Here is a 144179-nt window from a genome sequence, read left to right on the forward strand (position 1 = left end):
ACACACACACACACACACACACACCACACACACAGTAAGTTTAGATTAGCTACATGTATTTCATTTTTATGTTCCTCACCTCTTATCTGTGTAAAACTCATTCGAGATTATATGACATGTCACATAGGCGGAGCTAGCCTTCGCTTCTCAGAACACTAGTAATTTGTGTGACAGTCTCTGTTATTTTGCTCCTCAAATAAATGCAGTTTTAGAGACTTGAGAAATGGTTCAGCAGGCATAAGAGTTGATATGCAAATGTGAGTTCAAATCCCAGCACCCCTGTGAAAAAGCCAGGACACTTTGGAGTTAGGGGAAGGGAGACAAGATCTCTGCTTGCTAGATACCAGCCTAGCTCTAGATTCAGACCCTGCCTCCAGGAAATAAGCTGGTGAGTGAGAGAGCAGGACACCGGACATGCTTTCACACACTTAACAATATTTAAAAGATTTTAAACAGTGAAATTAAATAAAAGGCTATGTCACCGCCGAGCAACAGCACAAATACAGACATGACTAGTTAGTGTCTTTCCTGTCACTAAGAAAGACGGAAATGCTTTCAGACACCCTAAGAAGCAGTGGAATGAGGTGGTGAGTTATGTACACTCTGAGAGTCTGCCCAGATGCTGGAATCCCACTCCTATCATGGAAACGCTGTTAAAACAAAACAAAAACCGCTCATCAAAACCCTGGGCACATAGCAAGAACTCTGGAAACGGCGGCTGATAGTACCACTAAGCACAAACATATTAGCCCAAGCCCAGGATGCTGGACATGACCATTTTCACAGAAGTTCCTCAAGAAGGACAGCTATGGGACTCCTTGAAAACCAATAGTATCTCTGTGAAGACACAAGTATGTCTCTCAGTGTCCTCAGCATCCCCGAAGATGCAGTCTTTGAACAGAGGGCCTGGCCTTAGCCAGGTGCCTGCTATTGTGACTAGCTTTCTGCTTGCAACTTTTGCCCCATTTTTACCTGTTTTGTCTGCAGTAGCCGAGTTAGGAAGACCTGGCCTTAATGAAATATTCAGCCCTGAATCTTTTCATGTCCCAAATTAACTTTAATGAGCAAACAAAGAAAGATCAAGAGGACCGCGGCTGGGACTTGGGGGACCTTTGAAGCAGAAGCCAGGATGACAGATGCCCTCTGGCAACTGACCAGCGTTTGCTTTTGATGACAGCAAACCCTCAGATCTTGTCCATCTAAGCTGAAAACAAGGGGCTGTAGTACCAGAATACTGGATTCCACCTTTTGCAATGCCTCTCTGTGCCACATTCAACAAACAAGAGCCAGACATCTGCTTCAAGCAAGAAACTTCATCTAATGGCCCTACTACATGAATCCCATGCTCAGGAAAGACAGTAGGGTGTGCACAAATAGCACATAGTTCCCCCCAAAAGAGGGGACTGTGGTGTGCTTTAAACAAGATTCGAGCTTCCATCCGGTAGAGGAATACACAGTTGCACCCCCTTAGGGGGACTGGGGAAGTTCTATGCAGGAAGTCAGATAGGAACTACCTCTTAAGAATGCAGAATCTGAGCCAGTGTGCCAGGCAAAGTACATGATATGAGCACTGCCTCAGGAGTCCAGAGGATGCTCTGCGCACGAGGAGTGGTACCATCCCTGATTCTCCTAGCGTTGCTTCTTGGTGGTGGTGGTGGTGGTGGTGGTAGTGGTGTGTGTGTGTGTGTGTGTGTGTGTTTGGAGTCAGGGTCTTGCTCCTTGGATCAGTTTGGCTACAAACTCACCATTTTCCTACTTTCAAATGCTGAGATTATAAGTGTGCACCACCATACCTTGATTTATGTGTGGTTCTAAAATACTTTTGGTGTAGATATGAATAGGTATGGTATATGTATGTGTGATATGTGTGCATATGTTTGCACGAACAGAGGTCAGAGAAGGATATTCTCTCTCCTAACCCACCATTCTCTTTAATTCCTTTGAGACAGGGTCTCTCACTGAACCTCCAGAGACCCTAGAGGGTCTCTCAGTGATCCTCAAGTTGGATGACAGCTAGCAAGGCCCAAAATCCTTCTGTCTCCTCTGCCACCACCGTTATAGTCTTGGGGTTGCAGGCACTCGGGCAGCCATGCTGAGTTTTTTAATGGGGTCGGGGGGGTTGAACTCAGCTTCACTCACTCAGACAGCAAGTGCTCTTACGCACTGTGCAATTTCCCCAGACCCTTACTGATGTTTTTATAGGAAAATTTGCTCAGGCATGCTTATCTTTGGTTTCCTTATAAGTAAGGTGGAGCCAGGCCAGTCTTTACTGTAAAGATCAAATGATCAATAATGTGATAGGCAAGGTGGAAGGGTGTTGATAACAAAATGTAAGCAACCAGAGGCCCTCTTTTGGCCTTGCAGGCACCAGGCATACCGGTGGTACACAGACACACATGCAGACAGAACACTCATACACACAAGATAAAAAATAATTATGTCTAAAAAATTATATTTAGTGTTTTTAAAGTAAGTCAGGGAGGAAACAGGGAGACCAGTTAGGGATGGTTGGCAATTATCTAGAAGGGGACTGGGGGTGGTAAGAACCAAGATGAGGGAAATGAGGAAAAGAAGTGCTTAAATTCTGTGTAGTTTTGAGGGCAGCGTCCAGAGGACATGAAGACGAATTGGGTGTTTGACATGGGAGACAGAGCACACAAGGGAAACTGGCAAAGCCTTTAGGGCAAGAAATTAGAGAGATGAACCTACATTTGGTTGAAATGGACAAAGATAGAATAATAAGATTTGGGGGGTTATCAAATGGACCAGTTCACCTAAGACTGACACATAGGTTTTGATGGCAATCTGCTATTAATCCCTGGAATGTGGGAACAGATATACTAAGCTAGACTTCAGGGAGTTAACTCTACTTCTGATGAATCCTTTTTGTTCGTTCATTTGTTTATTGGGTTTTGTCTTTTTGAGCAAGGTCTTGAAATATAGGCCACGCTGGCCTCTACCTTGCATTGATCTGCCAGTTTGTGCCTCCTGGGTACTAGGATTGCAGGTGTGAGCCACCACAGCTGGCTCTGCAGATGTTCAAGGGGGCAGTTGTCAGAAACTGTAAAAGAATATGGAAACTGTCTGTAAACTGAAAATTAGCCCTGCGGTCTTGGGTGTGGTTGTAGGCAGCAAGAGGCTCCTGGTTTACAAACTACAAGCTTTATTTATGTCAATAGCAGAAACCAGAGCACCCGTGCTTTCTGGCCCCTCTTCCCAGCCTCAGTTCTCAGGGGAAGTGGGAAGAGCATCAGAAGACTCTCAGCCACACAAGAGGCTGCACAGAGGAAGGAACTCCAAGCTTAGCAAGACTGGAGCCTTTGCAAGAGCAAGCAGCATACTTCCTTTGGCTCTGAGGTCACTATCTCCAAACCCAAAGCTGTTTGCCTTTCAAACGCCCTTGAAAAAAGTCCAAGCTGAAGCCAATCAGTATGGATTAGAACTATTTAAAAAGTGTTTTCAGAGAAGCATGGTAATACATGCTTTGATGTGGGATTTCCCTCTGTATGCTATGAATACAGAAATCGCCTTGGCCTGTTGATAGGGCAGAACTTAGGTACATCAGGAAAACTAAACAGAACGCTAGGAGAAAGGAGGCAGAGTCAGAGGGAAGCCATGTAGCCCTGCTGGAGACAGACACCAGAACTTTCCCTGGTAAGCCACTGCCATGTGGTGATACACAGATTAATAGAAATGGGTTAAATTAATATGTAGGAGTTAGCCAATAAGAAGCTAGAGCTAATGGGCCAAGCAGTGATTTAAATAATATGGTTTCTGTGTGATTATTTTGGTTTCTGGCCTCCTTCTACATTTGAACACAGCACTTGGGCAACAGAGGCAGGCAGATCTTTATGAGTTCAAGGCCAACCTGGTCTACATATGGCTTCTAAGCCAGCAAGGGCTACATAGTGAGATCTTGTCTCAAAAAATAAAATGTTTTAACTGAGTGTAGTGGTGCACACCTTTAATCCCAGCACTCAGGAAGTGGAAACAGGCAGATCTCGAGGTCAGAGATCTCTTTGAGGTCAGCCTGTTCTACAGACAAAGTTCCAGGACAGCCAGCGCTGCACAGAGAAACCCTGCCTTGAAAGTAAATAAACAAAGGAACAGAATGACAGTAAAAAGCTTCCGTACAGGAAAGGAGAGAATCACCTCATTAAAAGGTCACAGCCAGAGGGTAAAAGGAGAGAACCAACTCCCTTCAGTTGTCCTTTGACCCCCACATGCACACAACTCCCCACAAAACAAATAAATGTGATGACAAACATTTTTAAAAGAAAAATGAAATCATGATATTTGTAGGAAAATAGATAGAACAGGATTATATTCTGATTATATTAAGTAAAATAAGTCACACACAGGATGACAGTCTGACAGATGGAACCTATATTTGCATATATATGTGTGTCTAAACATTTATATATAAACATTTATATATATATATATCATTTTGTTATACAGTGTGTGTGTGTGTGTGTGTTTAAAAAAGAAATAAAAGCTCCATGAGGAATTGTCTCCCAACATTTTGATGGTAGCATTATCCTTGGGAACCCTCTGAAAGCTTTAAGGGTCATTTTCAGTTTCATAATGATAGGAAATGTTATTGCTGTTACATGGCCCAAGGCTAGAGATCTTGAACATTCTGTAATGTATGAGACAGTCCACAAGGTTTGAATGTTCCATTGGGCATTTGTTTAAATGAAAAGCAGAGGCAGGGCTCACAGTGCCGTACAGCTCTATAGACAACAGCTATACAGCAATGGCAGTTGTCTGACTCAGACATTGTCGTCATCACTAATGTACTAATACACATGCGCAAAATATAATGGAGTAGTTGTGAACTGCCCGTCATGGGGGCTGGGACTCAAGCTCCGGTCCTCTGCAAGAGCAGCAAGCATTCTTAACCGCTGAGCCTTCTCTACACCCACCCTGCTTAGTCCTTTTAATTTTAGATGTCATGCCTCGTCCACCCACAGTACAGACCGGGAGCAGTGCAGCTGGAGTGTTTCTTTCTGTAAGCGCACAGCTCACAGAGGTACCAAGAGGTGAGCACGGCATCTTTACCAAGCTTTTATAAGTTTTCACAACGCGAGTTCGGTTTTATCCCAGGCTTTTTCAGACCCAGGCCAGCTGGCCTTGGTGAGTTCCCGATAGAACATCCCCATTGTCTCAGTGTGAGGGTGCACCCCTTGCGGTCCTGAGTTCCTTGCTCGTGCTCTCTCTCCTTCTGCTCCTGATTTGGACCTTGAGATTTCTGTCCGGACTCACTGAACATAGCGGACAATGAGGACTACTGAGAACTCAAGAACAATGGCAATGGGTTTTTGATCCTACTGCACGTACTGGCTTTGTGGGAGCCTAGGCAGTTTGGATGCTCACCTTACTACACCTGGATGGAGGTGGGTGGTCCTTGGACTTCCCACAGGGCAGGGTGATGTGGGAGTGATTTCTTATTAATAAAGAAACTGCCTAGACCCATTTGATAGGCCAACCCTTAGGTAGGCAGAGTAAACAGAACGGAATGCTGGGAGAAAGAAGCTGAGTCAGGGAGTCGCCATGATTCTCCCACTCCAGACAGACGCAGGTTAAGATCATTCCTGGTAAGCCAGCTTGTGGGCTACACAGATTAATAGAAATGGGTTAGATCAATATGTAAAAGCTAGCCAATAAGAAACTGAAACAATGGGTCAGGCAGTGTTTAAAAGAATACAGTTTCCGTGTAATTATTTTGGGTAAAGCTAGCCGGGTGGCGGGACACAGCCCACTGCTCCGTATTTCAACAAAATGGCACCCAACGTGCTAATGAACGCCACGTAAAACCTGAGAGGGCTTAAAAAGGAGAGAAAGAGAATTTAAGACAGCTTTTTGCTGTTTGTGGGTTGCGTGCCGCAAAGAAATTGTCCTGACTCAGCAGCAGAAAAAACTAACTGTTTTAAAATGCCGGCTTTCTGGGCTGTGCCGCCATTGCAATCTCTGTCTGGCTCCTGCGGGAGACAGAGCTTTTGAATGGAGCATTTGGAATAAAGCTCTACGGCTTGCTTGATGGCAATATGGACTGCTGTGTGCCTGGAACTGTGTGTGGCTCAGGGGCATCAAATGGCTCTGAGGCAGGAGCGGCTTGGCTCAGCTCTGCCATGCTGAACTGTGATGGTCTCAGGCAGGAACTACCATAATTACCATAAAAACAGCACATTTAAGGTTTCAACTGGGCAAGACACAGGTGGTACCGTATTACCTGTACATGGCGCAACTTAAGTTTTTAAGACCTGCTTAACATTTTAAGAAATGTTCCTGGATAGTAAAAAATGTTACAGATTCACAATAAAACAGATTCAGACATAAAAGACCACACTGTTGGATGAATGCACATAGACTTGAGAGAGAGAAGAAAAAGAATATAGAAAATAAAGTTAATGGTTTAAAAAAAAAGGTAAAGTCTTTAAAGAGACAGAGTACAGATAGTTAAGAGATTAAAAGAAATAAAGAAAAATAAGCCACGTAAAAATGGAAAATTCACTGAGAGTCTGGATTATGTACATTGTGTTTTCTTTAAAATTTTTGATTGTGAAGGAGCTAAGTACAGAGAGACATTTCATTCTATGGGCTGCCAAGTGGAACCAAAACGGATATCATGAGGGTATGACTTCAGAATTTGGGTCTAAGGATATGATGCTTTGGAAAGGGTCTTCTTTTGTTTTCACAGAGGACCAGACCCTGTGGATTGCATCTATCCCGATATGGTATGATAGACCACGACCTCCCGAAAAGTTCCTGTGAACACCCTCAAAAAAATTACTTCACTCAACTGGCAACTGAGATAAACCTGGCACACAGGTTACACCCTAAATGATCTGGTTAACAGCACCCCCATTCAGCAGGAAGCAGTTTGGAGAGAAAAAACTGCGCCCATGTTCCCAAAATATTGTTTGTAAATGTTCCTTCACATTTAAAGGGGGAAATGATATAGGTATGAGTAATTTGCATTGGTGTGGATTTTACAGTCAATTTTGTTATATGTATATGTATTTCTGATCTTGATTAAGGTATTGTGATTGTGTAGTTCATTTAAAAATGTAATGTATAATTAAGAAATATAGGTTAATGGTTAATCATCAATAATAGTCAAGCTTGTAGTCATGTTAGTTAGATTTTCTAGATATATAGAGATACATTTCAGTTAGATAGACATTCTTCATATCTTTCAAAGACTGCAGAATATGGCATTTAATGTTTTAATAACTTAGGACTTTTCATGACAATGAGACATATCTGCTCCTGGTGGCACCAATCTACTTCGAGAGGAAGATGGGCATCGAAGAGGATCCTTATGGAGTTGGATAGCCATTTGGGCAAGAAACTGCTCTTGCCTGGACTGTTGCATAAAATGGACACAGAGAACCCGCAGAGAGAGGACTGCTGAACTTGCCTAAAGGTGAGACGGTCTTTTGGGGTTCATGACTCATGAAAGAGTCTGCGAGACATTCTGCAGGACACAGCAGATAGTGACTGAACTGTCTTTGAAATTTCCTGCTTCATGGAAATGTCTGCTGGATACTATGGGCCTGAAGGCTGAAGATGGATGCCCCAACCATACAAAAGAACTTTGGGTGACTGTCCAGGCAGCAAGATGTCTCTGTCATTTCTAGAGTTTTCTTATTTCTTGTTTACTTAGGTAGTATTATATCCTTCTGTAGTCTTTGATGGAGTTGAAGAATGAATAGATAGTTATAGTTTTCCTTAGTTATGATAAAAGATAAAATAGATATAAATATTGTAACTGTAATTCTTGCTTGATAACTGTTTTGCTATATGTAATTTTACTATGTTAAAGTTAAAGCCTTTCTTTTTTGTTTAAACAGAAAAAGGGGAAATGATGTGGGAGTGATTTCTTATTAATAAAGAAACTGCCTAGACCCATTTGATAGGCCAACCCTTAGGTAGGCAGAGTAAACAGAACGGAATGCTGGGAGAAAGAAGCTGAGTCAGGGAGTCGCCATGATTCTCCCACTCCAGACAGACGCAGGTTAAGATCATTCCTGGTAAACCAGCTTGTGGGCTACACAGATTAATAGAAATGGGTTAGATCAATATGTAAAAGCTAGCCAATAAGAAACTGAAACAATGGGTCAGGCAGTGTTTAAAAGAATACAGTTTCCGTGTAATTATTTTGGGTAAAGCTAGCCGGGTGGCGGGACACAGCCCACTGCTCAGTATTTCAACAGCAGGGAACCCTGATTGCTCTTTGGGCTGATGAAGGAGGGGGACTTGATTGGGGGAGGGGGAGGGAAATGGGAGGAGGTGGCGGGGAAGAGACAGAAATCTTTAATAAATAAATAAACAAAAAAAAGTTTTCACAACGCCCTAGTGACTAAGCTCTAGGGACTCTTTTTAAATGGTGGTGACCATGACATTCAGATCAGCTATGTTGCTTTCCGAGGATGTAGTGAAAAAAGATTAGGAATTACATTTGAAAGCCAATCTTATGATGTCAACGTGATAGAGAAGGCTTGGGGCAGTGTTAGGTGGAAGACGGGGTACACGCAAAGGGGAAATGAAAAGGTGCCCCAAATGTGTACTCGTGCACTGAGAATTAGATGTTAAATAGTAGGACATGTGAGGAAAAGTGCTGCTGTCTGCTACTGGGAGCTGATAGGTCACTTATAGGAAACTAGACTATTGAAGATGTTCATAAAGGGCAGAAGGTCACCCTTACAAATGTCATTGTTCTTAAGCCATAAGTATGAAACTCACAAAGATAACCACATAACTTACAGTCAGTCCAGACTCCCTTTAGACAGTGTTAACCAGTTAGTCAACTAATTCCTTTCCCAGATGGGGGGGGGGGTTGCAAGATGCATATTAATTGAAGAATAAACTCAAAGTTGACAGCAGGAAAACCTAGATAATATACTGACCAAAGAATAAACTGAGAAGCAGAACAAAACCTAAGCATTACCGAAAGTTTAGGATTTTGTGTAGATAATCACAGAACATCCCTATCCCGTTCCCCTCACTGCTGTTCCCACAGTCCCTTCCATAGAATGGAGCAGGACAAGCAAGTGGTCCAGAAAAAAGAGAAATTAAACCAGATCAACATACTTTATCAAAGATGGCAGAGAAGGGGCACAGCATTTGGCTGGCATGACAAAAGTCCCCATATTGTCAAAGAAAAAAATACAGGCTGGAGAAATGGCCTAGCAATAAGAGCACTTTTATGCCCTTTGAGAGGACCCTGCTTTGGGTCCCAGCACCCACATCAGGTGATTCACAGTTGCCTGTAATTCCAGTTCCAGGGAATCTGATGCCCTCTTCTGGCCTCCACGTACACCTACCTGCATGGACATGGAGCACAAACATACAGTAGACACACGTGCATAAAATAAAATAAATCCTTTTTTTTTTTGTTTTGTTTTTTGTTTTTCGAGACAGGGTTTCTCTGTGGTTTTGGAGCCTGTCCTGGAACTAGCTCTTGTAGACCAGGCTGGTCTCGAACTCACAGAGATCCGCCTGCCTCTGCCTCCCGAGTGCTGGGATTAAAGGCGTGCGCCACCACCGCCCGGCAAAATAAATCTTTTTAAAAATAGTGGCGGAGATGTCCAAATGCATTCAAGTTCACTTTGAAACTGGATTAAAATGAAAGAAAAAGAAAAGAGAAATCCTTTATCGGTTATGCTACCCCATTCTAGTTTTCTGAGCAATTGGGTGGCAGTTAAGTTGGTTTTTGGATCGCTGAGAAGTGTGTGCTGAACATTTTTATTCTCAGAGGATTACAGAAAGGTCAAGTCTCAAAGTCAAGGTACAGCATTTTCTGTGTTGATGCAAGTGGAGGATGCTCAAAACCTTTCCAGGGGAATTCAGGTTCTTGGAGACTTTTTAAGGAACAGGAGTGCAGGAGAAAGCGCATGGAGGATTAGCTGAGGTCGGAGTGATGCTCACAAGTGGGATGGGCCTCTTAACCATGATCATTGGCAGATTACAGGGTTCACCTGACACAGTCAAGCTGGCTCTAATGCTGACCTCGTTAGCAGCTTGGACATTCTGGTCTTAGTTCCTTAGGCATTCCTCCCAAGGGAGGCAGTAGAGAAATCCTCTTTAGGGACCTGGACCTCAGTTGCTGGCATCAATATTCCCTGACTCCCTAAGTACTGAAGGCCTGTGATGGAAGTGTAAGAGGGACTTCTGACCCCAAAGCAGCTCCTTCCAGACTGTGAAGCACCACAGGCTTTGCCCTGAGAAGAAAGAAGAGACCCATATAAATGTGAAGCCCGCCCAACCCAACACCTCCATTCTCACTAGGAAACAAGACCCTCTTTAAGTCCCATTCCAAGGACCTATGCTGACTGATCTAACCTGCCACTTCTCACTCCTTCAGGAAAAGACATGGTAGACTGAAAAAAATAAGAAAGAGTAGGAAAATTAGGTTTTATTCAAAAATCAAAAGAAAACCCCAATCCTCAGGTGATAAAATATTAAATACTACTAATAATTAGATGTCAATCTCATGGGTTGATTCTGAGGCAAAGCAGGTGGGAATGGACCCACATATGGGAATTTAATGCTGGTGGGTAGGAGGTAGAGTCTCAGTGAATGGGAACACAAAGGCTGGGTTTGGAAGCTTAGAAGTATGGGCTGATCAGCAGGAGAAAGACTAAATAAACCCACATGCTCACAAAAGACAAGGAAGCTGCTCTCTTCTAGTTCAAGATGGAAAATAAAACAAGGAACTGGGCATTGGTAGTTTGCTTACTCAGTATGCATGAAGCCCTGGGTTCCATCCCTAGCACCACAGACAATCCGGCACAGTGACACACACACCTATAATTCCAGCACTATGGAGGTGGAGGCAGGAGGACCAGAAGTTCAAAGTCATCCGTGAAAACACAGCAAGATCAAAGAGGGGGAAACAAGAAACAAACAAAGCAGGCTTCTGTGAGAATCTGGAACCTCTCCAAATTCATGCTATTCCAGTTTAGGCAGCACAAAAATCCCAACCAAGATATTGATGTAAAATCTGACATTATAAAAATCTAATCAGTGAGATTTTGGGGTGCCCTGCAGAAGCAGAGGAGGCTCCCAAACAAAACATCCTGAGCTGCTGTGGATTCCTGATGAACTACACAACTCTGACCTCTGAGTCTGCTAGGGCTGCTGTCAGAAAGTATGAAAGACAGAATGTCCTAGCAACAGGAAGTGACCGTTAGTTCTAGAGTAAGAGAGCAAGGCATCAGCACACCCATTCCTGAAGGCTACAGAAAGTTACCGGGATTGTTTGTGTGCTGGTCCACATGTCCTGGATGCATGTCCAAATCTTCTCTTTTAATAAGGATACCTGTTATATTGGATCGGGGCCCACTCTCCCCCAGTAGGACCTCAACTTAGACAATCCCATCTGCAACAGTCTTTTTTTTTTTTCCAAATAAGATTATCTTCTGCAGTGCTGGAGACTTCAGTATATGAATATACAGCTCACCCCACAACAGAACCCACCCACAAGGAGGGTCGGCTGGCATACGCTCACGATGGAAAAGAAACTCTCCAATCAAGAAAGGCAGCAGTGTGAACAGGGAAAGCCTCTGACGCTCAGGCTCAGACTCAGTTTCCTCAGCTGTTACAGAGAGGGAGCATCCTTCACTCAAAGGAGTTGTTACAAAGATCAGACTTGACAAGATCCATGCCAGCACCTTGAAAACTGTGTTATTCTGTGCAAAATCTTAATTTTAGTTTTTAATTTTAATTTTAGTTCATTCAAAATAATTCCCACTTACTTAGCACTGTGATGACCCTACATATCATGGTAAGGAGGGATCTCACCCGGTCAGCTGTGCGATTTCCCTTGCTGGTGATGAATTCAGGGACAGGAGTAAAATGGAGATTCTGTCAGATAAAAGGTAGTTTGCTAAAGAACCTCCGGGTGAGGTCTTCCCTGTCTTATATGAGGAACATGAAGAAAAGTGCGTCTATATAAAGACAGCTTAACATACCTGAAATAAAGCTGTGAACTGGTGATGTCTAGAAGTGTGGTGGCCATCTTGAAACTCTAATGCCTGCCGACCTGAGGACCAAGGCCAGTAGGAATGACTGAGAGAAAAACTAGAAATACCTTGGATCCTAATCGCTTCTTCCACCTGATTAACCAGCTCAGGAGGTATATTCCTGCTAGAATTCTTGTTAGATTAAAGTAAATGTTTTGTTTTTTAAAAAAATTCTCACAGGGCTGTGTGGCCCATACTTTTAATCCCCCAAGAGGCAAAGCCAGGTGAATCTCTGAGTTTGAGGCCAATCAGAGCGAGTTCCAGGATATAGAGGGACCCTGTTTTAAAAAAAAAAATCTTCCAGCCAGTGAAATCAGAGTTTCCTATTATTTATAGCCCAAATCATCCAAAATGAGTTATCTCATAGATTTGTGTGGAACAAATGAAGTATTTCCTATAAACTGTTTAATTTTGCAAAATGTTAAAATTATTAATAAAACACTTTATTGTGGAACTTTTCATTGCTTCTTTACTAATAAGTATCAGACTCTCCAAAAAACATGCATCGGGACACTTGGCCAGAACATACTTTCTAAACAAGACGGTAGATTTTTTTTTTAATTTTATGAAGAAAAGTGATGTATTTGCTCACCAGATAGTGATACCAAGCATATCATTAACCAATAGACTTTTTCCCCAGAGGCAACCATGATGGACACCCAGTGCAAACCCTGCCCTTGTGATGTGGATGGAGATTGTGTTCCCGAGAAGAATGTTTTGATTTTGATACTGGTAAAGGAATTCAAAGGAAATACAAGTACTTTGAAAAAGAGACTGGTCCAAAATAGTCTAGATGATACCAGAACTCTAGGCTCTCGGGCCTGGAGGGACACAGAAGCCCAGGCAAGCGTTCCTTTCCCATAGTTTTTCACTACTTTTCCACTTTCTCTAGAGCCAGCTTCCCTTATGATCTTCTCCCCGTAGCTGTTTGGATTGCCTGGAATGCATGTGAATCCTGCACCCACATCTTTTTTTTAACTTCTTTTTTAAATTGATTTTATTGAGTTCTACATTTTTCTCTGCTCCCCTCCCTGCCCCTCCCCTCCCCTTCAGCCTTCTCCCATGGTCCCCATGCTCCCAATTTACTCAGGAAATCTTGTCTTTTTCTACTTCCCATGTAGATTAGATCTATGTATGTCTCTCTTAGTGTCTCTCATTGTTGTCTAGGTTCTCTGGGATTGTGATTTGTAGGCTGGTTTTCTTTGCTTTATGTTTAAAAACCACTTATGAGTGAGTACATATGATAATTGTCTTTCTGAGTCCGGGTTACCTCACTCAAAATGATGCTTTCTAGCTCCATCCATTTGCCCCGCACCCACATCTTACCACATTTTTAGAGTTGCTGCCAGAGACCAGATGGCTTGGCATGAGATCTGAGACTTGGTACCCTTAACTGATGGTAAACATTAGCCCCTTATCCTCAAGGGGTCACTGAAGGTGAGGAGCTGGGAGGTTTATCCTTGTCCACACGCTAGTGGGCAACAAGAGAGGAAGTCAGGTGACAGGGGTCTGGAGTGACTTATCACATAGGTTAGTGCCAACAATATATGGGCAGGTTGGGCAGGGCTATCTAGGCCAGAGAGTGATTGGGAAGCTCTTGAAAGACATTTGTCCTATTCTGCCAATGTGACCTGTTGCCCCTGCACCACCCCCAACAACTCTTGCCACCAGAACCCCCCTGCCCTAACTGTTCCCCTCTTATCAGATACCCATTTATTCAACTTCAACTTCAAAACAAATGTCAAATGGTTTGTAAGGATCATCTTAAGTCCGCCCATCAGAATTAATCACAGTTACATGTTCTGACTATACCAGCACAGAAAATCTAAATCTAGACTAATTTAGTTAAACATAAACCAATGCTTTTCAAATTTATTATGCATCTGAATCAATTGGGGAGCTTGGTCAACTGTGGGTCTAGAGTCAGTCGTCTGTGATTCTGCATATGCCACACATCCTACGTGAAATTGACACTGGGGGCCTGTGGACCACTTTGTGTGGTGAGGTCATAGCTTTTGAGTTCTGTTACGGGCAAGTGGAACATCATCTGTATCGATCACCACCTGCCATCACAGCGCTGGCTTATGACAAGTGACTCACACATCTTTGCAGAGTTGCAATGGAACTCATCCCCATGATGTGGGGATGTTCCTTTTTAAAGAAAAGAATATTATTTGGACAGTATTAGAGTGTTCTTACAGCTGAGGTGGCAGAAAGAAGACCGAGGGCTAGATAGGGTTTACAAGAGCAAGGATAAATTTTAAGCAAAATCAGCACAGTTGCTTAACAGATCTGGAAACCCTACTCCATTGCTCTATTTATATTCCAAAGAGACTGGGTGATACGCGACTGTAAGCCACAAGGCCAGCTTATCAGTCAAACTTTAAGAATGCTTTTCCAGTGGCTGAATACTAGTGCTTAGGAGAACTCCTGTCTTCTGTACCCATACACTTTCGGGCTCCTCAAACCCTGGGTCAAGGCTACTACTGTTAAGTATAATGTATAGGAGGACAGTGGTTTGGACTGACCTAGTATGAAAGGTCCAACAGACCTAACCAAAATGGAGTCAACTCATACTGAAGTTCCATGCCATCAAGTCTGATATGCCAAGAGATCTAGAGAGATAGTTGCCAAGTGTTGCCAACTTAAGACAACATCATGATGAATATTTTTCTCTCTGAGGATGACAAAGAAGTCAACTATGCAGTGACCGATCCCATTTTTATTCTCTGCTGTCCTCAGCCCTATCATCTGCTCCATTTACCGGCATACTCATCTGACATTATAGAACGGGATGTTCCCTGATTCTAAACTCACAAAAGCTGAATGAGATAGTTAAGTTCATTTTAACTTGGTCCTTTTGACAGTAGGGATAATTTAAACAGTCCCATCCACCAACATTGCCTTGGAACATAAAAAGTGGATGGCCCTGTGGAAGGGCTACAGGAGATGAAGGAACAGCTTGCTAATTTGTCTCTTTTGTGAAAAGAGCTCACTTCTGTGGTACAGAATTTACTTCCTCCTGAATAAAGCATTTATTTCTGCTTGGGCAGCACCAAGTTCTTGCTTTTTAAGTATCTGTGTTTCTGGACTGCTGTTAGCCAACCTCACCACTTCCGTGTCTGTGTGCCTGTATCTTTTTTGTCTTTATAACTGTGTTATGAGGTATTTTGTGGTAGAGACCATGTGTTCACACCTGATGAACTTACATCATTCATGAGCACCTCCAGACTTAGATTAGATTCTAAAAAGTCCAAGAGGATAAACACACACAGTCTCGAAAGATTTCCCAGTAGACAAACAGGTATGAAATGGTGAGATCAAGGCCATGATATAGACATCTATAATTTGCACAGAGATGTACACTGTCCATCTGGGAGGAGGTGGAACTTAAGTTGAGCCTTGAGGGACAAAGGAGAAAGAGGAACTTCACAGATGCAGAATGAATTGGGTACAGAAGTAAACAAGCTAACCTAGAACTTTAGAGACACATGAAAGGGACTGGAAACGAGACTGGCTGAAGCCCCAGGTGCCTTGAAGCTTATTCAAGAGTGGATCTTACCTGTGAAGCCATAGGATACCACTGAAGAATCCAAACCAGCTGCTGGTATGAGAGGCTTTCTTCCCTCCAAACTCACCTGGTGGCAGAAGAGGTGAGAATAAAGGAGGCTTTGAATCTGACTGAGAGACATTTAATAATACAGAATTGTTGATGCTGAAACAAGGGAAGTACGTGAGGATGAAGCAGAAGAAAGTGACTAGAAAGTTATTTGGAAAGGAAAATATGTTGATTAATAAGCTGTGAGGGGCTGGGCAAGATGGCGCCTGCTGGTAAATCCAGCATGTAGGTATCGAAAACAGATCCACCAAGAAAGAGTTCAAGGCCAATCTGGGCTGAACATCAAGACTGAAGTGGAAAAAGAAACATTGACAAAAGAGTGACTAGCAAGCTGCCAACACTTTCCTCAATCAATATTGGCTAAAGCGATCCCATTCAAGCAGCAGAAGGCATTGAATTCTTGGGCTGGGTGTGTAGCTCAGCGGTAGAGCATTTGCTTAGCATGTGGTAAGCAGTGGGATGAGCAGTGGGTAGGAGGAAAATTCTATTTATCACGGTTCTTTTTCCAGTACAGTATATGGATGAATAATAGGAAAAAAGAGAGAGAGAAAGCCTACCACCAATGATATAGGAACAGCTAGTGCCTTAGAACAAAACTCATTTTGATATTTGAAGGGAGAAGACTTCTCTCTCTCAGTTGCTCTCAAGTAGATCGATTAGATATTAACTATTGCTTACACATATAATACTACTTCATTTTCTTTCTAATTTTTTAAAAATATTGAGTAGATATAAAATAACACTTTTAGGATGTATATGAACTATCCAGTTGTGGCCCGATCCAGACACTCACTTTCCTCACTAGTCTGAGAACAGGAAGATATTGTCATTTTCGATGGCTGTTGTGTCCCTCTCAAATCTCTCATTTTTTTTTTTTTTTACCTTTCAGAGGCAACCATGTCCTTGAGTTTTGATTGCAAATGTTTTTATGCAGTTTTTGAATGTTACCTATGGAATCACACAAGGTACAAAGGAGAGACAAAAATACCCCTAAAATGAGATGCATTTTATTCTTTGAAGATGATATGATTATACTAAATCATTGAAAATTAGAACAGTGGCAATTCAACAAGAGACGTAAGATGAGGATCAATACAAAACTATAGTTTTCATATCAGTAATAATTACCAGATAGAATGTTCTCTCTCTGTCTATCATATCTGTCTGTCTGTCTGTCTGTCTACCTATCTGACAGAGTTTCTCTGTGTAGCCCTGGCTGTCCTGGCACCTGTTTCAGCCTCCTGAGTGCTGGGATTAAAGGTGTGTGCCACCACTACCTGGCTAAAATGGAACATTCTTAATAGCAGCAAAATACAGTCTATAACAGATAAGTCAAAAGGGAATCTATGGGATCCTTGTGAAACAAAACTTGAGACACACCCAGGATTTAGTTTTCTGATATGAAGAGTCATATGACCACCAAATTCTAAATGAATGTTAACTTTATGAAAACATTTCACAGTAAATTCGTACTAAGTTATTAGCTTGAAGGGTTTCATGCCTACTAAGCAAGCACTGTGTCCTCTGAGTGACAACCTCAGCCCTTCATCAGGAATCTCAAGGAACATATACCATATTGTATGCTTTCTCTGAGTTCTTTATAGTCTGTGAGTTTAGAGATGTCACGGGCAGAAGTTTGTGCCCCTTAAAATTCATGTGTCACAAGAGTGAGCCTGTCAACAACCTGTCTCAGAAGAGGGAGGACTCACGAGGTTCCACCCCTCCCTGAAGGTTTATGTGGGCTATAGGTTAATGGTGGAGAAAGAGACCTTTTCTTCAGTGTTATAGCTACTGACAAGTGCCCATTCTCCTGTGGAGAATCCCCATGCGCCTATAAACAATCTTAATGGAACTCACTGGATTGCACACACAAATAGATGAGAAATGAGGCTAGCTGGGAAAAAGGAAGATTGGCTCAAGTGAGAGGAAGTCAGAAGAGAACTATGGGGTTAACATGATTGAAATGTCGTGTGCATGTATGAAGATTTTGTAATGAAACACATTTCTATGTACAATTATTTTGTGCTAATAAAACATTTTTTAAAATTCTTATGTTAATATAATATGATGGTATCGGGAAGTGAGGCCTCTGGGGAGGTAATTAGGTCATGAGGGCAAAACCTTTATAAATGGTATAGGCACCCCAATTAAAGAGACCCCAGAGAGCAGGCTTGATGCTTGGGAAATGAGAGAACACAGTGAGAAAGTATTGTCTGTGGGAAAGCGTGCCTCACCAGAGAGTGAATCTTCTAGCATCTTCATTCCGAGCATCCAGCCTCCAGAAATCAGATGTTTTCTGCTGTTTATTAGCCACATGGTCAATGAGGGTGTTAGTCACAGTATTTGGCATCCTGAATGGACCGAGACAGGAAGAAAGCGAGGAAGGTAGCAAAGGGACCGAGGAACAGGTAGGCAGAGGGACAGGAGGCCCAGGTTATAGGATGTGCGGACAGCTGATACCCAAGTGTTGTGCTGGAGACATGTTGATTTCATTGTTTGCCAGTGGTTAGCTGGTTATCAGTGAACCAGAGCAGAAGACTGTAACGGAAACCATGACACCCACCCCACCCTAGGTTTGGGTTTCCTCCAAAACCATTTCCCTCCTTCAAGTGGATGCAGTGGGATGGTTCGAGGTTATAAGTTGATCTTCAGTGGGCTCCCTCTGTGTCCCAGAGCCTTGAGTGAAAGTCCATTCGCTTTTGCTTCTGCCTTTGATCACACCTACTTTGGAACCCATGGGAGGGTTTGAGGGGCATCTGTACCCCGGCCTGTCCTTATTTCTCTATGGACTTTATCACGCAGGACTTCTCTCCAGGGCTGTGATATGCAACTCCCCTGTCCAATATCCACCACGCCCTCCTTGGAACAAAGGAAGATGGGCAAGGTTCCGGCAAATGTATTATGTTGGCTTTCTGAAGATCCTGAGTTCCTGCATTTTAGTAGTGCAAGAGTTACACAGCATTCATTGGCAGTTGATGCTCATCAGCAAGATGTATCACCAGAGAACCTTCATGTACCGCAAACAATGGCAGCATCTCACGCTCTATGCGGCCTTCTTTCTGAGTGGGTGTGTGGATGTGGTCAGCCAGAACCTGCTGCCCAAGAGGTGCATAGTTCTGGAGCAAGGTGCCCAGGCGTTGAGCATGTGTCTCCTTCTGCCCCTGATGGTGTCTCATATGCAGGACACAGAAGGGGTGGAACTCCGCACACACATGCTGCTCATCCAGGCCCTGTTTCTGCTGACCCTGGTGCTGACGGTCGAGCTGTGGGCTCCCAACGTGCTGCTGATCTGGATGCTGAAGGCCTTTCTGTACCTTGTCACGGGCTCCTGGCTGATGCAGATAGGCTTCATGCTGTACAGACCAGTCTCTGGCTATAAGTGGATGGACGATGACAAACATGACATAGCGTTTGCCACCACTTTCTTTTGCTGGCATGTGGCCTTCGGTGCCTTCTTGATGATCTGGATCTACGGCTGCTCCGTTGTGTGGCATTATTACCTCATCGCTGATGCCTGAACCTAGGCGGACCTACGTGCTTTGATGTCCCTGCATGCTCCCAAGACACCTGAATGACAAGTGGTGAGAGGAAAGTGCTGGAAAAGAGGCTCAGGCACCCTTTAGAGGTGCCCCACCTTGAGACAGCAGGCTGGTGGGATGGGTATACCTCTGGCTTCTCTTCATCTAATTTTCTGAGTGTGCAAAGAAGAGGAATAAAGCAAGAAAGACTCTCTTTGACCTCCACTCTTAGCTTCCTGCATCCCTCTCCTGTTCCCACCTCCAACCACAGCACCTGCTTGTCCTGCACCTCTTTATACCCCCTCTTCCCCCTCACTCCCCACCCATGAGAACGTAACAAATGTATGATATCCTGCCTTTGGAACCTTTGGTAAATATCTTTTACTTCATCACATAGAACATTAATCAGAAGTCACACTTAGCACCTCCTTGCTCAGCCATCATAATAACCATCTCCTTGTTGTTTCTTGTCCTGGACTTCTGTGAGGCTCATTTCGGATCCAGGCTGTCGTTTTGGTAGTGTGAAGCTCAGAACTGGTCCTGGTTCTTTCCTCTGACCGCTTTGTGATTTGTCTGACTACAAGTCAGACCCTTGTGAACAGCATCTTCCTCTGCAGGGTCTGGTAGCACGCAGTGACCCCCAACAGCCACAGGGGATTCCCCAATCATGGTCAGGTTCTCCTCCTCAGCATCTTCTCCCATTGCCTTGGAGTCATCTCTGTCAGTTTCCAAATAGCAGACTTGCCCGACCCTAGCCCTCTCTGGTTCCCATGGATAATAAAGTCTAATGGCTTGCTTGTTTGGCCTTGCAGCAGTCCTGCTGGTGAATGTTATTTAAAGGGCTAAGGAAGCTACGTGCTGCATTCCATAATGCTGCAGCTGGGTGCCAAGGGGGTGAGAGTTGAGCTTAGTTAAGGCACTAGGAGCCTACGATGTGAAAAATGTCTACCAGTCCAGAGAGAGTAAACGTCTAGTCAGGACAAAGTGGGCTTGGAGCAAGGCATTCGAGTCTTTCTCCTGATTAGTTATTTATATTAGTCTAGTTTCTAGGAGAACTAGATGTGTCCTCTGTTTCTGACCCATCCTTTCTTGTTAACTTTCCTGTTTGGAAGTCAAAGTGTGACTGTTATCAGATGGTCAGGAACCCCCTCCTTCTGTTTGGGGGAGTGTGGGAAGTCTGAACCATTGCCAAGAGGGGAGGTGATTTCCAGAATCACATAGACTTCTCACACATGGCCAGCAGCACACAGTGGCTTTTCCTGCATCGGTAGAACCATTAGGCCGAATGTTCCTCTCCACTGGAGGTGAGGGGCCCTGGTGTGAACGTAAGGTATGCCTTAGGGAACTCAGTTTCCTAGCTTCCTTCTAACCCTGGGACCATTGGGACGTTACAGGGTCCTTAGAAGGTTCTGCATCTTCCTGCCTGCCACAGCCAAGTCCAAGCCCCTTGTTGCTCCTCCACACCATGGATGTCTTTCCAAGCTTTGTCTCAGGATTTGAGCCTCCTCTGGTGTCTTGAGGTTCAGGTGCTAGACTCAGGACCTGTAGTTGGGAGCCACCTGATGTAGGTGCTGGGTACTGAATTTCGGTCCTTTAGAAGAACACTAAGTCCTCCTAACCATTGAGCCATCTTCCCGTTCCTGACAAGGATCTTCTTGTACTCCCCTTGTCACGGTCACTAAGAGCACTAACGAATCCTAATCAATGCTGAAAGCAAAACTCTAAATTACAGGTTTCAAGATAACAGTGTAATGTTTCTGATTTTCCACCAGAGGGCACCATCTTCACGTGAGCCGGAAAGGCACTTGCTCTCCAATTGGTATTGAACCACTTAACAGTGACGGGGGAGGGGTCTCTGACTCCTTTGCCTGCTTTTGGAACCCTTTTCCTCCTTCTGGGTTGTGTGGTCCAGCCCTATTATGAGGGGATGTGCCTAGTTTTATTATAACTTGACATGCCAAGTTTAGTTGTTATCCCAGGGAGGCCTGGCCTTTTCTGAAGGGAAAAGAAGAGGAGTGGATCTGAGGGAGAGGGGAGGGGAAGAGGGAGGGGAAAATGCTACTGTCTGGGGAAAATATATGAGAGAAGAATAAATGAAAGAGGGGAGGGAAAGGAAGGAGGGAGAGGGAGGGAGGGAGGGAAGGAAGGACGGATGGACAGACAGAAAGACACCAGGAAAGACATACAGTCAAATGTGAACAAATGCAGAAACCTGGTGTTGATTTGTTTCCTGATAGATGTGTGGACAAGAATAAGCAGAGAATTCAACAGATAAGGGGTGCTTGTGTGTGTGTGCATGCATGTGCATGCGTGTGTACGTGTGAGTGTGTGTGAAGTCAACAGATAAGATAGGTGTGTGTGTGTGTGTGAAGTCAACAGATAAGGTAGGTGTGTGTGTGTGTGTGTGTGTGTGTGAGAGAGAGAGAGAGAGAGAGAGAGAGAGAGAGAGAGAGACTCAGAAACCTCTTGGTCATTTAGTCTCTGAAAGTCCCTTCTAATTCGTGTGAAAAATAGTTGGATGAGTTTAAAGAATTGTTTCATGCTGGGGGGGGGGGGCAGGGAATCAGTCATTTTCTCTCAGCCCAAGCAGTGAGGGTTTGGACAAGGACATCTATCCTAGACCCAGAAACCATTGTCACAGTGGAGACCATGTGGTTGATGCCATTAGCAATGAACACTCATTGGCACTGAGCTCACAGCAGGAGGAGTCAGAGGACAGACTGGGGAAATATGCGGTAACCGAAAACTGACTTTGATGTCTATGGAAAGGTGGGGCAAACGGCCCAAAACAAAAGCATGTGATTATAGGAAGAAGCAGCTAAGCACTGTAGGCATGAGAACGATCCAGCCAAGTAGTATTTTAGTGATGACTGCTCATGGAGTTTCTTTGGGGTGGAAATGGCATGATTGGTCCAATAAAATTATTATAGATAATATAGCACTGTGATGGGAGAACTCTTGACTCTTCTTTTTCCATTGGTGCATCCAGATCTGTGGGGAAGCTTCTGTCAGATGGAGTGCTCAATAGATACACGCTGAACAAGTGAACTGACAGGCCGAAAGCTAACAGGAGCCGCCCCAAAGAGGGCCAGAGTCACGGCTCTCATCCAGTTTGCAGCCTTGACTCAGACTTTAGATAAAGATATTATTCTCTTTTGCAAAAGGCTTGCGGTATTTTGTCAAGCATCTGTTATGAATTTTCTTCTTAATATGTAGTGACGCCCAACTGTTATCTCCAGGGTCAGTATGCGCTGGGTGAAGATGACACCCAGACTGCAGGAAAGCATTGTGTGTAGGACCTGGTACAAAGCTCACCCAGCAAGCAGCAGAGCTGAGACGTGACCTCTGCTTTTTAATTTATACACCAGTGTTTCCCATATTTGCTGGACGGCAGTAATTACCCAGGGTATTTGTGAATAATATAGACCCCTGGGTCTCATCCCTACCCTTTTCATCAAAATTACCAGGGTAAAGTCCTGGTGCTGATGAGTAAGAACAGGCAGGAGAAACCGCACAGGTAGGGCAGGGACCCTGGAGCAACAATTCCACAAAAGTCCTTGCATGGAGGTCAGGACTGCTGGAAGAGGGCTCTGGTTCCACAGCCCTTGAGATCTCTTCCAGGGAGTAAGCATTTCCGGCCTAAAGGCTAAATGTGGGGGCTCTAGTGAAGAGCTTTAGAATTGTGTCTCCATGGAGATAGTGGATTATATCCATTCCCTAATTTCAACCCTTTTTCTAAATGACGGCATGGTTACCTCTTCAGAAGGGGCAATATCACTGTAGCCTTGATCTAGGCCTCTGTTGAGGCCATTAAAGCCATGTAAGCCACTAAAGCCAGGGTCCAAAGGAACCCAAGTTTTATCTTTGGCCTTGGATAGAGTCCTAACACAAGAGTTGATAAAGCTGCACTTGTCAATCACCCAGCAGAGACCACCCCTCAGGAAGGTCGATGCTCCTGAAGCCCTGCTGAAGAGATGGCAGGAATGACCACTCCTTTAGTGAGATGACAGACTTTCCTCCCCCAAACCCAGCTCCCAGCGAGTTACATATTTTTTTTCTTCTTCTCTGTCACTTTGCTTTAGACTCTAGCCAAAGCCCCAGAATGTGTTCTTTGGTCCTTTGGTCTTTCTCTTCTCTCGCTGGAGCTCCCTCCCATTTGCTGTGAGCCAAAACTTCATGCCTAACTCAGAAAGGTGTGGCTTTTTCTCTTCTTCCCCATCTCCCTCCCCCAGGAAAATGCTGAGATTTCTAGCTTGCCTGAACTGTGCTTTTTCTTTTAAACATGAAAATCATTGTCCCTGGGCTTCCTTCTGTGTCTGTTTTTAAATTCTTTAATTGATGGAACTAAGCATCTTGAGAGGGATTCCAGTTTCCCTGGTAACATGTGGTATCCCAGTGGGCTCCATAAATTTTCTACCAATAGTAATTCATGTTTTCAATTAAAAAATATGTGTGTGTCTTCCTGTGTCCCTAGGATGTGGGACTCAGAAGTCCTACTTCAGTGTCCTTCCCCTAGAGTTTACTACTTCTATTTAGATGGGATCTTACTATGTACCTCACCTGGCCTGCAACTGAAGACCTAAAACTCCCAACAATGCCAAATATTTTAGCTCTTGAAATTTCTCTTAGGTGTGATACTGAGCAATGCTGTTCTCGGGATTTCAGAGGATGTTCTTGGCTAAGTCGTTGATATATATAGGCCTGAGCGTCTTTCATGTTAATGTCCCATTTCTATCAGAAAAAGAGAGAAAAATAACTTAAAAGGACAGAGAAACAAACAATTGACAATAAGAACTAAGTACTTTCAGAGATGGGAATTCAAGACATCAGACGCTTGATGCTTTAAGTCAGCGTTTCTCAACCTCCAGGTCACAACCCCTTCACAGGGGTCTCATATCAGATATCCTGAATATCAGATATCGACACTACGATTCACAACAGTAGCAAAATTAGAGTTATGAAGTACGAAAATAACGTATGCTTGTTGGTCACCACAACATAAGGACACTACACCATACAGGCTCGCAGCACCAGAACCACTGCTCTAAGTGGACCGAAAGCTGAATGAAGGGTGCAGCCACGTCCAGCAATATGACAGCTCAGCTGGCCATAGGGGACCCTAAACAGACCTGGAAGAAGCTTTCAACACACAGAGAGTGGCTAAGTATAGGATGGTCTGGTTTGTTCAAGGCGATCCAGAGATGGAATAAGGTAGATTTACTTTACACTGAGAGCTGCGCCAGAGAGGAGTGGAATAGAATGGAATCGAGATGGAACACTGCAGAGGGTTCACTGTGTGCTCACGTTCTGTTTCTGGCCAATCCGTGGCAGGGAGGGTAAGGCAACATGAGCAACGCTGGTGAGTCTCTGGGAGATAGCGGTGGGTGGATGAACCCAAGGCCTGAGCCCTCCTCTAGGGCAGACAGCTCACCCTCCCTCCTCTAGAGCAAACCACTCACCCTCCCTCCTCTAGAGCAGACTACTTGCCCTCCCTCCTCCAGAGCAGACAGCTCACCCTCCCTCCTCCAGAGCAGACAGCTCACCCTCCCTCCTCTAGAGCAGACCACTCGCCCTCCCTCTAAACATCAATCCTTGGGCTTTGTTTTCCGTTTCTCTTCCCTTCCCCACTCCTGCCATCACACCTTTAAGGATGGGACAGGAAGGCTTTGATCATAAGACAAAGCAAGAGGGACAGAGGTCAAATGTAGGTCCAGCCACCATGTGCCTTACCTCCTCCAGGAAGAAGGCCCTCGTGGGTTCAGGGTTATCCAGGGATTTCTCCTCGTATCAATTTTATCTTGTTGGGGTGTGGGATGAGCCCAGTTGGAGGCAGACTGGGGTGGGGGTGTGAGAAAGCAGAAACGTGGAAATGTCAGCTCTAAGAAGGGGCTGTCTTGCCTGCGGCAGGGAATGGGGAACTTTGCTGAGCCTCACTTTCCTGCACTCAGTCGGTTCCCATGACATTCTCATGCAATAAACAGCTGCTTAATCAGTAAGAAATGATTAGTATAAACAATTGACAAACAGACGAACCAAAACTGTATTACTGTGTGTGCGCATGCACATGCGCATTCGTGCCAGGGCACATGTGTGCTAGTCAGAGGGACAACTTTTGGGAGCCTGCGTTACCCTTTATCTTGGGGCAGCATCTCTCTACTTTCTGTGAATTTTAGGATCTCTGGGTGGATGTTCTTGTCTCTTGCTTCCATTTCTCCCTAGATGCTCTGGGACCCTAAATGGATGTTTCCTTATCTAGTTTGATTTATTTATTTATTTATTTATTTATTTATTTAAGATTTCTGCCTCCTCCCCGCCACCGCCTCCCATTTCCCTCCCCCTCCCCCAATCAAGTCCCCCTCCCTCACCAGCCCAAAGAGTAATCAGGGTTCCCTGCCCTGTGGGAAGTCCAAGGACCACCCACCTCCATCCAGGTCTAGTAAGGTGAGCATCCAAACTGCCTAGGCTCCCACAAAGCCAGTATGTGCAGTAGGATCAAAAACCCATTGCCATTGTTCTTGAGTTCTCAGTAGTCCTCATTGTCCGCTATGTTCAGCGAGTCCGGTTTTATCCCAGGCTTTTTCAGACCCAGGCCAGCTGGCCTTGGTGAGTTCCCAATAGAACATCCCCATTGTATCAGTGTGTGGGTGCACCCCTCGTGGTCCTGAGTTCCTTGCTTGTGCTCTCTCTCCTTCTGCTCCTGATTTGGACCTTGAGATTTCTGTCCGGTGCTCCAATGTGGGTCTCTGTCTCCTTTCATCGCCTGATGAAGGTTAATATTCAGGAGGATGCCTATATGTTTTTCTTTGGGTTCACCTTCTTATTTAGCTTCTCTAGGATCATGAATGCTCAATGTCCTTTATTTATGGCTAGAAACCAAATATGAGTGAGTACATCCCATGTTCCTCTTTTTGGGTCTGGCTTACCTCACTCAGGATAGTGTTTTCTATTTCCATCCATTTGCGTGCAAAATTCAAGAAGTCCTTGTTTTTTACTGCTGAGTAGTACTCTAATATGTATATATTCCATACTTTCTTCATCCATTCTTCCATTGAAGGGCATCTAGGTTGTTTCCAGGTTCTGGCTATTACAAACAATGCTGCTATGAACATAGTTGAGCATATACTTTTGTTGTATGATAGGGCATCTCTTGGGTATATTCCCAAGAGTGGTATTGCTGGGTCCAGGGATAGGTTGATCCCGAATTTCCTGAGAAACCACCACATTGCTTTCCAAAATGGTTGCACAAGTTTGCATTCCCACCAGCAATGGATGAGTGTACTCCTTTCTCCACAACCTCTCCAACAAAGGCTATCATTGGTGTTTCTGATTTTAGCCATTCTGACAGGTGAAAGATGGTATCTTCTTAATCTAGTTTTTATGTGGGTTCTGGGGATGGAGCTTGGGTTTTCAGGCTTGTGAAGAAGCACTTTTACCAGAGGAGGCATTTTCTCAGCCCAAAGCAGAAAATTAAGGACCATCTTTTGTAAAAAAACAAAAACAAGAGGGCTAGAGAGATGGCTCAGTGGTTAAGAGCATTGCCTGCTCTTCCAAAGGTCCTGAGTTCAATTCCCGGCAACACATGGTGGCTCATAACCATCTGTAATGAGGTCTGGTGCCCTCTTCTGGCCTGTAGACATACACACAGACTATTGTATACACAATAAATAAATATTTTTTTTTAAAAAAACAAAAACAAAAATCATTTATGGGACGGGAGAGATATCTCTGAAGTTAAGAACATATCATGATCTTCCAGAGGATCTGAATTAAGTTCACAGCGTCCATATCAGGTAGCTCACAGCTGTCTGTACCCCTAGTGTCAGGGGATATGAATCCCTTGTCTAGTCTCCATGGACAAGTACATATCACAAGCACACACACACAAATATTTTTTAAAAATCATATATCTGTGACAGATCTTATGTAAACAAGTACTGTTCATGCCTAGGGGTAGAGGATGAGAATACCTAACCCCCTTACCCTAAAGCTCAACCCAGTGAAGAAACTGTATACATCAATGGACCCGTTCCCTGTAATAATGGGAAGCATATTTGATAGTGCAGAGGAGGAGTGAGCCCCTGTACCACTGTGGTAGGTTCTGTGGGAAGATCAGCCAGTTCTTGACGCTAGCTAGTGATTTGTGATGCCCTGTGCGTTGAGGGGGTATTTTGGGCAATGAGACTCTGTAGCAAAGTCAGGATATTTAAGTGAGTCTACAGCATGCTTGGGAAGCAACAGCGGCTTGCTTTGGACTTCTAAAAGGGGGTGGGCATGCTGGAAAGTGATGGGAGGCAAACAGCAGGCAAAACTCAGCCTGTGAGACCATGGGACACTGAGGATCTGTGAAGGGCTCTAACTAATAACAATGCTAACACACTCTGGTGACCATGTGAGGGCACTTGCAGGGAAGACCCTGAAACCAGAGAGATCATTTAATGAACCAATGTCATGGTCTAGAAGACAGATGGTGGGGCCTGAAATGAGAGAAGGACTCTGTGTGGATGGAGAAGAAGGAGACGATGGCAGAAATATGGAAAAGGGAGAAGCCACGTAGCATGGATGACTAATGCCTATGGGAGGCACAGTAGAGGGAGACACACAGGAATAGTCAGGGGAGGTGGAAAGAGAAGGTTTTCTGGATTAGATTATTAATGTTCATTGGATTATTTGAACTAGATAACTAGATTTTAGGGCTGGGATTATAGTTCTATTGGTAGAGCACACATGAAGCCCTGAGTTCGAGTCTCAACAGCACATAGAGGGCACATATACCCCACACTCATCCACATAGGGAAAGCACTGATTAGACCCGGGAGTTCTTAACAACAGCAAAAAGGGAAACATGAAGTTGGGGCGAGAGGGGTACTTGGGGATCTGGAGGGAGGGCGTAGTAGATAGAAACGATCAAAATACAATATATAAATATATGACGTCTCCAAAACATAGAAAGTATTATTTCAAAAATTAATTAATTTAAGCAATGAAGCAGGCATCCATGCCTTTAACTCCAGCACTAGGGAGGTGGAGGCAGGAGGACCAGAACTTCAAGGTCATCCTCAAGCAACGATGTAAACTTTAAACCACGATGGGTTATGTGGGATTCTGCAGGAAAGTAGGAGGAGGAGGAAGAGGAGGATTAGGAGGAGGAGGAAGAAATAAAAATAAGACAAAACAAAGAAAGAGAGAAAGAAAAAATGGAAGAAAAGAAAAGAAAAAAAGAAAAGGGAGATGCCTGGTCTGAAAACAGATCTTGTGATGGGTTGTGTGTTGTTTATTTAACAAGTCAGGAGTTCTCAGGAAAAGCAGAGAGGGCCTCATGGGCGATACAGGCAAACACTGGGGAAGAGTCCACTGCTCAGGAAAAGATGTGTCTGGGATAGAAGACAACGGTCGGTGATGGCTCTGCTGCACACGGCCATGCTTGATAGGTTTCTAATTCTGTTACTCAAAGGCAAACATTTCCTGGTTTCAATCATGAGAGAAAATGCCAGAGGCTATCTTTCAGTTGGTTATTTATTTATTTATTTATTTATTTATTTATTTATGTTTTTGAGACAGGGTTTCTCTGTAGCTTTGGAGCCTGTCCTGAAACTAGCTCTTGTAGACCAGGCTGGCTTTGAACTCAGAGATCCGCCAGCCTCTGCCTCCCGAATGCTGGGATTAAAGGCGTGGGCCACCACTGCCCCGCCTATTTTTGCTTTTTCAAGACAGAGTTTCTCTACATTGCCCTGGCTGCTTTGAAAACTGCTCTGTACTCTCGGTTGGTCTCAGACTTAGAGATCTGCCTGCCTCTGCCTCCTAAGTACTGGGATTAAAGGCATGGGCTACCATGCCAAGCTACTTTATTTTTAAATTACATTATTATTATTTTATTTTTGGAGAAAGGATCGTATGTAGTCTAAGCTGGCCTCAAACTTGCTCTGTAGATAAAGGTGGCCTTGAACTTCTGACTCTCCTGCCTTGTCTACCAAAGGCATACACCATCATGCCTGGTTTAGCAGGGCTGGGGATTGAACCCAGGACTTCTCGACTATCAGGCGAGCACTCTACCAGCTGAGCTACATCTTTCGTTCTTAGCTTTCTTATGTTAACAAAACTGCATTTCGATGACATTAATTTTTTTTTCATCAGATGTTTAACTATACTGAGACAAAAGGCTCAGTGTATTTATTGGGTTATTTAGATTATTCTTTGACCATCTTATTAGTTTGCTATTCACTAAACCTTAAGGTCTAAAAAAAGCATAGATAAATCTCACACCCATAATCTGAGTACTTGAGAAGCTGAGGCGGAATTATTGTGAGTTTTATTCCTCTTTCTTTCTTTCTTTCTTTCTTTCTTTCTTTCTTTCTTTCTTTTGAGACAGGGTTTCTCTGAGTAGCCCTGGCCTTCCTGGAATTTAATCTAGAAATCTGTAGTTCATGCTGGCTGCAAACTCAGAAATCCACCTGCCTCTGACTCCCGACTACTGGGATTAAAGGTGCGTACCACCACCACTTGGTTTATTATTATTATTTGAGGCTGCTCTGGGCTACATAGTGAGTTCTAGGCCAACCTGAGCTAGATAGCAAAAATCAGTCAAAAATCAATCAGTCATTAGCTTAGTGAGTTGGAACAACCTTAAAGGGATCATCTAGCCTCATGCTAGGCTTTATAACATTTAGCATTTATTTTATTATTTTGTATTTTTTATTTATTCAGTGTGTTGCACACATGAGGACAACTTGCAGGAGTTCTCTTTTTCCATCGACTCAGGTCATCAGGCTTGGTGGTAGGAGTCTTTACCCACTGAACTACCTCACCAGCCTGCATTTAGCATCTGTATCTTCTGATTCATTTGAACAAGACAATTCTCATACCTAAACCAAGGAACAAATTTTCCACAATTGCAAGTCAGTTTCTATGAAAGCTGGAATGCTAGACGTAAATTACCCAGGTGAAATTCTATTGGGATACACACAAATTCCTTCCCTTGTTTTCTAAAGAGCAACAGATTAAAGATGGTGGCAGTGATTAGTGTCATGTGAGAGCCCCCAAAAGGGAACCCTGATTCAGGACACACTTGATTCATATCACACGCTTACACATAGGCAGCTGTTGTGCACACCACCCTGGGAAGCATTTCCGGTGCTTGGTATATTGGAGTAGCTCCAGCCAAAAAAAGAGGAAGTGGGTAAGAAAAGAGGCCTTCATGAGAGAAGATGAGTGGAAGGCTGGGGAAGGGGGGGGGGAGCTCTGGAAGGGCTGGAGTCCTGTCCTGTGTAAGGGGACCTGGGTGAATCCTGCTACACTGCAGAGGGCAGGATGCGCCCAAGCAGAAGGCAAGGGCAGAGCACAGGAAGAGAGAACTCTTGGTTTTCATCTCTTCATAAGCGGAATAGGCTGTGTGAGGCAGTGAGCTCCCCACAGCTAGGAGTATGGAAGAGAGCAACAATGACAAAAAGGCCCTGGAGGAGGGACCAGGGTCAGATCTAAAGGCCACTGCCTTGAGACCTGGCGTGTCAGTCGTCTGTCCGGCAGCTTTGTTTCCTCCATCAGACATAGCTCCATCATGGCTGTTTTGTTTTCTCCACATGCAGAGATCATCGGTTCTACAAATCTCATTATTCTTTTGGAGGATGAAGTCTTTGCTGATTTTTTCAACACATTTCTTTCTCTCCCGGTAAGCATTTGTAGCTCTGAATCCAAACGTTCCATCGATATGTCTAAGTGTCTGTTGTTTTTTTTATTAATTTCTTTTTCAAATTGAGAATTTTTTCTGCTTTTGAATTTATTATATTTATTTGTGTGTGTCTGTGTGTGTGTGTGTGTGTGTGTGTGTGTGTGTCATGTAAGCACCATGGTACATGTGTGGACATTGCTCTTTGAGCTGATGAGGGAGGGGGACTTGATTGGGGGAGGGGGAGGGAAATGGGAGGCGGTGGCGGGGAGGAGGCAGAAATCCTTAATAAATAAATAAATTTAAAAAAAATTAAATAAAATAAATAGACCCCGTCTGCCCATCTTAAAAAAAAAAAAAACAAAAGAAAACTTGTGAGAGTCAGTGCTGTCCTCCGACTATGTCAGATTCAGGTCATGAGGCTTTGGATGATGGTCATGAGGTGGATGACAGTGTTACCTGCTGAGCCACCTCGATGGACAGGAACCAGAACCAGCTGTCACATCTCCAGGAACCTCCCAATCACATCATAACTCCGAAGCCTGCCTTTCCTGTTCAGAATTGTTCCGTGCTTCTGACACTGTCTCGGGTCTCAGGAGCTATTTTAAGACATTAGTCATCCAATTCACTAATATACGCACTTCACAGTGATGCTCTAGTGATGGGGGAGTGTCATATATCAATCTGTTGATTTCATTGGTTAAGCAATAAAAAAACTGCTTGGCCCTCATAGGTTAAAACATAGGTGGGAGGAGTAAACAGAACGGAAGGCTGAGAGAAAGAAGCTGAGTCAAGGGGTGGCCATGATTCTCCCACTCCAGGCAGACACAGGTTAAGATCATTCCTGGTAAGCCAGCTCGTGGGCTAAACAGATTATTAGAAATGGGCTAGTCCAGGTGCAAGAGTTAGCCTAGAAAAGGCTAGATATAATGGGCCAAACGGTGTTTAAAAGAATACAGTTTCCGTGTAATTATTTCGGATAAAGCTAGCCGTGCAGGCGGCTGGGTGGCAGGACACAGCCCCACTGCTCTTATTTCAACAGAGTGGCGCCCAGACGTGATGGACTAAATCCACTTAAAAACCTGAGAAGGCTTAAAAATAAGGGAGAGAGAGTTTAACACAGATTTTTGCTGTTTGTTAGTGGCGTGCCGTAGAGAGATTTCCTGATTCGGCATCAGCAGCAGAAAAAACGCTGCGTCATTTTAAAGCCCAGCTTCCTGGGGTTGTGCTGCCAGCATGAACTCTGGCTTTAAAGCATTTCAATGGATTTTATGGGACTGGATGTTTGTGTTCCCGCTTGGGATCAGAAGGAGAGTTCTCTGAGACCGTGCCGATGGCTCAGCAGTCCCTGCCTGCACCTGGGCAGACAGCCGAATCAGGCTTAGGCAGGCGGGAGAGCATGCCAGATTAGGACTGCGCAGTGCTCTGCCTGTCAGATTTGGATGTAACTTGGATGAAAAGAATTTCTGTGCTGTACGCTCAGTCTCGGAATTAAAGTGCTGAGTGCCTCTCCTACCTGGCGGCCCCAGAGCTAGCACAAAATGGTACGTCCTCCATTTTGAAATTTTCCTGACTCAGCAGCAGGAAAAAACTAGCTGTTTTAAAATGCCAGCTTTCTGGGCTGTGCCGCCATTGCGATCTGTCTCCTGCGGGAGACAGAGCCTTTGAATGGAGCATTTGGAGTAAACTGCTACGATTTGTTTGATGGCAACTAGACTGCTGTGTGCCTAAAAGGGGGACATTGCGTGCCGCAGCTCAGAGGCACAAGCAGCTCCGCCATGCTAGTGGTGCAATGTGCAAGGATCAGAGGCACGAGCGGCTCTGCCATGTTGGACTGGGCGGGGCCAGCAGGCAGTACCTGTTTTTGACCTAGGAATGTCACAGCTTAGATTCTTAAGCGCTTAATGATTTAAAGGCACAAATCAAAAGTGCTCCTGGATAGTAAAAAATTGCAGATTCACAATAGGACAGATTCAGACCACTAAATGAGTCACACTGTTGGATGAATGTACGTAGGCTTGGGAGAGAGAAGAAAAAGAACATAAAGAATAAAGTTAATGTCTTAAAAAAAGGGTAAAGTCTTTAAAGAGACAGAGTACAGATAGTTAAGAGATTAAAAGAAATAAAGGAAAATAAGCCATGTAAAAATGGAAAATTCACAGAGAGTCTGGATTATGTACATTGTGTTTTCTTTAAAATTTTTGACTGTAAAGGAGCTAAGTACAGAGAAACATTTCATTACATGGGCTGCCAAGCTAAACCAGAATGGATATAAGGGTATTACGATTTCAAAATTTGGGTCTAAGGATATGATGCGTTGGAGAGGGTCTTCTTTTGTTTTCACAGAGGACCAGACCCTGTGGATTTCTTCTATTCCAGTTTGGTATGATAGACCACGCCCTCCTGAAGGGTTGTTGTGAACATCTTCAGAAAATTGCTTCGCTCAACTGCCAACTGAGATGAAACTAGCACACAGGTTATACCATGAAAGACCTAATTAACGACGCCCCCATTCAGCAGGAAGCAGTTTGAAGAGAAAAAACTGCACCCATGTTCCCAAAATATGGTTTATAAATGTTCTTTTACATTTAAAGGGGGAAATGATATAAGTATGAATAATTTGCATTGGTGTGGATTTTAAGGTCAATTTTGCTATATGTATATGTATTTCTGATCTTGATTAAGGTATTGTGATTGTGTAGTTCATTTAAAAATGTACTGTATAATTAAGAAATATAGGTTGTTAATGGATAATCATCGATAATAGTAAAGCTTGTAGTCATGTTAGTTAGATTTTCTAGATATATAGAGATATATTTCAGATAGGCATTCTTCATATCTCTCAAAGACTGCAGAATATGGCATTTAAAATATTTTAATAACTTCGGACTTTTCATGACAATGAGACATGTCTGCTCCTGGTGGCACCAATCTACTTTCGAGAGGAAGATGGGCATCAAAGAGGATCGTTATGGAGTTTGATAGCCATTTGGGCAAGAAACTGCTCTTGCCTGGACTGATACATAAACTGGACACAAAGAACCTGCAGAGAGAGGACTGCTGAACTTGCCTAAAGGTGAAATGGTCTTTCGGGGTTCCTGACTCATGAAAGAGTCTGCGAGACATTCTGCAGGATACAGCAGAAAGTGACTGAACTGTCTTTGGAATTTCCTGCTTGATGAAAATGTCTGCTGGATACTATGGGCCTGAAGGTTGAAGATGGATGCCCCAACGGTACAAAAGAACTTTGGGTGACTGTCCAGGCAGGGAGATGTTTCTGTCATTTCTAGAGTTTTCTTGTTTACTTAGGTAGTATTATATCCTTCTGTAGTCTTTGATGGAGTTGAAGAATGAATAGATAGTTATAGTTTTCCTTAGTTATGATAAAAGATAAAATAGATATAAATATTGTAACTGTAATTTTTACTTGATAACTGTTTTGTTATATGTAATTTTGCTATGTTAAAGTAAATCCTTCCTTTTTTTGTTTAAACAGAAAGAGGGGAACTGATGGGGGAGTGTCATATATCAATCTGTTGATTTCATTGGTTAAGCAATAAAAAAGCTGCTTGGCCCTCATAGGTTAAAACATAGGTGGGAGGAGTAAACAGAACGGAAGGCTGGGAGAAAGAAGCTGAGTCAAGGGGTCGCCATGATTCTCCCACTCCAGGCAGACACAGGTTAAGATCATTCCTGGTAAGCCAGCTCGTGGGCTAAACAGATTATTAGAAATGGGCTAGTCCAGGTGCGAGAGTTAGCCTAGAAAAGGCTAGATATAACGGGCCAAGCGGTGTTTAAAAGAATACAGTTTCCGTGTAATTATTTCGGATAAAGCTAGCCGTGTGGGCGGCTGGGTGGCTGCTCTTATTTCAACACTCTAGAAGCAGTGATATGGGAAGGTGGCATTCTAGTCAGAGGTATGTGTAGATATAAAAGCTATTTCTTATTAGAAAAAGGTTCAGACCTTTGTTTTCTCTCTCTTAGGTTGACGAGAAGGTAAATATTGCAATGCATTGGCAAATAGTTCAACTATTAAGAGTCTTAGTTTTTACATACAAGCAAGATAGTTCCAAGGTCTACATGGGGTGTATCCAAATGAAAAGTGAACCTCAGAATTAAGTCATCTTAATGTTCTTAGTAAAGAAGGCTGTTAAAGTGGGAAAAAATCTTAAAATCATTGTCTCTTGAAATAACAAGGTCGGGGAGTCTCTCTTCGCCCATGGCTGCAATGAAACTTGCTCTACGTGTGAGGATTTCTTCTAGCTGCTTTCAGACTCATGAGATGAAACACCATGACCAAGGCAACTTAAGAAAGAAAAAATTGTTGAGTGGTGTTGGCTCATACCATTAATCCCAGCACTTGGGAGGCAGAGGCAGGAGGATCTCTGTGAGTTCAAGGCCAACCTGGTCTACAGTCAAGTTCTAGGACAGTTAGGACTACACAGAGAAACCTTGTCTCAAAAAAAAAGGAAGGAAGGAAGGAAAGAAGGAAGGAAGGAAGGAAGGAAGGGAAAGCTCGTTTTGACTAATGATTCCAGAGGAAAAAGAGTTCATGATGGTGGAGCAGAGACAGCAGGTAGCAGGCATGGCAGCTGGGGCAGAAGCTGAGGGCTCATATCCTGAACCACAAACACAGGAAAGAGAAAGAGAGAGAGAGAGAGAGAGAGAGAGAGAGAGAGAGAGAGAGCGCTGGGAGTTATGCATGGTTTTGAAACATCAAAGCCCACATTCAGTGACATACTTCCTTTAACAAGGCCACACCCTCTAAACCTACCCAAACAGGACCACCTAACAGCGCCACCAAACAGTACCAAAAAGATGTCCTCCATAGGCTCAGATATTTGAATGTTTGCCAGAGACAAAATATTCAAATATCTGAGCCTATGGAGGAAATGCTTTTGCTGTTCTTGTTGAGATTGTGTTTCAATTACGGTATTTCTCCCTTACCTTTCCTAACTCCAAACTCTTCCATAAACCCCTACCCACCCTCCTTCAAATTCATGGCTTCTTTTTTTTTTAACTAATTGTTATTGCATACATATGTGTGTTTGTATATACACACATATTTTTAAATATAGCCCTTTGATCCATATAATGTTCCTTGGATGTATATTTTCAGGGCTGATCATTTGGCACTGGACAACCATTTGGTTGTGCTCTTCCCCGAGCTGGCTACTTCTCTCGCTACCAGCGTTAACAAGATGCCTCTAGTTCTTTGTGTGGGTTGAAGCCTTGCGCCTTGGTTTGCCCTCATCCTTCTTTGGCATGTCCATTGCTGTCCTCCTCATTCAGCGGACATATGGGCAGTCATGTTGGTGAGACTTTACGAGTCTAACTTCTCATGTGACAGTCTCACAGCAAAGTCCCTCCTCCTCTGGCTCTTACAATCTTCTTGTCCCTTCTTACGCAGTGACTCCTGAGCCTTATGTGTGGGAGTGCTTTGTAGATGTAACCACTGGGACCGTACTTACGGAGGATATTCTTATCCCAATCATCACGTTTTCTTTCACAGGTCTTTGGTCAGACACCATTTTATAATGTTGAAAATTCACAGTGGAGCTTGTGGCCAGAAATACCTTACAACTTGGTAAGATTCTTGAATGGCAAAAGATTCAGGGCAGAGGGAGGGAGTGTATTTGAAGAACTTGGAGATGGGGAGGAAGAAGGCATCTAGGGGTGGCCGTGGAGGAAAGAGTGAAGCAGCTGAGGGGAGAAGTAGCTTTAAGCCAGGGAGACAGTTGGCAGGTTACCCCCCGCGGGACAAGCAATTGCTGCTCAATTCTCTCTTTATATTCTAGTCAACAGTTAGGAAATCTCTCCTGTCTGTTGTCATGGTTAGGCAGGAGATGCTTGGACACTATGCCGAGAAGAAGCCTAAGGGCACACACCTAAGCAAGAAAGAACCTAAGACTTAGCAGACAGAGTGTGAAGTGGGAAACGTGGGCCATAGATGTGATCAGCTGTGCACTGCTCTCTTCTGAAAGCATGCCTTTCTCTTACTTTCTCTACCTTATAAGTTGTTCTTCTCCTCTTCCATTGTGTGGACTTTCGACCTGCCGGTGACTTTCTGTGCTATGCTGGTGATGTGTGTCACTGCACTGGTCACACTGAGCCTCCCTCAGGAAGGAGTGTTTCCTCTGAGCTCCAGAGACCTAAGAGGACCATCCTGCTTCAACTGTTACATTGAGTTTCTCCACTATTACTTGAAACTTTGCTTCCCCTCCCCTGTCTCTTAGGATCCTCCCTCTTCTCTAAATGGTGGTGTGTGGTTTTTTTTTTTTCTATGTATTTGTGTAGTTATTGGAAGAGGAACTTGCTACATAGCTCAGGCTAGGCCAGAACTCATGATTCTCCTGCTAGGAGCTGGTAAAAGGTATGTACCTTCGCATTCCGCTTCTTTGTGCAGTTGACGTGGGTTGGAGTTTTATGAGAAATCATTTTGAAAAAGAGAAGCAAGATAGTCGAGCTGTACCTGAAATCTCAGAACAACACTTTTTTTTAATGTTCGTTGCAGTGCTATTTTCATGCTTTTTAAAATTGATTTTTATGGAACTCTACATTTTTCTCTGCTCCCCTCCCTGCTTCTCCTGTCCCCTTCTACCCTATCCCAAGATCCCCATGCTCCCAATTTACTCAGGAGATCTTGTCTTTATCTATTTCCCAGGTAGATTAGATCCATGTATGTCTCGCTTAGAGTCCTCATTGTTGTCTAGGTTCTCTGGGATTGTGATTTGTAGGCTTGTTTTCTTTGCTTTATGTTTAAAAACCACTTATGAGTGAGTACATATGATAATTGTCTTTCTGGGTCTGGGTGACCTCACTCAAAATGATGTTTTCTAGCTCTATCTATTTGCCTGCAAATTTCAAGCTGTCATTATTTTTTTCTGCTGTGTATATTCCATTGTGTAAATGTACCATTTCTTCAGTTGAGGGGCATTTAGGTTGTTTCCAGGTTCTGGCTGACAAACAATGCTGCTATGAACACAGTTGAGCACATGTCCTTGTGGTACGATTAAGCATCCTTTGGATATATACCCAAAAGTGGTATTACTGGGTCTTGAGGAAGGTTGTTTCCTAATTTTCTGAGAAATTGCCACACTAATATCCAAAGGGGCTGTACCAGCTTGCACTCCCACTAGCACTGCAGGAGTTTTCCCTTTACCCTACAACCTCTCCAGCATAAGTTGTCATCACTATTTTTGATCTTAGCCATTCTTACAGATGTAAGATGGGATCTCAAAGTCATTTTGATTTGCATTACAGAACAAGATTTTTGCTACTCTTTATTATTATTATTTTGGTCAAACAAAAATTTATCTGTTTTTCTTAAACTCGGGAATAAGGAAAACTTTCTGAAGATTTGTCATGTTGGGATTTTGTTTTGTATGGGTGTGTGTGTTTTAATTTTTTATTTTCAACTTAACAACTTTCATCTTTGGGAACCTCAGTTCGAGTCTCCACTCCCCATAGGCACAACTTTTAACCAGCACTTCCAGCCAGATGATGCAAAGGCAACGTGACTTGATGTCCCTTTCTTTTCCTTTCTTTTCTTTCCATTCTTCCTTTCTCCCTTCCTTCCTTCCTTCCTTCCTTCCTTTCTTTATTTTTTTTGTTTGCTTTTTTGAGACAGGGTTTCTCTGTGAAACAGTTCTGAATTTTGGAACTTACTCTGTAGCCCAGGTTGAACTTGAATTCACAGAGATCCACCTGCCTCCGCCTCTGCCTTCTGAGTGCTGGGATTAAAGCTGTGCACCACCATGGCCCAACTTGATGCTCCTTTCTGTGCTGGATTTCTGCAGGGTTCAGTTCCATTTATCTTTCTGCTATTTTGTTTGGACTCTAGGTTACCAAGTACAAAGGATTATTGACCTGGTTGGAAAAATACCGGTTACCTTTCTTCTGCAAAACAGACTTGTGTTTCCACTACATTCTCTGTCAGGAGCTCATCAGCTTTATCAAATCCCCAGAAGGAGGTAAGCATAGGTGTGAGAGCGTGTAGAAAAAATATGGGAAGACAGACTGCATAATGATGCTATGCATATCAGTTCTATGGTATGATCCAAATCCTGCCTGCATTTGTATCCATGGAAGAAGTCTAACACCTGTTGCATCAAAAGGTGACACTCCTGGCATCCAGGGACATCTGCCTTCACGTGCATGTACCCACACAGAGATACATGCATATACACAAGCAAAAATGGTAATAATAAACCTTTTTGAAATTTTAATTCTTTTAGGGAAGACAGTACGAACGGGAGCATAGGGAGACAGGTTGTGAAATGCCACCTTTAGGTGTGGCACAGCTATTACATTATGGACTCAGCAGCCTCAGCTACCTGATCCAGATGTGTGCAGTACTGATCCTGTCAACAATCAATTATGGATGGAAGAAGGGCTCATGAGGCCTTGCCCCTAAACTATTGAATACTGAAAAATTACGGGAAAGGGGGAAATTGTTTTCAATTGGGTACTCACTTCTGACCTCACCAGGCTCTCCAGTAGGTCAGTCCAAAACTGTGTGGACACACCAGAGATGCGCCTGGTTACACTGGGGGTGGGGTCACAAAACAAAACAAGTAGATGGAAATGTGAGAAAGATCTGTAGGGAAGGGTGGGGGAAGGGTGAGAAGAAAATGAAAGAGAATGGAGGGGGTGAGAGTAATCACTATGTAGTATACACATGCATGAAATTGTCCAAAAGCGAGTTTAACTGATAATGATAATCCTTTCAGATACACATGATTGAAAGTGATTGGATGGAGCCTTTCTAGTGCCGCCCTAGTTATGACACATCCTCACAATCCTGGATATTGGGCGGTTAGGGTTTTTTTTTTGTTGTTGTTGTTTGTTTGTTTTTTGGATACTGATCTCAGGATCAGTTAGCACCAGACCTGAAAACAGAAATGGAGTCCGTGACGTTTGAAGTGTGATTATGAACATCACCCTGGAGGAATGGACTTTCCAGGATCATTCTAAAGGAGCTCCACTGAAATGTGATACAGAAAACCTTTGGGATCCTCGATATTATTCAAAAAAACACAGGAGGACCAGAATGCTGAAGACAACGGCAACAATTCAAGGGAAATCAAGACATCAAATTGTAGAGAGATTATGTGAACATAATGGAGATAGTCAATGGGGAGAAATTCAGCTGCGTTCTAGATCCTCTTATGAACAAAAGTAACCCTTGTGAAGTAGAACCATGTAGAACGGAGGTGTGTGGAGATGTCCTCAGTGTTCACTTGTTCCCGGTGCTCACGTCACATTTGAGGGTGGATGCAAACAAGATGAGTATCAGGGATAAGAGGAGGTGCTATAAATGTAAGGAATGAGGAGACTTCCTCAGTTCTCCCCAATGATTTAAGAATCATGTGAAGACACTGGAGAAAACCACAGATGCAAACAATGTAGAAAACCCTCCAGTATGCATAGCTGTGTTCAAAGAAATCCTGCTGGAGAGAAATCTTATGGCAGGAGCCATGTGACACACAACAGAGTTGGATCACACAAACACCGGTGTGCAACCAGTTTCGCTTTCACTCAGGAAAGAAGGTGCAGCGAAAAAGAACTTCATATGAAAGCCTTCGCGTATCCTTTCTCACTTTAGAGCTTTGAACGGAATCGCTAAAGAGAAGCCCCATGAATAGGCGCAGTGTGGGGGAAGCATTCACTTGCTCCATTTCCTTCTGATGCCAAAAGAAAAAGCCACAGTGAAGAGAAAACTTATGAATGCAAGCAATGTGGTAAAGCCTTCCCTTTATTTCAGTTTACTTCATTGCTATCAAGGAGTCTACAACAGAGAGAATATTTGTCACCCCTATGTATGTCACGAATGTGGGAAAGCCTTTGGTGACGACACTTAACCTTCCACACCTGTGGTGGCTTCTATGCGATTGGCCTCCATAAACTCATATATTTGCATGCTTGGTCACCAGTTGACCTGTTTGCCCAGATGAGGAGGTGTGCAGTGGGTGTGGCCTTGTTGAAGGAGGTGTGTCACTGGGAGTAGGCCTTGAGATTTCAAAAGCCCACACCAGGTCTGCTGTCTTTCTCTACCTGTGGATCAAGATATAAAGCTCTTAGCTATTGCTCCTGTGCCTGCCTGTGGGCCACCATGCTCCCCTCTGTGATGACAATGGACAAAGCCTCTGAAACTGTAAGCTAGCCCCCCAGTTAACTGTTTTCTTTTATCAGAGTTATCTTGGTCATCTGTCTCTTGACAGCAATAGAACGGGGACTAAGACAATACCACAGGATTCACAGTGGACTCAAACACCCCATGTGTGTAAGCATTGTGGTAAAGCCTTTGACAAATTGCAGTTCCCCCTGATACCATGAAAAGATTCACAGGAGAGAAATGTTATGTATCTAACCAATGTGGGGAAGCCTCACTTAGCACAGTCGCCTTAGATGCCACAAAAAGATTTGCAAAGGTGAGGAGTCCTATATGTAAATGTAGGAAAACACTCATCTTTTTCTATTTTCTTCAATATCATAGAATGATTCAGTGTAGGAAACAGTGTTATGTCATGTGGGAAAACCTTCACACATCCCGGTTCCCTTCGGTTCCAGGAAGGGTTTCAGAGTGGAAAAAATCCTTAGGGTGTAAGCTATGTGCCAAAGCCTTATATCCTTGGGGTGAATTGTGAGCACATGAATAAAAGTATGCTGCATATAAACAACATGGATGTCAGAAATGTGGGCATGCCTTCTCTTACTCTGCTCCCTTTGAAAACATGTAAAAAGTCACAACTGAGAGAATCTCTAAATATACTATGTAGGTAAGTGCCATTGCCACAACGTATTTATGGCAAGCATGACTATGCATGATGAAGAAAACTCATATCAACATAAAACGTTTAGGAGGATCTCTATCAACTCAGTTTAAATGCAAATATGAAAGAGCAGAGTCTGGTGAAAATCTAGAAGTACAAGTCTTTAGTTTGCCCATATATGAGATACACACTAAGTCGGGACTTTGTAAATATGAACAAGAAATATGTCTATTATATCAAACAGTTTCATAGATTTGAAGAAAAACCTTCTGTAGTGGAATAATATCAATATAAGTTATACAAAAAACCTTATTCAAAATAATTTGTTTAGAATGCTCTAGAAATTAACTTTCCTAAGTTTTCTGAAAACTTTAAATATGTCTGTCATTCATTCATTCATTCCTAAGGTAGGTAGTGGGACTATGCAGTCTAGTTTCATTCCTGAAAATAAATGTTGAAGTAAAACAGTTCTATAAGCATATTGAAATATCTACCATACTGAGAGACTTTATTTTTATGTAGCTTTTAAGCAATTGATTAAAGGGTATTTGATTGGGCTCACGTAATAGGCATTTATCTTTTATACATATACGTTGTCTCTTCAGATCAAATGATATTTTCATTAGCTTTAGTATTTTCTACTATTGGATTATAATTTCTTTGTAAATATATATGCATATATTTTTAAGAGTTTGTTAAGTGTTTCATATACTGTATGAATTAGTATACATTCATGAATTACATCAACTTTACAAGGTTTTTAGAGAAAGAAAGGTAAATGAATGGAAAAATATTACATACCAATAGTAACTAAAAGAGAACTGGAGTGGCTATAGTAAAATCAGACAGAACAGACTTTAAATCAGAAGAGACACATAAAGACGTTATATGCAGGCCGGGCAGTAGTGGTGTACACCTTTAATCCCAGCACTCAGGAGGCAGAGGCAGGCGGATCTCTGTGAGTTCAAGGTCAGCCTGGTCTACAAGAGTTAGTTCCAGGACAGGCTCTAAAGCTACAGAGAAACCCTGTCTTGAAAAAACAAACAAACAAACAAAAAGATATAACTGCAAACTTTTACTTTTCTCCTGGAGACTATCCAAACATATGAAACAAAACTTTACAGAACTAAATTCAGAAATGGACAACTCATCTATGACCATAACCCCTTGAATGCTCCCAATCTCATATGCTCTCAGAAGCTATGAAACATGTAAGAGACGAGTCTCAGTCCTTTCTAAATGATTCCAATATCTAACAACAGGGTTACTTCAAAATTCATCCTATGAAGAGATCATTGTACCAAAGCCAAAGAATCTGTAATAAAAAAAACAGCTCAATGACCTTTATCGATATTGATATAAAATCCACAATAAAATGTTAGGCATCTGAACTCTGCAGCGTAGTAAAAGGTTATAAGTCCAGAGCAAACAGACTCATTCGCAGAGGGCAAGGATGGTTCAACATGGAAAAATTAATCACTTCAGCATACCACAATAACAGAACGAGTAAGATTCCCACTTCCAGCATTCCTGCTTAGAGTAGCAGTGGAAGCCTTTACCAGAGCAATTAAGAAAAGAAAGAAAAAAGATTTTATTTTTGGAAAAATAGAAGATAATAGAAAACAAAACTAGAATTATCATTGTTCACAGGATACAATATTTTATGTAAAACAAAAACCCTAATGTTTACACAAAATTTCCTGTTAGAACTGATGAGTCCTGTAGTGATATATAAAGTCACATAGTTATATATATATACTTATATATACACATATACATATATATTCTCCATAAACAAGTGAACAAGAAATCACAAAACAATCTAATTTATAAGATATTAAAAATAATAAAAAAGTAAATATTTAGGAATTAACTTAGTCAAACAGGTAAATTTTGTACAATGAAAATTACAAAACATTGCAGAAACAAACTAAAAAATAAATTAATAGAAATACCATGTCCATAGTTTGGAAAACAAATATTGCTAAGACATTAGTACTCCTTAAAACACAGAGTCCTGAAATCCCAATAGCTTCTTTTACAAAAATAAGAAAGTCAGTCCTAAAATTCATATAGCAACTCAATGGATCCTGAGTAGCTATAACAATTTTGAAATTGGAGAGAAAAATGGGGGTCTCATACATCCTAATTTTAAAACTTAGTACAAGACTATAATAATCAAAAGAGTTTAGTACTAGCATAATGCCAAATCTTAAGACCATTGAAAAACAACATAAAGCCCAGAAATAAACACCAAGCATACAATGAAATGACTTTTGAGAAGAGTGCCAAAATTATTCTGTGGAAGAATAGTCTCCAATAGGCGATGCTGAGTGTTGGGGAAATGGCTTAGTCAGTAAGATGCTTGCCTTACGAGGGGGAGGACCCAAGTTTAATCACAGAGACAGCTGGCTTAGTGCCATTCACTTGAAATCCTAGCATTAGGGGGCTGGAGACTAGTGGATTTCTGGGGAACACTCCACTCAGTCAGCCTGTCCCATTAGGTAAGTTCCAGTTCAGTGAAAGGTCCTGACCCAAGAGTGAAAGGTGGATGGCCCCTAACGGCAGCCCTGATGGCAGCCCCTGATGGCAGCCCCTGACGGCAGCCCCTGATGGCAGCCCCTAACGGCAGCCCCTGATGGCAGCCCCTGATGGCAGCCCCTGATGGCAGCCCCTGATGGCAGCCCTGATGGCAGCCCTGATGGTAGCCCCTGATGGCAGCTCTGATGGCAGCCCCTGATGGTAGCCCTGATGGCAGCCCTGATGGCAGCCCCTGATGGCAGCCCCTGATGGTAGCCCCTATGGCACCAGAGGTCATCCTCTGGTAGAGAGAGAGAGAGAGAGAGAGAGAGAGAGAGAGAGAGCAAAAGAAAACAAGATGCTGGAACAAATCAAAGTCTAGATATAAGAGAAAGAAGTTTACCTCTATAACACATGATAGATAATAATGAACATAAATCAAAGACCTAATTATTAGATCTAAAACTGCAAAACCAATAGAAAGTCCAGGCCCAGGGTTTCACATCATTGGATTTGGCAGTAATTTCTTAACTGTGGCATCAGTGCAGAGTTAACCTTAGAATTTAGACCTCAGAGGAAACTACCAACAGAAAAAAAAAGGAACAGCATAGAATGGAAGAAAATATTTGAAAGGTATATAATTTGAAAGAGGAGATCCATAACATATAAATAACTCTTAAAACTCAACAACAACAAAAAATATAAAATGAAAATAGGCAAAGAATGCAAAGCCATTTGAAAAAAATATTTGAAAGGTATATTATTTGAAAGAGGAGATCCATAATGTATAAATAACTCTTAAAACTCAACAACAAAAATACAAAATGAAAATAAGCAAAAAAAATGCAAAACCATTTCCTCTGCAGAAGATGAACATATCTAATAAGCACATAGAAAGATACCTAGTTCCCTAGTTGTAAGGGAAATACAAGCCACAACTGAACTGAGATACAACCTCACATCCATTACCATGTCTACTGCACAATGATAACCATTGGGGAGGATTTGAGAAACTTGGAACTCTTACACGTGGTTGGTAGCAATGTTAAATGGCAGAGTCACCACAGAAAGCAGTCCAGCAATTCCTGAAGAACAAACAAGCAAACACAGAATTACCACACAGTCCCGTAGTTTTACTTCGAGGTGTATATTAAAAGGAATTGAATATAGAGTCCCAAAGAGTTCTTTGGGCACCCATGTTCCCAATGGCATTATTCACACAGCTAAGCTGAAGAAGCAACCCACGTCCATCAACAAATCAGTAGCTAAGCAAAACATCACCATACATTCAATGGATTGCTATGCTGCCGCGAAAAAGAAATGTTGGCATTCGCTACAACATGGGGCAAGTTCGAAGAGACTGTACTATGTGAAATGAGCAATTAGAAAGGGGAAAATACTGTGTGTTCCATTTGTATGAAGTGTTTAGAGTCAAAAATCACAGAAAGAGAAGTGTGTTGGTAACTGCCAGGAGCTGGTGGGACTGAGAAATGAGGGTTATTATGTAATGGGTACGATTTCAGTTTAACCTGAAAAAGAAAGCATTTTGGAGACGCGTGGTCATTTTAGTTGCACATTACAAATGTATCTAATGGGGCTAAATTGTACACTAAAAATAGTTAAAATAGTAATTTTTAAAGTGTATTTTAACACAATACAAACAGGGCAATGTAATTCGAATCAACGGTTCTTGTCTCTGTGCAAATCCAGCACCCCTGCACCCCGAGGGGCCCTGGAGACCAGTCTCCCTTTCCTTTCAGGTCCCATCACTTCTCCCTGCCCCCACTCACTCCAGTCCAGCCTCACTGACTCCCAGTTCATCAAGCATGCTGGATACCTTCCCACCGCTCTGTTCTGCACTAGCTGTTCCTCAGCCTGGAATGCTCTCCCCAGACATCCACAGGGCTCTCCCTGCCACCTCAGATGCCCATGCAAACCCCATCTTCAGTGAAAGCTGTTCCAATGATCTCATGGAATCCTGCCCATCCGCTCACCCAGAACTCCCGGCATGCTTTGCTTTGCTCTACCGCATTTTGTAGTTCTTACCACTTTTAGTCTTATTGAATAATGTACTCTTCATTATACATGGTTTTGGCACATCCCTTTCACAGGAATTGAATATAAACCCCTCAGGGGCAGGAATTTTTGTTTGACATCCAAGGCATGGAACAAGGCGTGGCATCTAGTAGCCATGTAATCAGTATTTGTTGAATGAGTGGACAAAATTTCCGTGTAGAGTTGAATTGGCAACTTTTGACTCACTAGCCAAAGGAAGCTACAATCAGGGGCATCTGTGGAGCCAAATATCATACCAAGCCCCTGCTATACTCAACTACCACTTTGATTACATTTTACACACACACACACACACACACACACACACACACACACAGAGAGAGAGAGAGAGAGAGAGAGAGAGAGAGAGAGAGAGGAGGGGAAGACAGAAGGAGAGAAAGTCAAACCGCTTTTAAGTTTTAAGGACAGTATCATTGCCAGGTAGGGACTGTAGAGGGGGGAGAGGGTATTTTTGAGGTATGGATTATACGCACGCACACATGAAGACCCCACATGCGCCCCTGACACATGTTACCAGATGCCTAGTTTCAAAGGCACCACAGTCAGGACCCCATTCATCTAACCGACTCACACTGGATGAGCGGGGTTTGGTTGTGTGCAGGGCTGAAAGAAGGGCAAGGGGAAGAGTTCACATTCCCTTTCTCGTTGACTTTCCTGGCAGCCAAGATGATGAGATGGAAAATGGCAGACCAATGGCTCCTGGAAAAATGCATCGCTGGGGTCAGAGGAATATGGCGTTTCTGCTCCTACCTCATGGGCAGTGCAGGTGGGTTTTTAAGAAGCCCTTAGCAGTTTCCAGGGTGTCCAAACCTCAGATGGCAGTTATGTGCATCAGTGGAAAATCTAGATATATTTAACAGTGCAGTATGGGTGAAAGATCGCTAAGTTACAGTAAAAGCAATCCAAATTCTTTTCAGTCATCCATATAAGCAGTATTTGCCAAGCACGTCTGTGTGGTAGCCACTATGCTAGTAGGATGGAGTACAACAATGCACAGGGGTTGTACGTTCCTTCTCTGGGTTTTTGAAACAGGGTTTATCTGTGTAGCCGACTGTCCTGGAACTCACTCTTGTAGATCAGGCTAGCCTCGAACTCAGATCCACCTGCTTCTACCTCCCAAGTGCTGGCACTAAAAGACACTCCTCCCCATCACCCCATAAGTTCCTGTTTCCTAAAGCTTCCACTCTGGTAAGAAACAGACCTGTAACCTGTTTTGAGAGTAGGAAACACTACTCTCTGTTCCGTTGGGTCTAGTAGTGCCAGGGTGCTGGGAGGCTACTGGCTGGCTCAGGATGACACTCCAGCCCAGCACACTGAGTTTCATTCCGTGCCCTAGTTTTAAGGATGAGACCCTGGGTCTCTGGGCAGCAGTAAGAATTAGGCAGGCTGCATCTTTCAGTTTACTATTTGGGGTTGGCAAAGTTATAAAATGGGGAACGTGGTCTTTGGTACCTCTGGACTGTAGCCCATCTATAGGCTGCTCGGGGTCTATGATCTAGGGAATACCCTTTCTCCCAGAGGTCTTTTGTTTTTCCTTCTTTTTCTGGCAACATACAATATTCTGTGATTTGTAATGTCACAGTTTCCCTTAAAGTGACTTTATTTTTAAAAGCATACCCAAAGAAAGACACAAAGGACCCTTTTCTATTAAGTCCATTTCCCCCCTGCTTTCCATCCTCACACACAGGACACTTTCTGAAGACACTAACTTAACTGGAAGTTGGCTGGTGATGGTGTTTGGTGCAGCAGAACAGGCCTTGGGAGGGCCTGAGCAGCGGCACCAAGATACATTCACCAAAGGTTGAGCAGATGCATCCAGATACGTTCATCAGAGGGGCGGGATTTGAGTGCAACCCTGAGTCTCTCCTGTCTGACCTGTAGGTGAAGAGTTGCTGGATTTCTGGATCCTTGCTGAGAAGATCCTGAGCATAGACGAGACAGATGAGTACGTGAGAGACTACTACCTGTCTCTGCTGCTGAGGCTCAAGGCCACTCACCTGCAGGAAGGCTCCCGAGTGGTGACTCTCTGCAACATGAACATCAGTAAGAGTTACAGAGCCTATGCTAAATGGTGTTCTGGTGGGACTGATGTAGCCAGCAGCTCAGTCTGGTATCTGCTATCCCGCATCTTTTGTTTTCCACACTGTTATCTTCTTCATCTGCTCTGTGCCAGGGGTGCAAGCGGAACTCACAACCTGTAACAGAGAAAGGGCTGAAAGACAGCAGCTATGCCCAGGGTGGTGCCCAGGCTTTCCTGAGATCAGCTGGCTGGTGCAGGTTGATCGGAAGAAGAGAACAAGAATTGGGACAGTATAGTTTGGAAATTACTGTATCTTCCGAGTCTGCGTGGCTCTGTTATATTTTTGTGTTAATGAGATTCTCTAGAACAAACAACAGCCTGTGAACTCAAGGTAGTATTCGTGACCTTTGCAAGCAGACTGTTTTGAAGTTTTAGAGTTCAACAGAAATTATTTATGGTTTACTAAGCTTAAAATACTTACTGTCTGGCCTATCTGAGACATTATCTAAACTCTTTCTCTTGACTCTCGGGTTCATCTCTATTAGTCTGAATGGAAAATGAAGCGGCATTTTGAACACAGTATCTCTGTGTTCCATAAGATATGCTGTTTAAGATCAATCAGTCTTCTCATTCCTAGCAATAATTAAAAATTGATGACATTATCTGTGTGTGCATGGGTGCATATGACCATAATCTCATATGGAGAGTGGAGACAAGACGATCAGGAATTTAAGGCCATCTTGACTACATAGTGAGGGCAGCCTGGGCTATATGAAACTTTTTATAAAAAATTGATAACATTGACTCCAGAACTAGCAATGACTGGATATTATTCAAAGGCTTTGACTCTTTGGGATTATCCAGCCCCAATTCTTTGGTCATTGTTTAGAACCATGAGTCTCATTCATGTGTGCATAATCTCATTTTTATCATGTTTTCTTGTATCTTTTGTCTTTGTTCACAATACAATCTAAAACAGGCTCAAGAAATCCCACAAAAAAACTGGGTTGCTTCCATGGGAAAGAAGAAATAATGAGAGAAAAGCAATTACTGTGTGCTAAGAAGACATCAAAAGCATGCCACTGTGTTCTGCATGCTTCTGTCCTTAGGGTTTCACACAGGACTAGCAACACACTAGACACAAAGACATTCAGAAACTCTCCAGATTCCTTTTCACCATGCTGGCTGTCACCACCTCGTCTCATCCCTTCTCTCTCTCCTTTCAGAGTCCCTCCTGAACCTCTCCATCTGGCATCCCAACCAGTCCACCACCAGAAGGGAGATCCTAAGCCACATGCAGAAAGTGGCTCTCTTTAAAATCCAGAGCTACTGGCTCCCCAACTTTTACACCCATGCCAAGATGACAATGGCCAACGAGAAAGCGTGTCATGGCTTGATGCAAGAATATGAGACTCGCCTGTGCAGTGTCTGCTGCACGCATGCAGGAGGGCTCCCTCTAAATATGAGCATCAAAAATTCCCACCGTTCCCAAAAGAAGTACTCAAGCAGGAAGGCCAAGAAGAAGTTGTGGCAGCTGATCAATCCTATCTTATGGTCTCTGGAAACAGACCCCAAGCCGGAAGTCATCATTGATCCCCGAGGGACTAGTCTTCTAGAAAAGGTAGTTTTACAAAAGCCTTTTCTGGGAGTAGATTCTTCACAGGAGGCAATAAGCCATTTCCTGAACAAAGATACTCATCACGCCAAGAAACCCACTGTGAAGAAAAAGTCCAAGAGCCAACTCCACATGGAGGGCCTCTTTGAGACAACGTACGCTAACCACCTGAGAACATCCACTCCCATCATCAACCACACTGCCCCGCTGGTGGTCAAGAAGTCCCTTAAGCAAGGCATCTCCTTTGGCTACACTCACTGGGCCCTGTGTGCCGATGCCTGTGCAGGGGGGCCCTTCCGGTATCACCTGAAGAAGATGAACATGAAGGTGGAGGTAAAACTCCTGGACCTTTGGCAGGACCTGCAGCATTTCCTCAGCGTTCTGATGAGCAACAGGATGAGTGGGAACGCGCTCTTCCGTCACATGCTTGGTAACAGAATCTGTGAGCTCTACCTGAATGAGCAGATCGGGCCACCCTTACCACTCAAACCTCAGACCATTCAGGGCCTGAAGAAGCTCCTGCCTTCTGGGGATGTAAATCCCTGGATCCCCAAAGCCCAGAAGGAGATCTGTAAGGTAGGCCGTGTTTCAAAACAATAGGTTAGCATCAGGCAGATTAGGTCAAGGCCTGGAAATAATGCTGTCTGATCATTTATACTCATTTTGTTAAAGGTAGAATTATCCACACAAACCTTAAAACACTGGGGATCTGGTTAATTTTTTTTAAATTTATTTATATATTAAAGATTTCTGTCTCCTCCCCGCCACCGCCTCCCATTTCCTTCCCCCTCCCCCAACCAACTCCCCCTCTCTCATCAGCCCAAGAGCAGTCAGGGTTCCCTGTCCTGTGGGGAGTCCAAGGACCTCCCACTTCCTTCCAGGTCTAGTAAGGTGAACATCCAAACAGCCTAGGCTCCCACAAAGCTAGTATGTGCAGTAGGACCAAAACCCAGTGCCATTGTTCTTGAGTTCTCAGCAGTCCTCATTGTCTGCTATGTTCAGCGAGTCCGGTTTTATCCCATGCTTTTTCAGGCCCAGTCCAGCTGGCCTTGGTGAGTTCCCGATAGAATATCCCCATTGTCTCAGTGTGTGGGTGCACCCCTCGCAGTCCTGAGTTCCTTGCCCGTGCTCTCTCTCCTTCTGCTCCTGATTTGGACCTTGGGGTTTCAGTACGGTGCTCCAATGTGGGTCTCTGTCTCTGTCTCCTTTCATCGCCTGATGAAGGTTAATATCCAGGAGGATGACTATATGTTTTTCTTTGGGTTCATCTGGTTAATTTTTTAAGGTAGAAGTTGTGTGATTCCCTGAAACAATCAAAAACTCCAAAGTTGAATGGCTGAGTGTGTGGTTGATATCCATCTCCCATGACTTTTCACTCCTACCTCAAGTACAGCCTCCCCAAACCACAAAATTCAGAGGATTGTGCTGAAGGAAGTTTTAAGAACTCTCAGGCACTGGGAAGTAGAGTCTCCTTATTCTAATTTCATTTTTGCTGCTGTTATAAAATACCCTGCCAGTAGGCAACACAGGAGGAAAATATTTATTTGGCTTAGAGTTTTAGATTGTAGTTCATTACTTTAGGAAAGTCAAGACGAGGCCTAAATCCTCACATCCACATTCGAGAGCAGAGAGAACAAATGTACCCATGCTGCCTGCTTGCTTTCGGGAGCTTCCTTCACTTACACACTCAGCCCCAGCAGAGCCCACTCCTGGAACTTGTTCTTTGAGGCCAGGACTTTCAACCGGACCCAGAGTTCACAGACTGAGTTACTCTTCGCTGATAGAGCTATTCCTGATAGCCAGCTGCTTCAGAGTGTCCCTAGACTCCATCGTCCAAGGCTGGAATTACAGGCCATCCGTCACACCTTCCTGGCATTTGTGTGGGTGCCAGAGATCCAGACTCTGGTCCTGGTTCCCTTGATAGCAGTGGCAAGCGCTTTAACCACTGGGCCATTTCCCACCCTGCTCTACAGAGGTCATCAAGCAGTTTTTCGGAAACACCATGGGCACCTCACTGTTTTTACAAAATAATGCCCACATTGCTCCCCCAGTCGTTGGACCCCCTCATAGAGAGCACTAGCCCATTTTCTCTCCCCATCTCTTGCCAAGCCTCCATCTCCAAGGCTCTTCCTCAGAAGAGGAATATTTCAGGGAGTACCCATTGTCTTCCAACACACCCTTTCTGCACTCTGTGGCTTTGCCCAAGCGTCTCCTACTGCTTGGAGTGCCCTCTCCTTGGCTTCCCTCTGGTAAATTCCTGCTTATCCTGAAAGGGAAATGAGTTTACCCTTGATTGCCTTTATAAACTTCTCTTGGGTTTTCCTGACTCGATCAGATACAACTCTTGGCCTTTCTCCCTTCCCAGAGAACTCTGTCTACATGTCTGCCACACACAAACTACAAGGACCTCAGTGCTGCTCACCCTGCTGGGAGGTGGGCTCCTTGGAACAAGTCTCGGGCCAGCCATTTGCACAGTGCCTGGCACATGAGAGGCACTTGGAAAATATTTGCCAAGTAAAGAAGAATGTGGGTAAATTCAGCCCAGCACCAATTCATAGGTTTCGTTTGCCCTGATGTCTGAAACAGCACTTTCAGTCATGAGAGGTCTCCATGTTGGGGGGGTGAGAGCAGACTCACTTGGTTTTCAAAGCCATTTTGAGAAGCAGAGACAGAGCTTTGGGAAGGCACTGGGCAGCATGCAGGATGCTTGCTGATTTAAGTGCTCTAACCTAATCTCCTTTGCCCTTTCAGTACAAACGTGTTGCTATTCTCTGACACTTACAGAAAGGCCATGAAAGCTGCTATGGAAATGTCCACTGGATGCTGTAGCTGATGTTGGCCACCTCCCTGGATCTCCCAGTGAGAGCCAGACCCTGCAGTCTACTGTGTCAGGTGGCCACAAGCTGGGAAGCTGTAGCCAGCTGAGGACCCATCTCATAATGTTCACACTGTGCTTGGATTTCAGATACTCAGTCCCTGGTATGATGAATTCCTGAGCGAAGAGGACTACTGGTTTCTCGTTTTCACAGTAGGAGCGACTTTGGGTTGTGGAGGGTTTGGGAGGGAAGGGGAAGTCCTTATGTTTTAGAGACTTAAATAAAATTAAGACTTTTTCCTGGAGGCAGCTGGAGGGAGACACGATCCCTGATATTCTAAAGAATATAGACCTAAGGGGCTGGAGAGAGGGCTTGGAGGTTTAGAGCACTTGCTCTACTTCCAGAGGACTCACGCTGCCAAGACCTACATTGGATAGCCCATAACTGTGTATAACTCCAGCTCCAACGTTTCTGATGCCTTCTTCTGCCCTTTGAACACATACATACATGCACTGCACACACACACATAAACACACACACACACACACACACACAAAGAGAGAGAGAGAGAGAGAGAGAGAAATACATTTTTTAAAAAAAGAACATAAAGCTCTCAAGGAAAAATACTACATAGCTAACTCTAAGGAATTTATACTCAAATATTCTGTCTTAGAAAAAAATGAGTTGGATTATGGGGTGAGGGGGGCATAGTATATAGCTCTAAAGGCCACGAGGCAAAGTCTATGTGACCAGGAGGCATGGATGTGGAGGACTGAGTTGTCACAAATCTCTTGCTTCTGGCTGACTCCCACAACCACTGACTCTCGCCTCTTCTCCCCCAACTCCTCTCAGACTCAAACACGCTTCATCAAAGCCCGGTGGCATAAAAGGGAAGCGACTAGCAAAGAAGAGAACATTCATCTTTATAAAAGGATTCAGGAATCACTGGTATTAGGCCAGGGTTTGGCTAACTTACAGAAAATGGATTCTATGCAGTGGCAAAAAGTGGCTACTGAGAACCTGAGGCAGGGCGGCTCTCTCCAGGTAGAAATGATGGCACCTCCAGTGTTCTTAGAAGGTAAGGGCAGCTGGGCTGTGGTGGCGCACGCCTTTAATCCCAGCACTTGGGAGGCAGAGGCAGGCGGATCTCTGTGAGTTCGAGGCCAGCCTGGTCTACAGAGCTAGTTCCAGGACAGACTCCAAAGCTATGGAGAGAAATCATGTCTCGAAATTAAAAAAAAAAAAAGAGTAAGGGCAATCACATTTTTTCTTTTCTTTTTTTTTTAATCTTTACATTTAGAGAACTTGAAAATATAAAACTTACTTTCTCAGTGATCATTTATTATGAATCAGCACTGTGCACTACAAAGATTACTTCACTTGATCTTCATAGTTACACATTAAGCTCCGTATAACTAATAACCAAGGCCCAGACAATGCCACCCTCCAAGGCTACACTGAAAATGACTGTCACGATCTGAATGCAGGCAAACTTACTATGTTCTCGACTGGCCCTGGAAGCAATGGCACTGGAGTTGGAAACCATGCCCACCGAAGCATTGCCGTGGTTAGCACTGAACACTTCATGATGGAGAAGCCCCACAAAAGACCACCACCCACGTATGCAATCAGCAAGAGCATTTATTATCTCGAGAGTGTGAGTGCAGGCATGCTGGAATCACACATCCAACACACAGGCAAAATGGCAGTCTGGAGAGAAGCTTGCAGACTTCTTTTCTACACAGCTAAAGGAATTCTAGAAGCAGTTAGGTCATACTGTTTATGATTGGCTTACACGAGTGGCAATCATATTAGCATGTTCTAATTGGCTAGGGCTGGGAGGAACTGGTGAAAGCTACAGCTTTTCCATTTGGAGGCAAATCTGGACAAGTCCCAGGCTCTGTCCTTTTTTTTGTGAGGGTTGTGATGTTGTGAGGGCTGGCTCAGGCCTGCTACATGCCATCTCTCTCATTGTCCTTTTAGGAAACTGAAACTCAGGTCCAGCTTTAGTCTAGACCTTTCACATCATGTGACACCCATCTGATGTTCCACTTCCTGCTTCCAAAGAACAAGGATTTGCATTTATTGGTGGTAGTTCTGAGACAAGAGCTATTTCACAGTAAGGGAGAGGCACTCCTGTCAAAAAGTACAAGTTTTGCACATACTCTACAGTAGGGATGGATGCTGTGGCAAAGAAGGGACTATGAGGCTTAAGACAGTGACGCCATAGCACTAAGGATGAGAGACAGAGATGCTTCCAGTTGAATATAAGATGGACCTGGTAAGAGGTGGCCAGGCTTTAAGAAGCAAGGCTAGTGATGGCAGACTGACTGGGTAGCTTTTAAGAGACCTTTTCTCATTGGGAGGCCCATCCTAGGCACTATCACTTATTACATAGCCTTGCTTTTAACATGGTGCTTCTAATGGAGCTAATTGTCATAGTTTAAGGAACCTGCTCCCATCTCAGGAAGAGACTCCAGACCATTCTATACACAAAGAAATGACCATGAACATTGCAGCTACTTCTTGGTAGCTGCAAGAACAAAGGGAGCTTAGACTGTTAGCAGCATTTGGGACACTCAAAAGGTTAAGCTAGCCGCATCAGCTATTAACTCATGCCCAGTAAGGTCAATGACTAACAAAGCCAGAGAGCTTAGCATAATCAATAGCAAGATACCTACAAGGTCAGAAGTTGCCATTGTTCTTGCTTCAATCTTTTGATGTCTGTAGCAAATAATTTGTTAAGGCTATCTTTGCTCTGAGCTTTGATTTTTGTGAACTCATTTCAGAACTAGTTGCTCATAGACCAGGATGTTGTGGGGCTTTTGAGAGTGGTAGGACTTGACCAAGTGTCCAACAGCTAGCCGATAGCCAAGGTCAATCGCTAAGAAAGCCAGCATTGGAGATGGGTAAGGAAGGCTTCAAACATCCCTAACTGAGTGAGAAACATATGCCCAAAGCAAACTAGCTCCCTGGGTGGGGTAGAGGCATAAACATACATAGAGCACATGGACCCTCTACTGTCTCAGCCCATGACAGCCCATAGATAATCACAGCCTTTGTTCAGTTTTTATTATTGTCCTACAAAAGCCTTGGATGTAGAAAATCTAATCATTCCTCCACACTTGGTGAACCTCTCCCATTTTCTGAAGTTCCACTCACTTTTCTTCAATGTTTTGCTGTCCTGTAATGATTCTTTATAAAGCCTTATCTGCTTTGTTCACTTTCCACAAGAGTCTGTCTTTAACTTTCATAGGCAGGAGACAACGAGCCATTAATCCAGGCTGATCTTCCATGACTGCTCAGTATCCAGCATCTTAGGTCCTTGGGTCATGCACAACTGGACCATGAAAGGTCCTGTCACTCTCAAAAAACCTACATAATCCTGGCCTCTGAGCTGCTAGTTCTGAGACTAATTCACCAAAAGTCAAAGCCAAACCAAGAAAAACCCTAACAAATTCTTGGACATGCATGTAAAAAAAGTTAATGCAATAGGAAAATATTTGAAATTCACATGCATCACCTCCTGAAAGGTGGCTTCAAGGGATCAAAAATCATCTAGATGAACGAGTTACTACTCATATTGAATTGTCAATAGTTTCTTCAGTGTCGTATCCCTGTACTAGTAGAGAAGGCGGACCTCTCATTCTAGAATGGAAGGGAGTCTATGCTTCTTTGATTCTAATTTAGCTTACAAGATTTGCATTCTTTATGCAAGTAGCCTATTTAAACACCATTGTCTGATTCAAATAACATTTTAAAGGCAATGTCTTCAAGAAACGTACATGGATATTTGACCCTAAAATGGACAGCTAAGCTCTGCCTTTATTTTTCCTTCACAGATGTAAACAAAATGACCTTTGAGGAGCTCTCTTACAAGTACCCAAAGTTGGCCATAGAAAAGATCAGTGAAGACTACAAAATATACTGTGAAAAGGCACCTGCAAAAGGCAAGTGTTCAAGGTGTAAGGCAAGGTTTGTTGTTGTTTTCAAATTTAAGAATTCCCATACTCTAGAGGCCTAAGGCAAAAGAGGAACCATACCTTGTTTGCAAGGAGATATTATGTTGTCAGAGGCTGATTGTTCATTCCCGGCTGTCAGGAACAGAAATAATCACACAGAAATCTGCATTAATTGTAATACTGTTTGGCCAATAGCTTAAGCACATTTCAGGCTAGCTCTTATATCTTAAATTAAACCACTTCTACTAATCTGTGTATCACCACGTGGCTGTGGCTTACCAGCAAGGTTCCAATGGGCCCTGGTGGAGACATCTGTCTCCTGCGGGCAGCTGCATGGCTTCTTTCTGACTCCACATATTCTCTACATATATCTCTTTCAGTCTGGCTTTATTCTGTTAAGCCATTGGCCGAAAGCAGTTTCTTTATTAACCAACGGCAATAAAGCATATTCACAACATACATCACCTTCCACGTCAATAATACTCCAGAGATAATCACCGTGTGTTTCCACTCCTACAGAGTCCTAAAGGGTGTGATGGAAATCAAAGGCAATTATAAATCATTGAAGATGATGAAAATTAAGATCACTTGAGGGGGTCCCTGGAGGTGTCATACAGGGAAGCAAACCATACAAAGAGATAAGAATAAAAACCTGAGCCGGGCAGTGATGCACATGCCTTTAATCCCAGCATTTGAGATGCAGAGGCAGGCAGATCTCTGTGTGTTCAAGGCCAGCCTGGTCTACAAGAGCTAGTTCCAGGACAGGCTCCAAAGCTACAGAGAAACCCTGTTTTGAACACCACCTCCCCCCCCCAAAAAAAAAAAACCTAAAAAAACAAGAATGAAAACCTGATGCAGGTTGACTTTGTCGATCTGGATCAGACTTCAGGGAATCTAATAATAGGCAGTTTATACCCAATGTTTTTAAGCCCAATACAATTTGAAAAAAGTTTCCTAGTGTAATACAATCCCTGGCATACAAAGAAGCATGATTAAATTGAAACTCAACTCTGGGTACATATCATTTCCTCCAAGAAGATGGATTCTAGAGATAGGCTACCTGTACTAGCTTAAGTCCCTAAGGGTCTGTTCTGGTCTCAGTCACACAGACAGAATGGAGGTCATGTGGGCTATTAGCCACCTCTGATCCTGATGTGGGAGCTTGGGGGCCTGGCTATCAGGGTCCTTCAAATAATGAGCCACCCCTTATACTGGTTGTAGGAACTTGGTATGGCTTGGCCCAACAGATAACGTAGATCACCCGGCTGCTAATCCCGTCCAATTATCAGCCTTCTGGATAAAAACAGATTTTTCCTGTTTCCCATTGGAAAGGCAATCCCCTGTGCTTAACATTCCTGGTCTCTCTGGAGCTCTGTAGGTTCAAGGACCTTCATGCTATGCTCCCAGCAATCGTTCATTTCTTTTTTTATTATTATCTAATAGACATTTTAAGATAATGTGACTTCATCTTCTGCCAAGTTTCCTGGAGCCATTTTGTTGGTGTTTCTTTTTGAAGCCAAGGATTTGTGGAAGCGTGTTTGTTAGGATGGACTCTTAGTGAGGAAAGCTTTGAGGCTTTGACAGAGGAACTCTCCAGACACCGGGGGAAGCTCAGGAGTTAGAATGGCCCTTTAGAGTTGTCTCTCACTGAAGGAAGGTACCTAGGCTTCTGTACTGTCACCCTGGCTGAGATGGAATGTGTTTGCCTGGGGCAGAGGGATGAGGGTGGGTAGAATACAACAGTGGTTCATTCAGGAAACAGAGGGAGCAGTGAGCTATCGGTAGCCAGCACTGCTGGAAGAATGAGTGCTTTGCTCCCAAAGGGAAGATTCAGGCAGCACCCACTGTGCCCACTTGCTTCACATAGAAATTCAATTGTGTCTTGAAGCAGCTTTTCCAGAGATCAGTTTGGTTTCTTGGAGACTGTATTCTAGAAGGACAATCGCACCTCTGTGACATGTATGGAAAGGAAGGTTTCTCCCCTCCCCGCCCCCCCGCCTTCTTTGCTCCCCATGCTGGGCTCTCATCCCTTTTAGCTGGTACCTCTGCTGGACTTGGAGAACCTGCCAGGCAGGGCTGAACACCCTAGACCATCATCCCTGATGTATCTGAGATCCACTTCGTCATGAGTTCCCAGACTGCTGCTGCTCCACTTGATGACATATCATTGCTGAGCTGAGCAAAGAGCAACACGGAAATTGTCCCTTTACCTTTACTGTCCCCAAATGCTGGGCTCATTCTATTTTTCTCCTTTTCCATGTTTATGCTTACCCTCTCTGATCATGGGAAGCCTGATTTCCATTGTCTTAAATTCACTCATATTTTTTATAGCCCCATCATGCGAGTATTCGGTCTTCACCACCACTCCTTTGTTCTCACAAATGCCCGTCTCACCGCTTCTTCAGTGCTTTGCCCCAGCACCTCCATGCCTGAGCAAATCCTTACTTTGCTAGAACTCCACGGCTGTCTCAGGGTCATCCTTTGAGGGAAAACCTTCCTCATCCTGCTCTCTCTTATTGACCTAAACCGGCAGGAATAAGGGTCCCAAAAGGTGAGGTGTCAAGGGGAAGCACCAAGGATGAGAAATAAAGATAAAGGCAACAGCAGGGACCAGGATGCCTTGCGTAAGCTGATGATGTAGGCGTAGACTGCTCTTTTGTTTCCCAGCCACCCTGACCCAAATAATCACACAGAAACTATATTTATTACAATGCTGTTCTGCCGATGACTCAGGCATATTTCAAGCTAGCTCTTACATCTTGAATTAACCCATTAATATTAGTCTGTGTATCTCCACGGGGCTGTGGCATACTGGCAAGGTTCCAACATGGCAGTTTCACAGCATCTTTTTGACTTCACCTTCCCTCTCTCTCTCTCTCTCTCTCTCTCTCTCTCCCTCTATCTCTCTCTCTCTCTCCCTCTATCTCTGTACTGATTTTCCACCTGATTTTATTCTGCTAAGCTTTTGGCCAAAGCAGCTTCTTTATTAACCAATGGTAATAAAACATATTCACAGCATACAGAGGGAATTCCCACATCATGGTGACTCATGCCAAGCAAGTTTACTGGGAATTGGAGTATCTATCGTACATACTATTTGCAAGGGGTGAAATGACCAAGGTCAGCAGGGAGCTAGGTCAGACAATGTTAGCAAAGAGAATATGGGATACCTCAGACACAGCTGTCGAAGGGCTGATAACCATAGCCCAGGAGGAAGAATTGGGTCTCCAGAAACCACAACTTTGAGTCCCACAAGGCACTGGCTCCAGCCCAGCCCCGGCCTTTGTCCTTTCATGAGGGCCTCTGAGGCCTCTCGGGCCACTCTGGCTCTCCATATCTAACAATCTGTGTTGGGCCATCACCACATGTGGTCACTCTTCCTGCCACTCAGGCTCTGGCCTTCAACCCAGCTCTCCCTTCTTGTGGATGGATGTATTCCTCATCTTTGTTAGGTGCCTTGTTAGCCCCTGGCTGGGCTCTCTCCTCATCTTGCCTGGACTTTCTTAGCCCACATACGATGATCCCTTACCATGAATATCCTCAGTTTGCTCAGCTTCTGATGTCCTGTGTGGGCCACATCTAAGGGGCTTGTCATTTTCAGGCTACCTAAGCTTGTCGACTTAGGCAGAGTGTTGGTCCATGTTGGCTTGCTTTCTTTCCTTTAGTATGAACATTCTTTCTCAGCCCACATGAACTCCTCACACTGTGCCAGTGTTTTGGTATATTCTCCAGCTTTGTGGCCCTTCTGCTTCTGCTCACCATTAGGGAAGTTCCTCTTACTCTGCCGGGTCCTGGTATCCCACTGAATCATTTCTCCTTTTGGTGTTAGCTTTTTATCTACCTTGTTCTTGATTTTACTCCTAATTATTACATAATTTAATTGTTAAGAATATGAAGCCAGGGCTGGAGAGACGGCTGAGGGGTGAAAAGCACTTGCTACTCTAGGAGAAAACTTGGGTTCTGTCCTCAGCACCTATGTGGCCCCTCACAACTGTTTCACATCTGTCCCCCTCAATGGGCATTACACACACATATCCATACATCCATTCAGGCAAAATGTCATGATACACATAAATAAAGAGAAATCTTTGTTTTTTAAAGAATACAAAGCCATAACTTAAGGGTTTTTTGTTTGTTTGTTTTTGTTTTTTCGAGACAGAGTTTCTCTGTAGCTTTGGAGCCTGTTCTGGAACTCCCTTTGTAGACCAGGCTGGCCTTGAACTCACAGAGATCCACCTGCCTCTGCCTCCTGAGTGCTGGTATTAAAGGTGTGCGCCACCACCGCCTGGCTTCATAACTTAAGTTTTAAAAGTTTTTTGAAGCATTTCCTGGTATCTGTCAATATTTTAGGATACAGTATTTGTTCTTATATTATCATCCTGACGGGGAGGATATGCTCCAGGGAATTTTGATTGTTCATTTTTGCTCTCACAGCATTCCTCAGACCAGAGAAGCGATGTGGCTAACCTTCTGATTGCCACATAACCCCATTCTAAGTAAATGCTTTAGGAACTGGAGAAATGACTTTTATATAGGACTGTGGGCCCAGTAGACCCAGTGTGACCTGGACCTGGTCCAAGACTCCATCTAAACACTAATTCTAACGAGTATCTTCCCTAGTGAGAGTCTGAGGGGTTGGTTGTTTTTACTCTTTACTCTTTGGCTCTCTGGCTTTTCATTCCTTGGGGTCCCGCCACCCAGCTCCTGCACAAATCACACGTGGAGGCTTATTCTTACTTATAAGGGCCAGGCCTTAGCATGGCTTATTTCCAGCCATCTTTCCTTTTTTAATTAATTAATTAATTTGTTTATTTTTTACATACCAATCCCAGTTCCCCCTTCCTCCTCTCCTCCTGCTCCCCTCACCTTTCCCCCACCCTGCCTCCCATCCACTTCTCAGTGAGGGTAAGGCCTCCCCTGGGAAGTCAATTACGTTTGTCCCATCACCTCATTGAAGGGGGCCCAAGTCCCTCCCCTGCCATCTCGTGCCTAGGCTGATCAAGGTATCTCTCCACAAAGTCAATTCATATGTTAGAGTTAGATCCTGGTCCCACTGCCAGTGACTGCATACACTGCCCAGGCTACACCATTGTCACCTATATTCAGGGGGCCTAGTTCTGTTCTATGCAGGTTCCCCAGTTGTTAGTCTGGAATCTCCTACTAGTTCAGGTCAGCTGATCTTGTGGGTTTCCCCATTATGGTCTTGACCCTTTTGTTTATATTATTGTTCCTTCCTCACTTTCTTTTGTACTCAAGGAGTTCAGCCCAGTGGTTAGTTGTGGATCTCTGTATCTGCTTCCATCTGTTTCTGGAAGAGAGTCCTAGCTTCTCTTGGGTTGTGGACTGTGGGCTGGTTATCCTTTGCTTTATGTCTGGTATCCACTTATGAATGAGTAAATATTATATTTGTAGCCTCTTATGAGTGACTACATATGATATTTGTCTTTCTGTGTCTGGGTTACCTTATTCAAGATGTGTTTCTCTAGATCTGTCCATTTGCCTGCAAATTTAAAGATGTTATAGTTTTTTTTTTGTTTTTTTTTTAACCACTGAGTAATATTCCATTATGTAAATGTATCACATTTTCTTTATCCATTCTTTGGCTGAAGGGCATCTAGGTTGTTTTCAAGTTCCTAGCCAGCCTTTCTTAAATTATCCCATCTATCTTTTGCCTATGGACTTTATCTTTATTTCCGTATACTTTTCTTACTTCTTACTCTGTGACTTGCTGTGTAGCTGGGTGGTTGATTCCTGATGCCTTCCTTCTTTTCTTACTCCTTGATCGCCAATTCTCTCTTCCCAGATTTCTCCTCTTATTTATTCTTTCTACCTGCACGCCCCTTATTCTTTCTCCTGCCCAGCTATTGGCCAATCAGCTCTTTATTAGACCAATCAGGTGTTTTAGACAGGCAAAGTAACCCAGCACCACAGAGATAAACAAATGCAGAATAAAAGAATGCAACACATCTTTGCATCATTAAAGAAATATTCCACAGCATAAACAATTGTAACACATCTTAAAACAATATTCCATGACAAGTCCATGAAGACATTCTGGATATCCAGGCAACAGCTCTGACTGGATATCACCTTTCTAGAGATGATTCGGTTTCCTTTCCAGCCGTCATGATAAAATACCTGACAGGAGCAGCTCTAAAGGAGAAAAGGGTTCTTGGACTTTCAATCCAGGTAGAACCAAAGCAGGAACTAGAGGAACGAGTCACGCCTACAGGGAAGAGTCTTTCAGTTTCTGAAGTTTCTGGCATTTACAAAATTGCCAGCTATCTTAAGAAAAATATAAGGTGGGAAGTCTTTCTAATTTTTCAAGTCCTGAGCTTTTGTTTATGTTCACTGTGGCTTAAACATTGAAAATTATTATTTTGACATAATCTTCCTGTTTTCACAATCTTTTCTCTAATCTTCATATTTTAACCAAATTTCTTATTGGCTTATTTATGACTTTTAACTGTTGTTGTTTTTTTTTTTTTAACCCAACATTTTAAGTGTTTGGTCCTAGGAAGGATTTTGCTTTTGGAACTTGATGGATTTTCTTTTTCTTTTGTATCAAGACTTCTACAGTCTGGATTTCATTTTTTAAATCAACCCAGTTGCATTTATTTAGAACATGTATATATATGTATGGCTTTCAATCATTGTTGTATGCTGCCAATCAGACACACTATTAAATCACACAAAATACCCTGCAGGTACACATTCTATTTAATATGCATCTTAAGTCAGTGACTGTATAACCGGGTCATATTCTGATCTTGAGCAATGAAATGACTCTCTTCCTACCTTTGATGATTTTATTGTCAGTGTTTTTTCTTCTATAAAATTAAAGGGTTTTTGGTAGTCAAGGTTATCCTCAGACTAGATTTGTAATCATTCAGACACAATGCATGTGCTCTATCTTTGTTGACACCTTGGCTGTCCTTTCAAAGGCCCCGTGGAGTGTTTCTGAGAAGACAGCCAAGGTGTCAACAAAGATAGAGCACATGCATTGTGTCTGAATGAAAGAATCAGATTGGAAGGCAGGTGGCTCTCATCTTCAGTAATGTACCTAGAAGAATAGTGGACTTGGTCTCAGCAGTCTCTAAAGAAGGTAGGCTCTAGGCATGATGGTCCATGTCTTTAAGGAAGGTGGACTGAAGGCCTGATGGCCAATGTCTCTAAGGAAGGTAGGCTCTATCCCTGATGGCCAACATTCATGAGTAACACACCTTGACCTGATGATAGTGTCCAGGTGTCAGTGACCGGACACAATACTTGTAGTCAATGCCTGATAAATGTCCGTTCTTACTCTCTCTTTATAAAATATTGTTACCTAACTTTGTGGTCCTTTTCAGGCTATTCAGTAGGAATTCGTAAGCAGCAAAAACACATGGGCTCACAAAGGAAAACATCCTTTGTTAAAAAGTCTGTCACAAGGAAGCTTTCCATGAGACCAAGGTAAGATGGGGGATCCAGCTATAGCAACATCTTTAGGCACAGAATCTTTTCTGTGTGGAGGTCCCCAGACCTTTTTCTGTAGCTCTTATGCATATGGACAAGACGCTCTGCATGTTATGTTGCTTATTTATATATTACCAAATAACTTCTTAAAACTTAAATTATTATAGAAAACTTTAAAAATTTTGTTTGTATATATAATTATACCAAATATATATGCTATATATAATATACATAATATAGATTATTCCCTACTCATCAAAATTGTTCTACTTAACTTAGTCTTCTCTACTTTCATTTTTTTTACCTTTGTGTGTGTGTGTGTGGTCCAATACACTTAATTAGGTTTACTTGCATGAGAACAGTTAAGAGTCATTTACCTGTGCAAGGGCAAAGCACCAATGGCTAGACCACTGGGGACTATGACTCCTCTTCCCTCAACAACTGTTAACTGCCTGAAGCTCCCCAGGGAGGGGTGGAGCCTTACTAGCCCCTACCCCATCCGTGATGGCATGTTGAAGGGCTGGGTCTCTTAGAGGTCTTGTGCAGGTCTGATTGATCTGTGAGTGCACAGGCGCAACAGCCATGTGATGTTCAAATCCCAGCACTTCACAGCGCTCCTCATCCTGCACCTCCCACAATTCTTTCTGTCTTCTCTTCCAAGATGTTCCCTGAGCCCTGGAGAAGATTGATGTAGATGGCCCATTTCAGGCTAAGCACTCACCAGTGGCTTGTTCTGAATATTTTGACCAGTTGTGAGTCTCCACATTAACTAGCACTGTCATGGACACCCTTCTACATAGGCTGCATAGAGCTACTGACTTCCAAGCTGTGGATGAAGCCTGTTTTGCTCAGTCCTATCCTTCCTCTAGGCATTCACACTGCCTTTCATCTTTCACTGCTGTCAATAGCACATGTAGGTCAATTCATTTAGGAACTTTAGGTTCCACACTACTAAGGTGGCCTCATGACTGGTCTCTTCCTTCCTGTGGCTCCACTTTCTAATCTGTCTCCACTGGGAGAAAAGTCTATGACATTTCCTGAGGAGGCAACAATTGTCTTTCTTTCCAATTCCCTTTGTAGATGTAAGTTTCTCTCCTGTCTGCTCCCGCAGCTGTTCAGTCCCAACAAAACACAGAGAGGCTTATATTAATTATAAACTGATTGGCCTATTAGCTCAGGCTTATTATTAACTTGTTCTTGCAACTTAAATTAGCCCATTATTCTTATCTATGTTTAGCCAGGTGACTTGGTACCTTTACTCAGTGCAATATTTTCGTCTTGTTTTCTCTGTGTCTGGCTGATGACTGTAGACTGAGCCTTTCCTTTTCCTAGAATTCTAGTCTGGTTGCCCCAACTATACTTCCTGCCTGGCTACTGGCCAATTAGTGTTTTATTAAACCAATACAAATGATAAATCTTTACAGGGTACAAGAGCACTATCCCTCAGCACCCTTATCACAAATGTCACTTAGACATGAAAAGTTCCCCAAGTGTTACATCTGCTATAATTCCCTGCTCTGAGCCTGCATCCCCAGAGGCCGCCACCAATTCCACGTGCTACTTTTTAGTGCTTTGTACTTTTGGCATGATTCCTTCTTTCTTGGCTAATTTTCTTTGAGGCCAATTTGTTCATTTTATTCCATTTTTTTCTAATTACTAGCTACAAGAAGAGTTCATCTGTAGATTATGAAAATATAGTAGTATACAAAGAGACAATCAAATCTCTGGGGAAATATTTTGTATAGAAGAAAAGATGCCCACAAGAATTCTTCTGTTTCTGTAGCACCTTCTGTCTGTTCCAAACACTCAGAATAAATCTCCCCTGCCCTTAGATAATGGAAACTGGTTCCCGGAAGGCAATCACCATTCCTCTTGCTGCTCTAGTCTGTGCTCATCGCTGTTCCCTACTCAGGCCACAGAAACAGTTCCAACTTCATTGACCATGGATAATACAAGTCTTTTCTAAATCGTATAAGTCATACAGCATGACTTAAGATCATAGCCAGGGTCAGAGACACCAGAGTTGCAGGTCTTCTAAGCTTATCTCTAACCCCTATTCAGTGTGAGTTATTATTGATCATACGCTAGTCTCAGTCATTCTAATGATATAGATGATAATGCTATCTATATAATACTTCTCATACTAATAAGGCAATTCTTGTCACTTTCTACTTGTTTTTTGTTTGCTTTTTGGGTTTCTCAAGACCGGGTCTGATGTAGCTCTGACTCTCCTGGAACTCATTATGCAGACCAGGCTGCATAATGAACTCAGAGATTCACCTGCCTCTGCCTCCCCAGTGCTGGGATTAAAAGCTTTTGCCATAATACCATAATAATAAGAGTTCTTGCTCTTAATCTAAGACAACTAAGAACTCAAGATGACTTTGAAGTGTTGTGATCAAGTTTTGTGTGATTCACACATCAGAAAGAGAAAGAAATATTTTGAGTACAGATTTTAAAAAGTTAGGCTGTAAGAAGAACTCCTAAGCTGCATGTAGGATTTCAACTGCACAGAAATGTTGTCATCAATATGTTTGCAGTCCCAGACAAAACAAAGATGGGCCGAGTTAGCTACTTTTCTTGGCTTTCCATAAGGCCTTAAAATTATAATTAAAAACAAAAAGAACGGTGCCTACAGAGACGGCTCAGTGGTTAAGAGAATTTGTTGCTTTTGCAGACGATGCACGTTCAATACCTAACACCTGTGTGATGCTAACAGTCACTAGTTTCAGGGCTCCAACACCTTGTTCTGGTCTTTGCTGGCACAAGACATACAGGTGTTACACAGACAAGCAGGCAAAACACTCATACATATAAAGCAACAATGAATATATCCTTTAAAATATTTCTGTGATGAATAACAAAAATATATTCAATAGCAAAAGTTTAAAATGCAATGTGAAACTCCACAGCTTCCATTTTGAATTATTATTTGAACTGTGACATACAGTCTTCGAAGGGTCTGGTGAATTTCAGTGTGTGATTTTTTTATTTGCATCATTTTTATTATAACATTATAAAATAAAATAAAAAGAATGAAAAAAACTTTAAGAAAAAGCAGAGCGGGCACCTTGTGGAAACACACTGTGGGAGCCAATGCTCCCTAGAATTCAACCCTGTGAGTCAGTTAGAGAAAAATAAACTAGAGAAAAGCAAATCAAACCATCAACAGCAACAACTTGAGGAAAATGAAGAGGGAGAGGGAGTGGGCTCCACCTCCACAGTTGCTACAATGGTCGTACAAACCAGCCAGGGAAGCACAGAATGGATGTGGTATGTGGGACAGGCAGCAGATGGGAACTGGTTCCCATCTGAACTTGGCCAAAACATCTAAGAAACTATTCAACAAACTAAAGGAAATTATGTTTAAAGAACTAAAGGAATGTATGATAACAATCATTAATCAACTAGAGAAAATCAATAATGAGATCAATAATAAAACAACTAAATTCAGATCTGTGGTAGAAAAAGCGTAACAACTGCATGAAAAGCTTGCTAGACGGAATTAGCAGATTTAATCTGGAGGAGGAGCCAGGGAACTGGAAGATGGTTCAATAGACATTATCTGTCTAGAGGAGCAGAAGCCACACAGTAGAAGGATCCAAACCCTCTATATGTGTACCATGAAACACACCACATAGGCAGAAAGACAGACACAAACACACAAATATACAAACACACAAAAGAAATATAACTTAAATTTATTTAAAATTTTTTTTAAAAAAATGATAAGGACTGTAGAGAAATTGAGATTGTTAAAAAATGAAGGATCAGATTCAACAACTTAATGTACAATACCTATAGAAATGCCCAAATTTCTAAAAGCAGACTCAAGGACAAGTTGAAAGTGTTGGTAAATCTATAGAAACAACAACAAAATTTTAAAAATCCCCCCCCCAAAAGTAGTGATTAAAAACTGGGTCTCCTTCGAGCAGCATCAAAAAGTAGTGGTTTTGCCAGGTGCGATGGCACACATCTTTAATCCCCGCATTTGGGAGGCAGAGGCAGGTAGATCTTTGGGAGTTAAAGGCCAACCTGGTCAACAAAACAATTTCCAGGCCAGCCAGAGCTACACAGTTAGACCCAATCTCAAAAAAGAATAGTAGGTGTTTAATAATTTATTATTTTTCATATAAGAAGCCTGGGCTGTAGCACTGGAAAACTCTGTGAGATATTTAAAGCAAAGACAGTAGTACCAACACTACAGTCGCTTTTCGAAAAAATAGAAGTAACTCTTACTTGTCCAATGAGGCCAGTGTCAATCATTCTGAGTCCCCAAAGAGGCATCATTAAAAAACAGAGACTAGTACTTCTCTTTGAATCTAGACATACAAATCCTCAACAAATAGCAAACTAGATCCAGTAACAAATAAAAGTCATTTTGCATAACCAACTGGAATTTATCCGAGTAACACACGGTTAACATCCAAACATCAAAATAATATTCTGTATTAGAATGGGTGTTATGTTAAAAACAGGTTTCCTAGATTGTCTTATACAGTAGAGCCAGAGTAGTGTAGCAATGTCGTCTCATCCTGGAGAGGTGGAGAACCCAGGAGGTGCCCAGTTCGTAGGCCCCAGGAGGCCCAGTCTGGTGTTGAAGACAGGGCAGATTCCTGGAGAGCCACTGGTCCTCACTCATGTGTTAACTTGAAGAAGCTGACTCTAATATCGAGGAAGAAATGCAGCGGCGCCTGCGTGGTTGAACTTGCCAGTGAGAGTGAAGGAGGTGAGGCCAAAGCTTGTCTTCCGTTTCCCTTCTTCTGGGCCGACACTGAGAAGTGCCACCTGGATTCAGGGTGGGCCTTCCTACCTCCAACAATCTGACCAAGAAAACTTCTCATAGTGACCTACCTTTTAGTCAATTCCAGATCAGTCTGATGATCAGAATTAACCACCACATATACCACAATAAATGAGGTAAAAAACTCACAGGACTATCTCAACAATTGATACAAAGTCTCTTATACCTATGCATGATTTAAAAAAAAAACTTTCAAAATGAGAATAGAAAAAAGATATCTCATTCTGATAAAGGATATCTATCAAAAACCTATAGCTAATATCCAACAAAACGGCATATGTACATAATAGATGGGTAATTTGGTCAAAAGATGTAGAGAGCTTTGAATGATAACTGTGACATAAAGTGAGATTAAACAGCCAATTAAAATCAGAGAGTGGAGCAAATAGAGATGTCAGTGACGATGAATCCCCAGAGTGAGTACAGCCTTCTTAGATAGACTGGGAGTAAAGGAAAGAGGATTATGTGGGAAACATTAGCGCTAACTCCATTCAAGGAGCAGCCAGCAGTTGGCGCACATTTAATCCCAGCACCGGGAGGCAAAGGCAGGCGGATCTCACAGGCCTAGAGGAGACGCTGTGACCAGTGCCCGGCTCCTTTTTCTACTCGGAACAGTCGCCATGATATTTATCCTTCCTCTCTACGAACGGTGCTCTGTTTTCCAGGAACTTGACAGAAATCCTCCTAAATTCTCAACACCTGGAGTGCTTCCGGGAATTCCTCAAAGACCGGAAGGCTGAAAACCCGCTGCTGTTCCTGGTAGCCGTGCAGAAGATCATGATGGAGACCAATGAAAAGAATTACAAGGCCGCTTTGGAGAATATAACCAAGACTTACTTCCACAGCAAGGTCCCTCCCGGTATGCCTTTTCCTCCGGATTCCCACTTCAGTTTCTTGGGTAGAAGAGTCTGGGAAACAGCCTGGCTCCATGAACACCCCAAGAGAGCAGAGCAGGGGAGTCTCTATAATACTCCACGGGAGCAATATTAAGACTGTGAGAATGAATGCGGAGAACAATATTTAAGCCCAAAGCCATAATATCGGTAAAAGGAGCCACATGTAAGATGCATTCATATGCACGTTCATTTCACTTCATGTTGAAAATCGAACCTTAATCCCTGTAAGGTAGGGACAAAGAGCTGCGTTTTCTAAACAAAGAAAATAGAATACTTTGAAGTTAACTAGCTTATCTGATCGTGAAATCCGCTAGCATGGGGCTAACTCTAAGCAAACGGGCGTTTTCCTCCATGCCCAGATGTGAAAAGTTGAGCCGGGGCGGAGAATGGTCTGTCTGGAAATCGTTCATGAACCGTCTTGTTTTCCTGTCCGATGTGGTGTTAAACTTGACCCATGGAAATTCCTCTTAGCTAGTGGCAACAAATAAAGTATTAGCTTACAGCCCTAGCAAAAGAGGGTGCACAAGTGCGCCCCTGGAGGCGGACAAGCTGCAGCAAGGCCACAGAGCGGAGCTTTCTGCCTGTCTCAGAGGAGCAGGTGGAGCTTGTGTGGTGGAGAGGGGGCTTGTTTGTTTGCTGGGTTTTGTTTGTTTGCTTGCTTTGGTTTTGTTTATAGTTATCTAAGACCAGGGGTATAAGTACAAAAGTAGAAAAAGTTCAAAGTTAACAAGTCTCTCTAGTTCATTTGTTTTGAAACAGGGTATTGCCACATATTCCAGACTGGCCTGAAACTCACTGTGCAGCCCAGACTGGCCTAAAATGCTGACACCTCCTACTTGTGCCTGCCATGTGCTAGAATTCACAGACATGTCCCAGCCCAGTGTGTCACGGTTTGTAGGTGCAATTCGAACGTTGTAACAATGAACTCAGAATCACCGATACTGCGCTGGTGTCACACTGAGGAATTAGAAGTTATAAAGCACTAACCCTGGGTGTCACTTAAACAAGAGGGAGCCCAGATTTGAATTCTTTAATTTTTCCCTGTGCCTCCCATTGTCCTCTGTCTGTCTGTATGAGTCTGAATCTGTGCCTGCCTACATGCTGTCTTGTGAATCTGCCCCTGTGTCTCTGAGTGTTCCTGTGTGTCCCTAGCAAAGGGCTTTGTTCCTTCTTATTGGACAGCACAAAAGACACCACATGGGGCAAGGAGGTGAAACATTACAGAATTTTTTTTTCAAGGCAGGGTTTCTCTGTAGCTTTGGTGCCTGCCCTGGAACTAGCTCTTGTAGACCAGGCTGGACTCAGACTTAGAGAGTTCCTCCTGCCTCTGCCTCCCAAGTGCTGGGATTAAAGGCGTGTGCCACCACCGCCTGTCCAGAAATGTTTAACCCAAGGGATGGGGTCACTGATTCTAACTGAGACCAACTGATCCAGATAACAAACAATCCAATGCTGTCAAGCAATATCCATACTTTGCTCCAGCATTTATGGTGGGCATTCATTTTATAAGCTGGTTTGGTCCTGTTTTTCTATCCTCAGCCAATGATTATTATATCATACATACATGTGTGCATTAGTCTTGGGACAGAGACATGGAAGAGTACACATTTAAGACTGCATGTTGGGAGCTGCAGATCCCTGGCCCCTTGACTTTCTCCTTGATTTTGCCTGCTGGAGTGAACTGAGCAAAACACCTGTGCCTGCAGCTGCTCTGGGCATGAGACCTTGATGGTAGGCTGATGGGCCTGCAGCTGAAATATCCCGAGAGCTGGGCATGCGTGGCTCAGGATCCTTATATAAGCTTCCCCTGAGCACAATAAACTGGGCATTGGCACTCTTGTATCAAGAGTGACCCCCCCCCTCTCTGTGTGTGTGTGTGTGTGTGTGTGTTTGTGTGCCTGTCTCTGTGTCTTTAAGTCTCCAATCTTAGTTCCCTGCTCATGAAAGCATACCGACCTGTAGCGGCATGGGGCACTATAGGCGTAGTACTATATAGTACAGGATCTTTCGGGTTTTTACAATTGCACCTATGTATTAGCTTCCCTTGTTAAAATTAATTACATGAGAAATCTAAGGCAAGGAAGGTTAGTTGTTACATTGTTCTCTTAAGGGCGGGTTCACGGCCTGAGTACACAGCACTAGTTGTCTGAAGCCTGAAGTGTCTTCAAGGTGCATTGTTAACTCTGACTGTGTGGTCCAGCCAAAGGTCCTGTCTTGTAGAATGGAAGAGATATTGTTGTCATAATGCATTGCCACATATAAGAAATATTTATGTGCTGATTTTCAGTGTGAGTTCTATATATAGTTATTGGGGAGGGGGATCTCAAAGAGAAAGGAGCGTCCAGATTTTTCTCGGCTGCATTTTCAGGTCTCATTAACAAACCTTTTTACCTCTGAACACAAGGAACGCCATGCTGCACCACGTTGCCAGGATGCAGTCTTGTGAATCTGTCCCTGAGTTGATATTTGTGTCTTGGGCACAAAGACTTCTGCACCCAAAGACTGTTTTTACTCCTTTCCTCCTAAGCTACCCCTAAACTGGAACACTTCATCCCGGCTACAGAAATGAGTTTAAATTTTACGATTTCATTTCCCTTTAAGCTTTCATTTTTGAAATAGAACTAAGAAAGATAGTATTTTGCCAACAAAACAATTTCCCATAACATTTAAAATATTCTTTAGAAATCGTCAAATTGTAGAAGGCTCAGAGTGAGGCCAGAGTGAGAACAGAGGGTCCTGAGACTTGCATGTGAAGCACCAAGCAGCAGACAGAAATGACGCTTTTCCTTTCTCCCTCCCTCCCGCTCTCATCCTTTAGAAGAGATGCTGCAATGTGATGCTCCTTACATCAAAGAAATCATCCACATGCGCCACATCACCACCACCACTCTGCTGGTGCTCCAGGGCTACGTAATGAAATCTCTAGAAGAAAAGTGGTGAGCATGCCCAGACAAGGCGGGCTCCTTCTGGAGTTGCTTCCTGTCTTTGAAAAGCCACATTAAGCCAAGTTCTCCTAGTCTTCATAGCATACCGCCAGAGCCCTCCTCCAAGAGAAACACAAGCTTGCTTTTGAATCTCCTGCCTGCCAGCACCAGTGCAACACACACACGCATACACAAATATACATACACACATATACACACACAAACACCACATACGTGCACACACATATATACCCACATACACACACCCATATATACACAAATACACATATATAAGCACATGCATATACACACACAAGCCACACATACATACACACATAGACACACACACATATACACAAAAACACATACATATACACACAGACATGCACACACAAAACACATATACCCACACAAACACACACATATATTCACACAAACACACATATATACACACAGACACACACAGTCACAAACATACATACACACATACACACACAGATGCATGCATATATAAACACATACACACACGAACTGCACATATAAACACACTAACACACATACGTACACATATACACACATACACACAGACACATATACAAACACACATATACACAAACACACACATACATACACACATGCACATACACAAACATACACAAAAAAACACAGACACACACACACACACACATATATATATATACACACAAACTCACATACAAACACAGGCACACACATACACAAACACAAAACACATATACATATATACATGTAAATATACACATACAGATACATGTACATATGCACATACAAAGACATATACATATATACACACACACAGGCATGCACACACACAAACGTATACACATAGACACACAAACACACACACACAATGAGGAAGAATGCAGTCTTGAAAAGACTGACTTACACTGTATAAGAATTGAGACAATAAGAGGAGCACAGAAACTGGCTTGAAACAAGGCTGTCTTGCTGTGTTTCAAGAGCATGGCTTTGTCTTCTTTGATCTTCTTGGTCTCCTTTCTGGTAGGTTTAAAGAGTACCAAGACATGTTCCCACCCCGCCCTGTGGAGGTGGAAATTGAAGTACAGCCTGTCCCTCAAAGGAAGCCCTCAAAGGCAGCAGTGTACCTACAGGAATCCCAGGTCAGTGAGGAGGAAGAGAAAAGGGCGGGACAGACAGGAAAGCCATTGTCCCTACTGACATTTGAAACACCACTGGAAGAATTACTCTTGGGGTTGGGGGTCGTGTCGTAAGCCCTGTTTTACAAAAGGATAATCTGAGGCTCAGAAAAAATATACTGGGAAATTTCTTTCTGGTCTGCCTCTGTCACCAACTAAGTGATGGGCATGAGGGTTAGATACACGGAAAAGAAACTATCAGGTTTTTTTTTTTTTTCTGCCCATGTTTATTTGGAGGATGTGGACTGGCCATCAGGCCAAATGCTTTTCTAATCTTTCTGCACACACACACACACACACACACACACACACACACACACACCAGAAGGCTGTGGGTTTTGTCTTACACAAAGACTCAAATCAAGTAAACTGACCCAAATCACACAATTACAGAGAAGCTAGGCTCTTCTCTAAAAGTTTCTAGCCCCCCAAACCCAGTGCAGATTTAATACTTCCCCATTAGTTCCCTAAAGCCACACTGGCCCACATTGGCCTTGCTCTTCTCTCTCTAAGAACTGGGGTATAGGAGTGAGCATTCTCATCAATAAGATGCTTTTAGTGGGAAGTACGCTCAAACACATTGGCACAGGAAACCACTTCCTAAATAGAACCCCAGTAGCACAGACACTGAGAAAAACAATTAATAAATAGGACCTCCTGAAACTGAAAAGTTTCTGTAAAGCAAAGGACACGGTCAACAAGACAAAACGGCAGCCTACAGAATGGGAAAATGTCTTCACTAACCCCACATAGGACAGGGCTGATCTCCAAAATATACAAAGAACTCAAGAAATTGGTCATCAAAAGAACAAATAATCGATGTCTCACGTTTTCTAGAGGCAAATGAACTGGACAAAGTCTCCCTGTATTTATTAAAGGCTTGCAGAAGCAGAATACATTTGCTTGTGTGGGGGAGGGGACAGGAGTGGGGGAGTGAGCATGTGTAAACTTTTCTTAAGAGTTAGAAATTGGTCCACTCATCTCTCCATTTCTTTAACACTTTAAGATCTCCTGGGCTGTCATTTCCTCCTGTGAGCAGAAACTGGTTTCGGTCCTCTGTTCCTTCCCATTTTGAGTGCTGGCCCTCGCTGCTGTGGTGGAGGGCGTTTGAGCCAAAGCGTTATGATGACTGACTGGGGCTAAGCTCTTTGACTCACCAGCTATGGGGTCAGAGGCAGGCTGACCTGAGTTTCCTCACCCTTGAAGTGGGAATCCACAAAATATTCCTTTGTGGAAGCAAGGATTCTGAATGTAGTCGATAGCAGGTTTGTGGCACACAGTAGGTTTTTGGTCAATTAGCCACGATAATGGATACCCCTTCTCTTCCCCAGAGGAGAGGATGGATGAAAATGATCAGCTTCATCAAGAGTTTTTGCAATTACCGCAGAGTCATGAAAAATCCCAAGAAATGCCAACAGTTTATAGATTTCATCCACCTGGAAATGTTCAACACCAAGGAGAGTGAGTAGTCACCCCTTGCCATCATGGTCACCCCTTGCCATCAAGGTCACCCCCTTCCCTCATGGTCATCCCTGTCCTCATGGTCCCCCTGTCCTCATGGTCACCCCTGTCCTCATGGTCACCCTGCCATCACGGTTACCCCTGCCATCATGGTCACCCCTGCCATCACGGTTACCCCTGCCATCATGGTCACCCCCTGCCATCATGGTCAGCCCCTGCCATCATGGTCACCCCCTACCATCATGGTCACCCCCTGCCATCATGGTCAGCCCCTGTCCTCATGGTCATCCCTGTCCTCATGGTCATCCCTGTCCTCATGGTCACCCCCTGTCCTCATGGTCATCCCTGTCCTCATGGTCATCCCTGTCCTCATGGTCAGCCCCTGCCATCATGGTCACCCCCTGCCATCATGGTCACCCCTGCCATCATGGTCACCCCTGCCATCATGGTCACCCCCTGCTATCATGGTCACCCCCTGTCCTCATGGTCACCCCCTGCTATCATGGTCATCCCTGTCCTCATGGTCACCCCCTGCTATCATGGTCACCCCCTGTCCTGATGGTCACCTCCTGTCCTCATGGTCACCCCCTGCCATCATGGTCACCCCCTGCCATCATGGTCACCCCCTGCTATCATGGTCATCCCTGTCCTCATGGTCACCCCCTGCTATCATGGTCACCCCCTGTCCTCATGGTCATCCCCTGCTATCATGGTCATCCCTGTCCTCATGGTCACCCCCTGCCATCATGGTCACCTCCTGCCATCATGGTCCTCCTGTTCTCATGGTCACCCCCTGCTATCATGGTCACCCCTGTCCTCATGGTCACCCCCTGCCATCATGGTCACCCCTGCCATCATGGTCCTCCTGTTCTCATGGTCACCCCTGTCCTCATGGTCCTCCTGTTCTCATGGTCACCCCCTGTCCTCATGGTCTCCCCCTGCTATCATGGTCACCCCTGTCCTCATGGTCCTCCTGTTCTCATGGTCACCCCCTGCTATCATGGTCACCCCTGCCATCATGGTCACCCCTGCCATCATGGTCACCCCCTGTCCTCATGGTCACCCACTGCCATCAAGGTCAGCCCATATGAGAATTCAAGCTCTTTGTCAGGCCTGCATGAGCTGCAGTGAACAAGAACTCCAGAACCTGAGTGGCCATCCCTGCCCAGGCCTGCCTGGACAATGGTGCTTCTCAAAGAGCCAGCAAGTGTGGGAAATAACGAAGGTGTTTAGAAAGCTCAGATTTTAAATATATAATATTTTTACTAATTCTCTGGGAATTTTATACATGTGTATAATATATTTTGAGCATTAATGCCTCTCAGATTCACTTCCCTCCTCCCCACCCAACTTACAACCCACTGAGTCCAATTTGTCTGCTCATATTTTTGTGCTGCCATCCACTGTAGCATGGCCATTCTTACCAGAGAGGACTCACCTTTTATAAGATGAGTTCCTTATGCTGTTTTATGTGGTCTTTTAAAACGTCTTTTAAGTTTTCCTGCCTGTATAATTAATGCATGCTATTAATAAAGAGGCAAAAAATTACAAGGACATGTAGGACACAAAGGAAAATCTTTAAAGATAACATTGCCAATGCTTTTAGGTCTACATTCTGATTACACACACACACACACACACACACACACACACATATCCAAACTTTCCATTTATAACATACCTTTTTTCTTTGGTATTTTATATTGAACATCGTTTTCTGTCAGTACACCTCTATCTGCCCAGCTTTTGACTGGCATAACGTGTCCATTGTATAGATCTATTCAACTGCTTCATTCATTAATCTCTTCATTCATGACCACTGCTAAGAATGCTTTAGGGTGTGTCCTCCAGCAGGTGCTGAGATGTCAGTGGTAAATATTGCATCTACCACTTTTCCTTGAGGGAGTTAAAGAGGTGGTCATGTGCCTCCATTTCCTCCTCTGTGGAATGGGAATAACCGTCCTGACCTGACGGAGCTCTTGTGAAGCTCAGGTGAGATGATAACTTGGGCATCCTTGAAGTAGGCTTAGCAGTACTTAGCAACAGAAGAGTTAGCCACTGCTGTCACTACTACGTAAGTATGATCAGTGACAGCAATAATGGTTGAAGATGGACCCTAGCTAGTACTGGCAATGACATTGTGTTGAGTTTTCAGGAATGAACAAATTAGGCGGGTGCAGTGTGGCGGAGCTGTGTATGGAGGAGTATGTGCAGAACTCTAAAATAAGTAAGAGGGTGGTACAACCTAGAGACTTCAGTCAGGCTGCTTGGACTAGAGATGAGATGGGGGAGAGAACCTGAGATGACGTGGAAGAAACTGGCAGTGATAGATCGTGTCTCTGTGGATTTCTGAGCTAGTCTCACACTCGCTCCAATGCACAGTGTTTCTATGGAAACACCTTAGAGAACCATCGCACTAAGGTATTGTAGTGATGAGGCAAGCAGGCCTGCTTTTCGTCCTGTCCAGCTCCCACATGGCTAGCTTTACACCCGATATAACAACACACAAATTGTATTCATTTAAACACAGCCTGGCCCATTAGCTCTAGCCTCTAACTAGCTAACTCTCACATCTTGATTAACCCATTTCTATCAATGTGTATTGCCACTTGACTGTGGCTTACCGGCATGAGTCTAACCACCGTTAGTCTTGGGTAGGAGAAGCATAGCATCTACCTAACTCTGCTTTCTTCCTCCCAGAATTCTGTTCTGTCTACTCCACCCACCTAAGGGCTGGCCTATCAAAAGGCCAAGGCAGTTTCTTTATTAACCAATGAAAGTAACACAATAGACAGATGACCCTCTGTAAAATGAGGGCCGGCTTGTTGGGGTTTCTGTCCTGCCCAGTACCCCAGAGCCTGCAAGCCCCAAAGAAAATCACACAGAGGACTCCATAAGATTATAAACTGATTGGCCCATTAGTCCAGGATACTTCTTAGCTCTTGTAGCTTATATTAACCCATTATTCTTATCTATGTTAGCCATGTGGCTCAGTACCTTTTTTAGAGGGGCAGATCACATCCTGCTTCTTGGTGGTCTAGACTGGACTGGGAGGAATGGGTTTTCTCCTTCCCAGAATTCTCCTGTTCTCATTGTCCCACCTCTACTTCCTGTCTGGTTGACCCGTCTATACTTCCTGCCTGGCCAGTCAGCATTTATTTAAAACATGATTGACAGAATACAGACAATTCTCCGCATCAAGGTATGCTCCTGCTAAGACTAGAAATCTGAGTTTGAGTCTTCATATTCTCACCAGCATAGATTATGGTGTATTTTTAAAACTTTAACCTAACTCTCCTTAGAGCACTCACCTCGATACTGTCTGCCTGTGGCACCATGGCCTGAGTTGCTTAGAGTCCCTACCATGCTGTTGTCTGTCTCTCTACCCACTCAAGTTGGGTATCTCCTAATACATATCTAGACCCCAAAAGTCTATCTTGTTGACCCCAGAAACCCTGCATTTAAGATCTTTCTTTCTCCGCTTTAGCGGTCTATTTTCTTTTCCTTTAACAAACTTTTCTTTAGTTATAATGTTTCTTGTTTTTCAAATTCCCTCCTAGATGACAAATCTTGATTCCTCCCTGACAAACCCTGAGTAGCTATCTATCAGAACTGTTTGGTTTAATCTTAAGAAAAGCTGCTCTGCCAACTCAAAGAACTCCAATCAAACCAGATTAGACTGAATTAAAATGCCCATGTTTAATAAATTCAGCTCTCTCGGGTGGACCAAGGCAGCATGGGGGGGGAAAGGCCCATGCAAACCTAAAACCATGTGCATTCCTTTTTTCAGGCATGAGCCTAAATACTCTGTGGGAGGGGTCAGTGCTTGGCAGGCTAGGAGTTAGAGTCCGGAAGGCTGGGAATTGGAGTCCAACTCAATATTACATTCCAGACTCTTTAGATATAGGTGTGTTAGAGGGCTAGAGTCTCACTTTCGAGCAAACAAGAACTACACTCCCATTTAAAAAATTGAGTCTGCATGCACAATTATTACTGTCTCTGCAGAAAGTCTTGTGAATTAGCATGGTCACAGTCATGATTGTTTCTGTTAGGCAAGTGCCATGAAAACAGCCTTCAACACTCAATCGCTCTTGCAATTCATTACTTTATTAATCATCTTTTTATATATGTGTTGTCAAACACCTGAACAGGTGATTTCTTCAGCAGTCATTCAAGTATAAGTGCCTGCACCCAGGAGTAGGGCATGACACTAACAACAGCTACAAAACAGGAGTGCACAGAGGTCACACCCAGGGTGAAGGCTTAGGACCTGAGAGCACGATCAAACCAGATTCTAATTCCTTGTTGTTTCTCTGCTAGATTTTTCTACATCACCCACGACTGCATCAGTACGCCACACCCCAATATCCCCTGGTTCCCGGAGCACAGAAGAGAATGGAGAAACCGTTCTTGTCAAACGCCGGATATTTGGCCACAGAATTATCACTATCAACTTTGCTGCTAATGATCTATATTTCTTTTCTGAAATGGAGAAGTAAGTTTCCATCTTTCTTCTCAAGGCTTTGACATTTAAAACTTCCCAGCAGGTGCTGGGGAGATGCCTCCAAGCATGAGGACCAGTGGGGTGGGGTGAAGGGAAGCGAGGCACAGCAGGGCAGATCTGTAATTCTAGTACTGAGAAAACAGAGGCCAGAGGTTCCATGGGGCTTGCTGGTTAAGTAGCCTATAAGTAGCCTAGCCCGAGGAGTGCTCTGGATTCAGTGAGAGATTACATCAAAAACTAAGGCCGAGTAATAGAGGAAGTCATGAGACATTGATCTCCCCCCCCCCCCCGCTCTTTCCCTTGTTCTCTCTCTCTAGCACACACATTCACACACATGCACGCATGCACGTGCACACACACCCACACACACACCTCCCAGCAAAAGTTGGCTTGCCATATCAGAACCACAGTGATTGACTTGTGAGAAGCACAGAGATTTAGTTCTGCCAGAGAAGATGGTCCTGAAAATCTCTGGGGCATCTGTCTCTCTATCAGTTTCTACCCTCCTTTGGGTCCTAAAGATCTCTCTCTTCAATGTCCTGGAGATCCCAAGGTTTTAATGCACTTACTTATTGGCAGTAAATAGATTTTTTTCCCTATAATTTATAAATACTAAAGAAATTGTATCATGTTGATCATGTAACACCCACGGACCAAGAGTTTTTCACTTAAAACCAGAGACTGTTATGCGTGTGTATGTGTGCACATGCGTGCGTGTGTGCATGCACCATTAAGGAGCTATCTTTAAGTCAGATGTGCTAATCCATACTCACTTACTTGATAATAGGCAGTCCATATATTTTCCTTGTATAACTCTAGATTCTGCCCCAAAGACTGTCAACCAACCCTCAATTCGGTTTTTAAAAAGTGGAACGCGGACTGGACAGACGGCTCAGGCTTTAAAGGTCAGACTTACAGCTAAAAACACGACAGTGGAACCAAAATGTAATGATCACTCCAAAACACCCCAGTATTTCTGGATTTTGCTTGTGTGCTTGTCCAGGTCTGTATTTTGTAGGGCAGGATCTCACCCGGTTCACATCCACGCAAGGCGAGAGCTGAAGAACTGGGTTATGTCCCTCAACAAATCCTTCCACGTTTCAAATCAACTTTCTCAGTGATTTAAATTCCCTTTGCTGTAACTGAACATTTTTTTTTAATTTACAAAAGCTATAATACTTGCCTTTGTTTCAACACTTCAGAGATTCTCCACTCAGTCCTTCTCTCTCTCCCCTCCTCTCTCCCTCTCTTGCTGGTCTGACTTGGTAGCCCAGGCTGACCTGAACACAAAACTCTCCTGTTTCCTGAGGTCGCAATGACAGGTGTACACCGGCATGCCCTGCTCTATCCTATTTTCACAGAAACAATAAACATTTTCCTTTATAGATTCTGCTCTGTCATATGAATGAGTTAAAACTTAGAGTAAAAAGGACAACCGAGAAAAAATATTTGGAAAGTTCTGGAAAACATCTCCACTGGGGGAAGTGAAGAGTGAACTAAAGATAGCACTCTGGTCCATACTCACCATGCCAGGGCTGCGAGGTAGTGCAGAATGCCCAGGATACACATGTCAGGGGAGTTTGACCCCTTGCGCTCTACGGAGGGACTCGGTTCAGCTCTAAATACATTCACTGACTGTCTCTCTCTTATTGAGCCCAGGCTCTATGATCACAGACATGTGTATCTATCAGCCCACAGATTCAGGACACATGCTGCATGCACATAAATGGTGGGGAAGTCTCCCATGATGACAGGTGCTCAGTAGACTTGGACACAGGGAGCATAGCTAAACGAAGGTGAGTCCTCAGGCATAGTGTCTCGGCCCTGGAGATGACCTAGACCAGCCTTATCAGGGTTCCAAACAGGGTCCCCAGGGAGAGGAGCAGGGAGGAAAGAGAAATAAAGGGATAGTGAGAGGAGCTAGGCTCAGGCGGACTGCAAAGGCTGACCCAAGCCAGCCAGTGTGTTAATGGCACAGCTCTTCTTTATACACCCCAAATGGGGAAGCAAAAATCTAGTTGGTAAAAATCATTCCTTAGACAGCAGAATTGCAGGGAGCTCAGAATATCTCTAGTTCCCCTTTAGTAAGCTGCATTCTGAGGTAGCAAACAAAACATTTCCCATCTCAGTGTCTGGAACATTTGACTACATACATACGAGGGAAATGTCAAGCAGTTCCTGGACTATGCCCTCCCACCGCAGAGGCCCTGGCCCCAGTCCACAGCCGGCGTTGTCTCTCAGGACTCTGGCTAAGTGAGGAGCAAAATGTTCACTTTCGTCATTAGGGTCTCCTGGCTGTCTCCAGCCCAAGCTGGCCCCCAACGTGGAGCCAAAAGACAGGCTGAACTTTGAAGGATGAGTGGGGGTTTATGAGCTAGCAAGGTTGTTAAGGGAAGTCATGGGAACTGAGGCGAGAGCAGCCAGTACACAGCCACTTCTGCAGCTGCTCCAATTCCCCCCCCCCCCCCCGCCTATCAGATGTTTACATTGTGATTCATAAAGGTAACAAAATTACAGTTATGAAGTAACAGCAAAAGTAGTTTTATGGCTGGGGTCACCACAACATGAGGAACTGAATTAAAGGGTCAGAGTAATAGGAAGGTTGGGAACGTCTGGTGTAGCACAACCAGAGATAACTACAAAAAGCCTGAAACCAGCTGTTACTCTTCTGGGAAGGCTTTGGTGCCCCCCACATCACCACTGAGGTGCAGTCTAAGCCATTGCCTAAGGCGCCCCACATGAGGAGACTCCTCCTGTAGCTCAGGGTTGGCCTCCAGCCAGTCCAGATTGGGCAAACAGCAGGAGAGCCCTGAAGTTCTTGACTTAGTCGTAGGTGAGACATTCTTCCAGACTAGGAGACCATGAAATGAAGAAGGGGTGGGGGTGGGGATTGTGGTGAAGAAATGTACCATACAACGCACTTGGTCCATGACCCGACACATGGCCTGTGCTCAGATTTTGCTAACGGAAGTATTGAGATTGAGTGAATGACACCCCAATCTGGCTCAGAAACAGTCCTGCCCTTTTCTTGCCAGAAATAGGTCTGAGCCAGGTACCCTATCCAGCACCTGCTTTTGTCGTCTCTTGTTGATTTCTTCCATATGCCTCTCTTGTAGATTTAATGACCTGGTGAGTTCAGCTCACGTGCTGCAGATCAATAGAGCATACAATGAGAATGACATCATCCTGATGCGGTCTAAACTTAACATTATTCTAAAGCTTTTCCTGATTTCTGATGTCCCTCCAAAGCTGAGGGTAAGGGGTCTCCAGCTCCACTATGACCCTTTCCCCCATAAAAACCCTAAGCCTGAATTGGTGGGTGCCTCATAAGTCCTGGGTCAACAAGATGCCCACCTAACAAATCCACAGGATGCTCTGCCTTTTGGAGAGGCGATATTTCAAGGGACGTTAGGGGTCAAGAGAGGTTCTTTTCCTTTCCTAGAGCCCCTAACGATGGCATGTTCCCATCCTGTGGGTAGGTCAACATCTCTGAATCTCAGAAAGATGTCATCTTGGCTGCCATTACAGAAGGCCACCTAGACCGGACCATCTTCCATGGCGCTATCATGTCTGTCTTCCCTGTCATCATGTACTTCTGGAAAAGGTACTTAAGTTCTCTTAGCTGGTGGGTTTTCTGTCTTCCTGTGTCCCACAATTTCCAGTTCTATGAGGAGCTAAGATGGTTGCTCTTACCCTACCCTCTACACTCGGTCCTGCACTGAGCTAAGGGACAAACAGAAGAGATCAATGCCAGAATGCTGGCCCCACACCTCTCCTTCTCTTGTGTAATTTTGGATCACGGGCATGTGATGTGCCCAGACTTTCCCACTAAGCATGAGGTAGACCATAGCTCCTAAGGGACAAAGTCTGTCCAGGCAGGAACTGTTTATAATAAAGAACCTCATAGAGGAAGCAGGCCAGGACAGCTTACCATTCTATCCAATTCTCATAATCACCCACCCCAGAGGCACAGTTCCTTGGAGAAAAGTCAGATATTCAGTTTTCTGTTGCTGCTCTCCCAAAATTCAAACAAATCTATCAAGTAACTCAGAATGAAAACCTGACAAGGAGACTACTAGGGCCAAAATTCAAAACTTAAATGAACAAAAATACCTACAGACCAAACACAACCTGTGCCCCTGGTTCATAACCTGTCCTGCCCAGAACTGTGCTCAGAATCTGACCTGAGATGTCTCAGCTGACTGCCAGCTCTGGCTTCCATCAGAGCCCTCTCCTGGTTCCCAAGTGGTGTGCGACCCCAATGATACCATAGCTGGCCAAAATTTTCCCTAGGGAAGCTGTCTTTATTAAGGTTTCTATTGCGGTGAAGAGAACCCATGACATTGGAAACTTTTATAAAGGAAAACATTTAACTGGGACTTGCTTACAGTTCAGAGGTCTAGTACATTATCGTCATAACAGGAAACATGACAGCATGCAGGCAGACGTGGTGTGGAAGAGGCAGCTGAGAATTCTACATCCAGATTGACAGGCCACGGGAAGAGAGGGTGACACTGGCCTGGCTTGCGCATCTGAAACCTTAAAACCTACCCCTGTGACACACTTCCTCTTAAAAGGCCACACCTACTCCAACAAGGCCACACCTCCAATAATGCCACTCCTTATGAGTTTATGGGGGCCATTTTCATTCAGAACATCACAGACGCCTAATGGGAGTGCTAATATCCTATTCTGACCCTGGCTAATAGGGTTATTAAAAGGGGGGGGGGGGCTTTGGAGCTGGAGAGATGGCTCTGCAGTTACGAGCTCTTGTAGAAGACCTGAAATCAATTCCACATCAGGCAGCTTACAACCACCTACCACCTATATAACTCTAGTTACAGGGGACATGGCTCCCTTTACTGTCCCCTCTGGGAGTACTGTATGCATATGGTGTACATGCAGGCAAATAGGCACACACACACACACACACAAATAAAAGTACATTTTTTAAATGTGCCCTTCATTAAAATAAAGGTATAGTTTTTGTGGGATCATGTCTCCTAGCAACATCAGAAGCTATACCCATAAAGAGGAACCAACATGACTGCTCAGACATGAGCTGAACAAGGACAACACAGACACACATGTTAACGTGGTCAGGGGAGAGTCCTTATGGCCATCCACGGAGAACCACAGGCAACTAAGAAATACTGAAAGTGGGAGAAACCATCTTCCCCAGGGAAGAGAACACCAAATGGTCAGCCCTAAAAATATACACACAAGTAATATTATACGGGATGGACAGGTTATAGTTAACAACATATGTGCATATACATATATGCGTGTAGTCACAATTAATGAAAAAGGGGCTGTGAATTTAGAAGAGAGCAAAGAGGGGCACAGGGGAGGCTTTGGAGGGAAGAAATGGCAGGGGGAAATGATGTACTTGTATTATCTCACAAAATAAATATTAAAAGCAAATAGGGACTGGAGAGATTGATCAGTGGTTAAGAGCACTGGCTGCTCCTCCAGAGGACCTGGGTTCAGTTCTTAGCACCCACATGGCAGTTTACAACTGTCTGCAGCTCCAGTTCCAGAGGATCTGCTGCCTTCTACTGGCCTTCATGGGTACTGCATCCACATGGTGCACAGACACACATTGCAGGCAAAACACCCCTACACATAAAATAAAAACAAAGTATCTAATAAATAAATACCGGTATAAAGTTGCTTACCAGTCACTCACTTTTATTGTCCAATCCCTAAGACAAGTTATTTTATTCAAAATTTAAAGCAGCGTAAAATCTTGGTTTAAGATTTAAGGCAACGAACCCTTTTAAATTCTACTTGTTATTCCAAATTTATTTCTACTTTTCCTATCCAGGGTTTCATAGAAATTTATCTTGAGGCTTCTTGAAGGATCAGAAACTTCTAGAAACTATGTGTGCTTCCTTGTTTAACTTAGTGCTCAGCTTCCCTATCCCCACTATGTCCTTAGAAAGTTTAGATTTACTTCGTGGCGTTTCTGAAGTTGACTCTTCACCTGCTCGTAAACTTACTGATATTTGCCGTGGGCAAACTGTGATCACAGATGAACACTCCGTGTCACGAGAAGACAGTGGGAACGAAGCACTGGGGTCTGTGTTTCACACAGGAGGAAACAGGTTCAGAGTTGCCAAGAGACTAGCTGAGAATCACCTAGGAAGAGCTTAAAGCAGGATGAGAGTCTCCTGTCCCCTTCCTTCTGTAAACAACGCATCTTTGCATGTTAGAGCAAAGCAGCCGTAATAACATGTTCAGACCCTTGGGGAGCAGGGAGATGGGAGCTGGCAAGACCCACACTCCTGCCCACCTCAAGCAAAGGATGTGCAAATGCAGACCATTAAACCTAGTCTCAGCAACTGAGGGGTCCTGGGAGGAAGGGGCCAAAGCATCAGGGAAGCAATGGTGAGTGCAGAATTCTGAGGAGCCAGTTATCTTCCAGGGAAAGGCCTGCAGGAATCAGGGAAGGGATGAATCTCGCCGGGAAAGGACGTGTGGAGACCCCACTGGGTCCCTGGATGATTTAGTAAGGGATCAGACGGAGGCTGTGTAGCCTGACACTCAGGTGAGCACAGCTGACTGCAACCTGGGCTGGGCATAGTGGCCCCTCTACAGACTGCATCCACTATGGTTCCAAAAGGAAGTCACCCACACAGTGTGCAGGTCAGTCCTTCACTGGAGTGAGCCCTGGACAAAGAATGCCCTTGGTAGGCAGTAATCCCAGTGCAGCGTTCTCTCTCTCTCTCTCTCTCTCTCTCTCTCTCTCTCTTTCTCTCTGTCTCTCTCTCTCTCTCTGTCTCTCTCTCTGTCTCTCTCTCTGTGTCTGTCTCTGTCTCTCTCTCTGTCTCTCTCTCTCTCTGTCTCTCTCTCTCTCTCTCTGTCTGTCCGTCTCTCCCTCTCCGCCCCCACAGTTTGGAAGGACTGGTTTCACTCAAGCTGCCCTTATTTGTTCCAGCCATTCTGTGTGACCGGAAGTCATTCTTCCCACAGGTATTGCAACTGGAAGGCAGCACGCTCTTATGAAGAGTACATGGGGAAAAAGTTTAAGGACGGAAGATCCCCTCCCAAGTCTACATACAAGTACCCACCATGGAGTGGAGGTAAGTTCACCTCAGACCTATAGCCCTATTTCTCCAGTCAGAGACATGTGAGGAGGGAACACGTGTCTGACAGAACACAAAGGTGGTGATTAGTGCAGTGACCAGCACCTTAACTTGGCCCTCTGGGAACTATCGCATGTCACATCAGTAATGAGGGGCTCCCAGGATGCTCAGCTGTTGAGCACGTGGCAATGATGACCTCTTCGGCTCTCTTTGAGAGGCTCCCTTCCAATTGTCGCCATAGAAACCTTACTATTCAAGAAGTATCTATTTTATAGAGTTAAGTATGAAAACTAGGTACGTGGTCATAAATGTCCATGTTTTCATGCATACACAGATACACACATAGACATATAATTTTATGAAAAGGTAGAGAAAACTAGAAATTAACGTAAAAGTATTGGTAGGATTGTCTCTGGGTGCTATGACGACTAATGGGATATATTTATTATTAATATGTATTTATATAACATATATGTGTGTATAGGCGTGTGTGTATATGTGTGTGCATATATATGTGTATATACTGCATATATATGGTAGTTTGAATGAGACTGGCCCCTATAAGCTCATATTTTTGAGTATTAGTCCCCATTTGGTGAAATTGTTTGTGTGGGAAGGACTAGGAGGTGTGGCCTTGTTGGAGGAGGTGTGTCACTTACCCTTCCTAGTGTGCCTCTGCCTCATGGCAGTGGATCAAGATGTGAGCTCTCGCCCTGTCATAGACTCTAACCCTCTGACGTCATAAACTCAATTAAACACTTTTATATTTATCACAGCAATACAAAAATAACGCACACACACATGCGCGCACACACACACACACATGCGTGCACACACACACATGCACGCGTGCACACATGCCTGCGCACACACACACACGCATGCGCGCACACACACACATGCACGGGCACACACACACACATGCACACGCGCACACACACATGCCTGCGCACACACACACATGCGTGCGCACACACACACACATGCACGCCCGCATACACACACATGCGTGCGCACACACACCATTCTACCCCATTAGCCCTCTCGCTCTCAGTATTTCCTTGGTCCTTGTGCTAGTTACATTTTTCTTTCCCACTTGTCACAAGCCAGAGTGATCAGGGAAAATAAAACCTCAATTGAGGAAATGCTATTGGACAGCCTGTAGGCACGTCTGTAGGGAGTTTTCTCCACTGGTGATCGATTCCGAAAGGCCCACTACACCAGGGGCAGTGCCACCCCTGGGCAGGTGGCCCCGGGGTGTGTAAGAAAGCAGGCTGAGCTCTGTGGCCTCTGCTTCAGTGTTGGCCTCCAGAGTCCTGTTGAGTTCCTGCCCTGATTCCCTTTCACGATGGACTGTAAGCTCTAAGACGAAATAGATTCTTTTCTCCCCAAGTTGCTTTTGGTCATGGAAATTTTGGTCCTCAGAAATTTAGTGTTGGAGCTAAGTCTTGTGTAAAAAGAGAAAAGGAGACCTAAGGGAGGCCTGGTCAGTACCGAGGTTAAGAGGGGAATCTCTCATGGCAAGAACCTGCCCAGCTAAGCTGGAAACTCACAAAAGAAAAAGGCCTAAGGAAGCTTCTGCCTCTAAAATGCCCTGACAAGGGGAAGCTTCTGCTGGGATTCAAGGCCGGCAGCAGAGAGTGAAGGGCCAGTTCATTAGACGTCATCAGAGAAAATGAGTCACATGAGCTGAGGAGTCCCAAGTTCTGCTTCCGGTTCTCAGCCCAGACCCCAGGTCACAGACACAAAGGCTTCCCTACCAGTAATGCCCCGTCCTTGGCATTATGACCTGTGAGTGTTAATCAAGAGCTTTCTCCCATAAGATTGGTTGCTTTGTTTTTTGGATGATGTTCTAGAGTTTAAATGTGTTTCCTTTTTTCTTCTCAGGTGACCACGCTGTCTTAAGGTTCACCTTGCTCAGAGGTGTTGAATGGTTTCGACCTCAGCAGACCCGGGAGGCCGTGGCAAATTCAATCCAAAACTGTGAGTTGGAGCTTTACTGATTGCGAAAGTTCCCTGGCCTACTGGAGAGCAGTCCAGGGTCCATATTAGCCCATTCTCTTAGTAACTGTAAAGAGCCTAAGGCCCTCCAGCGGAGATGAATTGCTCAAGGCTGTACAGCTTGGGAGCAGTAGAGATGGGTGAGGAGGACTTCTTCAGCCCCCACCGCAGGCTCTGTGCACAGCACCTGGATAGTCTCACCTCCTCCTTGGTTCATTTGCAGCCCCGTGAGGAAGGTGCATAAGCCTCTCTGTGCCCATGTCAGGCATCACACGCCATCTCTGCTAAGAGGCTGCCATCTGCTTTCTCCTTACACGTGGTCTACCTGCTGGACAGCGTCTCCATCCTATACCTTCTGCTCCCTGGAGGCTCCCACTATGAGCTCCTCATGACCGTAACAAGACCCCTGGCCCTTGCCTCCCTTGTTGGGAGCACAGTGTATGCTTTCTCTTTCCCATCTTCAGCCCCTGGGAGCCGACTTCACTGCCAAGCAGCATCACACTGCTCTGTTTCCACACAGCCTCTCCCAGAAGGCCTTCCAGTCTTTCCCAGTTGTTAACTTTTGCTTGGGGGAGGAATTGGGTTGCCCCTTTTCTGCTTCTCTGAGGTAGGAAATGTCAGTACAAATGTAATTCTAGTGTTCATTTTCAATCTGTTTTTACTTCCATGGGTCTATATAGCTGACATTATATCCAGATGAAAAATCTCCTAAGACAAGAAAATAAGACTCCCATAAAAACCAGGTCTTCAGGACACCCCTACAGCATTTGATATCACCTTCCCTTGCCCAGTCCCTTCCCTGGAAGGGGAAAGCAGATAGCTTTGCATCAAAACGTGTCTTACAACAGAAGTAGAAGCTAATACAATGCACCCTCTGAATACTAATAATAAATTTCAAACCCAATAACAACTTACTGATTTAAACCATGTGTGCAGCCATTATAATTCAAAACCTAAAAGACATAAAACTATGATCATAGCTATTTTATGAAAATATGTATTTATATAGAATGAAGATACCTCTAAATTTAGATCCTAATTGCCATCAAATAAGAACAATTACTGGGCTAAAGAGATAGCTCAGTGATTAAGAATGTGTACTGCTCCTGCAGAGGACCTGAGTTCAGCTCCCAGCAGCCACAACTGCTATAACCCTAGCTGCAGAGGATCTGACATCTCTCTCTCTCTCTCTGAAGGCACCTGCTCTCACATGCCATATACACACCAAGGCACACCTAATTAAGAATAATAAAATAGGGCCAGACATGGTAGTGCATCTATATAATCCCTGAATTCAGGAGGCAAAGGCAGGCAGATCTCTTGAGTTTGGGGCCAACCTAGTCTATATAGTGAGTTTTAGGTCATCCAGTGCTACATAGAGGGACACTGTCTCAAAAAGGAAAAGAGGAAGAATGAGGAGGAGGAGAAAGAGAAGAATTCTTAAAACTTTAGATAAAATATATTCCTAATTACACTCATTCATAAACATTCATTTTTTTTAACTTCCAAGAATACCAGTATGTTTTTTGAATAACCAAAAAGTAAGAATGTCAGGGCCTATATTCAGGTTGCAATGCTATTACAACAAGGTGCCACTTGGTATTCAGGAAAGCAAAGCATTTCCAAACCCCCATGATCTCATATAATTGCATGCTTAGTCACCAGAGAGAGGAACGGTTTGAAAAGGATTAGGGGTGTATCCTTGTTGGAGGAAGTGTGTCACAAGAGGTGGGATTCGAGGTTTCAAAAGTCCATGTCAGGCCTAGTGTCTTTCTTTTTGCCACCTGTGGATCAGGATGTAATGCTCTCAACTACTTGTAAACAGAGACTGCTCTTTTGTTGTCAGCCACCCAGACCCAAATAATCACACAGAAACTATATTAATTACAACACTGCTTAACCAATGACTTAGGTATATTTCTAACTAGCTCTTATATCTTAAATTGACCAATTTCTATTCATTTGTGTATTGCCACTAGGCTGTGGCTTACCAGGGCTGGCATGTTACTCCTTTGGCAGTTACATAGTGTCTGTCTGACTCCACCTTCTTTCTCCCTACATTCAGTTTAGTTTTCCCACCTACTTATATTCTGTCCTACTATAGGCCAAAGCAGCTTCTTTATTAACCAATGGTAATAAAACATATTCACAGCATACAGAGGGGAATCCCACATCAGCTACTGCTCCAACTCCATGCCTGTCTGTTTTCCACCATGATGATCATGGGCTGACTCTAAAACTGTGAATAAAGCCCCAATTAAATGCTTTCTTAGATAAATTGCCTCATGCGTGGTTTCTTCTCAGAACAATAAAACAGCAACTAAGACACAAAATGGTTAAATAATGTTTATAAAAATAATTAATCGTATTATTCCATGCTTTTAGTTTTTTCATATGACACACCTTTAGTACATAATCTGTTAAATAAAAATCTTTTCTCAAATGACAAAAAATCTATTCTAGAAATAAGCATGAATAAGAAGCCAATATTGTATCTGACCTATTCACAGCAGTTGATCCCCATAAGAGTACAGGAGGAGCAGCAGATGGGGAGGGGATCTTTCTCTTGGTGGAATGTAGCATGTGCCATGCATTCTGACTTTCTCCTTTGCATCTCTCTTAAGCTTCCTCTAGCATCCTCACCCAGCCAGGCCGACCTGCCATGTCTTCCTTGCAGTTGGGTCCTTCTGCCCTGAGGTAGGTGTGGGCTAGAAATCCTTGGCCAGAGATGTTCTGTCTACATGCACAATGGGTGACAGGATCAACTCCCAGAGTGCAGTTCCACGTTCTGACACTGTCCTGCATGGAGAACCAGGTGGAGTTCAGAGTAGCTGAGGTCCCAGCAGTTGGGGAGGGTGATCTCTGTGTGGGTCTTTGCCCACCTCCTGTTAGGCATTTCATCATATTGTGGGGATTGTCATTTCTAAAGGAAATTGCTACATACCAGCATTTGTGTAATTCCTGTTATTCTATTTTATTGGCTGGCTTCTCTCTCCCTCTCTCTCTCTCTTTCTTTCCCCCTCCCCCATCCCCCCTCTGATATATGTGTACACTTTCATGTCTATATGTACAGGTGCACATGCACATTTGTGATTGAGCACGCAGAGGCCAAAGGTCAACACTGGGTATCTTCCACAGTTACTTTCCACCGTATTTTTTTGCAGCAGCATCTCTCGCTGGTCTTGGTGTTCACCCATTCAGCTAAACTAGCTGGCGAGTGAGTCCTAAGGATCATTCTGCTTCTGCCTCCCCAGCGCTGGGATTTCAGGCACACGCTGTCACTCCTGGCTTTTGATATGAATGCTCAGAATCCCCATGCAGGTCCCCATGCTCGGGCAGCAAGCACTTTGTCAATTGAACCATCAGCCTCACCCTGCTCTCCCTTTTATCTCTTCTTTTAGACCAAAACTGTCCTTCATCAAAAAGGAGAAAAAGTAATCAAGTCAGGCCCAGAACAAAGGCGACTCATTCCTTAGCAGCCTTTTAACACGAACAGAACCCTTTGGGGTCAGAAATGAAATGTCCTGGCACCATCTGCAAAGATCAAGTAGGAGAATGAATGGGGCAACCCAGACACAGCAAGACCAGACTGCAATGGGTAAGGTGTGGGCAAAAAGTATGAGAGTGCCCTGTGCCCTCCCTGATGCTGGGGGGCTTGTGAGTTGGTGGGTTAAGACACCTGACCTGGGCTTAAGACATTACTCTAGACTTCCATAGCCTTATACAAATTCTGGCTCTATGTTGCTGAGAAATCTCATGATGGATGGATGGATGGATGGATGGATGGATGGATGGATGGATGATGGATGGATGGAAGGATGGATGGATGGATGGATGGATGATGGATGGGGTGGATGGATGGATGACGGATGGATGGATGGATGGATGATGGATGGATGGATGATATCACTGCGTACCACACCAAGTGATGTGTGATTACTCTCAGCTCCATTAGCACGACTCCCATCCATTGTCTCGGTAAATCTTGGCTTCTAGACAGGTGAAGAAGCTGAGGTGCTGAGCAGGAAAGTGACTTTCTGAACATGCCACGTCCAATTCTTTGTTATGTTCCCATCCTCTGGTGCACATCCCTGCAGCTTCCCATGCATGGAAACAGTTGCTCTTCCCTGAGCTCTGTTCCCTTGACAGCTCATGGATTTTTCATAACATTTTTTAACCAAAGCACCTAAGCAATGGCCTTCATTTTAGAGTAACTAGACTTATTTTAAAACGCCTGTTGAAAAAAGTCAGGAGTAAAATGATAGGAATTTATGAACAGTCCCTCAACTGGAAGGAACTGAACAACTAGCTTAATGATTCTATGGAAAACAGAATTACAAAGTTTACTAGAGAATCCTTTCAAATGCCCACAAATTTGTCCTGAACTGACAGCCTTTCCCAAAGGACAAAACATGTTATGATGTTTCAACAGTGTTTATAACCACTGGGACTGAAGCCATCTGATGAGACTGGGGTTGAAGTAGGTAGGGAAAGGCCTCACTTGGCCACAGAGGAGGTCAGAGGTAGGCAAGGCTCAAGTAGAGTAACTCAAAGACCCCAAGACAACCCATCCAAGGCAAGTACTCAGCACAAGAAAGACTCAGAAGAAAAAAGATGAAGCTTCCCTTGCTTCACAGAACTGAAACTTAAGAACAAGACTTCATAACAAGAATAGTGATAATGAAACAGAATTCTTTTTTTTAAATCCATATATTACTTTTTATTTTTTTTGATTTGATGTAATTTTATTTTTTTTAATTTATTTATTTATTAATGATTTCTGCCTCCTCCCCGCAACCACTTCCCATTTCCCCCCCCCCTCCCCCGATCAAGTCCCCCTCCCTCATCTGCTTGAAGAGCAATCAGGGTTCCCTGACCTGTGGGAAGCCCAAGGACTGCCCACCTCTATCCAGGTCTCGTAAGGTGAGCATCCAAACTGCCTAGGCTCCCACAAAGCCAGTACGTGCAGTAGGACCAAGAACCCCACTGCGATTGTTCTTGAGTTCTCAGTATTCCTCATTGTCGGCTATGTTCAGCTATGAAACAGAATTCTAATTGTGAAATGTCAGGTTAAAATTAAGATCCCAGGGAAGGAGTGGAGAGTCTAGTTACTGGAATTGAGGTCCCTGGAAATACCTTAATCAAAAAAGAACAAGAGGCCTGAAGAGGATGTAGGGATACCCACAAGGAGACTGATGGGGATCAAGTAAAATGCTGACTTGGGGGGTTGTCACATGATAAATGCCCTCCAGGTAGAATAAGACATGACTGAACTCCTCCATGTTGGCAGTGGACGAATCTCACTTAAGGAAAGGAAAGGCAGGCTTTATTCATCTGAGAGCTCTATCATAATAGAGGGATACCCTCATATAGCTTTGCCTATAGGCATGGGCTGTATAGTTTGCAGGACAAAGGCCACGTCCTATTTTTCTTTGTACCTCCAGTACATGACACAGTGACACATTAATAGTTTTCCCATCGATGGGTACCAAATGCACAAGTAAATGAACTGGGCTTACTGCTGGGAAAGTAGTAGAGAAAACAAACCATGAAGTCATGCCGTCCCTTTTCCTGACTATCGAGTTTCCTGACCTATTACCAGAAAATCAATCAACGATCAATTACAGTCACAACAACCGCAGCAAAGAGGAAACAAGAACTGTTTCCTCTGTGGATATCTTTATAGTCCAATGATTCTTGGTGCTCAAAATTCAAGCCCTTTGATTTTTCTTTCTTTAGGAAGTTCATACAGCCATTCAGATTAAGGAGTGACCGAAAGAGACAGACAGAAGAAAGACAAGAGAGACTGAAGAATAAGCCTCTGCCTTCAGAGGAGCCTGTGCACACATCACAGAGCGACGTGACGGGTGTGATGACATCTCTCCCTCATTCCCACTGCCACTGGATCTAGATGTTTCCTCAAGAAGAGGGAGTGGTTTGGGTGCACAGGACCCTGGGGTACCAGCCCTCACACTACACAGTAACCAGGGCTGTAGGTCATTAGCCAGAATAAAAGATATGCCCTATTTATGTTCTTACGTTCTTGCTTATATATTGAAGCTAAGGGAGCTGAGCCCACAGAAATAAAGGATAAGGTATCAGTTACCAGAAGCTGGGAAATCAGGGTGACTCGAGGTGGTTAGCAGAAGGTACAGTTGAATAGAAAGAAAAAAGTTCAAAATTTTATAATGTGGCATGGTGACTGTGGCTGATAATAATATACCTCTAAATAGGAGAAAAGATTTCGAATGCTCCCAACAACAAAACAATAACATGAGATCATAGACATGACAATGACCAGATACAGATGATGCATATTACATACATGAGTTGAAATTTCACACTGTGTCCCACAAACACATACCATTACAAGTCATTTGAAAAAAAAACTGGGCTAAGTATGTAATTCAGTGGCAGAGCACTTGCTTAGTACATACAGGCCCTATATTATTTAATCCCTAGTATCTTCTCATTTTTTTCTTAAATGCAAGACACCTGGTGTTAGGAGCCAATTTCCTCCTAAAATCATTGCAGGAACCATCACCCTGGGGAGTCTGCAGAGAACCCCACACCCTTAATTGTGTTAGGAATAGTTCTATTGACAGAGCCTACCCCACACCCAAATTGGCTGTTAATGAGAGCTATCTGTTAGCGGAACCCACCCCACATTCCAAACTATCTAGGGATCTAGGTGTGTCAACTCGTGACTTCTTGGCCTACAGTGACCTGACCGAAGACAACCTCCTGCCTACGTGACCAACTCGGACCATGTGACCAACGTGAACCATGCGGCAAGAGCCCAGGCCCCTGTGCCCACCCCCAACTCTTTACCCTATAAAAGTTGTACCCCGTCTCTAATAAACTGAGGCTTTGACAAGAATTCTCACTTAGCCTCCTTCCGCTTTCCTAGCTCATTATCTTCCAGGTAGTGCCTCTCCGTGACCCTGGAATAACTGATTGCAGGGTGGGTTACAACCCCTAGACTGAGTAGCCCTTCCCAAGGCAATCGACAGTGGCGCCCGAACCAGCGACTCAGAGCACCGTCAACTATCGGACAACAACGCGCAGTCCCGGGATAACAAGAAGAAAAAAGAAGATTCTGCGGCTGTAGAACTCGGACAGATCTGCAGGATAAGGTAGGCGCAGGTTCACCGTCGTCCAAAAAGATATGAGACTTTCAAAGGAAGAGAAATTCATACAGGAATTTAATCAATCAATCAGGGAGAGAGGAGTAAGAGTCAAAAACAGAGATTTATGTGTTTGCCTTATGTGTTTGCTTGCGGACTCAAAAGGGAGTCCCTCGAGATGCGAGAAGTTAGGGTACAATCCACACAGCTACGCCTGCCAAGCAGGCTGGCTGCTAGGGCTAGAGAGCCTATGTCTTTAAACCCCTGCCATATGGAGCGAAAGCTGACAGGCAGGTTTGCTATACAGAAATCTAGATTCAAAAAGCTGCAGCTTCATTTAGGACAGTAAATATGTTTCTTTTCCATTTTAAAAATCTTGCTTCTTGGTCAAAAATCTTTAGTTTGTAGGTGTATAAGTTTATATCTAAGGTAGATTAATTTCAGTACTGTGTTTCTGTAGGAAAGTTTTAAAATCAAAGATTGTGATATATTCAGAGGATTTTTAGAATTGTTTAGGCTATCCTGAGTTTTTATTTCTTTCGTATAAGGTTGGGGATTGTTCTTTTGAGTTCTATATTGTTCTTTTGAGTTCTGTGAAAATTTTTGCTATAATTTTAATGAACATTTACATTAAAATCTATATGTGACTTCTGTGAGGAATGTTGCTATAATTTTTAATGGACATTTACACTGAATCTGTAAATTGCTTTCACTGAAATTGTCATTTTTGCTGTGTTTCTTCTGCTTTTGCAAGAAAGTAGGGGATCTTTCAAGATTTAAAGTTCTTATACAAGTTTTTCCTTTTGTATGGCCCGCTCTTGGATGGGAGTCGTATTGTTTCAACTTGAGGTCCTTTCCTGCTGCCAGGTGTGGCTTCAAGGTGGACTGCTGAGACTCAGGCCTCAGGCCTCTTAATTAAATTTATCAAGGGCCAGAGTTATACTCTAACAAGTGATAATGGTTAAAAATAAAAAACATTTCCGCCTTCAGAGGCACAGATGACAGGACCCAAAACTTCTGTCCTGCTTGCTTAAAGTTACTCCAAGATATTTTGTGGTTTTCATGGATATTTAAAAGGATGATGTCTCATTTATCCTAGATGTAAAAGAGATACATTTGGATTTTCAGATTCTGGCTATGATAAAGTAACTCTGCTATTGAAAGACCCCAGTGGTGGGCAGTCTTTCAGGCTGAGGAGACCCTCCCAAGGAGCAGCGAGTCACTCTTCGGATGCAAATAGCAAGAGGCTTTATTCAGTACACAGGTACCTGGGGCGACTTAGTCTCTCGGGAGACAAGCGCGCCTGCAGACTGGGGGAAGGTCTTTTTATAGGAAAGAGGGCAGCAGAAGCAGATTACAGAAGCAAATGCATCCTTAGTGGTCAGTTGGAATGGGGCAAGGGGCACAGGGGGTTTTTCCTCTCCCAGCACAGATGTATGGGAACAGACATCCTGTTAATTGATGTCCTGTCCGAATCTATGGATATAAATATCCTGTTTTGCAGCCAGGGACCCTGACCTTACTCTGCACTTACAGTCGTTCGTCAAAAGCTTTGTGAAATGACGTTACAGCAGCCAAGCTGGGATCTTTCATAGGGGGAGTTGTCTCTTCTGTGAATTACTGATATTCTAAGTTGGGCACATGTGCTGACTATAGGCATCCTGTTTCCCTAAGCAAACGGGATGTTCTCATGAGAGCCGGCTAGCTGCAGGTCCTGAGAGGGTCCTGAGGGTCTTAAGCGAACAGGATGTTCTCATGGGAGCAGGCCAGCTGCGGGTTCTGGGAGGGGGGGGTGTCCAGAGGGTCTTTCACTATAAGCAAGGCTGAGCACATGGTCTTATGGTTAAACAACTTTGTATTTAGGCCCAAAAGGGGTATTGCTAAGTTTTGAGGTAGATATTTGCCTAATTTTAAAAAATAGACAGAATGAGGGTCCCTCAGTGCTGGAGAGACTCTCACTCGGGTCTAAGGATGGCGCGAGCCCGGAGACCATCCTTGCTGAGGTCGTGCACGTGGCCTTGGTTGGCGCAGGAGGAGTTCGACCCTGAGTGACCGGGAGAAAGAATTTTTGAAAAAAGGGACCACAGCCCAGTGGTCCAGGAGGGTCATAAATTCCAAAAATCCAATGGTGGTCGCAAGACAACTTCCTGCCTCTCGGGACCACTCCCAAGGTCGTAATCAGCTAGTTCCTAAAACGATAGTACCTGCAGGGGGAAACTCCCTGTTTCTCAAGATTATTCTTAAGATCTGGTCTGGCTTTCTCTTGGGCTAGTTCCTAAAACAGTACTGTGATAATAGCAGCTAAAAAAACCTGTTTTTCGAGGTCAAGGTCTGGTTTTGTCTTCAGCTGGTTCCTAGGGCATGGTCGCTGAAGTGGCTAGTCCTGGATTTTTGATTCTTCTCTTCCTGCTGGAGGAGTCTGGTTTATCCAGGTTTTTCAATACGATGTGTGATCCAAAGATGGCTATGTCAGTTTACACTTCCAACAATAAGGTTTTTTCCTTATCCACCTTTTCTTAAGCATAAATTGTTAGAAATAATTTTTAATCTTGGTCATTTCTACAAGGATAAGATAAAATCTCAGAGTTTTGGTTTGCATTTCTCTGAGGGCTAAAGGTTGTTATGTTTGAGCATTTTTTAAGTGTCTCGGTCATTTTTAAGTTCGTCTGAGAGTTTTCAGTTTAGGTCTGTAACAAATATTTTTTGGATTAAATTTTTAATTACTAATTTCCTGAGTTCTTCATATATTTTTGGAATGGATTTATGATAAGTAAAGATCTTTTCCCGCTATAGCCTTGTTATACAAAAGTTTCTCAATTCAGAAGATTTATGGTTTCTCCAAATGTTTGTGCCACTGAGGCTGTGTTTGAGACGTGGCAAAATGTGCTTCAAAAATTTTTCTCTGTGAGGTTCAACATAATTTTTATATGCTGAGGCCTTTGGCTCATTTAAACTTAAGTTTTGTACATGGAGATGGATGTAGATCTATTTTCATTTTTCTACATGTTGGTGTCTAATGAGGCCAGCATTATTAGTAAAAATGCTTCCTTTTTCCATTTTCCTATCTGCAAGGCAGACTTAAAACTTAGGAGGATAGCTTACAAACTTTTGGTTGGAGGTCCAATGGTTAAAGCTCTAGTTATAATATTCTTATAAGGGACCTTGAGCCACTAAGGTAAAATTCTTACAAAAAAAACAGTTTCCAATAGAGAGCTTAAAGAAAGCTGCCTAACAGGTACTCAAGCAGGTAAAATATAAATCAACAGGTGAAGTATACAATAATCAACAAATACAGTATATTAATTATAATTCAGCTATGGAAAATGTGTATATTAAATAGAAAACTTATTCTACAACAGTTTTATAAAAAAAATGCTGTTTATGGCTAAACCTTCTCAGTTTTGCCAGTTAAGATATTAAACTCTTAATTTAAAACAGTAGCCTGTCTGATACAAAAGGGCAGGATAAAAGCTGGAAAATGGTTTAACAAAATGTTGACTATGATCAATGTTTCTTATACTAAACAATAGATTCATTGATAGTTTTGAGATTGATTCCTAGACAGTTGTCTTTGCTCAATTCAAAGGCCAAAAAACAATAATCTTTTCCCAGATCATTGCTACAATTTACACAACTGTATTTTGCTAACGTTATAGCAAAAAATCCCTTAAAGGATTTTATGCTAAATTTTACAAATAGCTCTTCCAATGGAAGAAGTGCATATATGGTTAAAAAAAAATTATGGCGCATAACAAGGCTCCTTAAAAGCAACTCATAAAAGTTGCAAGCAGATCCTGATGCAAACGGATCTGGCGTGATAACACCAAGCTAACCTTTGCTAGGGCAAGGTGGAAAAGCCCTTGCAATGCATTATGAAAAAACCCGACCTACATATATTTGGGGTCGAGGATATGTTTATGCTTTTTTCACAGAAAGAAAATAAAAGCTGGATCTGATGTCGAGGCTGCAGATGCCCACAGAGGAGTTCCAGAGGCGACTGGGGAGAGGTCCTTGGTCCGGCCTTTCCTGCCCGCAAGGAGAGGAGTGCCTGATAACAGAAGCTGCTAGGCCACTCTGCAGGGTGTTGTTCTGCCCCTAGAGAGTCCAGGGAGACCCGCCTGAGATAAGTGCCAGGATGTGCTGCTTCAGGTTGCTGACTCCAGCTCACCTCACTCAGGAATCCCACCTGCCCTGAAGCACAAATGCTAAGCTGCTTCTGATGCAGACTAAACATCTGACAGTTTTAATCTTTGGGACACAGAACTCATTTTAATTAAAATATTAACGCCTCTTCACTTAAGAAGGGGAAAGATTGGGGTTCCTGTCACTGTTGCTCAGAGACTGGAACTGGTAGTATTTAATAACAACAATGTATGTCATTGTGCTCTTACTGAAATTGATCTAAAGATACTTATAACTGCTTATAGATGTTGGGAAAGGATTGACACACGCTGTAAAGTGTTTGGGTTTAATGCATATGTTAAAAATTTTAGATTTAGATCCCTTTTACACTGCCCTAATTGTTGGCAGGCAGCACACGTAATTTTATGTGGAATAGGCATTTAGGAAGGAGGATACCTAAGGCCAGATTAAAAGGTGAATACTGGGTTTGAAAAACACCCTTTCTTCTTGTCTGGAAGATGGAGTTATTGGTGCCCAAAATTATATCATTATATTTTGTTTGAGAGGCTCCTCACAGGGGCCCAATGACGGGAGTTAGTGTGGATCCTCGCCTGAACAGCACACCATACAGAGGTTGTAGAAACCGGCTCAACAATGGCATGGTGCCAGGCACGAGGAGTACCCTCCACATAGCCTAAGACAGGGCGCCCTGTGATCTGTTTACTTTAAATCTCGCTAGATACTTTCATTTGAGGAGCTCCAAGGACGGGTGACTTGTGGCAGGAAATCCCCCAACCTAAGACAGGATACTGGGAATCCTAGGACGGGTAAGGGGGATAAAGACCTGGTCCCCACTCGACCTAAGAATCATAAGGCACCCCTCTGTTCCCAGGAGAGGTAAATTGCTTCACCATTCGAGAGGAGGGTCTCTCCTTGTCCCAGTCCCTTCTCCTTTAGATCTGACACTGTGGTTGGACTCTGACCTGATGCCCTTCACTTAATAGCTGCCTGTCTTTATAAAAGAAAGGGGGATCTGTTAGGAGCCAATTTCCTCCTAAAATCATTGCAGGAACCATCACCCTGGGGAGTCTGCAGAGAACCCCACACCCTTAATTGTGTTAGGAATAGTTCTATTGACAGAGCCTACCCCACACCCAAATTGGCTGTTAATGAGAGCTATCTGTTAGCGGAACCCACCCCACATTCCAAACTATCTAGGGATCTAGGTGTGTCAACTCGTGACTTCTTGGCCTACAGTGACCTGACCGAAGACAACCTCCTGCCTACGTGACCAACTCGGACCATGTGACCAACGTGAACCACGCGGCAAGAGCCCAGGCCCCTGTGCCCACCCCCAACTCTTTACCCTATAAAAGTTGTACCCCGTCTCTAATAAACTGAGGCTTTGACAAGAATTCTCACTTAGCCTCCTTCCGCTTTCCTAGCCCATTATCTTCCAGGTAGTGCCTCTCCGTGACCCTGGAATAACTGATTGCAGGGTGGGTTACAACCCCTAGACTGAGTAGCCCACCCCAAGGCAATCAACAACCTGGTGTAGTGGTTAATCTTGACTTGATTGGGTTGAGAGCAACCTTAGAGATAGTAAGGCATCTAATTCTGTATTGGTGTGATGGGCTTACACAGCCACTGCCAGCTCCTGAGGTCTCTGACCTAACCAGGGGTGAATCCACCAATGAATCCATTACTTGGTGCTGTTATTGGGAAGTGATGAAGGGTAGAAGGTGTACCTAGACAGCGAAAGGAAGTCATTTGGAGATCCAGCTTTCTCTGGCCTCTTCATGTACTCACCCTCTCTGCTTCCCTCTGATGAGAGTTGAGAGAGCTTACCTACCGCCATTAAGTCCTGCCCAAGCTGGGCCAAGCATCTGTGAACTAAACTCTTTAAAACTGTGAGCCAGTGAGTGGGACAAAGAGACCCACAAGTATGCCTGGGGCAGTCCGCCCTGGACTCTGAGGAGAAAACACACTGCAAGGCACCGGGCAGCGGGGCCCTGTATGGTGAGCATATATGTATGCTCTGGTGTGGAGGAGAGAGACAGAATGGCTCATGTCCTGTGGGCAGAGGCAGATCTGAAGAGGTGAAAGCGGTGAGCAGCAGGTTGAAGTGGATGACCTGATGGCCATCCAGGGTCATGTTTGGGTTCATGGCCCTGTGGCAGCCATGGTCTATGTTAATGTCTTTGGCTCCTGATACCACCAAAGGCCGAGAGGATAAGACTATACAGAGATGGTTCCACTCCTCACTGGCTGTAACACTAGGGTGAACTTGTCTTCATGAGGTGACGCACTCGGGAGAGCAGGTCCTACACTTTGCCTGGGCAGCACAGTAGAGCTGACCCTGTACACAGGGCTGTGGTGAGGCCTGAGGGCATGAGAGTGATAGAAATGGTACTGCTACCTTTGCCTGTGGTGGGTGGTGAGGGAGCTGACCCTCCCCTTTGCCATCTGCAGCACTCAGGGAAGTGGGCCCTGCACTTTGTCCCAGCAGCAAGTGGAGCGGATCCTGTTGACAAGAGCATGGGTGAGCCATGAACGGGAGATCTGGTGCCACCCTCAGCTGCTGTATGGTGACATGGGTTGGGGAGAGATGCCCCCTTGCCACCTGTGGTGAGTGGGAGAGCTGGGCCTGAGGTCATAAGAGCAGGAGAGATGCCATTGTCCTCACCAGCTGCAGCACTTGGGAGAGTGGCCTCTAAACCTCTCCTGGGCAACACTGTAGAGCTGGTCCTGATGGTGTAGGGTGGGTGAGCAGTTGCCAGGGCAATGCTGGAGAGCTCACCCTAGTGCTGAGGAGGGGTGGGGGAGGGGGTGATCAACCCTTCAACTACTCAGGCCTAGAACCAGGGTTATGAGTTGGCCCACCCCAACATCCTCCCCATCTATGAGCTGCTGCAGCACATGAAGGGGCCAGTCCTACAGACCCAAAGCTGCAGAATCTCTATGACACAGAATACTGAAGAGGAGTCCCAGTGAGGGCCCAGCATTGATCGTGTAGCAGAAACCAGAGGCCCTGAACCAGACCAATGCCTCTGCAGTAAACACTCGCAAGTAAAGATGTATGGACACAAGGGTTTACTGTGTGACTCACTGTCACACTACAGCTTCCATGTTGAGATTTTTAGTTTCTTCTTTTCTCTTAATTTTTATTTTATTTTATTTGGGGGGTGTTGCAAGGCCAGAGGACAGATACGAAGGGATAGAGGAGATGAATGGGATTGAGATGCATGATGTGAAAGACACAAAGAATAGATAAAAAGAAAGTTTAAAATTAAGAAAAGAATTAATGAGGATGAAATGAAACACAAAGCAAAATTGTAAGCCGGGATAAATAATACCCCTTTAAATTGTTCTCAGGTATTTTTTTACAACTATGATAAAACACAGAAACCTAGATAAATATGAATTTAAGATGAGCAATGAATAATTTTTAGCGCAAGTATGTCCAAATGTATAAAAAATAGCCATACTAAAAGAATTACTTGGTTTTTGTTTGATATTTAAGTTTAATTAGTGACCTATAATTGACCTCTATAATTAACCTATGATTGCATGGGCCTGAGAGCTTGAACCCCTAACTCTAGAGCTGCAGCTGGGGCAGTGTGTTCAGCAAGGAAGGGCGTGCTCTGGGGGCAGGCCTTTCCCATCTCTGATCCTGCCCCTCCAGAGGCCCTGTTCTGGATTGTCTAAGGGCGATGGAGCACTACAAGTTCTGAAAGCCTGCAGGTAAAGTGAGGCCAAGGGGAAAGAGGAGGAATCGCATCTGAGGGAAGGGAGAGGAGTGGTTTGTATAAAACGAGGTCGCTGTGCTCGGTGTTGGTCTAAAGGGGCAGTTGGTGACCTCACGTGACAATTCCAGGTCCATTGTGATTTCACTTAAGCTTCCATCTGTCCAAAAATTTAGAAACTCACTCATATGTTGAGAACTAGAAACCTGCATGGGGCCAGAGAATGTGGGAAAGCCCAGAGGCCACAAGGAACCATGGGACGGAGAGACATGGGGTTCTCGGTTTAGGATGACCCCGGGCCTGTGGGTAAAAGGACCATCTGCAAAGGCCGAAGAAAGCACTGGTGTCCTGACAGGATTTGTACTGGGTCAAAACCTTAACACTTCACCATGTTGAATCTGTCCGTGAACGTGGGATAATTTGCTTTTTTGGTTTCAGAGTCTTCCCCCATATGCTTCATACCTATGCACTTCAATATTTGTAACTAAGCAGCTCACCTGGGGAGATGTTGGCATTCATGGAGCCAGGTTTTAGATTTCCCACTCTGCTTGCTCATTGCTGGTGAGTAAGAAATGGACTTTGGGCATATGGCTGCATCTGCATATGGAACATCAGGGTTGTTCCTTAGTAACTCCAGTCAGTTCCCCATATAGTTTGTTTCTCAAAAATACACAAAACCATCAGATTGGTGTATGGATGGGGCTTTGCAACCAGCCCTTGGTGCCAACACATTGCCTGACTCTCTGACGTGAGTTTGAGATATAAAACAAATCTGAGAGAATTAGTAATGTTGTTCTCTTGCAACACTACAACTCCCAGCGTTCCCCTGGACTCCAGCACACGCAAGCGCGGGACACATTTCCCAGAAGCTTTTGCATTCCCCGTTAAAAAGCGGGGGCCGCCACGAGTGCCCCCCCCTCTCCTCCCTTTTTCCTCCCCGCCTTTCCTACCGTGTCTGCACGCCCCCCACCTGTTTGTTATCCCTTTCCCATTAAAGTGCACCCACGTGGGACCGCCGCGTGGCTGTGTTTTCTTCCTCGCGTAACATCTCTACCGTCTAACCCGCAGAATTAAGAACAACAAGTAATATTACAGTTACTGGGGCAGTGATCCTCAACCTGTGGGTCATGACTTCTTTAGGAGTTGAATGAGCCTCCCACAGGGGTCACATATCAGATATCCTGCATAGCAGAGACTTACATTACAACTCCTAACAGTAGCAAAATTGCAGTTATGAAGTAGCAATGGAAGAATTGTGTGGTTGGTGGTCACCACCACATGAGGAACTGTATAAAAGGGTCGCAGCATTGGGAAGGGTGAGAAACTGTACTAGGGCCTTACAAAATGCCTACACATCCCTACCAGACCTGACAGAGTAGCAGTGAGGAAGCCCACAACATTCCCTGGAACTAGACAGGCAGTGAGCCATTCATGGTCAGGAGTTTCAAGGACCCGGCATAACTCATCTTTACACTAGAATTACAAAAAAATAAAAAGATGGCACTCCCTCGTGAATAGCATGTCCTCTCCAGAGGTGTTGTCACTGTTAACTTGCCCATGAGCTAGTAAATAATCTCACACCCCTACAATGCAAGCAGCCCTATCTAAATTCATTGGGTTATTAAAAATATATACATTGTAGTTGGAAGGAGGTGTATTGGGAAGAAAAAAGATCCCAGAAGGGAGTGAGGTGAAAATAAGAGGGGGAAATGGGAGTTGAATATGATCAAAATATATTATATACATGTATGAAACTGTCAAAAAGTGAATTAGAAATTATTTTTCAAAAGAACAGTATTCCCTTTTCTCTGTTTTGTTGGCCCAGTTGTTGAATAAGACTTTAAGATGTGGGCAAGACTATTTACTGTCCTGAGAGAGGGGAAATGTGCTCAGGACAGAGGGCAGATTATTATCAAAGTCTGTTTTTTAAAAAAGCAAATAAAAAGGAGAAAGAAAAGAAATGAGCCAGTTAGGATATCAAGAAAGCGGATGGTCTATTATTTGGTTCTTGCCAGCACCACCCAAGAAAAGACAAGGAAAGTTAATAAGATCTTGGTAGCTTCATGGATGAAATTTAAATCTGAACAAATTATCTTCCCTCTGGCATTCACTGTTGGCTATGGCAGATAAATCTTCTCGTCCCCTTTGTGGGGACAGGAGACATCCCAAAATAAGGGCTGTAGTTGTTGTCCAAAGGCCAGTATCTCTTTGTTTACTGACTCCTCAAAAGCAAGGAAAGGCTATCAGAATAAAACAGACATTGTTGCACCTCAGAGAACCCCTATGCTACATTTGGTACTAATGACCTGTCCTGGAAAACTCTCTGGCAGTGGTTTTTCTCTTGAGAAAGATGGTGCAGAACTCTGGGATTGGGGAGTTGGGAGGGGTGGGGTTGGACTCAAAGTCTGGGCAGTAAAGGCAATTGAAAGACCCCCCCCCCCCCCCGCCCAACTTGTTAAACGACTTAGCACCGGTAACGCCATTTTACAAGGCTTGTACTGAATATTCAGGGTTTGAACAAAGGGCAGTTTAAAAGCTGCCAAAACGAGCTAGAAACACCTGTGGCTGGGGGAGGAACGGGAATACCGAGACTGTGGCTAGGCGCTGTCTGTCCCAGGCGGGGAGGAACGGTAAAGTCTGCCCTAGATAAGAGCCAAGGCAGCCCATATCTGAACTCTCGGGAGCTAGAGACCTTGTCCTGACCTGAACTCGGCCACATTCAAACTGACCAATGAAAACCCTGTAACTATGCTTCTCACTTCTGTACCGCGCTTTTTGCTCCCCAAAACATATATAAACCCATTACCCCGACCTGGAGGTGCACAAGTCCTCTGAGAGACTTTGTCGCCCCAGGTACCTGTGTATCTGAATAAACCTCTTGCTGTTTGCATCCGTACAAGTGGTCTCGCTGTTCCTTGGGAAGGGTCTCCCCAGAGGAAAGACACTCTTGGAGGGTCTTTCAGCAATATTGATAGAGAAATAGTATTTTTACAGCTTCCAGAGCAGTAGCATTTAGCAAGTGTGGCAAGCTGTCAGGCAGGCAGGTGGAGATTGGAGAGACCTTAAAAAGGAGCTTGAGATTTTATGGCATGTTCAGTACCTTCAAAAGCTCTATATGGCTTATATAACATTTTTAAAATCCAGCTAGAACTTGGAGAATATTATAGACCTGGAAAACTAGCTTGTGTTTAGCCAGGAGGGAAGTCAGTGGGCACTCCAGACACACCTAGGTATGCCTACAGTCCTATCACTATTACAGCGTGATGACTGGAAGCAGACCTCACCCTTCTTCACTCCCTCCTGGCATTATCCGCTTCCATCATATCAGTGATGTCATGCTAGCTGTCGAGGGGACTCCTGGGAGACTGCACTCACCGCTGCATGAGAAGGCGAGCTGTCAACTCCAGTCAAGCTCTGGAACTCAGAACTTGGACCAACAGGAAATTCCTAGGCCTGATCTGGTTGGATAAGAATCACTTGATCAAGGCATGGTACAAGATAAAATGCAGCCCTTTCCATCCACCCGGCGGTAAAGGATGGCTAGAAGTCTGGGGGGCTCTGGGGTTATTAGTAGGCTCTCAATATTTGTTAAGACTCACTCTATCACTCGCCCTGTTGGTCGGTGCGTGTGATGAACTTCCTAATAGCAGACCCCAGCGGCCATCACCATATTGTCTAGAGATGATGCCACCAAGCTTGTCATATTGGATGGTTCAGTTATTCCTTACGGATCCCTGATAAGTGCGTCTTCTCTGGCTGCAGCTATAGTCTTCTGCTGCTTTCGTTAGTCTTCAAGTCTGTGGTGCTCGGGTCTGAGGTTCTCCTCTTTATGAAGAACAGCCTTGATTTTTTAGTTTATGTCAGAAGTCATGTCTTTCAGATCTGGCACGGAAGTGGTGTCCAAGAGGTGGTTGCCCATGGGGCTGTTACAGAAGGAGTGAAGAGAACTCATTTCTCGGCTAAACCCAGGTGTGATCCTCTTAGGAGTGGGGTGCTTCCTACTCTGTGAACTCAAGGGAAGTCACCTGAGGCACAGTGGCCTCCTCCCATCTCCTGCCTGTGATCTTTGTCTAAAAGCGAATGTTGAGTGTATCACTTCCATGCTGAAGACCCTTCCAGAACTTCCTCTGTAGCTCTCAGATGAAACCCAAAGTTTTTTGCGCAGTATCTGTTAAGAAAAGCCTCTTTACCAGTGCAAAGAATTCCAATCAAACCAGACTAAGCCAAATCAAATGCCTGTGTTTAATAGATGGCAGTCCCAGATAGCCGAGAGCATAGCATGGGGAAGACAGCGAGCACACACACACAAGCCCTAAACCACGTGTTCCTTATTCCAGTGGGACCCTAATACCCTGTGGGAGTGGTTCTGACCCTCCCCGGGGAGGGGTCAATGCTTAGCAGGCTGGGAGTTGGAGTCCAAGCATTTGGCAGGCTGGGGTGACACTTCCAACTCAATATTTCATTACCTAAGACCACAAAGGACCTGGTTCCGACCTCCCCGTCCACTGTACTAGTCTCCAGTCAGCCCTTACTGTGTTTTTGCACCATAAATCTTCTGCCTCGAAGACACCATCATCTGCACCAGTGACTTTATTCCTCCTTGGACTTGCTTTCTTTTCAGAGGCTTCCTAGTGTTCGAACTCCAGAAGATGGAGCCCCTAGCTTGTTTCTGCACTCTAGGACCACACCCACCATACCAAATGGCTGTTCTGATTCAGAGACCACCTCCCTGACCCGATGGTGAACCTTCTAAGAGCCGCTTCCGTGCATCCACAAAGCGCCTAAAAGGAATAACGGCTTTAAGGGCCACATACCGGTTTAGACAACATGTGACCAGTCTAGATAATCCGGAACGATTTAGTTAAGGTGGCAGCTAACGATATCTGGGAAGTCATGAGTATGCAAAAAAAAGTGACTGTTATGTAACCAGTTGTGGCAAGAGGCCGCTTTTGTGTGACTCTGTAGAAATGTCCTTGGGACCAAGGTCATGTGTCTTTGTCTAGAGAGAATAAAATATATGACATCTGCCTGCAGCTCATCACATCTTGTTTAATTTTCTGTTGCCTTCAGACCCTCCATCTCTGGTCCCAGAGCTCAGTCATCAGCATCTTTCTCCTGTTCTTCTGTTTCTTGCCACTCCCTCTTGGTCTCCTGCTCCTTCTTTTTAGTAGATGCACAGTAGAACTCTGGGCTGGAAGCCATTGCTCATTGTCCCTCAGTCCCTGACACACACACACACACACACACACACACACACACACACACAGCCCTGGCTGTCCTGGAACTCACCCTGTAGACCAGGCTGGCCTCGAACTCACAGAGATCCACCTGCTTCCCGAGTGTTGGGATTAAAGGTGTGTGCCACCACCACCCAGCTCTCTCTTGTTACTTTAAGTAGTAGAACTGCCACGTTTGAACTGTGTCCCTGGTCAGTCAGCCACTAGAAACTCATCTCAACCTCCTCTGCAGCCAGATAGGGAGGCCGTAGGGATGCCAGCAGAAGGGACAAAATGACTTGCTGCCTTCTTGGTTTTGATCCTACCTATGTTCGTTCTCTCAATGGCACAGGCTTTTACTCATCAGCTGACTCGCGTCCCCAGCCAGCCTGTCTCCAGACTCTTGATACGTCCCAGTGGCCTTTGCCCTTCATCGTCTGGTAAGAAGATCACACTGAGCACATCCCAAATGGGTGTCCTGGTCTTTCCTCAGGACATACTCCTCCAAACTCCTTTCCATAAAGTTTCACCTCAGTCCTCTTCCTCCCATCCCTGAGGCCAGCATGCCCACAGCTGACCCACACTCCCCATCCCTCCTGCAGCCTTCCTTCCCAATGAAGGGAAGTCCTACGAACACGTCCGTCCAAACATATCAACAGTCTGACTGCTTGAAACCATGTCCGTCGGCATTAACAAACTCTCTGCGTGAGCCGTCTAGTGACTCTAAGGGACCTTTCTGTTTTCACATCTGCCCGCAGCAGTCAGTGATTCTCTGGGAACTCAAATGCATCCATCTTTTTATTAGACGCTCTCTTGCCCACAGTCCGCCAAGGGCTTCTTATCTCGCAAGCTCACTGGTTTCCCTTCCTGGCTGCTGTGGGACTCTCTTAAACGGCCTTTGTGTGTGATAACCACACTTTTATATTCCACAAGCAGATCAGGTGCGAGCGTGGCCCAGGACCTGTGAACTCTGAACTTTATTTCTGCTCCTTGATCCCTCCAATGTCTCTGCGCCTTATTTTCTTGCTTCCTTTAGGTTTCACTTAATTAGCTCCCTCTGCTCAGCTCATATTAACCTTCACCTGCCCTGACGACCCAACCCCTCTCCACCCTGGTTAGATTTTCTCCTGCACACTAGTCCCACCTAGCAAACCATATCTTTTCCAGCATGTCTCTCAGCTGTGCCTTTACTAGCCCCTCCACCCCAGCCCCACGCCTAGCCAAGTTGTGCGAGGTCAGGGATCAGGACCTGATTTCCGCCCTGTGATATATCTAGTATTTGAACACCGAGGGCAGGGTAGCCCTATTCTGTAGGTGACTCATGACATAGTCTCTCCTTCCTGGACTGCCCCATCACTGAGGCTCCCACCAGAAGCAAACCCGTGTGAGTCATTATCACTGGGTCTCTGTTTCAAAGGTAAGCAAATCATTGTTTACCTCAGTAAACCATAAAACATGCCCAAGGGAGAAAAGGGCACATTCTTGATACTCAAAGACAAGAGAGCCTTTTGAGGAAATGAAAAGGGGGGAAAAAACCTCCATATTTCTTGTAGGTGGGTACTCGCACACTGTGGATTTTAAAGCCCCTTGGGACTCATGGGTTAAGTGTGAAAAGCCAAAATGATGACTAACATAGGGGTGTGGTTAGTTTTGGTTGCCCTGAGAATAAAAATAAAGATTGTTTACATCTGATCTGCTTGTGATGTTCTAGAGTCTCAGACAACCCAATCACCTTGCTTCTTCCCACCCAGTTCTGCCCGCTTGTCAGAGCCTCTCATGTCCGTAATCTGAGCATATAGACCATTAGGTGACCTGAAATTACAAACACAGTTTGCAGAGACGAGAGGTTGCATCATTCTTTTTTCTTTCCTGTAATATTTGTTTCCCGTGACCGAAAAGAGTAAGTTTATTAACATGAGGGGCTGGTTTGGCCTGCTGTGTGCCAAGTGGTTGATTTTGTCAGTTTGGTAAAAAGGTAAAATGTTCATACAACCTGAGGAGAAACCAGAGCACATATTTAAGTTTAAGTGGCTGTCAGAAGAACACCTTACTTAGACTGGGTGGCTGAAACAGACTACGTTCCTTTCAGTTTTAGAAGTTGAAAGCCCAAGTTGAACTTGTTGGCCATTACAGTCTCCTTGCGGTGTATGGTAATTGTCTTTGTTCTCTGTGCCCTTCTGGCAAGGAGAGGGGAAAGCCAGTTCTCTCTTCCTTTGTACGAGTTAGGTCACAGAACTCATGAGGAGGTTCCCACCCTAAGACTTCTTCTAAACCTACCCCATCTCCAAACAGCCTCTGGAGCTTTGAAGGCTTCATACTAAGCCTGTAACAGCTATTTGGAATAGCAACGACGAGGCTGGAGAGATGGCTCAATATGGAGAGTCCTTGGTGCGCTCCATAAGTGTGAGGACCTGAGTTCAGATTCTTGGGTTTAACATCATTCAGTACGTGTCTGTACACCCAGCACTTCTAAGTCAGGATGGTAGCAGAGACAGGAGAATTTCTACAAGCTTGGAGACCAGCTAGCCTGGGGTACACAGACATGAACAAAAAACTCTATCAAACAACGTAGATGGTAAAGCCCAACGTCCTAGACTTGCCCTCTGACCTGCATACATTACCAGGATGCACAGGCACATGCATGTGAATGTGCACACTCACACAAGGCAGTGGTGACCTTGACCCCTAGGCTGCTGATGTCCAGCTCTTTCCTCTGGATTGAAAGAAAGAGGAAGACTTTAAAGATTCAGAAAGTTATGAAATTTAGGAGCCTTCTCCTGTGGCCATATAAACAATACAAGTTTACTGAGAGTGGGAGACCCTTCTCTGGAACTGCCCGCCTTCGTGAGCCATTACCGATGTTGGGTGGGACTAATTTTTTTTGTGTGGTTATACAGCTGCTTTTGAGACACCCTTAATCCTGTAAGTAACCCCTCACCCATGCTCTGGTATTTATCCTAATAAACTCATTGATTCATGGGGCATTTCAGGGATTAGTCCATCTTGGTGAAGGTGATAATCTTTGGATGTGTCAGCACTCTGTTTGCAGGCATTTTACTGAGTAGTTAGGAGTTTAAATTCATCGGGAATCTTTCCTTCCTGTTGTTTCTTTTCCTGGCTTTGGTATTAGAGTGATATAGGAGAAGGATTTTCAGAGTACTGCTTCTGTCAACAACATGACTGCCCAATCATGAGCTGAACAAGAATGACGGCAGGGGACATGCTGAGTTAGGGGGGAAAGTTCATGACGTCTCAACCCTACAGAGAGATCTACATCTACAAGCAGCAAAGCAATGCAGAGAGCAGGAGACATGGTCTTCCCCAGGGAGGAGCACACAGTTGATACAACATCAAATGGTCAGTCCTGAAAACACATACATAAAACGACATCCTACAGGCTGAGCAGGGTCTGTTTATGTATTTAGGAAATATTTGTGTGTATGTATGTATATATGTATGTATGAAAATGAGAAAAAGAGGTCACAAATTTAAGAGAAAGGAGGGGTAGACGGAACGGTTTAAAGGGAGAAAAGGGAAGAGAGAGATGATGTAGTTATAATCTGAAAAAATAATTTGAATCAACAACATTGACCATTTCGAAAGATTTTTTCCTTTGCCGCTGGCAGTGTGGGGAAAGCTGTGTGACCTCTGCAGAGCTTCAGTTCACTGCAGGTGAGGTCGCTCTCACCTGTACAGGGCCTGCTCTTAGCAGGGCGTCTCCTTTACCTGTACAAGGGCTTGTTCTTACAAGGATGTCTCTCTTACCTGTACAGGAGCCTGCTCATAACAAGGATGTTTCACCAACACAAAACAACCCAGTTTTATAAGAAGAATATTTAAAATTCTATTGTTCCATGAGTATTTTTTTCTTTTTTTAAGCATAAAAAAATGATTGCTAAAAGGATAATATTTCTCTTATGAAAATGAAGTCCACACCATTTTTCTCAGAGCCAGGATATGTGTGGACTTTAGAATTTATGTATTACACCCACATTTTAGGCATGTTTCTCTTTTCATCTCTCTATGTATAGTTTTTTGTTTGTTTTGTTTTGTTTTGTTTTGTTTTGTTTTTCAAGACAAGTTTTCTCTGGATCTTTGGAGCCTGTCCTGGAACTAGCTCTTGTAGACCAGGTTGGCCATGAACTCATGGAGATTCGCCTGCCTCTCTGCCTCGCAAGTGTTGGGATTAAAGGCGTGTGCCACCACTGCCTGGCCCTCCATGTATAGTTTTTGTGTGTGGTCGTTTTAGTCTCTATTTATAGTACACAAGATAGTAAAAGGTAGTTGTTTCCTCACATACTCAAGAGGTAAGGCTCAGAAATTTTACCCACTCAAGTATTGAGAGCGGACAAGCTGAAAACTTGTAAGTAAATGGCTTTACATAACAAAATTAATAACAAGGTGACAACCGATAGCTGGGCTGGACAAGGAGTGTCCACTGCTTCTTTACTCAACGGTAGTGGTTCTGCTTTCTTTCTATGACTAATCTTCTTGAATCTGTCTGTCTGTTTGTCTATCATCTATCTATCTATCTGTCTGTCTGTCTATCTATCTATCTATCTATCTATCTATCATCATTCTATCTTGCTTTTTAAAGTACCCAAGGATTGCTTGATTCATCTGTTTTATTGTGGACACCACAAGTCACTCACAGAAAGTTGAACTTAATGAAACAATTCAATTTTTTAATTGGGTATGCTTCGCACATGGACATTTTGATTGACATATACAAGTCAGATAACAAAGCTCAATTTTAAAACTTAAAGAGATCAATCTGCTCAAAAACCTTTTAAGCCGATAGTTTGTCTCTTCCAGAGGACCACAACTCTTGGCAGTGACAGCCATCTAGTCATTTCCAGAGACCTTCTCTTTGGAAAAAAATCTAAGGTACCATTTAATACCCATTTCAAAGCTCCATCTTAAGAACACTAGATGTCACAGTGGAAAATCTGTCAAAATCAAGGCAGTGACAGCTCATGCTACAGGCTCAGAGTACAGAAAAATATTTCTACCCTTAGTTTCCTCATTATCAAAACAGAGATCACAGTGCTTTCCTTACAGTACTTTTTCAAAACAAAATTAGATTTAAAACTATGTAGGTGTAGAGTATAAATTCTAAAGTCTATGCAATTTATCCTCATCATTCATGTGCAGGAATGGTTCAGTGATTACTCAATGAAGATTCATCAAATATTACATAACGGAGTAAACATTTTTACTAAGCATATACTGAGGTAACAATGTGTCAGGGATCTGGGGACAGCACCATAAATAGAGCATTGCACCATGGAGCAGGGAAGGGAGGGAGGGGACACCAGAAGGAGCCACTCCATTTCAGATCCAGCGTCTAGAAAACACACCCAAGTCATTCTTCTGGGAAGTATTCCATGTTCTTCACAGCCCTAGACCCAGGGCCAGCTCAACCGCGTCCCAGTCCCTTCAGATGGTCTTTCTCACCCTCAGCACCACTGATATTTAGTCTGCACAGTGTGGTATTGTGAGCAGGAGCTACTTCATGCATCACAGAATGCTTGAGGGCATCCCTGGTTCATCCTTACTCAATGCCAGCAGTGCCAATGTCCCCAGCTATGACACTAACAAAAGACTCCAAGTGAGAACTATGACCTTCAGATCATGAGAAACCCATACAGGTGCTTCCAGAAAGAATGGAATTCTTTTAGCTAGGTCCCAAACTCTGAATGACTGACCAAGCCTCCTGGAGCCCTTTGGGTGTGCTGGCATATTCCTTCAGAGTTTCACCCAGAAGAGACGTTGATTGTTTCTAACACCCCCATATGTGATGCACCAATAACATTATATCTTTTTGGACACTGTTATGACAGGTTGTATGACCTTGGGCAAGGCACTCCGACACTTCAAGCCTCAGTTCTTAAATAGAGATGATAAATTATGTTTTGCAAGATCATTGGAAAAATTAAATGAGATAAATATAAAACATACAGCCACAGGGGTCTTGACACTCATTTCTTTGGTGCAATTAATATACTAGGAATCATGCTGGTCATATGACTCAAGTGGATAGCAGTGCTTACCACAAAAGCCTCACAGTGTCAATTTAATCCCCCAAACACAATTAATGGTAGAAAGAGAGAACTGAGAGCTGTACTCAGACCTTCCACAGGTGACACATGTACTCCCCACTCCCCCCCCCCCTCTCTCTCTCTCTCACACACACACACACACACACACACATACACAAACACATACACACACTTTTTAAAAAATGAAATCTTAACAGAAGTCTCTCCCAAGTCTGTCCACCAGAATGGAGTGGCGTAGTTTTGTGATACATAGCTTTTGTGATTGCGTGGAACTAACTGTATCAGAAACGGACACACTGGCTCCATAACTCAGGCCTGGCAAGCAACCACATTGCTTAACAGATCAGAGATATTAAACTTCCCAGAAACATTAAAAATCGGTTAATTGATGTTGTAAGACTCAGCTCCGTAGGTCCACTGGTCCTGCTGCCGCAGGCATACTGAGGTTTGATTGAGTCAGAGGAAAATGTTTTCTGTATTCTGTGTCCTTTAGTTTCTTGTAGACATAAATGGCAAGATCTGGAAATGTCTGCTGAAAATAACGAGAAGGGTCTCCGATTCTTTCCTTCATACTGAAATAAAACACAAATAGTTAGGCAACTGGCCCTAAGCTCTTTCTCCTTCTTAGAGTATGCCCTGATGCTGTCCTTGTTTCTATGAAGGGAACAATAAAACTTTGTAATCTGGTGAAATAAGATGCTTCCTGACTCTTTAATAACTATGCAATTTAAATTTCAGGAACTTGCTTGTTCATTCACAAAAATGGTAGTAATAGCCTGGTGATGGTGGCACACCTGTTTAACCCCAACAATCAGGATGCAGAGGCAGGTGGGTCTCTGTGAGTTTGTGGGCAGCCTGGTCTACAAGAGCTACTTCTAGGACAGTCAGGGCTGTTACACAGAAAAACCAAAAAACATACAAAAATGGAAAGGGGAGGCAGATCTCACAAGACCCTACCCAGAGATAAATAGCTGTTACAGGCACTTAATGGTGGTGAGAGCGAGCATCAGCCTTCTCCAGGAGCAAGACCCCTCTGAGAGGTTCCAACCCAAGTAAGAAGCACTAAACAAAGACACAAATGAGCAACACTACGTGGACTCAGAAGGTTGTGCTTATCTATACATATGTATGTGTGCAGCAGCAGTTAGAGATGAGGTCATGAATTGGAGAGGACACTGGGGGGGGGGGGCACAGGAAGAGCTGGATGAGGAGGGAAGGGTGGAAATGATGTCAATACAGTACTTATGTATGAAATTCAAAAAACAGTAATAATTAAACAAAATGGTAATACAACTCCACAATTCTTTATAATCAACCTCTAAATAATAAAAAAGAAAACATTCTGAACTGTACTGTGTGTGTCTGTGTGTGCAGCTGACACTTCTGATAACTAATGTGGAGATGTGCTCAAGGTTTGGACTCTACAGTTGCTTTATACGGTGGCCCTGTCTTCTGTTGTAGTCACCCAGAAAGATACTTCTGTTCAGTAGAACTCAACAAAGCTAAAAAGGAGGATGAGACCCTGCTGGGCATGTCTGTAACTGATTGTAAAGCCCCAGGGACTCAGAGAGATTCCTTTTTAAAACAGAAAATAATTGCTTTTGCTTTTTCTCCTTTGCCTCATTCTTTTTATCCAACTCCTTCTTCTCTGTCAGGGCCTTACTATGCATTTCTGGCTGGCCTGGAACTTTCTGTGTAGGCCTGGCTGACCTCATGGAGATCCATCTACCTCTGCCTCCTGAGTTGTGCTATTAAAGACATGTGCCACAGCCCCGCCCTCACTTGCTTTTCTTTATCAAAGTAAGATTTCTTCTTTCCATAGGGACAGACTTACAACTGTGTTTTCTAATTGTTCTCCTGCATGGACGATGCACAAGAATGCAGGTAGCACTTACTCCTTGTTTTTATCCTCATTGATGTGCTCTCCCATATTCCGAATGAACTTCAGTAGATCGCCTACAGTATTCTGATAAGGATTTCTCATAGCTTTATAGAAATCATTCATTTTTTTCATAACATATTTGTCAATCTAAAAAACAAAACATTACACCCAATTTATGATGACAAGATAAAACAAATCTTTATGATGTGTTAATATCAGAAGGCCAAATACAAATTTGAATAAATGCCCTCTACCAATGAATGAAGCAAATAGAACAAAGGAAAGTACATGACACCACCCCCACTGTGCCATGCGGGGCAGTTATGTTGTGTTTGAATGAGGCACTATAAGTGACTGATTTCATTTTTGTCTGTACTGGCTAGTTCCCAACAAATTATGCCTATTAAAACTGTGTGTGGAAGTGTTGACTAGTCTAGCCACTACGGAAGTCAGTACTGAGGGTCCTCACAAAACTAAAACTACATCCTACCAAAAGAGCAGCTAAACCCTGCTGGGGATTCATCCAAAGGACTCTCAGTCAACATATCACAGAGATATCACAGAACTGCTCACAGTAGCCAAGATGTGGAGCCAACTTAGGGGTCCCTCAATTGCAGAATGCTACAGAAAATGTGGTTTATCTACACAATGGAATTTTTTGAACCATAAAATGAAAAAAGTTCTGTCATTTGCATGAAAGCTGGTGGAAATGGAGATGTCTAAGTAGGCAAATTAAGTCACTCTCAGATAAATAAAATGGAATTTTGCTTAGCTACATAAATCCATGTATGTAAATTTGACAGGAAAATAGAAACAAATCTGTAGAGCATCAGGGACTAAAGAAAGAGAAGGGTTATGAGCAGGTTACAAGGGCATGAGGGGATATGGTCAAGGTATATCATATACTTATATAAAAATGTCTCTACTTTCAAGATGGTCCATCTCTAAAAATTTAAAGTTTGAGCTGAAGTCTCATATGCATACATTGAACAAAGAGTCATGACACACTCCATACTAAGAACCAACACACAGTGGCTGTCTGCCACATGGGACTTACAGACTGGCAAGGAAAATTTATATTAAATTAGCAATTATGAGTGGAGACAAGGCAAGGAAAGAAAACAAAATGAGAAGCAGAAACAAAGACAGAGAGAAGAGCAGAGGGATGACATAGAGAAGCTGCTGGTCTCAAAGACCTGAAGATCATGGATTCTCCCAGGGTGCATTGTACATGAGCTGCACCACACAGCGTCATCTCTGCAGATATCCGCACCTCACGGGAACATGCTTTATTCTGCTTTATGGTGTCCAGACTGTGATGTTGGCCTAAAACATAGTTGGATTTGAGAAATACTTGTAAATTTACAAGCATGAGAGTTTGTGATACAGATTGAGATGCTGATTAATTTTATAGAGTTACCCTAAATTCGATTTTAGCAGAATTTGTCTTGAAGAGGAAGGATTTGAAAGGTTATCTTTTTTCATAATGTGTCTTCTCAACACAATGTGGGTCCTTGGAACAGGGCTGCTCACAGACAGCAGAGGTGTCCAGTGTGTCTAAGCTATGGCTTCATGGTGGAGAACCGCCTTGGCTTGGGCTCTATTTAGTCAATCATTCTTATCATAATAAAACTTTTGGCTAGACCTGAGGGGAGCTAATGGACTGGATTAAGGCCATCCTAAGGCATAACTTAATGACAGTGTCTTAGGGGTCCTGACTCTGAAGGAAGGAGAAGAGACTCAAAAGAGTCAAGAGGGCTCATTTGGAAAGAAGAAAATGATCCCACTCGCTTCCTGGTAACAACAGACTGGTGTAGAAAATAACTTAGAAAAGGCAGTCGAAACTGTTAGACATACCCTCATTCCTCAACCACAGAAAGTGTTCATACCTTAGATGTCCACTGATAGAAAGTTCTGGAAGGCTCAGGTGTTCTAGAGTTCAGTCTTTTGAGAATCTTACTTTCATTATTTCGTGTTTTGATGTCAGATTCATTCCCCAGATCCCGAAGTGCTCTGTAACGGCTGAGAGTGATAGAAACAGCATGCTCATCACATTTTCCCAAAAAGGGAAATTGATTTGCTTTGATTTTTTTGTTTTTTTTTTAATTTATTTATTTATTAAAGATTTCTGTCTCTTCCCCGCCGCCGCCTCCCATTTCCCTCCCCCTCCCCCAATCAAGTACCCCTCCCTCATCAGCCCAAAGAGCGATCTGGGTTCCCTGCCCTGTGGGACGTTTGCTTTGATTTTTAATTGAATTTCTATGATGGGAGAGGCCACCCCATTGATTCCCACCTGTTTTTCAGTTGTTACAACCAGAATTCAGTAAGTTGTCCCTCCCAAGGACACACTGCCTACAATGCCAGGTGAGAGGAAAGCCTGGGCCTGCTGATGCCCAGCCCAGACAGCTGCTCATACCACAATGGTTCTCAACCTGTGGCTCATGATCCATTTGGAGGACAAAAGACCCTGTCACAGGGGCCACAGATCAGACATCCTACATAGCAGATATTTACATTACAATCAGAACAGTAGAAAATTACAGTCATAAAGTAGTGACAAAAATAACTGTATGGTTGGGGTCACCACCGCTGTGAACTATGCTCATTGCTAATAATAAAGCTGATTGGTCGATAGCTGTGCAGAAAGAGATTGGGAAGGCAGCCTGACATGGAGAATTCTGGGAAGAGGAAAGGAGGAGTCAGAGAGTTGTTGGCAAACAAAGAGAAGCAAGATGAGAATATCGTGCTGAGGAAGACACCAAGCCATGTGGCTAAAGATAGGTAAGAATTAGGGATAAGTGTAAGAGCTAGCTAGTAACAAGCCAGATCTGAAAACTAAGCGTTTAGAAGTAATATAAGCTTCAGAGTGGTTATTTGAGAACTGGCAGAAGGGAGAGAATCATCAGCCTTCACAACGCACCATGAGGAACTGTATTAAAGGGTCGCAGCATCAGGAACCTTGAGAACCACTGCTATCACTCATACCCGAGATCTACTTACCTCTCCCAGGTCCAAAAGAAAGGATGGCCAAGCAGGTCCTTCAGACAGTTCATTACATTTTCTCCAGGGGAAAACAAGCAACAAATGAGGTCCTTAGTCTCCTCGTCTGGAGACTTTTTTGCCACCTTTATATTATTTTCAGCCATCAGAGTCTCAAAGGGGATTTCACCTTTCATTACCACATAGAGGACCAGCCGTCCGAGAGCCTGCACGGAAGCCATAAATCAAGCCAAAATTGCAATGTGGTAACCTATTTGGGTAAGCGTGGAAGATTTGATAGTATTGTTATTGTCAGTTTCATTGGTCAGAGATCTTCCTAGAAGACTAGTAAGAGGAATCTCTAGGTGTGTCTTTGATGGCATTCACAGAGAAGATTATGATCATGAGGGCTCTGGCCTAATGGCCCATGATGCATTCACACTGCCAGTAGACTTATATGGAAGTAGTGGGGCATTGGAAGGGGGGACCTATTTGGAAGAAGTGGTACAGTGGGGAATTGTCCTGGTGTCTATAACTTGACCTGGTCTTTTCCAGTTGTGGTTGAGCTTCACTTCTTGTCCAGGATGAGCTGGTCTATCAATCCCTCACATCTAGCCTGAACTGAAACCTCTGAAGCTGTCATCTCAAACAAACCCTTCTTCCTTCAGGATCTCACAGTGATGTGTAAGTAGTCCAGACATTGTGGAAATGGAGGATGGGAGGGATTTTAAGGAACCTCTGGGCTATATTCCTGTGGTCCCGTGATGTCATGTTAGCAACTAGACTCCAAATCTGTAGGGTTCTAGGTGAGAAAGGCAAAGCCCTGTGTACAAAGAGCTCTCAAGGCCACACATGGCCTACAGTTTAGGTTCCTGAAAGACTATCCTAGTCCAGAGCCGATGTGATAAACTTGTTGGCAGCAGGATTCTTCCTAGGTCTTGGGTGTTCTGACAGAATGTGGATAAGTCAAGGAAGGGAGGATGCACAAGGACACTTGCTCAGCTATGTTCATAAGAGCATTATTCATAATAGCCAGAACCTGGAGACAACCTAGATGCCCCTCAACCGAAGAATGGATGAAGAAAATGTGGTACATTTACACAATGGACTATTACTCAGAGGTAAAAAAAAAATAATGACATCATGAAATTTGTGGGCAAATGGATGAAATCATCGTGAGTGAAGCAACCCAGACCCAACGACAAACATGACAATGACCCATGACAGTGTGCATGCGCTCATAAGTGGACAGTAGATGTAAAGCAAAAGATACCCCAGCTACCATCCACAGTCCTAGAGAAACTAGGGAACAAGGAGGACCCTAAGAGGGATGCAAGGATCGCCCTGGGAAGAGGAAATACTTGAGATCTCCTGGGTAAACTGGGTTGGGGGGGATAGTGGGGAGGATGGGAACATGAGGGATTATCATGGTCAAGTTGGGGAAGGGATGGAGAGAAAAGACACCAGGGAGGTACCTTCCTTCATAGAGGGGGCGAGATTGGCATTGGAGAGAGGCCTGGTGCAGGGAAGGCTCCTGCGGGTCCACGGAGATGACCCCAGCTAGAGTTCCTGGCAGTGGTGGAGAGGGTGTCTGAACTGGCCTTCCCCTGGTCAGATTGATGACTACCCTGTCATCATAAAACCTTTGTCTAATGACTGATGAAGCAGATTCATATGTCTACAGTCAGGCAAGGAGGGGGCTGAGCTCTAGGAGTCCAGTAGAAGAGAGGGAGAGGGCATTATGTAAGCTGGGGGTCAGGATCATTTGGGGAGGTCAGGATCATTATGGGGAGTTCATGGTCTTTAGAATGATAGCTAAGGAGCCTACATGGGACTGACCTTGACCCTCTGTATATGTGTGTGACAGTTGTGTAGCTTGTTCTGTTTGTGGGGCCCCTAGCAATGGGATCAGGATCTGTCCCTGGTACATGAGCTTGCTTTTCTGGAACCTATTCTCTATGATGGACCTGTTTAGTCTTAAGGCGTCTGCTGAGCTCTGTCTCTTTGGAGCTGAAGGCTGACTCCAACACTCCAGAACTGTCTGGAACGTCCATATCTGACTTTGTTTGGTTCTCAGCAGGTAAGTTTGAATAGAGTTGGGAGGAAATCTCATTTGCTTTACCCTTAGGCAGAAAAACCTGTGAGGTTTTCAGAAGGAACCTGTGAGGTATTCAGAAATGCCTCCTGGAAGTCTCTGAAGTAGAGGCACCCTCGCATTAGTTACTTATTCAGCTGGTGAGGAAGAAGGAAACACAGATAAAGAAAGGGACCACAGTGAGAGGCAGCTCAGCGCCAATTCAGCTATTTCACCATCTCCTCAGCCTGATGAAAGTTCTCCTGAGGAAAAACACAGAAATGGGCAAGGGAGTGAGGACAGTGGACATTGTGGAGGGAAGCAGTGGGAAAGTTTTCCTTCTGGATTAAAATAGGAAGTTCCTTACCTGGCCCTAGGAAGTGGGGTGATGAACAAATAAGGAAGCAGAGAAAAGAAAAAGTTAACTAGGCCAGAAAAATTACCTCTAAGTCTTTCTTGACCGCCTGTGGATCTCCCATGCACTGGACGCTCTGATCAAAATCTGCCAGGCGAATTGCTTCCTTGTCATCTAAGGGACAGTTTCAGAGGTGAATAAAAAAAATATTCTCTGTGGTATGATAAATCAGTCAAATAAATATGTAACATGATATTCAGTTTGTCATCTCTGAAAATCAATAATAATACTATTTATTCATGTCCAGCCTCATTTGTTCTATTAGTCAAGAGCAGGACACATATTTTTATTTTTACAGGACAGACAGTAGTGAAAGATGAGGGTGAAGTTAACCAGCTAACCAACAGCTAACAATGAATGTTCTGAGTCTAGGAACATCTTGGCATCGCTTTCCATTCAGTAAAGCCCACCAGATCCAAGCTGCACTGGTCTTTAGACCACCCTCAGAGGTCCGAAATGAGATGGTTCCTCTTGGGGGTTCTTCTTCCTTTTAGAAGGCTCCACAGAGTCCCCCGAAAGAGGAATGAGAGAATGGTAGAAGGTGGGAATGAGATCTAAAGGTGAGTAAGTCGGGGACTAGCCCTCAAGAGGTGAGTCATGTTGTCTCCATGACGATCAGAAATAAATCTCCATTCTTTACCAATCCCTTAATCTGCCATGTTCTGTTGCAGCCACACATGAAAGATTACCACAAAGAACTCACCTATTAAGATGTTTGGGGGCTTTAGATCCTGATGAGCGAATCCCTGCAAGTGTAGTCTTTGAACAGCCACAAAAACAGACAATAGGACATTGCGGGAAAACTTATCTTCTCTGTTCTCCACCGGTTCCGCTCTGTGTCCACCCAGGAACTCTTCCAATGTCCACTCACACAGGGACAGACACACATATAAACAGGCCTTGCTGATCTCGCGTCCATAGAAAGTCACAAAGTTACTGTGGCCACGGCAGCCCTGCAGACAGGAGATTTCATTGCGTGCACGTGAGCTGTCCTCACGAAAGACCTTCACAGCCGCCTCTCGATTGTCATAGAACCCCAGGTAGATGCCTCCTTCAGAAGTGCTAGCAATTTTAAATTCATCATCTAGAAAGATCTTGAGTTTGCCAATCATGGGTCGATCCACTCTGTGGAGTTTTTTCAAGGCTTTTCCCCAGTGTGAACTGTGAGGCAAAAAGTCACCAGCAGGAGGGACACTTTTATCATTAGCTTCATAAAGGCAAAGAATCTCCATAATGGAAGTGTCATAATTCCGCCTGGCTATCCCAACAAGATCCCCACACTTAGTACTAGCTCCCTTAGCGCATAACAACTGGACTATTCTCTTCTGTTTGAGTTCAACAGCAAATTGCAGGGCCGTCTTGCCCTCATTATCTCTGTCATCAATGTTTATGCCCTCCTGACTCAGGAGCATCTCCACCAAGCCTTTGTGTTTCCTTTCCACTGCCGCCATCAGGGGTGTCTTCCCCCCTTCCCCTCTCACATTGGCATCAGCCCCATGGAGCAGCAGAAGGCGAGTAATCTCCTCCACATTTTCACAATCCTCTTCCTGCAGAGTACGGATCAAGGCATTTCTGCCCATGTTGTCCCGGGCATCGACCTCTGCCCCCATGTCATTGAGGAGAACACTCAAAGCTTCTGTGTGGCCATTTTCAGCAGCACTCATGAGAGCTGTGGCCCCTCCTTTCTTCAGTCGCTTTTTGTCCTCTGTTGTCTCCCGTCTCAAATTCACATCGGCTCCCTTATCAAAAAGGAATCTTAAGGCTTCTACTTTACCATACTCGGCAGCTTCCATGAAAGCCGTGAAGCCATTGATGTCACACTCATTGACATCTGCTCCTTCAGAGAGGAATCTCTGGAGCAGTCTCACGTCTCCTTTGGTCCCAGCAATGATGAAGGGAGTGGCCCCATTCTTCTTCCTCTTACGAGGGTCAGCACCACGACGAAGCAGGACATCTACAATGTCTTCCCTGCCCAACTTCACTGCATTGTGCAAAGGTGTCCAACCCCCAATGTCTTCACAGACATTGACGTCAGCCCCTCTGTCCAGCAATTGCTGGATCCTGTCAACATTTTTCTCTTCAACAGCTTTAATTAGCAAAAGACTGACTTCATCAGTGGTCCTCTGACTGCTTGAGGATGTGGCTCCATCCTGGGGAGTGTCGTGATCTTCGGTCTCCATGGTAGTCAATTCTAATGCCTAGTGTTTTCAGCCTTTTCCTTGAAAATGAACACTGTGTTTTGCGGGGGGACGCTATGAGAATCTTGGCGTAGGAATTGGGCTTATTGTTCCGTCTTCTGAGGTCTCCTCTGTAGACAAGAGAAGAGGTGACTTTGACTCAGAACTCAGCTATACCCGTAAGGAGCCTTTACTAAACACATTTACTTGCTTAATTAGAAATTTTGAAGTTGTAGACTATTGTGAATATATGTAAATTTAAGATGAGGAGATTATTACTCCATAGTCCCAGGCCCCCAAAGCAACTGCTACCAATATTTAGTGTATAGTGTTAAGTTTCAAACCTGGGACAAATAGCTGAGGTGCCTACTTAACTTATCAAAGAGGACCTGGCAGCCAGGTTCTCCCAGCATCACTCAGTCACTACCTGTCACAGCGTGTGGCTGGCAGACCCTGCTCTCTACCTTGAACTCTAGCCTGGGGACTGGACTGTTTTTCCCGCAGAAGCTCTTTCTTACAGAAGCCAGACACTTGGTTTAAGGGCTCATTTTGTACCTTAAGCCTCCTGGCTGCTGCCCTGGTCCCCCTCTCTCCTCTCTTTTTTCCCCTCAACCTCTCCCCACATGATCCAGCTCAGTCTGGTCATGCTCACTGTGGACTTTCCCATATGTTCCTGCCTTTACCTACACGCTCCCTTTTATTAACAATAAACTTTCTCCTCTACTGTGCCTAGGAGCAGTCATGGCCTTTCCTTTCTTTTGATTTCTTTTTTTCATGCATACAGATTAATTTTCAGGCTGGAGTAAAGCTATGCTAAGTGACTCAGAACTTACATGCTTATTTTCATTTTCTAATCTTAAATATCTTAATATTTAAAATGATATTATTAAAAATTAAATTTTAATACAATTCTGAATGAAGTGGTGAAAAATTTAGCTCATTTCATCTTGTTTTCCTCATGCAGATTTCTTATGATAGACGTCCTAACTCCTCATGACTCCTCTGAAAACTGCCTGCTTTCTTCAGTATTCTATAAACGTTCTTACCTAGCAATTGGCGGCTCCTGGGGCTGGGGGAGCGCAAGCAAGCTCCCTTAAGAAGAAACGTGTATTTCTTTGTCTCTGTCCATCTGAGTTTCTTCCTCCCAGGTGAGGCTGGTCACCTTACACGCGCTACTGTGTTCTCCACGCCCGTCCTCTTTACAACCCTGTGCGGTTTTATTGAGTTAGTCATGGAAAAAAGTGAATCATGGGCTCACTTTGGGTTTCCAGGTGTGCAACTTTTGACTTTCACTTCCGATTGCACACTCCTAAACCGCTGACTTGCAATAGTGTTTCCTCAATAGCAGACAACAATAAACAGGGACATAGGTTACAGTGAGTTAGGGAAGTGTAGCAGGTACTGGGCACTGAATGAATGGGAGAGTATATATTATGCCTCTTTGTGAATTTGTGTGTGTGTGTGTGTGTGTGTGTGTGTGTGTGTGTGTCAAATCCTCTCTCCTGACCAGCATCATTTAGGTCAGTGGCTTCATCAGGCTCTAGTGTTGGATCCAGTGCACTCCTACAGTTCAGTCCTCGGTCAGCCCTTCTTAACCTGAACATCTAAACTGCTGTGCCTGCTACAAACCGCACAACACCTCCCTCTGAGATCAACACATGCCTTGTACTCTGACTACCAATTCCCGAAGTCACTGATCAAAGCTCTTAAGCCCCCAGTCCTGACTAAACTGGCTGTAAGGTGGGCTGATGTGAAGTAAGGAGCAGAGGAGGAAACCCAGCCTGGAATGGAGCCCTCAGCACACAAAGCCTGCTTTCACTTTCATTTTCTTCCCACCCCCTCCTCCCCACCCCCACCCGCCACCCCATCCTTCCAGAGCTGCCCCAGAAGCAGGGACCATAAATAAACAGTGTGTGGACACTGACAGCCTCAGGAGGGAGGGCTCAGGATCACAGGGCTGCTGCACAAATCCTCCAGGCTTTCCATCCCCACCCCCAACAGACCCTGAGAGAATAGGCAAACCAGGACTCCTCAGGCCCTGCTGGCTCTGCTCCTGCCCACCTTACCTTCCAAAGTCAGACTCCCCAGCAATCCGTTCTTTTGGCAGCAGCGATCTTTTAAGAACATCCCCTAGATGAACATTTCCTTGTGGCATGTCACTGAGTCAGCAGGGCGGAGCCAAGAGAGGAGTGAGAAAACGGAAGAACAGAAGTTGTACACACAGGGTCAGCCCAGACATAACCCCAGCAATCTTTCTCCCCATTAAAGAAAACAAAGACTCTACCTTGAGCATGCAGAACAGACTTGAAAGGCATCAGGGCGCTCGACTTTGAGGTCATAGGACCCAACTTCACCAATCACTCTTGTATCTTCCCTGTTACCACAAATCCTGTGTTCTTGGAGGGAAACAAGAAAATAAACACATAACCAACCCACTATGCAGCCAGCAGGAGCAGGGCAGGAAGAGCATCTGTTGCCAGTGATGACTGGAAGCACTTGAGATGCAGCGGCTTATCCACAATCCTAACATCCCTGGCCATCCTTGGTTAACACAGATTTGAGCTGAGTTTACTTTAGGAGACAGGCATATGACCTCTGGGTAATGCATTTTCCGGCTATGGAAACAGGCAGCATCAAAGGGGAGAGCACTGGGCTTCAGTAAACACCATCTGAAAGTAAGAAGGAAGACAATAGATTAAGGACAAACACTAGTTTAACTGAAAAATTCTGTTAATGGAGATTGTAAAGCAAGGCAATCTGTAACTGGGTTTTACCTTGAGATTGTAAAAATTCCCTTATTCAGACCTAATGCTTGGAGCCCCCATTATAAAAAGGTGGGTTCAGAAACCGGCCTTTGCCTCAGCCTTACAAAATCCATCTCTGGCTGTGGTCTCAGCTAGCTGGTAAGCTTGTTGTGCCCCATGGAGATTTTTGATTTAATTTTTTTTCCTGGGATCTGGTTTCTGAAATAAAGTTTTCTTCTTGTTTATTAGACTTTGGTGGTCTGTTCCCATCTTTGTGTGACCTACCCTGAACCCAACAGGAACAATTTCTGGTCGAATTAAGAAACAGCTTAGAGGCCAGTGAACCTGGAGTAGGAGGAAGTGGAGTTTCACGTCAGGTAGGGTCTTACAGTGTTTGATTGGGGGCTTCACCCCAGCCCTTGGCATCCATTTTAAAATGTTCCATTTCAAAGCTCCCTCCCCTGGGAGTTGCCTCAGTCCAAACTCCATCTCTGAGAAATCCAGCTAAATGGTGACCTCTCCCCATGGAGGGTCAAGACCCCTGCCACGGGCTATTTAAACTGCCCCCCAGAGAATGAACACATGGTCTCCCCTTCTCCCTCTCTGGTGGTCATTCCAGTTCTCCTTTCCTCCTCTGTGTGTTTTTCCTGGGGGTGGGGAGGGCATCCCGGGAGTGCTGACACCCATTAAACCTGGACATCTTCTAATTTGGTCTGATCCGGTTTGATTTGGATTATTGCATCAGCGGAGAGGTTTGTCACATCAGAAAATACTTAACGATAAGACTTTGGACTCTATCCAGAGCAAGGAGGCCACCAAAACTGGCCAGTCAAGAGACATTAAACTCTGTTTGGACTCTGGGTTCCTCTGTTCTTGAGTAATAAACCACAACCAAACTTAATTCATAGCTACAGAAAGCTTATGCCTGGACTTCTGGAACCGCTAGCTGGGGCTCAGGCAATGCGTGCAGTCAGACTTCAGTTTCAGGTGGCTGTCTGGCAGACCTAGCCATAAAGAAGCATGTTGTCAGTGTGCCTCGCTTCCATTTCCGTGCATGGGTGACAATCCTGGCTTCCTCTGTTGCTGTGGGAAGACACTGATTCAAATCAGCTTGGAGAGAAAGGGTTTATTTGCCTTATGGATCGAAAGGATTTAAAAAAAAAAAAATGCAGCGGAGTGGGTACCTTACAGAGGACCCGCCAAGGTCTGCTCGTAGGTTAACAGAGGTAGTGCAGGGCGATTGTGGGGAAGGGGGAGAGCGAAAGCGAGGAAGGCCTTCTAGGAGTGGGGACATGAATGAACCAGACAGACAGAGAGACCAGACAAGAGGGACAGAGGGACAAGAGACAGAGCTGTGGCTGACAACATTTTTTGTTTGTGTGTTTCCGTTTTCGTTTTTTCTGGTTTTTTCTGTGTGTGTGTGTGTGTGTGTGTGTGTGTGTGTGTGTGTTTGTCTTTCGAGACAGGGTTTCTCTATATAGCTTTGAAGCCTGTTCTGGACAAATGCTGTAGACAGGCTGGTCTCGAACTCACAAAGATCTGCCTTCCTTTACCTCCTGAGTGCTGGGACTAAAGGAATGCACCACCACCACCTGATAACATTTTTAAGAGGTGTGCCTGTTGCATAGCAGGGAATGGAAAAAAGCAGCAGGTGTTGAGGTAACCTCCTCAGTGGCCTAGGCAGGCTGGTCACAGCAGCGGGAACTAGCAGGGGTTATATTATATAAGCCATCATCAAGGGAAACGAGTCCGTGGGTGGGGTTTAAACTTTGAAGAAGGATAGTTTACCAAGAGAAAAGAGCAGGCCCAGGAGAAAGTGGGAAGCCTGGACTGGAGACACCGAGAGAAAGCACAAGGCCAAGGCAAATGTAAGGACATATCTCCAGGAAATGTAAGGACATATCTCCAGCAAATGTAAGGACATATCTCCAGCAAATGTAAGGACATATCTCCAGGAAATGTAAGGACATATCTCCAGCAAATGTAAGGACATATCTCCAGCAAATGTAAGGACATATCTCCAGGAAATGTAAGGACATATCTCCAGCAAATGTAAGGACATTTCTCCAGCAAATGTAAGAACATATCTCCAGCAAATGTAAGGACATATCTCCAGCAAATGTAAGGACATATCTCCAGCAAATGTAAGGACATACCACCGTGCCCCACAACCCTGGACCTACTTCCCACACTCAAGATGTTAGAACTGTTGTTACCTTCATCCTTCCTTTGACCAAAAAGAATGACTCCAGGGCTTGACCTGGAGCTCACTTCCAGAGACACACTTAGCTTATCCAAGGCCTTCTGGGCTCTCAGGTAGACGACAGAGGGGTAAAGTGAACATGCTAGATACTGACATTTCCCTGTCAGTGATGTGCGAATGTCTGGACTGGCTTGCTGGGCGGCAGCTGCCAACTCCTACAGCTACTTGCTACCTCTTTATATTTAACTGGTTCATTTAGACTTTCTAGGCCTCAGAGTCTATATAGATATATATTTTAAAGTTTAGAATCTTTTTATTGTTTTTATTGAGCTATATATTTGTATCCACTTCCTTCCCTTCGTCTCCCCTCCCCTTCTATCCTCTTCCATGATCCCCACACTCTCAATTTACTCAAGAGATATTCTATTTTTCTACTTCCCATGTAAATTAGATCCATGTATGGTCCTTTTTGATGTCTAGGTTCTATGGGATTGTGAATTATGGGCTGATTTTTCTTCACTTTATGTCTAAAAGCCACTTATGAATGAGTACATATTATGTTTGTCTTTCTGGTTCTTGGTTACCTCACTCAATATGATATTTTCTAGATCCATCCATTTGCTGCAAATTTCAAGATGTCATTATTTTTTTTCTGCTGTGAAGTAGTCCATTGTGTAAATTTACCACATCTTCTTTATCCATTCTTCGGTCAAGAGGCATTTAGGTTGTTTCAAGGTTCTGGTTATCACAAATAATGCCGCTATGAACATCATTGAGCACATGTCTTTTTGGTATGACTGAGCATCCTTTAGGTATATACCCAAAAGTGGAATTGCTGGATCTTGAGATAGATTGTTTATTAATTTTCTAAGAAATCACCATAGTGATTTCCAAAATGGCTGAACCGCTTTTCACTCCCACCAGCAATGGAGGAGTGTTCCCTTTGCCCCACATCCTCTCCATCATAAGCTGTCATAACTATTTTTGATCTTGGCAATAGTTTACAGGTATAAGATGAAATCTCAGAGTTGTTTTGGTTTATATTTCTCTGATGGCTAAGGATGTTGAGTATTTCCTCAAGTGTCTTTCAGGCATTTTATATGCATCTGTTGAGAGTTCACTGTTTAGGTCCACACCCCATTTGGGTTTTTTTTTAATTATTTATTCCTTTGATGACCGATTTCTTCAGTTCTTTGTATATTTTGGAGATCAGCACCTTTCCAATGTGGGGTTGCTGAAGATCTTTTCCCATTCTGTATGCTGCCATTTTGTCTTATTGACGGTGTCCTTTGCTTTACAGAAGCTTCTCGGTTTCAAGAGGTTCCATAGGTGTGTGGATTGATATCCGGGTCTTCAGTTCGGTTCCATTGGTCCTCCTGTCTGTTTCTATGCCAAATCCAGACTTTTTTAGTACTGTATCTCTGTAGTAGAGTTTGAAGTGAGGGATGTATGTCTCCAGATGGTTCTTTATTATTTTGACTATCCTGGGTTTTTTTTTTTTTTTTTTTTTGCTTTTCCATATGCTATTCAATATTGTTCTTTTGAGTTCTGTGAAGAATTTTGCTGGGATTTTGATGAACATTGCATTCAATCTGTAGATTGGTTTTGGTAAGATTGCCACTTTTACTATGTTAATTCCACCTACCCAAGGCATGGGAGATCTTTTCATTTTCTAGTGTCTTATTCAATTTCTTTCTTCAGAGATTTGAAGTTTTTGTCATACAGGTCTTCTACTTGTTTGGTTATAGCTACTCCAAGATATTTTATGCTATTTGTGGCTATTGTGAAGGGTGATGTGTCTCTGTTTTCTTTCTCAGTACATTTATCATCTTATAAAGAAGGGCTACTGAGTTTTTTTTTTAGTTAATCATGTATTCTGCTACATTATTGAAGATATTTATGAGCTGTAGAAGTTCAGTGGTAGAATTTTTTGGGGTCACTTCTGTAAACTATCATATCATCAGCAATAGTGAGAGTTTGACTTCTTCTTTTCTGATTTGTATCCTCTTGACCTCCTTTTGCTGTCTTCTTGCTCTAACTAGAACCTTAAGAACTTTACAAAATAGATATGGAGAGAGTGACAACCTTGTCTTGTTCCTGACTTCAGTGGGATCGCTTTGAGTTTCTCTCCATTTAGTTTGATGTTGGCAGTCGGCTTGCTATATATTGCCTTTATTATATTTAGGTATGTTCCTTTTATCCTACTTTCTCCAAGACCTTTGTCATGAAGGAATGTTGTATTTTGTTGAAGGCTTTTTAAGCATATGTTTTCCTGTTTATTTGTTTATATGATGGAATACATTGACAGATTTTCATATGTTGAACCATCCCTGTATCTCTGGGATAAAGTTGATTTAACCATGGTGAATTATTTTTCTGATGTGTTCTTTGATTTGATTTGCCAGTATTCTATTAAGTATTTTTGCATCAATATTCATGAGTGAGATTGACCTGAAATTCTCTTTCTTAGTAATGTCTTTGTGTGGTTTGGGTATCAGGGTAATTATAGCCTCCTAAAAAGAGTTTGGCAATGTTCCTTCTGTTTCTATTGTGTGGATCAATTTGAAGAGTATTGGTATTCGCTCTTGTTTGAAAATCTTGTAGACCCAGCACTCAGGAGGCAGAAGCAGGCAGATCTCTGTGAGTTCGAGGCCAGCCTGGTCTACAAGAGCTAGTTCCAGAAGGCTCCAAAACTACAGAGAAAGCTTGTCTCAAAAACAAAAAACAAACACACACACACACACACATACACACACACAAAAGAAAATCTTGTAGAATTTTGAGGTGAAACCATCTGATTCTGGGCTTTTTGGAGACTTTTGATGACTGTTTCTATTTCTTTAACAGTTATAGGACTATTTAATTGACTTATCTGGTCTTGATTTCGTTTTGGTAAGTGATATTTATCCATAATTTTGTCTGATTCCTTCAAGTTTTTCAATTTTGTAGGTCCTCGAAATACAATCTATTGATTTTCTGGATTTTCTCCATGTCTGTTGTTATGTCCCCCTTTTCATTTCTGATTTTGTTAATTTGGATATTCTCTCTCTGCCTTTTAGTTAGTTTTGATAATGCTTTGTCTATTTTGTTGATTTTGTCAAAGAACCAACTCTTTGATTCTTTGTACTGTTTTCTTTGTTTCTATTTTGTTGATCTCAGCTCTCTATTTGATTTTTTCCTGCAGTCCAATCCTCCAGGGTGAGTTTACTTCTTTCTGTTCTAGAGTTTTCAGGTGTTCTGTTAATTCACTAGTGAGGGATTTTTCCAGCTTCTTTGTAGGAATTTAGTGCTATAAACTTTCGTCTTAACAATGCTTTCATTGTATCCCATAAATTTGAATATGTTGTGTAGTCATTTTCATTATATTTTAGGACGTCTTTAATTTCTTTCTTTATGTTTTCCTTGACCCATTGATGATTTGGGTCAGCACTGTTTAATTTCCATCTGTTTGTGGGCTTTCTGGAATTACTGTTGCTGTTGAATTCTGGTTTTAAGCCATGGTGATCCGATAAGGCACATGGGGTATTCCAATGTTTTTTATCTGTTGAGCTTTGCTTTGTTACCTAGAATGTGGTCATTTTCCAGAAGGTTTCATGAGGTTCTGAGAAGAAAATATATTCTTTTATGTTTGAAAAGAATATTCTATAGATGTCTGTGAAGTCCATTTGAGTCATAACATCTGTTAGTTCCCTTTATCTCTCTGTTATTTTTTTATCTGACAGACTTGTCCAGTGGTGAGAGTGGGGTGTTGAAGTCTCCCACTATTAGTGTGTGGCATTTAATGTATGATTTAAGCTTTAGTGGTGGTTCTTTTTACATTTGAGGGTGCCCTTATATTTGGGGCATAGATGTTCAGAATTGAGATTTCCTCTTGATGGATTTTTCCTGTGACAAATATGAAATGTCTTTCTTTGTCTCATGATTGATTTTAGTTTGAAGTCTATTTTGTTAGATATTAGGTTAGCTACATGAGCTTGTTTCTTAGGTTCATTTTTTTTTTTTAGAAAACCTTTTTCTAACCGTTTACTCTGAGGCGATGTCTGTCTTTAAGGTTGTGGTGTGTTTGAATGTAGTAGAAGGATGGAGTCTGTTTTCTTATCCAGTCTGTTAGCTTGTGTCTTTTTGTAGGTGAGTTGAGTCCATTTATATTAAAGGATATTAATGACCAGAGATTGCTAGTTCCTGTTATTTTAGTTTTCTTGGTTGATGATGATATTGTGTGTTTTTTCTTTCTTTGTGATTTGTTGCTGTGAGATCATCTATTATCTATGGTTTTGTAGATGTTGTCAGGTTCCTTGGTTGGAGTTTTCCTTCTAGTACTTTATGTAGGGCTGTGTTTGTAGGTAGTTATTGGTTAAATATTTTTCTGTCATGGAATATCTTGTTTTGTCCGTCTATGGTGGTTGAAAGCTTTGCTGTGTATAGTATTCTGGGTGGCATCCGTGTACTTTAATGTCTGTATAACGGTTGACCACAGACGGCCTTCTGGCTTTCATTGTTTCCATTGAAAGTCAAGTATAAGTCTGATAGGTCTGCATTTATATGTTGCTTGGCCTTTTTACTGTGCAGATCTTAATATTCTTTCTTTATTCTATATGTTTAGTGTTTTGATTATTATGTGGTGAGGGGAAGGTTTTTTGATACAGTCTTTTTGGTGATCTGTAAGCTTCTTGTATCTTTATATGCATTTATTTCTTTAGGTTGGGAAAGTTTTCTTCTATGATTTTGTTGAATATATTTTCTGTGCTTTTGAGTTGGACTTCTCCTTCTATCTGTATTATTCTTAGGTTTGGTCTTTCCATGGTGTCCAATATTTCCTGGATCTTTTGGGTTAAGCTTTTGTTCTATTTTATGCTTTCTTTAGCCAGTGGATCTATTTCCTCAGTCTTATCTTCATCACTTGAAATTCTCTCTTCCATCTCTTGTATTCTGCTGTTTATACTTGCATTTGTGGTTCCTGATCATTTTCTCATATTTTCTATTTCTAGAATTCCCTCAGTTTGTGTTTTCTTTATTGTCTCTATTTCAGTTTTTAAGTCTTAAATAGTTTCTTTCAACTGTTTGATTGCTTTTTCTTGGATTTTTTTTAAAGGGATTTGTTGATTTCTTCTAATTTTTTGCTTGTCTTTTCCTGTATTTCTTTGAGGTAATTTTCATTTCCTCTTTAAGTGCCTCAAACATTCTCCTAAAGTTATTTTTAGGGTGTTTTCTTCTGCTTTATCTGTATTTGGCTATTCAAGTCTTACTTTTATAGGGTCTGTAGTTTTTATTGGAGTCACATAGTTCTTTGTGGTACTGAGTGTGTTCTTACCTTGCTTACCCATCTTTTCCTCTGATTTATATGGTTGCGCCTGTGTCTCTGGTGATCACTCTTCCAGGTGCCAGTGGATCCAAGGCTCAGATCATTGCTCCTTGTAGTGGAGCCAGGGCCATGGTTCCAGTCCCCCAGAGGTCACTCTGAGCTTCAGAGGTCACTCAGCAATCCCAGAAGTCATCTGTGTCTGTTCCCATGGAGGTTCCTCACTTGGGCCTACCCCCCCTGAAGGTTGCTCTCTTGGGACTGCTCCCTTGGAGGTAGCTTGCTCATACCTGCTCCCATGGAGGTCACAACCTTGGCCCTAAAGATTTATTTCTAATTTTAATTATGTGTATATGGAAGGGTGGGGGGCAATGTACATATCAACCTTGTGATTTTGTCATTAAATTCATTTATGTGGTTTATTGCACGTATTGACTTGCATATGTTGAACCATCTCTGCATTTCAGGGATTAGTCCATCTTGGTGAAGGTGATAATCTTTGGATGTGTGGGCACTCTGTTTGCAGGCATTTTACTGAGTAGTGTGGAGTTTGCATTCATCGGGAATCTTTCCTTCCTGTTGTTTCTTTTCCTGGCTTTGGTATTAGAGTGATATAGGAGAAGGATTTTCAGAGTACTGCTTCTGTCACCAACATGACTGCCCAATCATGAGCTGAACAAGAATGACGGCCGGGGACATGCTGAGTTAGGGGGGAAAGTTCATGACGTCTCAACCCTACAGAGAGATCTACATCTACAAGCAGCAAAGCAATGCAGAGAGCAGGAGACATGGTCTTCCCCAGGGAGGAGCACACAGTTGATACAACATCAAATGGTCAGTCCTGAAATCACATACATAAAACTACATCCTACAGACTGAGCAGGGTCTGTTTATGTATTTAGGAAATATTTGTGTGTATGTATGTATGTACGTATGAAAATGAGAAAAAGAGGTCACAAATTTAAGAGAAAGGAGGGGTAGACGGAACAGTTTAAAGGGAGAAAAGGGAAGAGAGAGATGATGTAGTTATAATCTGAAAAAATAATTTGAATCAATAACATTGACCATTCCAGAAGATTTTTTTCCTTTGCCGCTGGCAGTGTGGGAAAAGCTATGAAAGCTGTGTGACCTCTGCAGAGCTTCAGTTCACTGCAGGTGAGGTCACTCTTACCTGTACAGGGCCTGCTCTTAGCAGGACGTCTCTCTCACCTGTACAAGGCCTGCTCTTAGCAGGATGTCTCTCTCACCTGTACAAGGGCTTGTTCGTACTTAGCAGGACGTCTCCCTTACCTGTACAAGGGCTTGTTCTTACAAGGATGTCTCTTTTACCTGTACAGGAGCCTGCTCATAACAAGGATGTTTCACCAACACAAAACAACCCAGTTTTATAAAAAGAATATTTAAAATTCTATTGTTCCATGAGTATTTTTTTCTTTTCTTAAGCATAAAAGGTGATTGCTAAAAGGATAATATTTTTCTTATGAAAATGAAGTCCACACCATTTTTATCAGAACCAGGGTATGTGTGGATTTTAGAATTTATCTGTTACACCCACATTTTAGGCATGTTTCTCTTTTCATCTCTCTATGTATAGTTTTTTGTTTGTTTTGTTTTTGTTTTGTTTTTTAGAGACAAGGTTTCTCTGGATCTTTGGAGCCTGTCCTGGAACTAGCTCTTGTAGACCAGGTTGGTCACGAACTCATGGAGGAACTCGCAAGTGCTGGGATTAAAGGCATGTGCACCACTGCCTGGCCCTCCATGTATAGTTTTTGTGTGTGGTCTTTTTAGTCTCTTCATTTACAGTACACAAGATAGAAAAGGTAATTTTTCCTAACATACTCAGGAGGTGAGCCTTAGAAACTTCTCCTACTCAATTTCTTAAAAGCCCTCAAGCTGATAAGTCATAAGTACATGGCTTCACACAACAGGGTGACAACTGATAGCTGGGCTGGACAAGGAGTGTCCACTGCTTATTTACTCATAGGTAGTGGTTCTCCTTTCTTTCTATGACTAATCCTCTCAAAGTATATAGATAGATAGATAGATAGATAGATAGATAGATAGATAGATAGATAATAGATAGATAGATAGATAGATAGATAGATATAACTTTTAAATTACCCAAGGATTGCTTGATTCATCTGTTTATTGTAGATACAAGGGACTCACAGAAAGTCGAACTTAACAAAATAATTCAATTTTTTATTGGGTATCATCACACATGGACATTTTGATTGACATATACAAGTCAGATAACAAAGCTCAAATTTAAAATCTGAAGGGATCACTTTGCTCAAAACCCATTAACTTGTTAGTTTGTCTCTTCCAGAGGATCATAACTCTTGGCAGTGACAGCTAACTAGTCATTTCCAAATACCTCCATTTTGGAAAGAATATAAGACACCATTTAATTCCCATTCCAAAGCTCCATTTAGCAACCACAATGGTAGGTGGAAAGAACACTAGATGTCACAGAGGAAAATCTGTGCAAATCAAGGCAGTGACATCTCATGCTACATGCCCAGAGTACAGAAAAATATTTCTAACCTTAGTTTCTTTGTTATCAAAACAAGATCACAGTGCTTACCTTACAGTACTGTTTTCAAAACAAAATTAGATTTAAAACTATGTAGGTATAAATTATAAATTCTAAAGTCTATGCAATTTATCCTCATCATTCATGTATGAGAATGGTTCAGTGATTACTCAGTGAAGATTCATCAAATATTACATAATGGAGTAAAAATTTTTTCTAAGCATACACTGAGGTGACAATGTGTCACGGATCTGAGGACAGCACCATAAATAGAGCATTGCACCATGGAGCAGGGAAGGGAGGAAGGGGACACCAGAAGGAGCCACTCCATTTCAGATCCAGCGTCTAGAAAACACACCCAAGTCATTCTTCTGGGAAGTGTTCCATGTTCTTCATAGTCCTAGACCCAGGGCCAGCTCAACCGTGTCCCAGTCCCTTCTGATGGTCTTTCTCACCCTCAGCACCACTGATATTTAGTCTGCACAGTGTGGTATTGTGAGCGGGAGCTACTTCATGCATCACAGAATGCTTGAGGGCATCCCTGGTTCATCCTTACTCAATGCCAGCAGTGCCAATGCCCCCAGCAATGACACTAACAAAAGACTCCAAATGAGAACTATGACCTTCAGATCATGAGAAACCCACACAGGTGCTTCCAGAAAGAATGGAATTCTTTTAGCTAGGTACCAAACTCTGAATGACTAACCAAGCCTCCTGGAGCCCTTTGCGTGTGCTGGCATATTCCTTCAGAGTTTCACCCAGAAGAGACGTTGATTGTTTCTAACGCCCCCATGTGCGATGTGACAATAACAACACGTTTTTTTTAAGCACTGTTATGACAGTTTGTATGACTTTGTTTATCTGACAGGTTGTATGACCTTAGGCAAGGCACTCCGACACTCCGAGCCTCAGTTCTTAAATGGAGATGATAAATTATGTTTTGCAAGATCATTGGAAGAATTAAATGAGATAAATATAAAACATACAGCCACATGAATCTTGACACTCATTCCTTTGGTGCAATTAATATAGTAGGAATCATGTTGGTCACATGACTCAAGTGGATGGTGGTGCTTGCCACAAAAGCTTCACAATGTCAATTCAATCACAGAAATGCAATTAATGGTGGAAAGAGAGAACCAACTCCACAGAGCTGTACTTATTCCTTCCACATGTGACGTGTGTGCCCACCTCTCTCTCCCTCTCTCTCTCTCTCACTTTTTTAAAAATGAAATCTTAACAGACATCTTTCCCAGTTCTACCCATCGAAAGGGAGTATTATAGTTTTTTGTGGTACATTGATTTTGTAACTGTTTGGAGCTTACTGTATCAGAAACTGACACACTGGCGCCCTAACTCAGGCCTGACAAGCAACCACATTGCTTAACAGATCATAGATATTAAACTTCCCAGAAACATTAAAAATCGGTTCCTTGAACTAACAAGATTCAGGTCTGTAGGTCCTCTGGTCCTGCTGCCTCGGGCACACTGAGGCTTGATTGAGTCAGAGGAAAATGTTTTCTGTATTCTGTGTCCTTTAGTTTCTTGTAGACATAAATGGGAAGATCTGGAAATGTCCTCTGAAAATAACAAGAAGGGTCTCCAATTCTTTCCTTTATACTGAAATAAAACACAAATAGTTAGCGAACTGGCCCTAGGCTCTTTCTCCTTCTTAGAGTATGCCTTGACAGCTGTACTTGATTCTATAGCAGGAACAATAGGGACTTTGTAATCTGATGAATTAAGATGCTTCCTAACTCTTTAATAACTATGCAATTTAAATTTTATGAGCTTGTTTGTTCATTCATAAAAATGGTGGTAATAGCCAGGAGATGGTGGCACACCTGTTTAATCCCAACACTCAGAATGAAGAGGAACGTGTGTCTCTGTGAGTCTGTGGGCAGCCTGGTCTACAAGAGCTAGTTCTAAAACAGTCAGGGCTGTTACACACACACACACACACACACACACACACACAAACGTTTCTTTAAAAAAAAAACCCAGAAAAACAAAAAAGCATAGAAACAGTGGGAAGGGGAGGTAGATCTCACAAGACCGTACCCCGAGATAAATAGCTGTTACAGGCAGTTAATGGTGGTGAGAGCGAGCATCAGCCTTCTCCAGGAGCAAGACCCCTCTGAGAGATTCCAACCCAAGTAAGAAGCACTAAACAAAGACACAAATGAGCAACACTACGTGGACTCAGAAGGTTGTGCTTATCTATACATATGTATGTGTGCAGCAGCAGTTAGAGATGAGGTCATGAATTGGAGAGGACACTGGGGGGGGGCACAGGAAGAGCTGGATGAGGAGGGAAGGGTGGAAATGTCAATACAGTACTTATTATGAAATTCAAAAAACAGTAATAATAAAACAAAATGGTAATACAACTCCACAATTCTTTATAATCAACCTCTAAATAATAAAAAAGAAAACATTCTGAACTGTACTGTGTGTGTCTGTGTGTGCAGCTGACACTTCTGATAACTAATGTGGAGATGTGCTCAAGGTTAGGACTCTACAGTTGCTTATACGGTGGCCCTGTCTTCTGTTGTAGTCACCCAGAAAGATACTTCTGTTCAGTAGAACTCAACAAAGCTAAAAAGGAGGATGAGACCCTGCTGAGCATGTCTGTAACTGATTGTAAAGCCCCAGGGACTCAGAGAGATTCCTTTTTAAAACAGAAAAGAATTGCTTTTGCTTTTTCTCCTTCTCCTCATTCTTTTTATCCAACTCCTTCTTCTCTGTCAGGGCCTTACTATGCATTTCTGGCTGGCCTGGAACTTTCTGTGTAGGCCTGGCTGACCTCATGGAGATCCATCTACCTCTGCCTCCTGAGTTGTGCTATTAAAGACATGTGCCACAGCCCCGCCCTCCCACTTGCTTTTCTTTATCAAAGTAAGATTTCTTCTTTCCATAGGGACAGACTTACAACTGTGTTTTTTAATTGTTCTCCTGCATGGACGATGCACAAGAATAAAGGAAGCACTTACTCCTTGCTTTTATCCTCATTGATGTGCTCTCCCATATTCCGAATGAACTTCAGTAAATCGCCTACAGTATTCCGATAAGGATTTTTCTTACCATATTCCATTTCAGGGAAATCATCCATTCTTTTCATGACATATTGGTCAATCTAAAAAATAAAACATTACCCCCAAAGTATGATGACAAGATAAAACAAACCTTGACAGTATCTTAATAACAGAAGGTCAAATACAAATTTGAATAAATGCCCTCTACCAATGAATGAAGCAAATAGAACAAATGAAAGTACATGAAACCACCACCCACTGTGCCATGCGGGGCAGTTATGTCGTGTTTGAATGAGGCACTAAAAGTGACTGATTACATTTTTGTCTGTACTAGCTAGTTCCCAACAAATTAAGCCTACTAAAACCCTCTGTGGAAGTACCGACAAGCCTAGCCACTGTGGAAATCAGTACTGAGAATTCTCAAAAAGCTAAAACTACATCCTACCAAAAGAGCAGCTACAACTCTGCTGGGGATTCATCCAAAGGACTCTCAGTCAACATATCACAGAGATATCACAGAACTGTTCACAGTAGCCAAGATGTGGAGCCAACTTAGGGGTCCCTCAGTTGCAGAATGCTACAGAAAATGTGGTTTATGTACACAATGGAATTTTTTCAGCTATAAAAAAAAAACTTCTGTCATTTGCATGAAAGCTGATACAATGGAGATGTCTAAGTAGGCAAATTAAGTCACTCTCAGATAAATAAAGTAGGATTATGCTTAGATATATAAATTCATGTATGTAAATTTGACAGGAAAATAGAAAAAAACTGTAGAGCATCAGGGACTAAGGAAAGGGGAGGGTTATGAGCAGGGTAGAAGGGCATGAGGGGATATGCTCAAGGTATATCACATACTTATATAAAAATGTCTCTACTTTTATGTTTGTCCATTTCTAAAAATTTGAAGTTTGAGCTATATCTCATATGCATGCACTGAGCAAAGAATCATGACACACTCACTCCATACTAAGAACCAGCACACTGTGGCTCTCTGCCCCATGAGACTTAAAGACTGGCAAGGAAAATTTATATTAAATTAGCAATTATGAGTGGAGAAAAGGAAAGAAAATGAGAAGCAGAAGCAAATATGGAGAAGAGCAGAAGGCTGACATAGAGAATCTGCTGGTCTCAAAGACCTGAAGATCATGGATTCTCTCAGGGTGCATTGTCCATGAGCTGCACCACACAGCGTCATCTCTGCAGATATCCGCACCTCACGGGAACATGCTTTATTCTGCTTTATGGTGTCCAGACTGTGATGTTGGCCTAAAATATAGTTGGATTTGAGAAATACTTGTAAATTTACAAGCATGAGAGTTTGTGATACAGATTGAGATGCTGATTAATTTTATAGAGTTACCCTAAATTCGATTTTAGCAGAATTTGTCTTGAAGAGGAAGGATTTGAAAGGTTATCTTTTTTCATAATGTGTCTTCTCAACACAATGTGGGTCCTTGGAACAGGGCTGCTCACAGACAGCAGAGGTGTCTAGTGTGTCTAAGCTATGGCTTCATGGTGGAGAACCGCCTTGGCTTAGGCTCTATTTAGTCAATCATTCTTATCATAATAAAACTTTTGGCTAGACCTGAGGGGAGCTAATGGACTGGATTAAGGCCATCCTAAGGCATAACTTAATGACAGTGTCTTAGGGGTCCTGACTCTGAAGGAAGGAGAAGAGACTCAAAAGAGTCAAGAGGACTCATTTGGAAAGAAGAAAATGATCCCACTCGCTTCCTGGTAACAACAGACTGGTGTAGAAAATAACTTAGAAAAGGCAGCATAAATTGTTACATATACCCTCATTCCTAGACCAAGAAAGTGTTCATACCTCATCTTTCCACTGATAGAAATTTCTGGAAGGCTCAGGTGTCTGAAAGTTCAGTAGTTTGAGAATCTCACTTTCATTTTTTCGTTTTTTGATGTCAGATTCATTCCCCACATCCCGAAGTGCTCTGTAGCGGCTGAGAATGATAGAAAGATCTATTTTTCAAAAAGACAAAACTGATGAGCTTTGATTTTTAATTGAATTTCTATGATGGGAGAGGCCACTCATTGATTCCCACCTGTTCCTCAGTAGTTACAACCAGAATTCAGTAAGTTGTTGCCCCTCCCAAGGACACACTGCCTACAATGCCCAGGTGAGAGGAAAGCCTGGGCCTGCTGATGCCCAGCCCAGACAGCTGCTCATATCACAATGGTTCTCAACCTGTGGCTCACGATCCATTTGAGGGACAAAAGACCCTGTCACAGGGGCCATATCAGACATCCTGCATAGCAGATATTTACATTACAATCAGAACAGTAGAAAATTACAGTTACGAAGTAGTGACAAAAATAACTGTGTGGTTGGGGGTCACCACTGTTGTGAACTATGCTCATTGCTAATAATAAAGCTGATTGGTCGATAGCTGTGCAGAAAGAGATTGGGCAGGCAGCCTGACACGGAGACTACTTGTAAGAAGAAAGGTGGAGTCAGAGAGTTGTTGGCAAACAAAGAGAAGCCAGATGAGAATATCGTGCTGAGGAAGACACCAAAATATCAAGATAGATAAGAATATGGGTTAATTTAAGTGTAAGAGTTAGCTAGTAACAAGCCAGATCTGAAAACTAAGCATTTAGAAGTAATATAAGCTTCAGAGTGGTTATTTGAGAACTGGCAGAAGGGAGAGACTCATCTGCCTTCACACGGCACCATGAGGAACTGTATTAAAGGGTCTCAGCATTAGGAACCTTGAGAACCACTGCTATCACTCATACCTGAGGTCTACTTACTTCTCCCAGGTCCAAAAGAAAGGATGGCCAAGCAGGTCCTTCAGACAGTTCATTACATTTTCTCCAGGGGAAAACAGGCAACAAATGAGGTCCTTAGTCTCCTTGTCTGGAGACTTTTTTGCCACCTTTATATTATTTTCAGCCATCAGTATCTCAAAGGGGATTTCACCTTTCATTACCACATAGAGGACCAGCCGTCCAAGGGCCTGCACGGAAGCCATAAATCAAGCCAAAATTGCAACGTGGTAACCTATTTGGGTAAGCTTGAAAGATTTGACAGTATTATTATTGTCAATTTCATTGGTCACCAATCTGCTTAGAAGATTAGTAAGAGGAATCTCTAGGTGTGTCTGTGATGGCATTCACAGAGAAGATTATGATCATGAGGGCTCTGGCCTAATGGCCCATGATAGATTCACACTGCCAGTAGTCTTATATGGAAGTTGTGGGGTGTTGGAAGACAGAACGTGTTTGGAAGAAGTGGTGCAGTGGGGGATTGTCCTAGTGTCTATACCTTGACCTGGTCCTTTCCAGTTGTGGTTGAGTGTTGCTTCCTGTCCAGGATGAGCTGGTCTATCAATCCCTCACATCTAGCCTGAACTGAAACCTCTGAGACTGTGAACTCAAGCAAACTCTTCTTCCTTCAGGTTCTCACAGTGATGCATAAGTAGTTAGTCCAGACATTGTGGAAATTGAGGATGGGAGGGATTTTAAGGAATCTCTGGGCTATATTCCTGTGGTCCCATGATGTCATGTTAGCACTCTGGACTCCAAATATGTAGTTCTAGGTAAGAAAGGCAAAGCCCTGTGTACAAAGAGCTCTCAAGGCCACACATGGCCCACAGT

General features: G+C 43.5%; 4 protein-coding genes across 4 annotated transcripts in view; 2 read left to right on the forward strand and 2 right to left on the reverse strand.

The window, feature by feature from the left end:
- The first annotated feature begins 18386 nt into the window (after positions 1-18386).
- On the forward strand, positions 18387-19169 carry LOC121454928 (transmembrane epididymal protein 1A-like). Its single transcript, XM_041662329.1, has one exon. It carries the CDS (start codon positions 18387-18389, stop codon positions 19167-19169), a length of 783 nt encoding a protein of 260 aa, XP_041518263.1.
- An 11551-nt stretch (positions 19170-30720) lies between these two features.
- Rgsl1 (regulator of G protein signaling like 1) lies at positions 30721-92428 on the forward strand. Its single transcript, XM_041662455.1, has 20 exons — positions 30721-30831; positions 36341-36415; positions 38672-38801; positions 46861-46965; positions 48081-48242; positions 49446-50410; positions 52800-52862; positions 53503-53728; positions 56493-56600; positions 63962-64064; positions 69537-69730; positions 72586-72703; positions 73737-73851; positions 75219-75348; positions 79669-79843; positions 82969-83107; positions 83332-83456; positions 86828-86937; positions 88828-88923; positions 92343-92428. The coding sequence occupies exons 1-20, from the start codon at positions 30721-30723 to the stop codon at positions 92426-92428; spliced, it is 3336 nt and encodes a 1111-aa protein (XP_041518389.1).
- Positions 92429-113829: 21401 nt separating this feature from the next.
- LOC121455139 (2-5A-dependent ribonuclease-like) lies at positions 113830-126870 on the reverse strand. The gene is made up of 8 exons (XM_041662710.1): positions 126808-126870; positions 125788-125948; positions 123268-124872; positions 122593-122678; positions 120097-120302; positions 118986-119118; positions 117110-117243; positions 113830-115786 (listed from the first exon to the last, which is right to left on the reverse strand). The coding sequence occupies exons 3-8, from the start codon at positions 124742-124744 to the stop codon at positions 115615-115617; spliced, it is 2208 nt and encodes a 735-aa protein (XP_041518644.1). The 5' UTR covers positions 124745-124872; positions 125788-125948; positions 126808-126870; the 3' UTR covers positions 113830-115614.
- Positions 126871-138971: 12101 nt separating this feature from the next.
- The window catches only part of LOC121455273 (2-5A-dependent ribonuclease-like), a 9613-nt gene continuing 4405 nt past the window's right edge, over positions 138972-144179 (reverse strand). Inside the window, exons 3-6 of the mRNA XM_041662919.1 lie at positions 143334-143539; positions 142390-142522; positions 140517-140659; positions 138972-139143 (exon numbers count right to left, since the gene is read on the reverse strand). Of these exons, the coding sequence (XP_041518853.1) occupies positions 138972-139143; positions 140517-140659; positions 142390-142522; positions 143334-143539 (654 nt within the window). The remainder of the gene's footprint in view (positions 139144-140516; positions 140660-142389; positions 142523-143333; positions 143540-144179) is intronic.

This window comes from Microtus oregoni, unplaced genomic scaffold (assembly GCF_018167655.1).
Source record: "Microtus oregoni isolate MIOR12 unplaced genomic scaffold, Mior012 000013F_ref0000133, whole genome shotgun sequence".
NCBI lineage: Eukaryota > Metazoa > Chordata > Mammalia > Rodentia > Cricetidae > Microtus > Microtus oregoni.

What these genes read in the sequence shown, in the direction of transcription:
- LOC121455139 (XM_041662710.1), bottom strand. Translation starts at nt 124,744, where the DNA reads ATGGAGACCGAAGATCACGACACTCCCCAGGATGGAGCCACATCCTCA. An exon ending in CGGTCAAGAAAGACTTAGAG is followed by an intron (nt 120,303 to 122,592) that starts GTAATTTTTCTG and finishes GCTTCCGTGCAG; the next exon opens with GCTCTCGGACGGCTGGTCCT. An exon ending in AATGAGGATAAAAACAAGGA is followed by an intron (nt 115,787 to 117,109) that starts GTAAGTGCTACC and finishes GTTTTATTTCAG; the next exon opens with TATGAAGGAAAGAATCGGAG.
- LOC121454928 (XM_041662329.1), top strand. Translation starts at nt 18,387, where the DNA reads ATGGGAGGGTTTGAGGGGCATCTGTACCCCGGCCTGTCCTTATTTCTC.
- Rgsl1 (XM_041662455.1), top strand. Translation starts at nt 30,721, where the DNA reads ATGGCTGTTTTGTTTTCTCCACATGCAGAGATCATCGGTTCTACAAAT. An exon ending in ACACATTTCTTTCTCTCCCG is followed by an intron (nt 30,832 to 36,340) that starts GTAAGCATTTGT and finishes TTTCTTTCACAG; the next exon opens with GTCTTTGGTCAGACACCATT. An exon ending in CTACCTCATGGGCAGTGCAG is followed by an intron (nt 46,966 to 48,080) that starts GTGGGTTTTTAA and finishes TCTGACCTGTAG; the next exon opens with GTGAAGAGTTGCTGGATTTC.